Below are 144,179 nucleotides of genomic sequence, written 5' to 3'. Positions count from 1 at the left end.
CAGATGGATCATCCCTTGTATATCAACATCAATGGAAACATCCTATGCCATACATTCCAGGATGGCCACTACAAGTGAGGTTCCCCATCCTCCAGATTATTTGTCCAAACAGCATAAATGCAACGATGGTGATTTCTCAATCCGTGATGAAACATGGGATGTCCCTGGAACCATAATGCCCTCTTGATGTTACATCCGACCAGGACGCTGTCATTAGACTCCAAACATCTCCTCATAGTATTCGGCTCTGAGGAGACCCTTTAGTCTTATCTCATGAACTCATGGTCTCCACTTAGATATCCAGACCCATCAACTGATGAATGAACCATCCTGCCACAAAAGGGTGTAAGATGCGAAAATCTGAAAAGTAAACACGCACAATTAAAACCGAACACTTGACTCTTGACCCTTACAATAAGGTACAGTTAAAAACATAACCTGAACCCGACACATAAAAACAATTAAAACGACTGAACACACCACCCATGCCTATATCAATGTATATGTACACAAGTCAACAAAAGGTATTTAAAGGAAGGACCCAAATCCCATGTTTTCGTTTAATCCCTGTGGAGCCAGGGTACCTAAACGGTATATCCACCGACTTTCAACCTGGGCCAACAATTTACCAAGATTACCACCTCTTGGACCCAAGCTCACTATGTCTATACCCTTCACTTTCATCATCCGAGGATCACAACCATGATGTTTTTTGTAGTGCCTCGGAATAGTCTTGAGAGTGGAAATATCCTCCACCGTTCTTGCCTTCTCAATGTCCAGAAAATGCTCCCGGACACGTACTCTCAATTCTCTGGTGGTAAGGCCAATATATACCTTACCACAGGGGCAGGTCGAGTGGTAAATCACCCCCTTAGATGTACATGAGATAAATTTCCTAATCTCAAAGGTTTTAGACCCATCAAAATTTGTGAACCTCTTACTCTTAATACAATTAGCGCAGGCTTTGCAGCGACCACACGGAAAGAAACCTACCAGGTCCTTGCTTATGTCCTGTTTTTTACTCGGCTCATAATGACTGTGCACCAAAATATCACGCATGTTTCTAGACCTTTTGGCTACTATGGCGGGCTTTTCTGGCAGAATCTGTCTTAAGACCGGGTCAGTGTGTAACACTGCCCAATGTTTTTCCACGATCTTTTTAAATTCAAACCATTTATTATGATAACCCGTGATCAAACGTATCTGGTCTTTGCCCTCATTTTTAACCTTAGGGTTGTTGTCATATAATAGAGCATTTCTAGACGTATTCCTTGCTCTCATCAAACCCCTCCTAATGGTTTTTTGGCCATAGCCCCGTTGTGAGAACCTCTCCACCAATTCTCCAGATTGGGCCTCAAAATCCGCATTATCCGAACAAATGCGGCGGACCCGGAGGAATTGCCCAATTGGTATTCCTCTAATGGTGGAGGGCAGATGTGCAGACTGGGCATGCAGAAAAGAGTTCGTGGCAGTTTCCTTCCGGAAGACATTAGTAATGATTTCCCCCTCCGGACGGGCACATATCTGCAAATCCAAAAAGTCCACCGATCTTCCAAATTTGAAGGTGAGCTTGATGTTAATGGTATTCTGATTTAAGTTGGCCATAAGGGCATGGAGGCCAGCTATGCTCCCCTCCCACACAAACCAGATATCATCAATATATCTCATCCATTCCTGGACGAGATGACTCTGGGGGATGGGATTGCTCATGAAGATATCCCTCTCCCAAGCCCCCAGAAACAGGTTTGCGTAGGAGGGAGCACAGCACGCCCCCATGGCCGTGCCCTGTAATTGCAGATACGTGCCCCGCCCAAAGAAAAAGACATTGTGGGTAAGCACAAACTCCAATAGTTCGAGCAACAACACAATTAACTTTTTATCCAAATTGCTCGATTCAAGGAACCACTTTACTGCCCTCACCCCATCTGCATGCCGAATTGAGGTATACAGTGCCTCCACATCTGCGGTGACCATAACACTGTTGGGACCCAACTGAAGATTATCCAGTCTCCTCAGAGCTGCTGTAGTATCTTTGATAAAGGAAGGCAACTGACAGACTAATGGCTTTAGGTAGTAATCAAGGACCTGCGTGACAACCTCACAAAGACCCCCATTCCCAGACACAATGGGTCTTCCTGGGGGGTCAATGGGGTCCTTATGCACTTTTGGTAATAAGTATAAAGTTGGCATTCTTGGGTGCATCTTTCTAATCAGCTCCCACAACCTCTTGGGAATTGTGCCCTCCAAGAATGCCCTTTCCAAAATGTCACTCAATAAGTCCTGATACCATCCCAAGGGGTTACTCATCAGCTTTTTATAACACTCCTTATTATTCAGAAGCTTATACGCCTGTCTCTCATATTGGGCGTGGGGCCATATAACTAGATTTCCACCTTTGTCGGCTTGTTTGAACACGACATCATCCCACCCCTTCAAAATATCTAAAGCTCTTTTATCTGACTGTTTAATATTTGAATGCCCAAATCCACTCCTAGCCAGCTTTTCTATTTCACCCGTAACCAACCGTGTAAACACCTCCACTGCTGGGCAAACACTAAAAGCTGGAAATTTTTTAGGGTTACCCACCAAATGATTCGGAAAACCACTCACCTCCACTGGGCAATTTTCTTGTTCTAAGGCTTCCAAATCTGCCAGGGCTTCCCTTTCCACCTCCGTGTCCAAACATAAATCCCCTTGCCCCTTGTGATGTAATTTCTTTAAAATTAATTTTCTTGAGAAGAGGTGTACATCTTTCACGGATGTGAATGCATCTAAGGAGAATGAAGGACAAAAGGTGAGACCCTTTTCAAGAATAGACGTCTGTTCCTCAGACAACACATGTGATGATAGGTTAATCACCTTCATTCTATCACTCCTTTGATATGGTCTCTTTTTGAAAAAATCATGTGATTTGGATGCACCACCATATCTGGTGCGCTTGTTCCACGGAATCATGTCCACATCCTGATTAGATGTACCCGCATCAGACATTGATGAATTGGAGCTAATTGAGATTGTTCTAACTTCCCTCCTTTCCTTAGTTGGTCGTGGGTCCTGCCACTTATAAACCCTCTTGTTTTCATAATCCGTCATATCCCTTGAATATTTTTTCGTTTTCACAGAACAAATATCCTTTTCCCATTTTTCAAGATCATTAGTGACTTCTCTAAGGAAATTCTCCAAATGTTCTTTCTTTACCTCTTTCTTTAAAACCAATTCCACCCTGGCAATCTCTTCCTCAATTTTTTTAATTGCCTGGTCATTACTTTCAATGATGATTCGCATGAATTCCAAGGAACAATTAGAGGCCGCCGCCACCCACCGATCAACAAGTTGTTGTTCCCCTAAGTCAAAAGTGGGATACAATTGCACCCTCAGCCCTCTAGGGATAATTTTCTGGCTCACATAATTTTCAAGGGTAATTTTGGTCCACCATACTTTCGTTTTCTTGTGTACATAATCTTTATATTGCTTCATTAACTCTTTATCACTACTGGATGAGTCAGCCGCTGATTGCGAGGCACCAGGACCAAACATACTTGACGCTTTTTGGCGCCAGGTCAATTCCCTGGCTGAAAAATCCATATTAATAAACCAGGTGCACTGCCTAAAGACAGAAAAATATATAATTAGCATAAAGCACCAACCCATTTCCTCAGATAAAGGATGGGTCACACTCCAAATAAACTATGAACATACTGACCACTGAGTCACGAAGTGTATTAAATCTAAAAACCAACCTTTATTAACACATAAACAATAACAAACATTAAAATGGTGCCTCAAAATCAGAATATATATATATATTCAAGGTAAGCGACGGAAACAGCCAATATCTCTTATCCACCAAATGCAAACAATATGCCTCTGTGCAACTCAATATAAGCACACCAGCCATGCATGTATCCTCCTTGAGCTGTCACTGTTAGAATCCACAGCAAATGGGCAAACAGCCCAATACATATTACCTTAGTGGATCGCTGCTCCCAGCCTCGTGGCACGCTATCCCTTGACAACCCCGACGCGCGTTTCACATCCGCTTCCTCCTGGGGGCGTGTCAAGGATCAGGCAACATGAGTCTTTAAAATCCGCGTGCACCAATCAGATTACACAAATAGGGATATTCCTAACGCGTCACCCGGGGGTACCCACCGCTACATATCGGTCCCGCCGAAATGATCTTGAAAAATGGGAAAAGGATATTTGTTCTGTGAAAACGAAAAAATATTCAAGGGATATGACGGATTATGAAAACAAGAGGGTTTATAAGTGGCAGGACCCACGACCAACTAAGGAAAGGAGGGAAGTTAGAACAATCTCAATTAGCTCCAATTCATCAATGTCTGATGCGGGTACATCTAATCAGGATGTGGACATGATTCCGTGGAACAAGCGCACCAGATATGGTGGTGCATCCAAATCACATGATTTTTTCAAAAAGAGACCATATCAAAGGAGTGATAGAATGAAGGTGATTAACCTATCATCACATGTGTTGTCTGAGGAACAGACGTCTATTCTTGAAAAGGGTCTCACCTTTTGTCCTTCATTCTCCTTAGATGCATTCACATCCGTGAAAGATGTACACCTCTTCTCAAGAAAATTAATTTTAAAGAAATTACATCACAAGGGGCAAGGGGATTTATGTTTGGACACGGAGGTGGAAAGGGAAGCCCTGGCAGATTTGGAAGCCTTAGAACAAGAAAATTGCCCAGTGGAGGTGAGTGGTTTTCCGAATCATTTGGTGGGTAACCCTAAAAAATTTCCAGCTTTTAGTGTTTGCCCAGCAGTGGAGGTGTTTACACGGTTGGTTACGGGTGAAATAGAAAAGCTGGCTAGGAGTGGATTTGGGCATTCAAATATTAAACAGTCAGATAAAAGAGCTTTAGATATTTTGAAGGGGTGGGATGATGTCGTGTTCAAACAAGCCGACAAAGGTGGAAATCTAGTTATATGGCCCCACGCCCAATATGAGAGACAGGCGTATAAGCTTCTGAATAATAAGGAGTGTTATAAAAAGCTGATGAGTAACCCCTTGGGATGGTATCAGGACTTATTGAGTGACATTTTGGAAAGGGCATTCTTGGAGGGCACAATTCCCAAGAGGTTGTGGGAGCTGATTAGAAAGATGCACCCAAGAATGCCAACTTTATACTTATTACCAAAAGTGCATAAGGACCCCATTGACCCCCCAGGAAGACCCATTGTGTCTGGGAATGGGGGTCTTTGTGAGGTTGTCACGCAGGTCCTTGATTACTACCTAAAGCCATTAGTCTGTCAGTTGCCTTCCTTTATCAAAGATACTACAGCAGCTCTGAGGAGACTGGATAATCTTCAGTTGGGTCCCAACAGTGTTATGGTCACCGCAGATGTGGAGGCACTGTATACCTCAATTCGGCATGCAGATGGGGTGAGGGCAGTAAAGTGGTTCCTTGAATCGAGCAATTTGGATAAAAAGTTAATTGTGTTGTTGCTCGAACTATTGGAGTTTGTGCTTACCCACAATGTCTTTTTCTTTGGGCGGGGCACGTATCTGCAATTACAGGGCACGGCCATGGGGGCGTGCTGTGCTCCCTCCTACGCAAACCTGTTTCTGGGGGCTTGGGAGAGGGATATCTTCATGAGCAATCCCATCCCCCAGAGTCATCTCGTCCAGGAATGGATGAGATATATTGATGATATCTGGTTTGTGTGGGAGGGGAGCATAGCTGGCCTCCATGCCCTTATGGCCAACTTAAATCAGAATACCATTAACATCAAGCTCACCTTCAAATTTGGAAGATCGGTGGACTTTTTGGATTTGCAGATATGTGCCCGTCCGGAGGGGGAAATCATTACTAATGTCTTCCGGAAGGAAACTGCCACGAACTCTTTTCTGCATGCCCAGTCTGCACATCTGCCCTCCACCATTAGAGGAATACCAATTGGGCAATTCCTCCGGGTCCGCCGCATTTGTTCGGATAATGCGGATTTTGAGGCCCAATCTGGAGAATTGGTGGAGAGGTTCTCACAACGGGGCTATGGCCAAAAAACCATTAGGAGGGGTTTGATGAGAGCAAGGAATACGTCTAGAAATGCTCTATTATATGACAACAACCCTAAGGTTAAAAATGAGGGCAAAGACCAGATACGTTTGATCACGGGTTATCATAATAAATGGTTTGAATTTAAAAAGATCGTGGAAAAACATTGGGCAGTGTTACACACTGACCCGGTCTTAAGACAGATTCTGCCAGAAAAGCCCGCCATAGTAGCCAAAAGGTCTAGAAACATGCGTGATATTTTGGTGCACAGTCATTATGAGCCGAGTAAAAAACAGGACATAAGCAAGGACCTGGTAGGTTTCTTTCCGTGTGGTCGCTGCAAAGCCTGCGCTAATTGTATTAAGAGTAAGAGGTTCACAAATTTTGATGGGTCTAAAACCTTTGAGATTAGGAAATTTATCTCATGTACATCTAAGGGGGTGATTTACCACTCGACCTGCCCCTGTGGTAAGGTATATATTGGCCTTACCACCAGAGAATTGAGAGTACGTGTCCGGGAGCATTTTCTGGACATTGAGAAGGCAAGAACGGTGGAGGATATTTCCACTCTCAAGACTATTCCGAGGCACTACAAAAAACATCATGGTTGTGATCCTCGGATGATGAAAGTGAAGGGTATAGACATAGTGAGCTTGGGTCCAAGAGGTGGTAATCTTGGTAAATTGTTGGCCCAGGTTGAAAGTCGGTGGATATACCGTTTAGGTACCCTGGCTCCACAGGGATTAAACGAAAACATGGGATTTGGGTCCTTCCTTTAAATACCTTTTGTTGACTTGTGTACATATACATTGATATAGGCATGGGTGGTGTGTTCAGTCGTTTTAATTGTTTTTATGTGTCGGGTTCAGGTTATGTTTTTAACTGTACCTTATTGTAAGGGTCAAGAGTCAAGTGTTCGGTTTTAATTGTGCGTGTTTACTTTTCAGATTTTCGCATCTTACACCCTTTTGTGGCAGGATGGTTCATTCATCAGTTGATGGGTCTGGATATCTAAGTGGAGACCATGAGTTCATGAGATAAGACTAAAGGGTCTCCTCAGAGCCGAATACTATGAGGAGATGTTTGGAGTCTAATGACAGCGTCCTGGTCGGATGTAACATCAAGAGGGCATTATGGTTCCAGGGACATCCCATGTTTCATCACGGATTGAGAAATCACCATCGTTGCATTTATGCTGTTTGGACAAATAATCTGGAGGATGGGGAACCTCACTTGTAGTGGCCATCCTGGAATGTATGGCATAGGATGTTTCCATTGATGTTGATATACAAGGGATGATCCATCTGGGACATTGATGTGTAATTGATCCCACTTGGGACATTTATGTTTAATTAATCCCATCTGGGACATCGAGTCACCTTTATTTATGATTACAGTGAAAGTTTACAAGATATGGATTATGGAGTGGCCAGTATGGTTATGAATAATGATTAATGTCCATGTGATGTTTTCTATTTAGTCATGGGGTTGGTGGCTTTATCATGTGAAGAATGCTCAGGGGTGTGGGGGTACCTACTAGCCTTATATGGGTAAGGCCCTGTGTCATTTTGATATTGGGTTCTATGTGAGTCACGCCACTCCCGGGCGCTTTGGGGGCGATGGTGGTGTTTTGCACCCTGTTCTGCAGGTGGGGTGCGGATGCCCCTCGCTATTCCTTTGCGGTTGGGGTAGCGTATAGATAGAGTCTAGATGTGCTGGGTAGTTACCCCCTTGTAAATATTTATCTGGAAGATATATTGTTGTAGATGTCCTTGCACGCCTCCGGTTTTAGCCGGCGTATGGGCGTGTCTGGCTGCATTACGCCAAGCGGCCCTCGGCATTTGATTGGCTAAAGAGCCGGGGCCATTCCCCTGTGTGTCATCAAAGGCTGGGTGTAAGATCGCTGCGGCAAAGGAGCCAGGGTCAGCCCACTTTTTGCATTGGCAGATGGGTGGAAGGCGGATCCGGAGGCGGGACCGATATGTAGCGGTGGGTACCCCCGGGTGACGCGTTAGGAATATCCCTATTTGTGTAATCTGATTGGTGCACGCGGATTTTAAAGACTCATGTTGCCTGATCCTTGACACGCCCCCAGGAGGAAGCGGATGTGAAACGCGCGTCGGGGTTGTCAAGGGATAGCGTGCCACGAGGCTGGGAGCAGCGATCCACTAAGGTAATATGTATTGGGCTGTTTGCCCATTTGCTGTGGATTCTAACAGTGACAGCTCAAGGAGGATACATGCATGGCTGGTGTGCTTATATTGAGTTGCACAGAGGCATATTGTTTGCATTTGGTGGATAAGAGATATTGGCTGTTTCCGTCGCTTACCTTGAATATATATATATTCTGATTTTGAGGCACCATTTTAATGTTTGTTATTGTTTATGTGTTAATAAAGGTTGGTTTTTAGATTTAATACACTTCGTGACTCAGTGGTCAGTATGTTCATAGTTTATTTGGAGTGTGACCCATCCTTTATCTGAGGAAATGGGTTGGTGCTTTATGCTAACTGATATAATTAAGTGTAGTGTAGCTCCAAGTGGGCCCATGTGAGCGGTGGGCCAGGGGCGGCCGCACCCTCTGCCCCCCTGGTAGCTACGCTACTGACTACGACCCACGACCATGCAGAAAAGCGCAATGTGAATGCATCCTTGGGCTATAACGTGTCAGTGAATACTCCAGAGAATCTAACATGTCAGTGGACTGAAAACACTGGTCAACAAATGTGTGACAAGGAGTACGTATCCGTGCTGGGGTGCCTTGTGGTGTCTGAGCAGTAATACATTGTGTGACTCCATATTGTGCAAGAGAATGCGTATTTAGAAGATACTCCCCTAGACATGTAAGGGAGGAAGAGAAGGCCTCAAAGAATTCTAATTTCACTGTACATAGTCAATGGAAATAATGTTTCCATATGCTCAAGTCATCAAGATGAGTTCAGGTGTAGCCGGCGTAATCCCCATGTATTAAAGCAGACACGTGAGTGGGATCAGCCCTCCTAAGCCGTCTATATGGGCATGTACAGTTGAAACTAGAAGTTTACATACACTAAAAAGATCATAGGCATGTTTTTCTCAATATCTGACATGAAAGGCCGGGGTCACACTTGCGAGTTCAATGCAAGAAACTCGCGCGAGTCTCTCGCATCAAGTCCCGGCACTGCCGCCGGCTCTCGGGACCGGAGCGTGAGGCTGCATGTATTTCTATGTAACCTCACGCACCGGTCCCGAGTGCTGGCCGCAGTGCCGGGACTTGATGCGAGTTTCTCACATTCAACTCGCAAGTGTGACCCCGGCCAAATCAGAATAAACCTTTCCCGTTTTAGGTCAATTCCGATTACCATAATTATTAATATTTGTCAAATGCAGGAATAATGAGAGAGAATGTTTTAAGGCATTTTTATTACTTACTGCAAAGTCAAAAGTTAACATGCATTTCATTAGTATTTGGTACCATTGCCCTTAAACTAAATGACTTGCGTCAAACATTTGGGATATCCTTCCACAAGCTTCTCACAATGGAAGGAATTTGGGCCCATTCCTCCTGACAAAACTAGTGTAACTGATCCTGGTTTGTAGGTCGCCTTGCTCGTATCTGCCTTTTCAGCTTTGTCCATAAATTTTCAATAGGATTGAGATCAGGGCTTTGTGATGGCCACTCCAAAACATTCACTTTGTTATCCTTAAGTCACTTTGTTACCATTTTGGCAGTATGCTTCAGGTCATTGTCCATTTGCAAGATCCTTTTCCGCCCAAGCTTTACCTTCCTGGCTGATGTGTTTAGATTTTGCTTCAGTATTGCCACATAATCTTCTTTTCTCATGATGCCATCTATTATGTGAAGTGCATCAGTCCCTCCTGCAGAAAAACAACCCCACAACATGATGCTGCCACCCCCATGTTTCACAGTGGTGATGGTGTTCTTAGGCTTCCAAGCTTCTCCCTATTCCTCCAAATTGTACCCAAGGGTGAGCCAGACTTCTGCAAGTCCACAATTCTCTTCCTGATATCATGGCTGATTTATTCAAACGTTCCCATGATGCTACAAAAAGAAGCAGCGTGTTTCAGGTGTGCATTAACATACATCCACAGGTGTGTCTCTACTTAACTCACAAGTTGCCAAAAAAATTATCAGAAGCTTTCAAACACATGACATCATCATTTGGGCTGTCAAGAATTGTTCAACCCAAGGGTAGTTTGCACGTTAATGACAGGGCCAATTTTTACAATTCTGACCACTGTCCCTTTATGAGGTTATAACTCTGGAACGCTGCAATGGATCCCGGTGATTCTGACCATGTTTTCTCGTGACATATTGTACTTCATGACAGTAGTAACATTTCTTTGATATGACTTGCGTTTATTTGTGAAAATAAACTGAAATTTGGCAAAAATTTAGAAAATTTCGCAATTTTCCAACTTTGAATTTTCATGCCCTTAAATCACACACCAAATTTTTTTTGTTAGGGAGTTATAAAGGTTAAAAGTTGACCAGCGATTTCTCATTTTTACAACACCATTTTTTTTTAGGGACCACATTACATTTGAAGTCACTTTGAGGGGTCTATATGATAGAAAATACCCAAAAGTGACACCATTCTAAATTCTGCACCCCTCAACATGCTCAAAACTACGTTCAAGAAGTTTATTAACCCTTCAGTTGCTTCACAGGAATTTTTGGATTGTTTAAAAAAAATTGAACATTTAAGTTTTTTTAACCAAAAATTTACTTGAGATCCAATTTGTTTTATTTTGCCAAGGGTAACAGGAGTAATTGAACCCCAAAAGGTGTTGTACAATTTGTCCTGAGTACGCCGATACCCCCATATGTGGGGTAAACCACTGTTTGGGTGCATGGCAGAGCTTGGAAGGGAAAGAGTACCGTTTGACTTTTCAGTGCAAAATTGGCTGGAATTGAGATCGGACGCCATGTTGCATTTGGAGAGCCCCTGATGTGCCTAAACAGTGGAAATCCCCCACAAATGACACCATTTTGGAATGTAGACCCCCTAAGGAACTTATCTAGATGTGTGGTGAGCTCTTTGAACCCCCAAGTGCTTTACAGAAGTTTATAATGTAGAGCCATAAAAAATCATATTTTTTTCACAAAAATGATCTTTTTGCCCCCAATTTTTTATTTTTCCAAAGGTAACAGGGGAAATTGGACCCCAAAAGTTGTTGTGCAATTTTTCCAGAGTACGCTGATACCCCATATGTAGGGGGGAAACCATCACTTGGGCACCTGGCAGAGCTCGGAAGGGAAGGAGGTGACCCCATATTGGAAACTAGACCCCCCAAGGAACTTATCTAGATGTTTTGTGAGAACTTTAAACCCCCAAGTGTTTCACTACAGTTTATAACGCAGAGCCGTGAAAATAAAAAATCAGTTTTTCCCACGAAAATGATTTTTAAGCTCCCAAATTTTTATTTTCCCAAGGGTAAAAAAAGAAATTGAACTGCAAAAGTTGTTTTCCAATTTTTGCTGAGTACGCTGATACCCCATATGTGAGGGTAAACCACTGTTTTGGTGCACAGCAGAGCTCAGAAGGGAAGGAGCACCGTTTTACTTTTTCAACGCAGAATTGGCTGTAATTGAGATTGGACACCATGACCCGTTCGGTGAGCCGCTGATGTGCCTAAACAGTGGAAACCCCCAATTCTAACTCCAACTCTAACCCCAACACACCCCTAATCCCAACCCTAACCATAACCACACCCCTAACCCCAACACACCCCTAACCTTAATCTCAACCCTAACCAGAACCCTAACCCCAACACACCCATAACTCTAAGCACAACCCTATCCCCAACACACCCCTAACCTTAATCCCAAACCTAACCCTACCCACACCCCTAACCCTGACACACCCCCAACCCTAATCCCAGCCGTAAACCTAATCCAAACCCTGAGCCCAACTCTAGCCCCAACCCTAACTTTAGCCCCAACCCTAACCCTAATTTTAGCCCCAACCCTAACCCTAATGGGAAATGGAAATAAATACTTTTTTTATTTTATTATTTTTCCCTAACTAACGGGGTGATAAAGGGGGTTTGATTTACTATTTATAGCGGGTTTTTATATCGGGTTTTTACGTTTGGCAGCTGTCACACACTAAAAGACGCTTTTTATTACAAAAATTAGTTTTTGCATCACCACATTTTGAGGGCTATAATTTTTCCATATTTTAGCCCACAGAGTCATGTGAGGTCTTGTTTTTTGTGGGACGAGTTGACGTTTTTATTGGTACTATTTTCAGGCACATTACATTTTTTGATTGCTTTTTGTTACGATTTTTGGGAGGCAGAATGAACAAAAACCAGCAACTCATGAAGTTCTTTTGGGTGGGGCGTTTATACCATTCCGCGTGTGGAAAAAATTGATAAGGCAGTTTTATTCTTCGGGTCAGTAAGATTACAGCAATACCTCATTTATATCATTTTTTTATGTTTTGGCGCTTTTACATAATAAAAACTATTTTATATAAAAAATAATTGTTTTTGCATCGCTTTATTCTGAGAGTTATAACTTTTTTATTTTTTCGCTGATGGCGCTGTATGGTGGCTCGTTTTTGGCGGGACAAGATGACGTTTTCAGCGGTACCATGTTTATTTATATCTGTCTTTTTGATCGCGTTTTATTCCACTTTTTGTTCGGCGCTATGATAAAGCATTGTTTTTTGCTTCGTTTTTTATTTATTTTTTTACAGTGTTCACTGAAGGGATTAACTATTGGGACAGTTTTATAGGATGGGTCATTACGGTTGTGGGGATACCAAATATGTGTATTTTTATTTTTTTTTATTTACATAAAGAAATGTATTTATTGGAACAATATATATATATTTTTTTTTCTTTAGGAATTTATAAAAAAAATATTTTTACACAGTATAATATTTTTTTTTTTATTTTTTTACTTTGTCCCAGGGTGGGACATCACTATATAGTGTCAGATCGCTGATCTGACACTTTGCACAGCACTGTGTCAGATCAGCGATCTGGCAGGCAGTGCAGGAGGCTTGCCGGCGCATGCTCTCAGCAGGCACTGACAAGCTACCTCCCTGCCCTGCAGGACCCCGTGGCCATCTAGGATCCGGGGGCCTGCAGGGAGGAGACAGGAGGATACTCTCGGAACAACGTGGTCACATCGCGTTGTTCTGACGGTCTCTTGGAAGCATACAGGAAGCCCCCTCCCAGAGTGATGCTTCCCTCTTCCACCGAAACGCTGCGATCTTGTTTGATTGCAGTGTTACGGGGGTAAGTGCCGGATGTCAGCTGTGATAATTAGTGATGAGCGAATATACTCGTTGCTCGGGTGATCTCCGAGAATTTGTGACTGCTCGAGATTTAGTTTTTGTTGACGCAGCTGGATGATTTACGGCTGCTTGCCAGCCTGAGTACATGTAAGGATTGCTTGGTTGCTTGGGAATCCCCACATGTATTCAAGCTGTTTAGCAGATGTAAATCATGCAGCTGAGGCAATGAAAACTAAATCTCCGAGCACTTACAAATACTCGGAGACCACCACAGTGTGCTCGGCAAAAACCCAAGCAACGTGTATATTCGCTCATCAATCAGCTGACACCCGGCCGCGATTGCCCGCGCTCCCCCCGTTCCTCTGTTATATGTGAGTGAGTATTTTGTATGCCTGGTGTTTTCAGTTTACCCTCGTTTGTGTAGCCTTGTTTGTCAGGTTGGGGTACTGTGGTGCACAGTAGTTCCCCTCTTCCCTGAGTGGGGGAAGAGAACAGACGGAGAGCTAACTTAGGAAATAAGGCAAGGGCTGAGGCCCCGGCTACTTCACCTTCATAAGTATCCCGGGGAATAGGGCAAGCTAGGGCGCCCCCTAGTGTCAGGGACAGAGAAGGAGCCCCTGGTCCCTGGACACCCTACAGCTGTGTCGTGACACCTGTTACCTGTATGCCCATATAGAGGGCTCAGGATCCTACTGACAGATTCCTTTTAATAGGGTGTTCCAGGAATTTTTTTTTACTATCCATAGACTCACTATGTAAAAATAACAAACACAGCTTTACTTATCCGCCACTGCACTGGCACTGCTTCTCCAGGTCTTTTTCTCCATCACTGCCTTTGGTCTTTGTTGCCAGCTCCAGCAGTGATATGACGAGTGTAGCACATGACCACTTAGTGACCTCATGCTCACTACATTGGAATCAATCGAGATCTGCTGAAATTTTGTTTCTATTTCTTCATTATTTGCCCATCATTAACATGTGTATGCATCCTGTGATCTCCATAATGATTTTTCTGTCTTGGTGTTACAATTTCAATATTGAGGAGTGTATTTACCGTAGTGATTAGAGCTGCTGTTAACTCTCTGATCATTATGTTACTTTCACTGGTGCCTTCCCAAGGCTACTGATATTCATATGTTAATTGTGCCTTTTTTCAACTAACCAATATACCCTAACTAAAGATTCTATAATACATTAACATATAACTTTTATTCATCAATTTAAAGGGAACCTGTCACCCCCAGGGCCTATTAAAGTAAAAGAGCCACCTTCAGCAGCACTAAGGCTGCATTCTGTGAAGGTGCCTCTTATGTTTATTATCCCTAGGAACGCTGAAATAATGACTTTAATAAATTTCCCACCATACCTATATTGAGTCACTTGAAATAGATCACTCTGTTTGTAATGACTCTATCTAATATATGAGTTTCATTTTTTGTGTTGAACAACTGAAATAAATTACGGTAACTTTTTGATGATATTCTAATTTTGTGAGAAGCACCTGTAGATGGTCATATAAGGTACAGTATGTATTCATAGCATCAGTGTGCAAAACATATAGCCTATTAACCTACTCTATGGTTATTACAGATATCACTATAGCCCTGGTACACTTGCCTGAATAGTACAAAATGAAAGTTTGAATTCCATGTCCATCCACCCTGACGCGCGTTTCGTCCTGCTTCCTCAGGGATTCACATTTCACTTCTTTTACCTTGTGTATGTAATGATACATATACATATGTAACAGAGTTCTGGTATATTACTATTAGTGATCTGCCTACCACTAAAAATTAAATTAAGTCCTTCTGCTGGGACTGCAGAAATTAGAGCCACTTTCAGGTCACACATAGTGCAGTGTGATCTGGAGAGTCTGAATTGCTGTCATGTGCTAAATACCGGAAAAGGTGAGGATTAGTGAGAATATTAACATACATATATACACCAGGATTAAAAACAAATTACAGTAGTGCTTCTTTAAATTAGTAGACTGTCTTTGTTTTGCATGGACATAGCAAACCTAACAAAAAGTGACACGCTGAAATTGAGGTAATTGATGTAAAACAGTGGTGGGGAATCTTTTTTCTGCCAAGGGCCATTTGGATATTTATACCATCCTTCGGGGGCCGTACGAACTCCGCAGGCCAAGATCACATGAGGTAGATGTGAATGAGGGAGACCAGAGTCCAAAAATAAACTTTTCTTTACTGAACAACTTGAAGAGAAGTAAATACAGATAGCAGGTGTGAGCAGGTTGCGGGATGCAGTGACACACGAGAGGCAGAACAAGGGTTAACAATTTAATTAAACAGTGGGATACTCCACGCATGGAGGCAAACAGTTAAATGAGAGAGTAAACTGTTGAATTGTAATGGCTATGCAGAGTTAATGAATAATGAATAAGATAACAGCAGATCTTTCAAACACTTATCGGGTCAGATGTTCCTCAGGCTGCAGATGATACTTTGGAGTCAGTAGTGGCAACAACGGCCGGCGCGGTGCTTGTCCAATGTGGTCCTGCAGGCAACTGTAGTCTGTCTTCTGGTGGCAGTGTTCAGTCTCCGGTACCTTCCCCTGAGCCCCTAGTCCATAATTGAATGTGGCCAACGCAAATGAGTCGCCCATCAGGGCAGTGGGGTACTCGGTACCGGGTCCGATCGCAATTAAACGACTTTCAACGACTTCTGGAACAACATATCTGCATATGACTTCCATCACCAGTTTCTTTGCTGTACTTTTTGCAGTCATGTTGGTAACGGGGAATGCTTCCGGCCAACTGGAGAACATGTCGACAACCACCAGACAATATTCATACCTTCCAGACTTAGGCAACGTGATGTGGTCCACCTGGAGCCTTTGGAAAGGATAGTCGGGCTTAGCAAGGTGCTTCGGAGGTACACGTTGAAGTTGACCGGGATTGCACGTCTGACAGATATTGCATGCATGGTTGAGTGCTGTCAGGACTATAGAAATACCTGGAGCCCAGTAGAATTTTTGCACCAGAGCAAGGGCCTGGTTTTTTCCTCGATGTGTGCCCACGTGGCAATAGCAGGGTACATCCGCTTAGGGAGGCACACAAGTTGGTCCTTTTTCCAGAGACCATTGTCCATACGTGCTCCATCAGCCTTCCACTGCGTCACCTCATCCTTTGGAGACATTCTCTGCATCGTCATTAAGCGGTCTCACGGGGTCCAACAGAAAACCTCAGTCTGTCACAGATCATCAGGTTCCTGTAGAGTCAGTGTTTCTTGTAACTGTTTACGCTGAGAGCGTGTGGTCACCATAGTTGGTATGGTTGGTTCAACGTGCAGAAGAGCAGCGGCTTTTGCTTGCATATCCGCAAAGGCGTTGCCAATAGTCTGTGGACTGCTCCTAGGACCGTGCACCTTAACATTGATAAAGGCCACCTGAGTAGGTAATTTGATCGAATCCATGAGGGTTTTAACAGCTTCAGCATTTTTCACTGGAGTTCCGGCAGTAGTAATAAACCCTCGATTGGCCCATAGAGCCCCAAAATTGTGAGCAATACCAAATGCATACCGTGAGTCCGTGTATATATTAGCCCGCCTGTCTTTGGCCAAAATACATGCGGTAGACAGAGCCTGAAGTTCTGCTTCTTGTGCTGGCTGTGAGGGCGGGAACGCAGCTGCGTGCACTACAGTGTCCTCTGTGGTAACAGCATATCCCGTGTGGATTCTAGCAAACTCATCAGCATATCTTGAACCATCCATGTATAACACCAGATCGAGATTTGGAAGTGGATTCTCACTGACATTTGGAGTAGCTGTTTCTTCAGTCAGAAGTTGGGAACAATCATGTTGGCGATAATCCTCATCACTGCCATCTTTCTTGGGGACCAGCAGTAAAGTAGGGGGGTTGATTGTAGTACAGCGATGCAACTTGACATAGGCAAAAGGAGTGAACACTGCAGCCGTAAATGTCATTGTACAGTTAAATGCCTTGGCTGTTGGAGTGTCAGTATTGCCGCAATATCATCCGGGGCAAAAATGTGCGTTTCATGTCGAAGAATTATGTCTGCAATCTTGTCAAGCAACGAGTGAGTGGCGTGAACTGCCCTCATGCAACTTGGTGATGCTTGGGCCACGGGGTCAAGGTGGGCCGAATAATAGCCCACTGGTTGTTGCCTATTGCCATGTGATTGTGTAAGTACCCCTCCTGTGTGTCCTTCATTCTCAGACACATACAAGTGGAACAGTCGAGTATAGTCCTGGATGCCCAAGGCAATAAGCAATAAGCCTCTTTAATTCAGAGAAGGCACGATAAACGCTTTCCATACAAACCGGTGACCTTTCCTTATAGTTCATTATACCGTCTTTTAAGGCATTGTAAAGGGGTTGCATTATGCAGGATGCATCCGGTATCCACTGACGACAATAAGAACATAGTCCAAGAAAATGCTGGAGTTCAGTTTCATCTTTTGGGAAAGGAAGGGAGCTGACAGCTATTTTTCTTTCTTCTGTGAGGTGTCTGACACCCTGAAGGAGAGAGTGACCCAAAAATATCACTTGACCAAGGCAGAACTGAAGTTTCGAGGCCGAAACCCGACAGTTGAGATCTGCCAGATACTTGAGGAGACTAACAGTGGCAGCAATGGCTTCCTGCTCCGTCCGTGCACACAACAAAAGATCATCCACATACTGGAGCAGCATGACATGGGGGTGGTCCAATTGCCAGGGTAAAAGACACTAGCTCGTATTTTTTGCAAACTGATTGGGACTGTTTTGGGCCCCTTGTGGCATAACTATCCATGTCAATTTTCGTCCCTGATAAGTAAATGCAAACAGAAACTGGCAATCTGGGTGTAATGGAATGCTGAAGAAGGCATTGGCAAGGTCGATGACTGTGAACCAAGCAGCATTCTGAGGTATCTGGGACAAAAGAGTATGTGGATTAGGCACCACCGGAGTTTCCAGAACAGTAGCTGCATTAACTGCCCGTAGATCTTGTACCAGCCGATACACTGGGGGTTGGCCGGGTGGGGTCTTTTTCTTAACGGGAAACAAGGGCGTGTTACATGGGGAAACACAGGGTACCAGGGCTCCATTATCGAGTAATGTTTGTATTTGCCCTTTGAGGCCCCGCTCCTGATCATATTTCAAAGAGTATTGATGGATTTGGGAAAAGGGGCACCAGGTTTGAGAAACACTTTTACTGGTTCTACAGGCTTTTTCCCTATATCATCTGGCCCTTTTGACCAAAGTTTAGATGGTATCTCTGAGAGATATGGGACAAGTCGTTGATCCTCAGGCACCATCGGGGGAGGGTCTGAGCCTATCAGGGCCATCATAACCATAGGAAGGGCATGTATAATACAGATTTCCTCACTATCTTCTTCTGCATAAGGGTTATGTAACATAAGAACCATCTGACCATCATCTTGGAATTGTATTCTGGAGCGGAACTGTGCTAATAAATCTGCCCCCAGTAAATTTACTGGACATGTGGGAGAGATTACGAACTGAGCAGTAACTTCAGGAAAAGGTCCCACAGGGATGGGTTTTGTAAGAGTATGTTTATTGGGTCTGCCATCTACTCCAATTAAAACAAGCTCTTGGTCTGAGAATAGAATAGGGATATCCGTAGGTACATCTGATGACTTGATTATGGAATTGGCCGCCCCAGTATCTACCATGAACTCAACAATGGTGTCCCCTACAGTAAGCATGACAGATGAGCATGCCCCAGGTTTGGTTGAGGACATTGTGATGGCAGACCCTGGTTGGCCACCCCTTCAGTATGGGCGATTATTAGGATTTTGGGGCTGTCCGTAACCGGGGTATCTACTAGGGTTCCCAGTATTTAGGTTACGATTGGAAGGGGGAACTTGAGGGTAGCATCTATCAGCGGGGGTGTGACAATCTCTCTGAAAGTGACTGGGTCGGCCACAGCGCCAGAACTGCAAGCGAGAACTGGTGCGGCGGGGCTGGGGAGTGGGGTTCCCAGACATAGGGTCGGAAGGGATATTGGAGTAGGGGACTGGATTTGTGTAAGGTGGGAGGGCAGAAACTGGAGTCTGTTGTGTGGGCCACTGATAAGGAACGAGATAAGGTTGGAGCAGGAGCTGGAACTGCTGCAGCTGCTGGTTTGCTTTTTGGTTTTCCTGCTGATGCAGAGCGGGCTAAATTCTTGTGAAAACTTTTTATTACTTTTAATGCATCGTCCGGAGTGGAATTCTCGATGTCAGATCTAACTGACATTATTGCCTCTTTCAATTCGGGTTAAAGGCCGGACATCAAAGCTGCCACAAAAAGGTGTGAATGGTCTTTATTATACAATGAGAATCCCAGATCTTTAAATACCATAAGACGCCCATAGAACTTCTCGGCAGTCTCCCCCTTGTCCTGTGTGACATCTGTGAGAGAAGTAGCTTGGCCCGCTAGTCTATCTTGTGCCCAAACCTTTAAAGAATTGCAGAAATCAACACCACTCTCATAGGTTCCCCATCCAGGTTCACATTATACGTTATGCCACCCTCAATAATTGGAAAATACCCCTCCCCAGCTTTTACTCGAAGTAAGTGTAATAGATCTCTTCGGGGAGTGGAATAAATCTCTCAATTCGCTGCCATTTGCCTGTAGAAGGCCATGGGGGAAGTCTCTGGATCGGGTAATTGATTGCAAAGGGTGTCTATTTGGGATGGGGAAAAGGGGGTATACTTTGGCCTGTCAGGAGTAGTTTCCACATCATCCTCTTCAAATTCGGATATTACTGACTCGGGGGTGGGAGGAAGTGGCGGTAGTTCAGGCACAAGAGGCATCTGGTACGGAAGTGGGGCAGGAGGCTCTGTTACAATTAGAGATTGTATTGCCTGATGGGCCGTTAGGCGGCTGTCGAGGACAAATTGGACCTCCTCCAATTTTATGGGGTTTTCCTGTATACACTACTCTGTTGCTGATACTATGACCATGGCGGCATCCTTCCTGGAATATTGAAAGATTCCGGCAGAGATTAATGGTATGGCCATTGTACGTTGAGGCATCGTACCGGGGGGGACAGAGGAGGTATACAGGATTGCGTTCTGGACAGCCTCAGTAAGTAATTGTTGGGACCTAGGAATGTTGGTAGGATTATATCGTAGTCCCACTGCATGTATTACATATTGACACAGCAGCTGTCCTGCTGTGGTTGCTGCGACCTGTCCTGTTTCTACCTGGCCATACATTTGTATATACGAATTAGATTCTTCCTGTATCATGGGTCTGCCTTTCTGTGAAATTGTTGAGGCCAGTCCTCCAGCATGGCGGAGTTGATTATTCGCGGCATTTACTATGGCTCCAACGTGCTGCTTCATAAGATCCTCTGTCCCTATCCTAAAGAGCACATCATGACGGTGGGGTCCAGGAATAACACTGGAATACATTTCCTGGAAATCTTCTATTTCCTCTGTGTATCCTTCTCTGACCGGGTGACTAAAGTAGGAGTGGGTGGATACTCATAACCACTAGCAATACTAGGCATAGCAGGGACTGGTGCTGGCGGTGGCTGATAATAGATGCCGTCAGCTTTTAACAAGGGAAAGGTTGGGACTACGACTCTGGGTCTCTTTTCTCCACAATTGCAACAGACCTCTCTCCACTGAGGATTAGTAGCTCCACATACGTCACAAATCCACCAGGCAGGATCATAGGGTGGGGGCGCACTGGGTTTTGGCAACCCAGGATATATTGGTGCCCTGGGGTTGAGGGGCACAGAGCTTACAGTTGGGAGGAGAGGCTTGATTTCCTGGGGAGGGACCTTATTATCTAGCAGGGAGACCCCTTGTTTCAGATCATCATTTTTAGTTGTTTGTCTTTCTGGCACATTACTCTCAGTCACTTTCTCATTTCCTTCATGCACCACAAAACATCCAGTCTTTGTCTTAGTAGTAGACAGCTTTCCTTTTTTAGACATAACAATAACAGAAACAAGCAGAATTCACTTCCTCTTCTACTTCTATATAACCTTCATCACAAAATTCATGTGCCAAGCCATGGAATTCTTCAGCGTCTATAAGCAAACCATCATCAATCAACCTTCCTTTGTTCTTCCTAATACCTTTGTCCCATAGCGTAGGCTGCAGCCTCCTGCCCTCAGGGAATCCCATAACCGAAAATATTTTTCTTGCATTCCTGACAGATTTCTTTCCCCATCTTTGAACCATAAGACTAACAGTATCCGATCCATCACATAAATCCAAACTCTTCTTTTTCTTCCACAGAAACATGATTCTCCTTTAGAGCTAAATATCCTTACTTCAGTTGTGCACAGTACTGGAGCGGCCGTACACTCTGTTCCACCGGGTCTATCCCCCACAGGGATGGCCTCAAAATTCCAACGCGGTACTTGGTGAAAGGAGGAGGGCGTCTAATGACTATCCCTCCGGACACCCCCGGTTATATATGTATATATATATATATATATATTCCTGGGTTATGTATCCTATCCAATCTTCGATCACCTCACCATGCCTGATTCTAACAATGATCAGGATTTTAGGATATTTTGACTAAAAAGAGAGTTACAATTACTGGTCAATCTGGGGTGTCTGTCACTTATTAGGTACGGTTCGAACACTGAGCCCCCAAGGGAACTACACCTCTATATGATTCCACCCAAGAATCACCCTACCATCTGGGACAAACCTCAGATCCTCTTTGCAGTAACAAACACAGGAAAACCACATCAAACGGTCAGTCTGAATAGTATAACTGCCAACTTACTTACCGTGGTTGTCGTGGGAGATGATCAGTCCCAATTTTCCAGTACCTGTGTCCGGTCCGAGGGTCCATTGTCTTGTTGTCCTCTGGGGGCAAAGGCGTCCCTATTTGGGCTCCAAGCTGTTGGGGGAGGATCTGGAGTGACCCTTCATGGTTGACCAAGTGATTTCCAAATTAATCCACAGGGAGTTGCCAGCAACTGAGAATGACCAGACGGAGACATGTCTCTGTTTGGGAGGATCAAGGCAGATCTCTAACCCCATTTATTATGTCACCTCTTTTATAGTTTTAGCATACAGCACTTATCCTATAAAAATACAGAAAAACCAGAAACTACATATATGGCCGTGTCTATGTGGCATAGAAAAAAGCATAACAGCATATGCGTCAGAGTCTCACACAACAATACACCCCCGGGTCTCATATCTAGTTCAAACTGGAACAATCTGGGTTTATAACAGCCATGAACTATAGCCTACTTAAGTAACAGAATTTATCTCGTAAACAACAAGATGGAGTCACAAGCAGAAAATAGAGCCCTGGTTCTAATCTTTCTTAATTTGGTACTCCACAGTTGGATGAAGCCATTTATTGTCAAACTACTGTGTTTTCTCTTTTAAAATCATAATGACAACCCAAAACATCAAAATGACCTTAATCAAAAGTTCACATACCCTGGTGATTTTGGCCTTATAACATGCACAGAAGTTGACACAAATGAGTTTGAATGGCTACTAAAGGTAACAACCTCACCTGTGACCTGTTTGCATGCAATCAGCGTGTGTGCATAAAAGCTAAATGAGTTTGTGGGATCCAGACAGACTCTTGCATCTTTCATCCAGCCACTGACGTTTCTGGATTGTGAGTCATGGGGAAAGCAAAAGAATTGTCAATGGATCTATGGAAAAAGGTAGTTGAACTGTATAAAACAGGAAAGGGATACAAAAAGATATCCAAGGAATTGATAATGCCAGTCAGCAGCGTTCAAACTGTGATTAACAAATGGAAAATCAAGGGCTCTGTAAAAACAAAACTACGGTCAGGTAGACCAAAAAAATGTCATCCAAAACTGCCAGGAAAATTGTTCGGGATGCAAAGAAAAATCCACAAATAACATCAGCTGAAATGTAGGACTTTCTTAAAACTAGCAGTGTGGCTGCTTCAAGATGCACAATAAGGAGGCACTTGAAGAAAAATGGGTTGCATGGTCGAGTTGCCAGAAGAAAGCCATTATTGCACAAATGCCACAAAGTATCTCACCTAGAATACACAAAACAGCACAGAGACAAGCCTCAAAACATCTGGAACAAGGTAATTTGGAGTGATGAGACCAAAATTGAACTTTTTGACCACAACCATAAATGTTACAATTTTAGAGAGGTCAACAAGGCCTATGACGAAAGGAACACCTTTCCTACTGTAAAGTACTGAGGTGGATCGCTGATGTTTTGTGGATGTATGAGCTACAAAGACACAGGAAACTTGGTCAAAGTTGAAGGAAAGATGAATGCAGCACATTATCATCAAATACTGGAGGCAAATTTGCGCTCATCAGCTCGGAAGCTGCCCATGGGACTTACTTGGACATTCCAACATGACAACGATCCAAAAGACAAGGCCAAGTCGACCTGTCATTGGTTACAGTAGAACAAAAGTGAAGGTTCTCGAGTGGCCATCTCAGTCTCCTGACCTCAATATCATTGAGCCACTCTGGGGGGATCTCAAGCGCGCAGTTCATGCTAGACAACCCAGGAATTTACAAGAACTGGAGGTTTTTTGCTAAGAAGAGTGGGCAGCTTTACCATCTGAGAAAATAAAGAACCTCATCCACAACTACCACAAAAGACTTCAAGCTGTCATTGATGTTAGTACCGTGGGGAAGTCCACGGGGTGTACCCCAGAGTGGGATGGTGTCCCTAAAAGGGGGTGGAGTCCCAAAAACAGAGCGGTGACCCAAATAATTATGGTTGGCAAAAAAGGGGCCGGGCATCCCAAAAATGGGGCGTCATCCCAAAAGGGGGTAGTTGCCCAGAAGGGGGTGGAATCTCTAAAGGGGGTGGTGGCCCTAAAGGAGAAAATGGCCCACAAGGGGGTGGTGGCCCAAAAAGGTGCGGAGTCCCAAAAGGGGATAGTGGCCCAAAAAGGTGGAGATTTCAAAAGGGGCGGTACTGGTTACCTCAGTAGACATGTCTGGGGAACAGCAGTGTTTGTGTTTTGCGTATTCCGAGTGCGGCATAGACTTCCCATTTCATGACAGGCCGCAGGTGTGTACTGTTATGTTACACCGTGAAGGAGTATCTGGACTGCTGGACTCAAAGAGTCAGGTGACTCTGACGGGAACTCCTCTCGTTCTCTGTCTAACCGAGAAAAAGATCAAGGTTCGCTGCATCCATGGGGTCACTATAGACTATACTGTGGACAGAGTGATCATTGATATGTTCATAAATGTAGAGTGCAAAGATGGCGGTATAACACCAAACTTGTTCTACCCCTTTGAGAGGGGCCGGGACTTTGTGATCTTTGAAGACGTATGGGAAGTTGATGAAGTGTGGGGTTGAGGAGAGACAGAATGGTCATATTGAAGCCCCACTACAGCAGCAGGCTGTGGGGATTCCTGTTAATGGGATGTGTAAAGAGGAGGTAGCGACACCTAAGGTCAATAGTCCAGAGTTACGGGTGACCGGAAGAAAGTGTGGGTCTGACACCTGTTTAAGTGGGGACTTGTTGTTCCAGGATGACAGGGTCAGAGGGGGTGACTCCTATTCAGACTTTGACTCAAATGCAAGGGGAAAAGAGTGCAGTAAGGGGGAGCCGAGTAAAAATGACACATCTTCATCTCGTCGTGGGGGCCACGGAAAGAAGGGGGCACGTGCAGATCACATTATCATCCCTGATGAGGGGGTCACTTTATCTCTGTCAAACCCTAGCACTGAGGTAGTTAGTGGCGGGCTGGGGTTAGAAGAGACCTGTAGTAGACCCACATCTGCAACGCCCGGAAAGAGTGAAACAGCTCAGTGTGATGAAGTACCTGATACTGAAGAGACGGAGAACTCTGAGGTTACCAAGAGTCAAGAGGTACCTAGGAGTAAACAGACAGAGAGCCCAGGAGAGACCATTGAGGTGGATGCAGAAACAGGTGGAACTCTGAAGAGGCAGAGTGTGGGTGGGCAAGAGACCCCATCTGAAAATCTAATTAAAGAGGTGATGATGCGACATGTGCTGGCCAAAAGAGAGCAGGACCATGAGATAGAGCTGCTTAGAGAAATAGTCGAGCGAAAAAGGGTCCTGAGAGAGGTGATTGAGCACAGAGTGGGTGAGCTGGAGAAGGAAGTCTCTGAGGTCAGAGGTCACCTGTCAGCATGTCAAACCATAAATAAGGCCGTATTGAAAGATATGGAGGTGCTCAGAGAGGCCCAAGAGAAGAATCAGCAGGAGCTTTTCCAGAGAGAGGATGAGCGTCGCTGCTTGGTAGAGGAGCAAGATAAAGTTCTCTGAGAGTTCAAGATAAAGGAGACTAATCAACAGCTCCAGAAATCCACGGAAGACCGGGAAATCGAACTGTTGCGCTCTCCCGATCTGATCGCTATGAAGGAGAGTGAGCTGGAAAGGCTGGCCAAAGAAGGGGCCTCCACGGAGGAAGAAATCCAGCAAGGGAAGTGCCATGCAGATGGCCGAACAAAGGACATCGAGGTCTTGGAAAACTGCACTGACGCTAAGGACGAGGAGGTCCAACGATATGACCAAGAAGGTGAGACTTCAATTTTCAAGTGCGTAATAGACGTACCCGAAGACATGCAGGAAGCATGTGCCAGTGAGGAGGTGCATGAAGCTTTTAAAAAGGCGGTCGAAGCGTGTAGGGTGTACTGAGCGCCTGAGACTCATCAACTGGTCATACTGTCGACTAGGGAAGTCACAGTGAAGCGGGTGGCTGTCCTGAGTGAGATGCATCTACAATGTCTCTGCACAAAACAAATGATCACGTTGAAGAATGAGGAAGCCGTTCGACGTCTGGAGCTAGTGAGAGAAGCTCAAAGTCGATTGGGTATTGTAGAAGACGTCGTGCAAGTGCCCAGAGGTCTAGTGAGGAAAGTAATCGGAAGATTTGGGAAGGTGATGCAGGAGATGGTGAATAGGTCCGGTGTTATGAGAGTGAGCCTTCCGGCTGATGACGAAGCCCAGGTCATGGGTGAAGATGGGATGGTTCCATTCCTGGTCGTCGGGTCCATGGAGAGCGTTGGGAATATCCAAATGCTCCTGGGGTATCGTGTGGCATACCTGAAACAGATAGAGCAGCTAAGACGTGAGAGGGAGCAGATCAATATAGAGCTGCAGGAATTGGCAAACAGATTGCCACCACCTTCAACTCGCGGTATAGTGAGGTGAAGAGGTTCGCATAAGACTGGAAGTCCTCAAGCTGAAGCTAACAGAGGACATAGAGAAAAATGGATGGATTGCTCTCCAGGCAATAAAGACCATGGGAGAAGTGGCCAGCAGAGACATAACAGAAGGTGGCCTGATGGAACAGGTAAAAGCAGTGTGATGCCTCAGTTAGCTCAGGGCTGAGTGACCTAAGTGGGAGACCCTGTAGCGGACAAAATGACAAAGAGTCAGACCAGACAGGACGTATGGGTACAAGGGGATTATGCCTACGTACTGACCGATGGAGGCGGGGAAGGCCTAATAGATTGTTGACGCTGAAACATGAGGCGACAAAGCGATAGTACATTGTTCACAGACAGGGATGAGGTGACAGTGACGGACTATGTCTCAGGAGCTGACACTCAAAACCAGTTGGGAAGGCCCTCTCGACGGATAGAGCAAGGTTATGTGGGTGCCCTGTCTCGGGGCCCTCAGTTTAGGACAAGGGTTAAACCCCACAGGTTTGAACAGAGGGGGGAAATATGTGGTGTGACTGGTGGTCGCGTGGTTAATGGGAGGTATGTATCACAGGGATGGATGCTCTCTGCGATGCAACCCGGAGTATTTTGTCTTTAGTGCACGTGAGCACTAAAGATATCATTTAGTGCACCTGGGTCCGGGTTGCGGGTAGCTATGAGAGATGGGAGGGTCTGGCTACCCACATACCTCAACTCTGAGTGGGGGTGCTCACTGTACCCTTTTCCCTGCAGGAGTTTGAGGACCTGCAGTGATGTCATGATCATGTGACCAATGCATGTGATGTTACCTCACCTGTAGGTGTGGTTACAGGCTACCTAAAGGAGGTGTGTTTAGCTGCACATGGTAGTGAGAGTTTGGGAGTCTGTCAGGGTGGACAGATTTCCATTGGCGCGGCCAAGACAGTGTCAGATACTTTGGAATTGGATACTATTCCTCGTCACTTCAAGTTACATCACAATTGTGAAGCCAGTATTTTGAAAGTGAGGGGGATTGATGCCCTCCATCTTGGTATAAGAGGGGGCGACAATAAAAAACTTCTTGCACAAACTGAGACAAGGTGGATCGTCCAATTAGATACCATGATACCGAAAGGCCTCAATGAATATTTAAGCTTTGCCCCTTTTTTGTAGTCCTCCTGATATTTGGTTTCCTAGACTCCTGTTCCCACATGCCCCCATGTTTATCAACCCCGTGGATGTGTTTTTAACTTTTAATTTAATTTAATTTTTTTATTTAGTGTTTGTGACTCTGCTGATTTATTGCGCCTCTGTATTTTCTCCTACTGGGCCCCCCTTTCGGACTGAAAATGACCCCGGACTTCATCTCATTATATGGGAAAATTACAGCCATCTCAGCGACTTTGGATGATTTGAACTTTTGTAATTTGTATACATTTTGTGATGTTATAGTTATATGCAGCTATGTTGTTACACAGCGGTTTTTTTTTTTTCATCCAGTTAATTGTCCTCATACATGTTCTCATGGCTGTGCGCATCGCACTGCGACCTATTGCTTCCTGTCTGCGGGTGGGCGTCTTTACGGTGTGTGCACCGCTTGGTGGGCTCTCCCCTGGTGTGTGTGCACTTCCCGTGACGCCCTATCTGCAGTTCAGGACCTGACGGCCGCAGTGCGCATGTGCCGACTCTAGCCGTCCTGATTGGCCGTTTCAGGCCATGTGACTAAGTTCATGGGGTTATTAGAAGGTCCTGCAGGGACCTGAGACACACTCCCTTGAGAAAGCAGCCTCTAGCTGCCGCGAAACGCGCGTCGGGACCCTCCATCCACCCCCCTTCTTGTTTCCACTCATCTGATGGTAAGCACTGCACTTCTTGCCATGCACAATTGCACCTTAGATGTTAGATAGACGGGTGTAACTTTATTCCCGATCATCTGGTTCATGCATGCTGCTTCCCTGACGTCCATGTTTGGACGCACTGTCTTTTCCTTGAGTTACGGTCTTTGGACCTTTATTTATTTATTTTTCCAGGGACTGAAGCGTTTATGTGGGGTGGGGATAGGTGTGGGTGGGGTTCATAACTGTCTGCATTGTTTTTTGGTGTTCTATATATTGTTGTGACATTTTACCTTTTCTATGATATAATAAAATGATATGATATCTTTTAGATATAATCAGTTTGCTCTTTTTGTCCTCCTGCTGTTATCAGATTTCCATGTGTCCAGGCTGGACACTACAGAGTGGTCTGTGTAAAGAGAGGGAGAAGCCTTTCTGTGTCCGTGGCTTCAGATGGAGCCTGAGTGCTGTATATTGCACAGCCTGTGTGCCTTCAGGCCTGAGAGAGGAGAGCTCTGCTATGGACATTAATGCTGTGTCGGCCTGATGTACGGACTGTTTTCCTTTTTGTTGCTGCTTAATGGCTTATGGAGCAAATAAACCCACATGGACATTGAAGAGAATGTGCCTCCTGTTTCCTCCTACGCATCTGAGTGAGTACAATCCTTACATCACAGACATGCATACACACACATACATAAACACACATGTATAAACATACATACACACATGCATAAGCACATACATAAACATGCATAAACACATACATACACACATACACACACAAGCATCAGCACACATGCATAAACAGATACATACACATTCATGCATAAACACATAAACCCACATGCATACACACACATGCACAGACATGTATAAACACACGCACCCATGCACAGACAGACACACAGGGCCTGCTCCAGGTTTTCGTGGGCTTCGGGCGAAAGAGTCTCTGTGGTCCCCTTTAACAGATACCACACGATTCATGATGCACAGATACAGCAGAGATATATAGGGCATAGTACAATGCCAAAGGTTTAACTTACTTCTTCCATTACATGAGTGATATCTATTGTAAATTCTACAATACCATACAGCAGAGTGGATTCAGGTGATCGAGGGTCCACAGATTTCAGGGTTTCAGTAAATGTAGTATTAGAGGTAATTGGGATATTGATAAACGTACTGTGTACCCAACAGTATAGTGAGTCCAATATATTGCTCCATACAGAACAATTGCCCCCATATAATGGTCCATACAGTATAGTGAGCCCCTTATAATGCTCCATGCAGTATAATGAGCCCAATATAATGCTCTATACAGTATAATGAGCCCTATGTAATGATACAAACTGTATAATGGACTACATATAATACTTCATACAGTATAGTGAGCCCCATATATTGGGCCCCATATAAAGCTCTATAAAGAATGGGTCCCAAATAATGCTCCATACAGTATACTGAGTCCCATATGATGCTCCATAGAGAATAATGGCCCCATATAATAGTCCATACAGTATAGTGAGCCCCATATAATGCTCCATACAGTATAATGAGCCCCATATAATGCTCCTTACCATATAATGAGCCCCATATAATGCTCATTACCATATAATGAGCCCCATGTAATTCTCCATACAGTATAATGAGCCCCATATAATGCTTTATACAGAATGAGCCCCATATAACGCTCCATACTGTATAATGAGCCCTATATAATGCTCCACATAGAATAATGGGCCCCATTTAATGGTCCATATAGTGTAATGGGCCCCAATGCCTCATATAATACTCTATACGGAATTGAACCGATATAATGCTCCATACAATATGATGGGCCCCATATAATATTCCATACAGAATAATAGGCCACATATAATGCTCTTCACAGAATAATGGACCCATATAATGCTTAATACAGAATAATGGACCCATACAATGCTCCATACAGTATAATGGACCCATGTAATGCTCCATACAGAATATTGGACCCTTATAATGCTCCATACAATATAATGAGCCCCATATAATGCTGTATACAGAATGGGACCCATATAATGCTCCATACATAATGGGCCGCATATAATGCTCCATACAGATTAATGGCCCCATATAATGTTCCATACATAATAATAGGCCTCATATAATGCTCCATACAGAATAATGGACCCTTATAATGCTCCATACAGTATAATGGGTCCCATATAATGCTGTATACAGAATGGGCCCCATATAATGCTCCATACAGAATGGTCCCCATATGATGCTCCATAGAGTATGGGCCCCATATATTGCTCCATACATAATGGGCCCCATATAATGCTCCATACAGAATGGGCCCCATATAATGCTCCATACAGAATGATGGCCCCATATTATGTTCCATACAGAATAATGGACCCATATAATGCTCCATACAGAATATTGGACCTTTATAATGCTCCATACAATATAATGGGCCCCATATAATGCTGTATACAGAATGGGCCCCATATAATGCTCCATATAGAATGGACCTTATTTATTGCTCCATACAGAATGGGTCCATGTATTGCTCCATACAATGCTCTATACATATTGGGCCCCATATAATGCTCCACACAGAATGGGCGTCATATAATTCTCCATACAGAATGGGCTTTATGTATTGCTCCATACAGTATGGGCCCCATATATTGCTCCATGCAATGCTCCATACATAATGGGCCTTATACATTGCTCAATACAGAATTGGCCCCTTATAATGCTCCATACAGAATGGACCTCATATAATGCTCCATACATAAAAAAAATCAAATACTTACATCTCCCTCTTCCTGCCGCAGGGTCGGTCTCCTCAGCAACTGTCTCTCTGCACTGCTCAGGACAGAGGATGCACTGTAGTGACGTCATCACCCCTCTGCCCTGAGATGTCAAAAGACGTGGAAGAGCGACAGGACCTGCGAAGGAACAGGGAGAGGTAAGTATTTGAGTTTAAAGCACAGGCGAGGGGCGGTGCCAGCACGCTGGCATTGGGCCCCTATGACTCACGGTGCGAGGACTGGAGGAACGCACTGAGTTAATATGGATGTTATAATTGGTGCGTTCGCAGCCTGGGGTCCACCGTGCAGGAGACAACCTGCTGCTAGAAAATGACGGCACTATATGGCGGTATAAGTGAACTAAGTTACTTCACTGAGTCACACAGAAAAGAACACGCTGTGCCCTGTTAGCGTTACAGGGGAACACAGCTAACTGCTGAGCTGATGGCAGTCAGTGGTCACGCACACAGAGAAGCACACAAAAACTCCTCACTGGAGGTGCCGGTATTCTAGGGGCTTATTTCAGCTGGGTCCCTGAATACAATCATACAGGCGCGACCACAATTAGCAAGCTCATAATATGAAGCGATACTAGCACATGGCCATGCAAACCTTTTATAGCTGCAGCAGCTTCAGGACCTTCCTAGAGGACCAATAGAAGCTTCTACAATTCCAGAGCAACTTCAGGACCTTCCTAGAGGACCAATGGGAGTGGCAGCAGTACCTGAGCATGTGACCCCTGACCTTCAATGAGAGGTCTTACCTTGGGCATGCTCAGAAGGGAAAAAGCAGGACTTAGTCCCAGAGACGTCTGCTCGCCGCTGACCAGTACTGGCTACAATGGCTGAGCCTGGGAAAGCAGCAGAAACCATCCGCACAGTATCAGGCTGAGCCAGACACTGGGACCGACGTCTCTGCTGAGCAGGCTCCACTGTGGCTGGAGAGGAATGGGAGACTGCAGAGGAGATGGCTCGAGATTCCCCCTGTGCAGAGGCGGGAACTCGACCCCCAACACACGGGCTCCATAGTGTGCCAGTGTCCTCAATGGTAAGTGGGCCCCGACACTTGTCAGGTGCACTAGGTGGTGACACCAGCCCGGCCTGCTTGTAAGGGCCCCCCTCCACCTCCGGGCCCAGTGTAGCTGCATCAGCTACACCAGTGGTATGTCCGCCCTTGGGTCTGGCTATACCTTAGCTATTAGATAATGTTTACTTTTTACTAACTTGCCTGAAATACGTCCTTCTGCCACTTAGTCCGTGTTTCCTTTAGAACATGCTATCTGATTATGGCCTCCCTTCTTTACACACAAACACCTGTTTCAATGCAGTGTACTAACATTAATACTATAGGTCCTTTTCCTTCTCAATACTTTCCCTATCTGCCTAACAACAGGAACCTATTTCCTTTTGCCCACTTTGCTCCTCTCTCCACGATCTGGCTCCAATAGCTAGCCCTGTCTGTAGCAAATCAACTGTTGCCGGCCACAAAATAGATAAAACAACATTTAAAATATGGTAAGGCTGCCGTCACACTAGCAGTATTTGGTCAGTATTTTACATCAGTATTTGTAAGCCAAAACCAGGAGTGGAACAATTAGAAGAAAAGTATAATAGAGACATATGCACCACTTCTGCATTTATCACCCACTCCTGGTTTTGGCTTACAGATACTGAGGTAAAATACTGACCAAATACTGCTAGTGTGACAGCAGCCCAATCCATTAAATAAACATAAGATCTAAAGGTACCGTCACACTCAGCAACGTTACAACGAGACCGACAACGATCCGTGACATTGCAGCGTCCTGGATAGCGATCTCGCTGTGTTTGACACGCAGCAGCGATCTGGATCCTGCTGTGATATCGCTGGTCGGAGCTAGAAGTCCAGAACTTTATTTGGTCGTCAGATCGAGGTGTATCGTCGTGTTTGACATCAAAAGCAACGATGCCAGCAATGTTTTACATGGGGCTAACGACCTGTGAGAACGATAAGTCAGTCACCGCTACGTCACAGGATCGCTCCTGCATCGTTCTGGAGCTGCTGTGTTTGACATCTGTACAGCGACCTAAACAGCGACGCTGCAGTGATCGGCTCGTTGTCTATATCGCTGCAGCGTCGCTGAGTGTGACGGTACCTTTAACGCGAGGGTGTCAACAGCTTCTCCACTCCTTTACACTTGCACAAGAAAATTAACTCTAGGCTAGATTTGCAGGTAGATTTGCACTATATTTTATGGCACTCGCTGGTTCAAAATAAATTGTAGATTTGTGAATAAAATAGGGTACTGTACTTTTTTAGGGGGTTGAGGCAGAGTTTGTTTTGAGATCTTTCAAATCACCCCTGGTAGTAAAGGCGTTAACACTAAATACTTGCACACAATTCTGTAGACATTAGAAAAGAACAGTATATGTGAAGGCTTCTAGTGCTGGGAGCTTTTACAAATCATGATTTTAGAACATAAAACAAATGATATACAAATAAGCAAAGATGAAATGGGTAATATAATCAGTAATATTTTATTTCTGGACATATAATTCACATTTATAGCAAAAATAGACTTTGCTTATATTGTAGAGTTCCTATATAATAACACTGTGTAAATATAAAAAAATATAGTAGCAGCAAAGTGAATGACATTTTACCATCTCCTACTGTATATACGTGCTGCAAACATTTTTCACTCAAATTTTTATTTGGAGTAGAGAGGATTAAATCCCGACATGTTGATATATGTTGCGAACTAGTTACTGATTCTCCTTATTGAAATCAATAGGGAAATCAACCTCAGCATCGAAACGCAAATGTTGCAGCTTTTCCTGCTAATTACCTTCCAATCAGATATAATTAGAATCAAAGAAAAACATTATATTCAAAGTTTAAAATTAAAAAAAAGCTCCACTAAACTTATCTTCTCTTGCACTCCTGTGGCCGCACTGCTCTGTACATTCTGGCCTCCAGCAATATATATATAGTGAAGACACGTGGCCGATGCAGCCATTAACAGGCTATAGTAACTAGTGATGAGCGAGTATGCTCGTTACTCGGGTTTAACAGAGCATGCTTGCGTGCTCTCCAAGTATTTTGGCGAGCCCCGAGATTTAGTTTTCGTCGTTTGTTAGAGAATCCCCACATGTATTCAGGCTGGCTAGCAGCTGCAAATCATGCAGCTGAGGCGACGAAAACTAAATCTCCTAGCATGCCGAAATACTCGGAGACCACCCGAGCATGCTCAGGGAAACCCGAGTAACGAGTATACTCGCTCATCACTAATAGTGACCAAATGTGACAACCCGTCATTGCTGGAGAGATAGCGGGGACCAGGGAAGTGTTGCCACAGAAGGCGAGTATAGTATAGCATGTAGAAGCTCTGCCATTTTTGTAATGTTAAATCCTGTAAAATTCAGCAACAATTTTTAGTTTATTTCATATGGCTTTCCCTTCAGCTTCTGGATCATGTGAACGTACACTTATTTTTCCTTGCTGCTACATCGATGATGACTACGAGCGTGTTAAATATTGCCTGATTTTCATCTCCAAAATATGATAGTTTTTCATCTACATTGTCATTTGTATTCCATCCATATGCCATCCGTGTCTATATTTTATGTCTATTTTATGCATCCGTATAACATCTATTTTTAGTTATCAACATTTGAAAACATTTACAAGACCAAATACAGTTTCCTATGTTGAGAACTGAAAAGTATCCATAAAAATCAGATGTTTTGGTGATGGTCCATATTAGTTCCGATTTTTATTTTTCACTCACTCGTAGACCTAAGTAGTCAAGTGTCATCCGAAATACAGACTAATGCATGCATTTAAAAAAAAACGTCATCATCAACAGGCATATCGAATAACCTTGGTCCATGTGCTATATGATGTTAACTTGGACAGCACACATCTTAGTAAAATATGCTCATCTGAACGATCAGACAGTACACCGATTATTGGTGTTCAACCGTTAAAAAAATTGGCAGAATGTGCACGTATTAAAAAAAAACATAATACTCATGATTAAGGTTTTTTACTACCTGAAATGTTTTTTTTAGTATGTGCACATTCTGCCAATTTTTGTATCCTATATGATTAAAGGCTAAGTTGAAACTACCTTTCTTTGGTGCTGGAGAACATCCTCTTTTGGAAAATTGAGAATATTATATGTATGTCTGCTGTCCATGTTTAAAATTGGATAGCACATGGATAGCAAAGCTCTTCAATAATACTGTTCAGATGGCAGTCTTATGGAGTATCCATGTGATAAAAAAAAAATGTCCGCCCTTGGGTCTGGCTATACCTTAGCTATTAGATAATGTTTACTTTTTACTAACTTGCCTGAAATACGTCCTTCTGCCACTTAGTCCGTGTTTCCTTTAGAACATGCTATCTGATTATGGCCTCCCTTCTTTACACACAAACACCTGTTTCAATGCAGTGTACTAACATTAATACTATAGGTCCTTTTCCTTCTCAATACTTTCCCTATCTGCCTAACAACAGGAACCTATTTCCTTTTGCCCACTTTGCTCCTCTCTCCACGATCTGGCTCCAATAGCTAGCCCTGTCTGTAGCAAATCAACTGTTGCCGGCCACAAAATAGATAAAACAACATTTAAAATATGGTAAGGCTGCCGTCACACTAGCAGTATTTGGTCAGTATTTTACATCAGTATTTGTAAGCCAAAACCAGGAGTGGAACAATTAGAAGAAAAGTATAATAGAGACATATGCACCACTTCTGCATTTATCACCCACTCCTGGTTTTGGCTTACAGATACTGAGGTAAAATACTGACCAAATACTGCTAGTGTGACAGCAGCCCAATCCATTAAATAAACATAAGATCTAAAGGTACCGTCACACTCAGCAACGTTACAACGAGACCGACAACGATCCGTGACATTGCAGCGTCCTGGATAGCGATCTCGCTGTGTTTGACACGCAGCAGCGATCTGGATCCTGCTGTGATATCGCTGGTCGGAGCTAGAAGTCCAGAACTTTATTTGGTCGTCAGATCGAGGTGTATCGTCGTGTTTGACATCAAAAGCAACGATGCCAGCAATGTTTTACATGGGGCTAACGACCTGTGAGAACGATAAGTCAGTCACCGCTACGTCACAGGATCGCTCCTGCATCGTTCTGGAGCTGCTGTGTTTGGCATCTGTACAGCGACCTAAACAGCGACGCTGCAGTGATCGGCTCGTTGTCTATATCGCTGCAGCGTCGCTGAGTGTGACGGTACCTTTAACGCGAGGGTGTCAACAGCTTCTCCACTCCTTTACACTTGCACAAGAAAATTAACTCTAGGCTAGATTTGCAGGTAGATTTGCACTATATTTTATGGCACTCGCTGGTTCAAAATAAATTGTAGATTTGTGAATAAAATAGGGTACTGTACTTTTTTAGGGGGTTGAGGCAGAGTTTGTTTTGAGATCTTTCAAATCACCCCTGGTAGTAAAGGCGTTAACACTAAATACTTGCACACAATTCTGTAGACATTAGAAAAGAACAGTATATGTGAAGGCTTCTAGTGCTGGGAGCTTTTACAAATCATGATTTTAGAACATAAAACAAATGATATACAAATAAGCAAAGATGAAATGGGTAATATAATCAGTAATATTTTATTTCTGGACATATAATTCACATTTATAGCAAAAATAGACTTTGCTTATATTGTAGAGTTCCTATATAATAACACTGTGTAAATATAAAAAAATATAGTAGCAGCAAAGTGAATGACATTTTACCATCTCCTACTGTATATACGTGCTGCAAACATTTTTCACTCAAATTTTTATTTGGAGTAGAGAGGATTAAATCCCGACATGTTGATATATGTTGCGAACTAGTTACTGATTCTCCTTATTGAAATCAATAGGGAAATCAACCTCAGCATCGAAACGCAAATGTTGCAGCTTTTCCTGCTAATTACCTTCCAATCAGATATAATTAGAATCAAAGAAAAACATTATATTCAAAGTTTAAAATTAAAAAAAAGCTCCACTAAACTTATCTTCTCTTGCACTCCTGTGGCCGCACTGCTCTGTACATTCTGGCCTCCAGCAATATATATATAGTGAAGACACGTGGCCGATGCAGCCATTAACAGGCTATAGTAACTAGTGATGAGCGAGTATGCTCGTTACTCGGGTTTAACAGAGCATGCTTGCGTGCTCTCCAAGTATTTTGGCGAGCCCCGAGATTTAGTTTTCGTCGTTTGTTAGAGAATCCCCACATGTATTCAGGCTGGCTAGCAGCTGCAAATCATGCAGCTGAGGCGACGAAAACTAAATCTCCTAGCATGCCGAAATACTCGGAGACCACCCGAGCATGCTCAGGGAAACCCGAGTAACGAGTATACTCGCTCATCACTAATAGTGACCAAATGTGACAACCCGTCATTGCTGGAGAGATAGCGGGGACCAGGGAAGTGTTGCCACAGAAGGCGAGTATAGTATAGCATGTAGAAGCTCTGCCATTTTTGTAATGTTAAATCCTGTAAAATTCAGCAACAATTTTTAGTTTATTTCATATGGCTTTCCCTTCAGCTTCTGGATCATGTGAACGTACACTTATTTTTCCTTGCTGCTACATCGATGATGACTACGAGCGTGTTAAATATTGCCTGATTTTCATCTCCAAAATATGATAGTTTTTCATCTACATTGTCATTTGTATTCCATCCATATGCCATCCGTGTCTATATTTTATGTCTATTTTATGCATCCGTATAACATCTATTTTTAGTTATCAACATTTGAAAACATTTACAAGACCAAATACAGTTTCCTATGTTGAGAACTGAAAAGTATCCATAAAAATCAGATGTTTTGGTGATGGTCCATATTAGTTCCGATTTTTATTTTTCACTCACTCGTAGACCTAAGTAGTCAAGTGTCATCCGAAATACAGACTAATGCATGCATTTAAAAAAAAACGTCATCATCAACAGGCATATCGAATAACCTTGGTCCATGTGCTATATGATGTTAACTTGGACAGCACACATCTTAGTAAAATATGCTCATCTGAACGATCAGACAGTACACCGATTATTGGTGTTCAACCGTTAAAAAAATTGGCAGAATGTGCACGTATTAAAAAAAAACATAATACTCATGATTAAGGTTTTTTACTACCTGAAATGTTTTTTTTAGTATGTGCACATTCTGCCAATTTTTGTATCCTATATGATTAAAGGCTAAGTTGAAACTACCTTTCTTTGGTGCTGGAGAACATCCTCTTTTGGAAAATTGAGAATATTATATGTATGTCTGCTGTCCATGTTTAAAATTGGATAGCACATGGATAGCAAAGCTCTTCAATAATACTGTTCAGATGGCAGTCTTATGGAGTATCCATGTGATAAAAAAAAAATGCAGTATTCACTAGTTTCTTCTGTATTTTGGATGAGAATGGCCTAAAATGGGTTCCATGTGGATCATCCACATTGCATTCATTTTGTACTGGTACATTGCAATTATTACCATAGGAAACTGTATTTGGTCTTGTAAATTTTATTTACAGCTGAGTGGATGTCATCCAGATGTTAAAAACAGATAGAATACAGATGATAATCATCCGTGTTTTCTGGATAAAAATTGAAAGATTTTTTCATCCACTCATCTGAACCCAGCCTAAAGCAGATTGGAAGGTAATGATGAAACAATGCAACCCATAGGAACTAGGTACACTGCTTATTTAATATGAACACATTGAGTTTTAGATCCTATTGTAAGTGGTTGTACCCTACTGAACATCTCCAGCTTAGTCAATTAAAATAAAAACAATTTATACTCGCCTCCTTCAGCGGTGCCATTCTATCAAAGGCGCCACTGTTCCTGGAGAGTGATGTGACATGTTGTGTCACACGCCGACTGCAGCCAATGAGCCGGCGCTCATCACCTCTAGCTTATCAATATTCCATCAGAGCTGATGTTCACCCTAATGAAATAGTAATGGCTTTAGCTGACGAGCGGCCGCTCATTGGCTGCAGGATGAGAGTATCCACTGAATTGATTACGTGGGGGTTGTCCAGTAGTGGAATACCCTGATAATGTCTTCCCATGTAGGTTTGACACACAGGTAACAGACAACATTAGATGCCTGTACACATTTTCCTACTTTCCCCGGATCCATAACAAAGCTGCATATCAGCACAGTGATTTCCGCTGTCACTTATACTATTAGCTACACTCTTCAAATGGCGGTAGCCTACAAAGGAAATCTATTGATTTCTGGACAACATAAAATTCATGCAATCTCCAAAATACAGCACGACGCAAGAAGAAAAAGATACAGATATTTTACCATACAACGCTACCTAAACAATGTTCATGCATGTGTTTGCACAGTAGAGCTGGGGTATGTTTAAACTCAAGTTCATTTTCTATCACAGATTTTACTGTGAATCTGCTGCAGATGCTCAACGACTATACATTTTTGTTGCTAAAGTTAGTGCAAATTTGCAGCAAATTTTACATATTATATTACAAAGGGTGAAATAAGTCGAAACCGTCTGCTGAAATTCTGAGAAATAATATGTATGTAAATGCGGATGAGGATATGAAAATCTCATTCACATGTGCTGTACTCCATTCTGCTGCAATGGTTGGTGCAGAACCCACAGCAGGTATTCGAACTGATTCTGCAGTGTCTTTACATATCCTTTGTCTTTTACAGATGTTAATGTTCACTTTCAAGGTTTTGTAACTTCAGACACTTTCTATTTTTTTAGTAACAGTTTACATGTACGCTTCAGTTTGTGTGACATATACTTTCACCATCAAACCCAGTATTTGAAGGTAACATTGTAAGATTTTAAAATTTGCGGTATGTTTTATACTATGGTATGACTGCATTGAAGAGCCTGTCTCAGCAATACAACCAATATTTTTATTTTTTTAAGTAAGCCACCAATCCTGCAATCTAGGGAAGAAGCTTTCAGACACACATTTTAATTTGTAGAATTACATGGAGCATATTCAGACATATGCACAACCATGAGATACATTGGCAGGCTGAGTCTACCAGAGTAGGAGTTGCATCTTCAGTGTGAATGGAGCCTTAGTGATCTATTCACACAAGAGATCTTCAGAGAACATTTTTGCAATTAGTAGAAGTCCCCGCGTTTCATATGGCGCCCCCTGACTAAGCCAACGTGAAACGCGCATTGGGGCTGCACGGTGGGGAGCCATATGATACCACAACATGGTTAAGATATCCCGGGTATGGGAGGTTATGACATTGACGTTATGACATTGACAGGGCATTGTCCCTGTGCCAGTAGGTAACCTTGCACTAGTCATATTTACTATCCTTCATCCTGTTGATCTTTCCTGCTCTACAGCAAAGCACTTTATTTCATAATGTATGTGGTAATCTCTGGTATACCCACCGATCATTTCCACCAGTCTTTCTAGCTGAAATTCTAATGGTTATCAGTACTTTTACTTGCACTATTACTGACTATGTGTGTACAATGTATTTATTTTTGTAATAAATTTATATCTTTTCAATTTAATTGGACTTGAACTCCATTTCTTCTATTGGGTAATAGGGATTCTATGCTGGAGTGTCCCCTTTACTATTTTTCTGTTTCTTGCTCTCCTACTTGGTATTGAGCATGCATGACAGACTAATGTATATGGTTTCCATTGTGGTCTGTATATAGATGGTTGAATGTAGTACGGTTCCACAAAAATGAATGGCAAGAATGGAAAAAAATGATTATGAAAATGTGTAATAAAGGTAGACAGTGCATTGCATTCCCAGAGTTTCATAGCATATCAAGTTGGCGAGCTTACATTTGTAAATTGTATACATTTGTTTGAATGTAGTTAATGGATACCTGTTCTGCAAATTCTCACATACGTAATATTAAGAATAGGGATCCTCTAACTGATTCTGGGTCCAAGAACATCAAAGTATATTTGCTGCTTGTTACACAATATTTTACTTCTTAGATGAGTTAAATTCTTCAATGGATTCTGGTTCAAGGCTCACTCGATAGTTAATGTAGGTGTGCTCATTAATATATTGGGACAATGCATGGATTGCTTGAATGCTTCAATATCCATTGGTGTAAAATAGTTTATACCTGTGTTAAGAATGGTGCAGTAGCTTATGTGACAGCCATATATGACAACTAAGAATACTGGCTAGCTGCAGATTACTTCATCAAACAAGTTAAATACATCTTATTCCTCATGGAGCTGCAAAGCATTTAGAAGAGGAAAGTCTTTCATGTTGTCCTCTTCTATAAGGAACACACTGTCCTCATGGTTGTTGAAGTGGAACCATGCATTCTCATAATTCTGAGGGCTGGGTGATATGTCACAGAGAAGAGGTTGTGTGGAGTCAGCTCTCACATAGACAGAAGTTGGAGGACTCTGTTCACGGTAACCCCCCGTGATCACCTTCGCGTATTGGACAGTGTCAACATTGATGTAATACTTCTTTGGATCTTCTGTTGAAGATGATGTTTGCTTACTACATGCATGTCCATAGCCTTCAAAAGAATTATCCTTGACTCGATTTTCCAAAGGTGAATTCTTTCCTTGCCATTTCTCTACAATGCTGAGTTCACTTGTGATAATCTGAGAAATATCACTGGCCTTAAAAGTCATCTGGGGTGTCTACAAAAGGAAACCGTTGATTATTAGATGACAAAACAATATTATGTTACATATGCATATAAATTTCCTTTTCTAACAGCCATGCCTTGAGATTTCCTCTGTAATGTTTATTGTACTTGACATGAAAAAGGTCCTGAGAAACAATTTGCTGAAACCTCCAATTATACCCTTTAATGGGCAAAAATTTGGGGTGATTAAGTGGCAGTGTATGTTGTTTGATGCTAGTGGGCACACAGACGATCGTTAATAAACTTTAAATTGCCATATGATATTTGTTTTTTGGCATATCTGGTGTGTTCAGCAGGTCCCCAAACTTTTTATATTATGTTGTGTATCATATTTACGATAGACTGGTAACTCGTAGAAGAAATGTAACACTGTGTTTCTTTTTATAAAACCAGAATAAAATTGGTGCCTTGTTACCTTTTCTAAGAATGAGGCCCATTTTCCCATTTGACTATTGGCTGGGTCTGGAACAACAGGCCATAGGTGATTCTTCATCCTGTTGTGATAAAAAAAAAGCACAAGATAAGCAATGTGGACACAGGACAACTGGAGAACCTTTGTAGGATTGGATTATGTAGAAAATGGAAGTGATGTCCTAGGTAAAGGAGGGATTATAGAGGTAGGCTAACAAGGACACCAAGCATACCTTTCATGTTTCATGATGCAGGTAATAATCATGAACAGAATAATAAGGAATCCAATTAGAGAGAAAATCAGGATTATCATATTGATGTCTTCTTTATCTGTATGGTAAAAGGTAAATTAGGGATATAAATTAAGTAAAGTAACAATTTCTAAATAATAAACATTTTATATCTAGTGGTAGGTGTTATACACGAGGAAAAGGTGGATGTGTGGGTTTTTAGAAATAAGGTTTCATTCAGCCAACCAGTACCCTACTGAGAGGCCAAAATCCCCAAACTGTGCTGTCTTCAGTGTGAACACCTTCTTATAATTGGGGGTGTGGTTCTGTCCAGAATTATCCAATCACATTTCATTTCATGTTAATAGTAGTCAGAACACAACAGCCATCATTTACAGAGACTATAAACATAAGGGTGAATGACCTCGGGGAGATCAAAACATCCAACACCGCAGAGACACCATCACGTGTTTCTTAACGCAGTGATCCAGAACACTGCCCCCACCCCTAATGGGAAATATGCAAATGCATGTAGAAAAGCCGCAGAGACACCATCACGTGTTTCTCAACGCAAGCAATGAATAGCCAGGCCTTTCACCGGGAAGGAACAACCACGGGAAGGGCAGCATCCAATAAAGGAAAACCACCTATGCCAAAACATGGTATCCAACCTGGCTATTCAATGCTTGCGTTGAGAAACACATGATGGTGTCTCCGCGGCTTTTCTACATGCATTTGCATATTTCCCATCAGGGATGGGGGCAGTGTTCTGGATCACTGCGTTGAGAAACACGTGATGGTGTCTCCGCGGTGTTGGATGTTTTGATTTCCCCGAGTTCATTCATCCTTATGTTTATAGCCTTTTCACTAGACACTGCTCCTAGCAGCCAGTTTCCTACTCCACACTGATGAGGGGCAAATACCCTGAAACAGCTGTCTGTGGATGAATACCATGTTTGGCATATCATTTACAGAGATTCTGATTAACCCCATAAATTTTAGCTGCTCTAGTAGGATTTTCCTGACCTTTTCATAGCTGCATTTTACAGCAGAAGCCTGTTATGATCCTAGTGGCAAGGATCGCAAGTAGGACTAGCTAAGTAACTAAACCGACTACAAACTCTGGGGAAGTGGTAACTGAATTGACCGCAACCTGATCCTATCCGCAAACAACTATAGGCAGCCGTGGAACGTTACCTGAAAATTCTAGACGTCTCTTCACAGCCTGAGAAACTGACTATTCCTAGAGGGAACGAAAGTCCTCACTTGCCTCAGTGAAATGACCCCAAAGATATAGAATAGCCCCCCACAAATATTAACGGTGAGTTAAGGGGAAAGCACAAACGCAGAGATGAAATTAGATTTAGCAAATGAGGCCCGCTAATACTAGAAAGCAGAAAATAGAAAGGGAACTGTGCGGTCAATTAAAAACCCTATTCAAAATATCCACGCAGAGATCGCTCGAGCCCCCGCACCAACTAACGGTGCGGGGGAAGCAACTCTGTACCCCAGAGCAAACCAGCAGAAGAAATCACATATTAGCAAGCTGGACTAAACTCATCATACACAGAAATCATATTGCAGACTGATGAGCAAAAAATAATTAAACAGAACTTAGCTTCTCCTGAAGAGACTGAAACCGAAGATAATCAGGAGTAATCAGAATAGCACTGAGTACATTGACAGCCGGCAACAAGTGGAAGTGAAACAGAGCTAAATAGGAAACTCCCAAGTGAATAACGAGGCAGCTGATCAGCCACAGACCCGCAGGATAACAAACAAAGCCACCAGGGGGAGCCCAAAACAAAAGTCACACAATACCCCCTTTGACCACAAGAGGGAGCCTGAAAACAGAGTTCACAACAGAAGCCATATTTGTGTAGCCACATTATTGGAGTTCTTTATTTCTTGTTTTTCACCCTGAAAATATTTAAATTTGCTTTGCAGTTGAATTGTAGATGTATAGATTACAATAAAGATGAAAAAGTTCTGAAATGATTCTTGATGTGATATTTTTACATGACAAAAACCTTACATTTTAGCAAGGTTTTCTAGACTTATTATATTCAGTGAAACTAAGATTACTGTATATAAATGAGCAACTGATGTGCTCAGGCAATCTAATGACAGCTAAGTCCCAATCTCAAGAGAAGACTATGTAAATCATAGCTCACCTTGGTGTATTTCATCCTTAAAGAGAATCTGTATTATATGCACACGTCGTTCTTTCAAATACAAGTCCAGCAATACCTTTATATGGCCAGTCTCTTTCTCCATTACTGAGAATTACAGTAAGTGATTGAATTGATATACACATGAGGCTGGAGAACTGAAGCCTCTGTCACTCCAGCTCTGTTTCTCGACCAGCACTGCCTTCTCCTGATTAACTGATAACTTCTATGCTGTGTGATTTAAGGCAAAGGCACTGTCAGTCAAGCAGAATGAGGCGGAGCTTGGAGTGGAATAAAGCTGGAGTGATAGAAGCTTCAGATCTCCAGCCTCATTTGCATATCAATTTGGAAGCTGATTTCTCAGTAATGGAGAAATAAACCTGACATGTAAAGGTACTGTTGGACTTATCTATGTAAGCACTTCATGCACATATAAATAGATTTGTGGTAAACATATTACCGACAGATGCCCTTTAAACATATTTAGGAGTCCTAGTATTGATCTTATATCTATATTGCTGTCTCTATGGATGAGCTCCATATTAAAAACAGTCTGCCTCCTAATTTGTATGTTTATTCTGATCATTTGGCATCCCATCTTTTAAGCTTCAGCAATGGAATTACCCTAGAAATGTGTACCGTTAACTGACCACTTAATGTTCATAGTTTTGGATCCCTGAATTATTACATGCATGGACCCCATAAGTTGGCACATGGAGTATGTTTTGGTCTGCATCAAGGACTAACAGCCACTCAATGAGGCAATCTACTCAACAATATATGGTACATACAATATTTTTCTTGCAGATTATCATGGAATCTGTAACAGGAAAAAAGCATCGTGGTCTATATACTTATAAGATACAGTAAGAGAACACTGGAGCTAAGGTTACCATACTATTGATCTGTGTTGCATGACCAGGAGTATGAAGCCTATGTGTAATGTTGCCTAAGTTGAGAGTTAGTTCTTACATTGGCCTATTTAGTTGGTCATACACCACCTTAGATAACTGGTTTAGCCAATAACAATATGGCTTAACTCCCTCAATATATATTAACACTCAGCTCACCCTAGAATGCATATATTTTCAGTGGGATAAGTTAGTTCTGGCAGAAGATTATCTCCCAGAAGAAGAAAAGGAGTTGAAGTTCAACAGTTCCAATCCTACTTGTGATGTCGAATTGGAAGTCCCAATACAGGTAAGATTGTCATCTGATCCTACCAAAATCATCAGGTTAAAGTGACTTTTCTTTAATGTGTGTGGAGTTATTAAGGTTTTAAAATCACATTCTTTGGACATTTTGCTTACCAAGTGCAGATGTCCGAATCATTATAACAGTCCCATTCACGCTGCCTACAGATGTTGAGGTCCTTAGAAATACTTGATATGTGGTCGATGGCACCAAATATGGTATGTTGTATTTTGTTCTTGAGCTATTGAGAGTTGAACCTAAAACAATATAAAAGTATTTATTTCCATACAGTGCATAATCCAGTCATGATTAAAGTAATTAATTTGTAACAGAGAGCACAGATCATTATAATGAATTGTGGGTGGGGGGAGAGTGAACACAGAACATTATAATGAATTGTGGGTGGGGGGAGAGAGAACACAACATTATAATGGATTGTGGGTGGGAGAGAGAGAACACAGAAAACTATAATGAATTGTGGGTGGGGGAGAGAGAACACAGATCATTATAATGAATTGTGAGTGATGGAAGAGAGAGAACACAGAACATTATAATGAATTGTGGGTGGGGGAGAGAGAACACAGAACAATATAATGAATTGTGGGTGGGGGGAGCGAGAACACAGAACATTATAATGAATTGTGGGTGGGGGAGAGATAGCATAGAACATTATAATGAATTGTGGGTGAGGGGAGAGAGAACACAGAACATTATAATATATTAGGGGTGGGGGAAGTGGGAGAGAGCATTACAATAAATTGATGGTGTGAGAGAGCACAGAACATTATAATGAATTGGGGGTGGGGGGATGGGAGAGCACAGTATTATAATGAATTGGAGTGGGAGAGAGAACAAAGAGCATTACAATGAATTGGGGTGGGTGGAAGAGAGCACAGATCATTATATTGAATTGGGGTGGGTTAATGACAGAGAGCACAGAGCATTAAAATGAGGGTGGGAGAATTGGTGATCGGAGAGAGGATAATACACTATAATGAATTGGGGGTATGCAACTATAATGAGTTGGGGGAGGTTAATAATAATAATAATAATAATTTTATTTATATAGCGCCAACATATTCCGCAGCACTTTACAACTTATAGAGGGGACTTGTACAGACAATAGACATTACAGCATAACAGAAATCACAGTTCAAAATAGATACCAGGAGGAATGAGGGCCCTGCTCGCAAGCTTACAAACTATGAGGAAAAGGGGAGACACGAGAGGTGGATGGTAACAATTGCTTTAGTTATTTGGACCAGCCATAGTGTAAGGCTCGGGTGTTCATGTAAAGCTGCATGAACCAGTTAACAGCCTAAGTATGTAGCAGTACAGACACAGAGTGCTATTAACTGCATAAAGTGTATGAGAACATGATGCAAGGAACCTGATTATGTGTTTTGTTTTGTTTTTTCTATTTTTAATAGGCCACACAGGGATAGTTAGGTTAATGCGTTGAGGCGGTAGGCCAGTCTGAACAAATGCGTTTTTAGGGCACGCTTAAAACTGTGGGGATTGGGGATTAATTGTATTAACCTAGGTAGTGCATTCCAAAGAATCGGCGCAGCACGTGTAAAGTCTTGGAGACGGGAGTGGGAGGTTCTGATTATTGAGGATGCTAACCTGAGGTCATTAGCGGAGCGGAGGGCACGTGTAGGGTGGTAGACTGAGACCAGAGAGGAGATGTAGGGTGGTGCTGAGCCATGGAGTGCTTTGTGGATGAGGGTAGTAGTTTTGTACTGGATTCTGGAGTGGATGGGTAGCCAGTGTAATGACTGGCACAGGGTAGAGGCATCGGTGTAACGGTTGGTGAGGAATATGATCCTGGCAGCAGCATTCAGGACAGATTGGAGCGGGGAGAGTTTGGTAAGAGGGAGGCCGATTAGTAGAGAGTTACAATAGTCCAGACGGGAATGAATAAGAGAAACAGTAAGAGTTTTTGCAGAGTCGAAAATAAGAAAAGGGCGAATTCTAGAAATGTTTTTGAGATGCAGATAAGAAGAGCGAGCCAGTGATCGGATGTGGGGGGTGAATGAAAGCTCGGAATCAAGGATGACCCCAAGGCAGCGGGCATGTTGCTTTGGAGTAATGATTGAACTGCACACGGAGATGGCAATGTCAGGCAAAGGTAGGTTAGTAGAGGGAGAGAACACGAGGAGTTCAGTTTTTGACAGGTTCAGTTTCAGATAGAGGGAGGACATGATGTTAGAGACAGCGGTAAGACAATCACTGGTGTTTTCTAAGAAGGTCGGAGTGAAAGCAGAAGAGGTGTATAATTGGGTGTCATCAGCATAGAGATGGTACTGGAACCCAAATCTACTGATTGTTTGTCCAATAGGGGCAGTATACAAAGAGAAGAGGAGGGGGCCTAGGACTGATCCTTGAGGAACCCCAACAGTAAGGGGAAGGTGAGAGGAGGAGGAACCAGCAAAACATACAGTGAAGGATCGGTCAGAGAGATAGGAGGAGAAACAAGAGAGAACGGTGTCCTTGATGCTGATGGAGCGGAGCATAGTGAGGAGGAGCTGATGATCCACAGTGTCGAATGCTGCGGAAAGATCCATGAGGTTGTGTAATTGTAAAAAAATTGGGGGGAGAAAATTGTAATAATGAATCGGGGTAACGGGAGGTGCACAGGGTGGAGCATTGAAGACGCAGGAAAGTGACTGGTAATAAATTGGGGTTTGGGTACAGAGGCTAATTAATTTATATATTTATTGAGTGGTGAAAAGTGGCTAAATATAGTTAATGAGGAGCACAGTGGTGGATTATCAATTTATATTTTGGATGGTGGGTTGCTTAATGGTGGGTGCATACAGTGGGGAAAAATAGTATTTAGTCAGCTACCAATTGTGCAAGTTCTCCCACTTAAAAAGATGAGAGAGGCCTGTAATTGACATAATAGGTAGACCACAACTATGAGAGTCAAAATTGAGAAAACAAATCCAGAAAATCACCTTGTCTGATTTGGGAAGATTTATTTTGCAAATTATGGTGGAAAATACATATTTGGTCATTAACAAAAGTTAATCTCAATAATTTGTTATATATCCTTTGTTGGCAATGACAGAGGTCAAACCTTTTCTGTAAGAAAAAGTAGATGTGTGCACAGCCGTAAAGAGGTGCCAGAGTAGGTTCCCACACCGTAGTATATAGAAAAAACTCGGCACTCAACTTAACGTAAGACAGATGATTTAATTGTGTCCACAAAATAACGAACGTTTCGGTCCTACATCCGGGTCTTCATCAGTCACCGTTGATAAATGTGAGGGAGCAAGTGGACCCACAGAATTGCTGATTGTGAAATGAAATCACACTTGTGTGTGAGCGCTGCCTGTATGTGGGCAGTATGGCCCCAAATGAAGCGATATACCTTAAAATATCAGGACATAAGTGCCGTGCCTGTGTGGGATGCGGAATCCACCACTAGTCCATGCACTCCATGCAGATCTCTAGAGCAGTAATCTTTTGGGCCTGTCATTGGGCAACACGGACTTTCAACTCATATGCTTCTTACAAAGCCACTCATTCTTTGCCCTGGCAGTGTGCTTGAGGTCATTATAATGCTGAAAGACCCATCCACGTTTCATCTTCAATGCCCTTGCTGATAGAAGGAGGTTTGCACTCAAAATCTCACAATACATGGCCCCATTCATTCTTTCATGTACACGGATCAGTTGTCCTGGTCCCTTTGCAGAGAAACAGCCCCAAAGCATGATGTTGCCACCCCCATGCTTCACAGTAGGTATGGTGTTCTTTGGATGCAACTCACCATTCTGTCTCCTCCAAACATGAGTTTTGTTTCTACAAAACAGTTCTATTTTGGTTTCATCAGACCATATGACATTCTCCCAATACTCTTCTGGATAATCCAAATTCTCTCTAGCAAACTTCAGACAGGCCTGGATATATACTGACTAAAGCAGGGGGACACGTCTAGCACTGCAGGATCTGAGTCCCTAGCGGCGTAGTGTGGTACTGATTGTAGCCTTTGTTACGATGGTCCCAGCTCTATGCAGGTCATTCAATAAGTCCCCCGTGTGGTTCTAGGATTTTTGCTCACCGTTCTTGTGATCATTTTGACCCCACAGGGTGAGATCTTGCGTGGAGCCATAGATCAAGGGAGATTATCAGTGGTCTTGTATGTCTTCCATTTTCTAATTATTGCTCCCACAGTTGATTTAATCACACCAAGCTGCTTGCCTATTGCAGATTCAGTCTTCCCAGTCTGGTGCAGGGCTACAATTTTGTTTCTGATATCCTTCGACAGCTCTTTGGTCTTCACCATAGTGGAGTTTGGAGTGTGACTGTTTGATGTTGTGGACAGGTGTCTTTTATACTGATAACAAGTCAAACAGGTGCCATTACTACTGGTAATGAGTGGAGGACAGAGGAGCCTCTTAGAGAAGAAGTTACACGTCTGTGAGAGCCAGAAATCTTGCATGTTTTTAGTTGACCAAATACTTATTTTCCACCATAATTTGTAAAATAAATCTTACCAAATCAGACAGGGTGATATTCTGGATTTGTTTTCTAAATTTTCACTCTCATAGTTGTGGTCTACCTATTATGTCAATTACAGGCCTCTCCCATCTTTTTAAGTGGGAGAACTTGCACAATTGGGGGCTGACTAAATACTTTTTTTTCCCCACTGTATCAGTATTTAGTGACACAGGGTGAGGGATTATTTTTTCAGGAAGCAAATCTAATATATGTACAGTGGGTGAAATAAGTATTGAACACATCACCAATATATTTCTAAATTTTTCAACCTTTTCCCACATATCATGCTTCAAACATAAAGATACCAAATGTAAATTTTTGGTGAAGAATCAACAAATGGAACACAATTGTGAAGTTGAACGAAATTTATTGGTTATTTTAAATGTTTGTGGAAAATCAAAAACTGAAAAGTGGGGTGTGCAATATTATTCGGTCCCTTTACTTTCAGTGCAGCAAACTCACTGCAGAAGTTCATTGTAGTTCTCTGAGTGATCCAATGTTGTCCTAAATGCCTAATGATGATAAATATAATCCACCCATGTGTAATCAAGTCTCCGTATAAATGCACCTGCTCTGTGATAGTCTCAGGGTTCTGTTTGAAGCACAGAGAGCATCATGAAGACCAAGGTACGTATCTTTATGTTTGAAGCATGATATGTGAAAAAAGGTTGAAAAGTTCCAGGGAGCCAAATATTTTCGCAAGGCACTGTATGGAACATGCTTTCTGACATTTAATACTTTGTACAAAGGCCTTTTTTTGGTGATGAGAGCTTCAAGACGCATCCTGTATGAAGGAGAAACTAGTCACATGAATTGCTCAGGTGTGATTTTGGCCCATTCTTCCACACAAAATACTCTCCTTCTATGAATTATGAGCTTTCTATTTTTCTATTGGAAAAGTCAGGTGATTAGCTGGGACATTCTAGCAGCTTTATTTTCTTTCTCTGAAACCAACTGAGAATTTCCTTGGTTGTGTGTTTGGGATCAATGTCTTGCTGAAATGTCCACCCTCGCTTCATCTTCATCATCCTGGTAGATGGCAGCAGATTTTTTCAAGAATTCCCCGTACCTTTGTCAATTCATACCTCCTTCTACTATATGAAGTTTTCCAGTGCTGTATGCTGAAAAACAGCCCCAGACTTTGATGTTCCCACTCAAAACTTTACTGTTGGGATCGTGTTTTGAGGGTGATATGCAGTGCCATTTGGCCTCCAAATATGCTTTGTATTATGGAATCTAATGCTACTCTGATCTGAGTTTGATCAGAATAATTGGACTATTTTTCTCGGATGGAGGTAAAAAAACAGTTGTGTGCACCTACCTGTGTAAAGTGCAGTCCCTCAGGATATGGGGTCTCCTCTTGTTATGTATAATACCATCCTTTATTCCATATTATTCCTTCTTGTTATGTATAATGCCGTACCTTATTACATAGTATCTAGTGATGAGCGGGCGTGTTTGGCACTGCTCGTTACTTGATCAAGCATTGGGGTGCTCGGGCACGCTCTTTACTCAGCTGAGTATCGGGGATGCTCAGGCGCAATGCTTGAGTCACTGTCCTGCATATTTTACGGCTGTAAGGCAGCCAATCAACATGCATAGATTGACTGCCATACACAGTAATGCAGTAGCCATGTTGGCTACTGCATTACTGTGATTGGTTGGCTACATCGCTTCATCAGGTCTGTCTAAGACCCGAGTACCCAATGCTCAGCCCACTAACCTCTGAAATCAGAGATTAGAATGAATATTCACTGCTTCCCCCGTCCATCTCTTGGCGCCGAGAGATGGACGGGGGAAACAGTGAATATTCATTAAGCTTAACTGGCAGTTAAATTATTTAAAAATAAATAAACACATACAAAGTCCTTTATATAAAACAACACTCCCCGACAATTCCCCTCATTTACCCATTTATTAGAAAGAGACGGTCTAACGTACTCCACTGCACCATAAACACCACTCCAACTTCCATAGCATTTGAAGCCTCGTTCACAGAATGAAGCTTGATATGCTGTAGCAGCCGCTGGTGGTTCTCACACCGAGGATAGCTTGAGAAGCGGCGATGTCAGGAAGGTTACTGCTGGTCACAGATGCTGTGTGACAGCCTGGAAAACAGCGTCTGTGACTTACTGACGTCACTGCCGGTCACAGACACTCCTGGCTGTCACGGAGCGCTGCAAGATCTGGCAGTGTGTGCTGGTGTGACAGCCTATGAAGCCCCGTTGTCTGAACTGGGCTCCATATGCTGGGATTTTGGATGTGGCTCATCGTGGGACATAGATGTAGATTACGGTGTATCCAATTTACTATGGCAGACCATAGCGTGGGACTTTTTTGGGGAAATTAATTGGTGAAAGAGGGTGTCTGTTTTTCTTTTTTTTTGTTAAAGTAAAGGACTTTTCTGTGTTTGTGTTTATTGATTTTTAATTACAGGGTTAGTAATGGGGATGTCTGACTGATACCTCTCCATTATTAACCTCAGGGCTTGGTGTCAGCGCCAGCTGTTGACATAAACCCCTAATACCCCAGTTTCCACCACACCAGGGCAATCGGGAGGAGCTGATACAGGACACCAATGCATCTAATGTGATGTGTCAGTTCTAGGGTGGCTATGGGCTGGTATTTTTAGGTTGGGAAGGGACCAATAACCATGGACCTTACCGGCCTGATAATATCAGCCCGCAGCTGTCTGCTTTGCCTTAACTGGTTAATAAAAATAGGGGGGGACCCCACATCATAAAACAATTAATTTATTGCTAAAAAATACAGGCAAATATGGTGAGAGATGGCTTTTTTTTCTTCTCTTTTCTATTTTGCATTATATACTGCATCCAGAGGTGTTCCTCATGTTGTTCCCATACCACTTCAGCAATGTCTCCAGTTTGGTGTATAAAATCCTAATGACAGGTTCTCTTTAGCACGGAGACATCTTTTTTCTGTGCTATGTGGCAAATACATATTAGAACACTTACTATGCTCTTTTCCGCTTTTTTCAATCCAGAAAATGGTGTAGTTTGTAATGAATCCATTGCTTCTCTGTACAGGAATATGTGTCCACTCCACTTCTGCCTGGGATTTGCTGACAGTTAACAATGTAATATTTGGAGAAAAAGCTGGTGCTGCGGAACAAAAGATATACTATACCATAAATTGCGGAGATTCCATTTACATTACATTACATGCACTTTAAAGATCACGTTTATTAGGAAAAGTTGCATTTTTGTCTATCTTTCTCTGATTTCAATAACCATTGAACCATAGTTGACTAAATGCATGGCAAAAACAGATAGTCATCAAATTGTGTTGTCTTTTCATCAGAAGCTCAAGTATTTATGGATAATGGAAATTCAAGAGCTTTACAAAAAATTTTTAAATACACTTATTTCCGGCCTATCCCAATGAGTTATTTCCATCATACCTTGGTGTCATAATTCTGTAAATAAAGATTAATTAATTTACTGTATAAAACTATATTTTTTTTCAAAATTATTCTCTTTTGAAAATATCGCCCCCAATGATGCTTCCGATGTAATTTATTTTCCATCCATTTATATTGGATACATCCTCTTGTAGTTCTATTGCGATCAGTTGAGCATGTGCAGTTGTCTCCTTTTCTGCTCCAAAAGTCTGCTGATATATCTCACTGTTCAGACCTTTGGACAGGCCCTGTCTAAATGGCCCTTAGTTATCGTCAAGAGTTCCACGATTGGCCAAGGCACTTCAGTCCCTACACGGATCTTTTAACACACATGTGTAAATTCCGCCTCGGACTGAAATTTTTTTTTTTTTACGTGAGGACCATCTGTCAACAAAAATATCTGATGGTTATAACCTTTAGAATCTGAGAGGTAAAGTTTCTCCTTTTGGAGATTGACATACTTGACATGCCAGGGTAAGGAGGCTTATAGGCCTTGCAATGCTCCTCTTGGAAATTAAACATGCAAATTGCAATTCTTGGCTTATATCCTTAGTCATATGGCTAGGCACATTAAAGGGTCAATATTTTTGGATATCTACTTCCAATAGACTGCAAAAGTCCTCTTCCTCTTGTAACAATGAGCGAGGAGGCATCATTTGCGTGGAAAAAAAATCACATTGCGCCCTAATCTGATCCGTTTTATGGACGGGAGTAATGCATTTAGTAGTATGCAGCCTTGTTCCCCCTCTGCAATGCAAACGAGAACACGGAGACAGTCACGTTCACAATTTGGGGAAATGATTGATCTAATTTTAGTAACAACCTTGTAGAATGCCTTACTCACACACCAGTAGTTGGTCAGTATTTGTAAGCCCAAGTGAGGACTTGAATTTACAGTGATAAAAACTGTAATAGAAAGATTTGAAAGTTTTCTTTGTATTGAAGAAAATCCACTCCTGGCATTGGCTTACAATTATAGAATTTAACTCGGACACCACATGGCCAAATTGCTGCCAAGGTTGCAGTGCAGATGAGTGATTTTCCGCAAAGACCACAGGTATGCGTTGAAAACATTTCAGCAGGCAAAAATTTAGTTCATCTTACTGACCAGCCTGGTACATGTAATGGCAGACTGAGTACAGCCTTAAGGGGGCAGACAGAAGGCCAGCTCTTGTGTGAGGATCATATCACAGTGCATAGACTGGACCGGAACCTCTCCTGACCTGAACCTGACAGCGTGATATATTTCTATTCAGCTGTCACGGTCAGGTTAGGAGAGCCAACAGTCAGTCCTAGGATTCCAATGCGATCTGCACAAGAAATACGGACGTCTGTCTGCCCCCTTAGACCACATTCATACGTTCAGTTATGGTCAGTATTTTACCTCAGTATTTGTAAGCCAAATCCAGGAGTGGAACAATCAGAGGAAACATATAATAGAAACAAGTCACCACTTCTGCATTTTTCATCCATTCCTGGTTTTGGCTTACAAATACTGATGTAAAATACTGACCAAATACTGAACGTGTGACCGTAGCCTTAAACTCAAAACCAGATAAAGGCGGCAGCTCAGGAATCATGGAGAAGAGTACAGGGAGGGGTCTGCAGCACTGAGGAGAAGCAGGGTGTTGCAGGGAAATGTAGATTAGCAGATTTCAATAGGACTCATCCAGCTCAGGGAAGATGGATGCACCAAAGGGGAAGATAAATATGAAAAAAGACACAAAGGTAGAAAATTCTGTTGTGGGCATCTCCATTTAATGGCAGGTATGATCTGAAAACTCATTGTTTTCAGCAGTGCATTACCTCCTTCTTTAGAATACACCTCAATTTCTCTCGCCACTCCTATGTAGTCTTTGTACAATGGATACAATCTCACAGTGTACCTCTGGAATAGGTCAATATCTGGAAAATTAGAAAAACAGCAAAAGGAAAATGTTTAAATGTTTGTACAGATTTGTATCTTTTAAAGGTAATCTGTCATCCAGTTATCCTACCTCATCTGAGGGCATAATGATGTAAGGACAGAGACCCTGATTCCAAAGATGTTTCATTTACTTGGCTGCTTACCTCAGTTTTGATAACAGTTCTTTATCTGCTGCAGATCTAGCAGTTCCCATAGGGTTGGAGCCGCATATTCATCACTGTAATGGGCGGTACCACGTGACCGCTCACACAGGACAAGCTGCCAGCGCTGAGAGGAGGCATCGCGGGAGCTGGGTGAGTATTTCTTCTGCAAGCGGGCGGGCGCACAGGGGGTGGGAGGCGGGAGGTGACCCCAAACTTTATTTTTAACAAAAAAAAAATTTTGATTTTTCATCTCTTCTCTCCTGCGAGCGCTGCAGGGTACAAGAGATGAATGCCGCCTTCAGCACCACACGCTGGGGACAGCGCTTACTGTAGCGCTGTCTCTCCTGCACGGTCCGTGTGGTTCTCAGGCGGCACACGGCTGCCGCACGTGTGCCACGCTGATGTGCCATGTGAGCACACGGACACACGGACACGGATAACTCCGGTACCATTTTCTCAGGTACTGGAATTATCTGGACGTGTGAGACTGACCTAAGGTTGCATGGGAAAACCTCAGTGATAACTGTCCTTGTGTAAGGGGTGTGTTGGGGAGCTAAGTTATGCCCTGCGTCCCGTCACGTTCCTTCCTAATAAAGCGGGTACATTTTATGTGTACAATGGTATGTTATGCGTACTGTTTTATTGTGTAGTAATATGCTAAATAGTGTTATGATGTTTGTATACTGTGTAAGTTATGTATTTTATCCCCTTAGTGACAATTTTACAATTCTGACCACTGTCATTTTATGAGGTTATAACTCTGGAACGCTTTAACGGATCCCATTGATTCTGAGACTGTTTTCTCGTGACATATTGTACTTTATGATAGCGGTGACATTTCTTCTATATTACTTGCATTTATTTATATAAAAAAATGGAAATATGGCGAAAATTTTTGCAATTTTGCAATTTTCAAACTTTTAATTTTTATGCCCTTAAATCAGAGACATATGTCACACATAATAGTTAATAAATAACATTTCCCACATCAGCTTTGCTTTACATCAGCACAATTTTTGAAACAATTTTTTTTTTGTTAGGAAGTTATAAGAGTTAAAAGTTGACCAGCGATTTCCCATTTTTGCAACAAAATTTACAAAACAATTTTTTTTAGGAATCATCTCACATTTGAAGTCACTTTGAGGGGTCTATATGGCATAAAATACCCAAAAGTGACACCATTCTAAAAACTGCACCCCTCAAGGTGCTCAAAACCACATTCAAGAAGTTTAGTAACCCTTCAGATGCTTCACAGGAATTTTTGGAATGTTTAAAAACCATGAAAATTTAACTTTTTTTCACCAAAAAATTTATGTGGAAAGAAAAAAATTAACATTTAACTTTTTTTTTACAAACATTTTAATTAAGAAACAATTTTTTTTATTTTCACAAGTGTAAAAAGAGAAAATGAACTACAAAATTTGTTGTGCAATTTCTCCTGAATACGTGTCTGGGAGCACTGCATAGCTTGGAACGGAAGAAGTGCCGTTTGACTTTTTTAATGCAGAATTGGCTGGAATTGAGATCAGATGCTATGTCGCATTTGGAGAGCCCCTGATGTGCCTAAACAGTGGAAACCCCCCATAAGTGTCACCATTTTGGAAACTAAACCCCTTAAGGTACTTATCTAGATGTGTGGTGGTGAGCACTTTGAACAAATCAAAAATTATTTTTTAGCCCGCAATTTTTTATTTTCACAAGGGTAACAGGAGAAATTGGACCAAAAAAGTTGTTGTCCAGTTTGTCCTGAGTATGCTGGTACCCCACATGTGGGGGGGAACCACTGTTTGGGCACACGTCAGGGCTTGGAAGGGAAGTAGTGACGTTTTGGAATGCAGACTTTGATGGAATGGTCTGCGGGCATCATGTTGAGTTTGCAGAGCCCTTGATGTGCCTAAACAGTAGAAACCCCCCACAAGTGACACCATTTTGTAAACTAGACCCCCAAGGAGCTGTAAAAATAAAAAAATCATTTTTTTCCACAAAAATTATTTTTAGCCCCCATTTTTTTATTTTCCCAAGGGTAACAGGAGAAATTGGACCTCAAAAGTTGTTTTCAATTTGTCCTGAGTATGCTGATGCCCCATATGTGGGGGTAAACCACTGTTTGGGCAGAGCTCAGAATGGAGGGAGCACCTTTTGGAATCAATTGTGGCGCCATGTCACGTTTAGAGACCCCCTGATGTACCTAAACAGTGGAAACCCCCCAATTCTATCTCCAACCCTAACCCCAACACACCCCTAACCCTAATCCTAACCATAACCCTAATCACAACCCTAACCCAACACACTTCTAACCCTAATCCCAACCCTAACCATAAGCCTAATCCCAACCTTTACTCTAATCCCAACCCTAATCCCAACCCTAACCCTAATCTCAACCCTAACCCTAATCTCGACCCTAACCCTAAATTTAGCCCCAACCCTAACCCTAACTTTAGCCCAACTCACGTTAGCCCAACTATAACCCTAATGGGAAAATGGAAATAAATATTTTTTCTTTATTTTATTATTTTTCCCTAACTAAGGGGGTGATAAAGAGTGGGGGTATTTACTATTTGTTTTTATTTTGATCACTGTGATAGGGTCTATCACAGTGACCAAAATGAACCAATAGGAAAAATCTCCCTATTGTTGCCAGGTGCCGGCCAGCAGATCTCGGCCGGCGCACTGCACGCGCGCCCGCCATATTCTCCTGGAAGAAGAAGCCAGAGGCACGGGGTACGTCGGAGGGCCATGGATGGACAACGGAGGTACCGGGGGGATCCGGGACCCCATTTCTCTCTCCTCTGATATGCGATCACATCAGAGGACAAAGAAATTAAATGGCAAATTGCAGGGTTTTTTTGCGGTCGCCATTATACAGTTAATAACGACGATCGCAACCCCGGGGTCGGTATAAACCGACAATAATCATGTTCTCTGGGGTCTTGGCTACCCCCGGCAGCCGAGACCCCAGAGAAAATCTGATTCTGGGGGGTGCTATACACTTTTTCCACAGCACCGTTAATTTTAAGTGGTTTAAGTACCCTTAACTACTGCCATTAAAAGGCGTATTGGCGGTCGTTAAGGGGTTAAGGGCTAGGGATAGAGATAGGGAGATACATACAGTGTTAGAGTAAGGTTTGGTAATAGTAATGGGTAATATACGGTTTAGAACAGTGGGGGGCACTATAGATTAGGAGATAAAATAAGGTTAGGATAAGAAGTAGGGGATTTCCGAGTAGGAGGAGCCAGGGTAGTTATAGTTGAGACACTTCCTGGGTTTAGTTAGTTAGAGTGTGGTATGAGGAGAAGTGAGGTTGTTGCAGTAACAAGTTCAAGAGGAGCCCAGCAGTTCAGGGCCTCGGGGCTGAAGTTTACACGAGAACGAGGGGACAAGTGCAGCAAGAAAGTAATAGCAGTTAGGTACAGTGGGAAGACCCGGAACATCTGAGACCTACGGTCTGAGAAGGATTGGAAAGCGCCATCCTCTGTTTCGCTGTTGTGAATTTACCTTTTGGCTCCCTCTAGTGGCTACTAGTGATTTTACTCTGGGTATGTCTATCATCCCTTGTATGCTCACCTGGGTCGTTAGGTCAGGGGTGTTGCTATATAAGCTCCCTGGACATTCAGTTCAATGCCTGGCAACGTTGATATCAGAGCTAATCTGTAGTGCTCTTGTCTACTGATCCTGGTTCCTGCGTGATTAAGCTAAGTCCGCTTTCTTGCTTTTTGCTATTTGTTTTTGTTTGCATTTTTGTCCAGCTTGTTCATTATCTGTATCCTTTCCTTGCTGGAAGCTCTAGGGAGGCTGGAGTTCTCCCCCCGGCCGTTAGACGGTTCGGGGGTTCTTCAATCTCCAGTGTGGAATTTTGTTAGGGTTTTTGTTGACCATATAAGTTATCTTACTACATTCTGCTATTAGTAAGCGGGCCTCTCTTTGCTAAACCTAGTTCATCTCTGTGTTTGTCATTTCCTCTTACCTCACCGTTATTATTTGTGGGGGGCTTGTATCCTACTTTTGGGGTCTATTCTCTGGAGGCAAGAGAGGTCTTTGTTTTCCTCTTCTAGGGGTAGTTAGTCCTCCGGCTGGCGCGAGACATCTAGCGACCAACGTAGGCATGTTCCCCGGCTACTTCTAGTGTTGGCGTTAGGAGTAGATATATGGTCAACCCAGTTACCACTGCCCTATGAGCTGGATTTTTGTACTTCGCAGACTTGCTGATATCTCTGAGACCCTCGCCATTGGGGTCATAACAGTTTGCCAGGCCCGTATTAAATGTTAAATGCATTGCAGAAGCGGGATTATAAGAAAGAAAGTTCTGAGTTTTTTTTTCTCTCTCTCATTTTTTTTTTTCTTTTCCCCTTTAACTCTGAGTGGCTTGTGTTTGCTGCAGACATGAATGTCCAGACCTTGGTTACAAGTGTGGACCAGCTTGCTGCTCGTGTGCAGGGCATACAAGATTATGTTATCAGAAATCCTATGTCAGAACCTAAGATACCGATTCCTGACCCATTTTCCGGAGACCGATTTAAATTTAGAAATTTCAGGAATAATTGTAAATTGTTTTTGTCCCTGACACCCTGTTCATCTGGAGACTCCGCTCAGCAAGTAAAAATTGTTATTTCTTTTTTACGGGGCGACCCTCAGGATTGGACCTTCTCGCTGGCGCCAGGAGATCCGGCATTGGCTGACATTGATGCGTTTTTTCTGGCGCTCGGTTTGCTTTATGAGGAACCCAATCTTGAGATTCAGGCAGAAAAAGCCTTGCTGGCGATGTCTCAGGGCCAGGACGAGGCCGAAGTGTATTGCCAAAAATTTCGGAAATGGTCCGTGCTGACCCAGTGGAACGAGTGTGCATTGGCTGCAAATTTTAGAAATGGCCTTTCTGAAGCCATTAAGAATGTGATGGTGGGTTTTCCCATTCCCACAGGTCTGAATGATTCTATGGCCCTGGCTATTCAAATCGACCGGCGATTGCGGGAGCGCAAAACCGCAAATCCTCTCATGGTGTTGTCTGAACAGGCACCTGATTTAATGCAATGTGATAGAATCCTGACTAGAAATGAGCGGAAAATTCATAGACGCCAGAATGGCTTGTGTTACTACTGTAGTGATTCTACACATGTTATCTCAGCATGCTCTAAACGTCTTACTAAGGTTGTTAGTCCGGTCGCCATTGGTAATTTGCAACCTAAATTTATTCTATCTGTAACTTTGATTTGCTCACTGTCATCGTATCCTGTCATGGCGTTTGTGGACTCAGGTGCTGCCCTGAGCCTTATGGATCTGTCATTTGCCAAGCGCTGCGGATTTGTGCTTGAGCCATTGGAAAATCCTATCCCTCTTAGGGGTATTGACTCTACGCCATTGGCAAAAAATAAACCGCAGTTTTGGACACAGGTTACCATGTGCATGACTCCCGAACATCGGGAGGTAATACGTTTTCTTGTTCTACATAAAATGCATGATTTGGTTGTTTTGGGTTTGCCATGGTTACAGACCCATAATCCAGTCTTGGACTGGAAGGCTATGTCAGTGTCAAGCTGGGGCTGCCATGGAATTCACGGAGATTCCCTGCCCTTGTCTATTGCATCTTCTACGCCTTCGGAAGTTCCGGCGTATTTGTCTGATTATCAGGATGTCTTCAGCGAGTCTAAGTCCAGTGCACTGCCTCCTCATAGGGAATGTGACTGTGCAATAGATTTGATTCCTGGCAGTAAGTTTCCTAAGGGGAGACTGTTTAATCTGTCGGTACCTGAACATACCGCGATGCGTTCATATATCAAGGAGTCTCTTGAGAAGGGGCATATCCGTCCTTCTTCTTCCCCTCTTGGTGCGGGATTCTTTTTTGTGGCCAAAAAGGACGGATCTTTGAGGCCTTGTATTGACTATCGGCTTTTAAATAAGATCACTGTCAAATTTCAGTATCCTTTGCCGCTGTTGTCAGATTTGTTTGCCCGGATTAAAGGTGCCAAGTGGTTCACCAAGATAGACCTTCGTGGTGCGTACAACCTTGTGCGCATTAGGCAGGGCGATGAATGGAAAACCGCATTCAATACGCCCGAAGGTCATTTTGAGTACTTGGTGATGCCATTTGGGCTCTCTAATGCACCTTCAGTTTTTCAGTCCTTCATGCATGACATTTTCCGGAAGTATCTGGATAAATTTTTGATTGTTTATCTGGATGATATTCTGGTTTTTTCTGATGATTGGGACTCGCATGTGGAGCAGGTCAGGATGGTTTTTGAGATTCTGCGTGAAAATTCTTTGTTTGTAAAAGGCTCAAAGTGTCTCTTTGGTGTACAGAAGGTTCCCTTTTTGGGGTTCATTTTTTCCCCTTCTGCTGTGGAGATGGATCCAGTCAAGGTCCGAGCTATTCATGATTGGACTCAACCCTCGTCAGTTAAGAGTCTTCAGAAGTTCTTGGGTTTTGCTAACTTCTACCGTCGTTTTATCGCAAATTTCTCTAGCGTTGTTAAACCGCTGACGGATATGACCAAGAAAGGCTCTGATGTAGCTAACTGGGCTCCTGCTGCCGTGGAGGCTTTCCAGGAGTTGAAACGCCGGTTTACTTCGGCGCCTGTTTTGTGCCAGCCTGACGTCTCACTTCCCTTTCAGGTTGAGGTGGATGCTTCGGAGATTGGGGCAGGGGCCGTTTTGTCGCAGAGAGGCCCTGGTTGCTCTACTATGAGACCTTGTGCCTTTTTCTCTAGGAAGTTTTCGCCGGCAGAGTGAAATTATGATGTGGGCAATCGGGAGTTGTTGGCCATGAAGTGGGCATTTGAGGAGTGGCGTCATTGGCTCGAGGGTGCTAAGCATCGTGTGGTGGTCTTGACTGATCACAAAAATTTGATGTATCTCGAGTCTGCTAAACGCCTGAATCCTAGACAGGCCCGCTGGTCATTGTTTTTCTCCCGTTTTGACTTTGTGGTCTCGTATTTACCAGGTTCTAAGAATGTGAAGGCCGATGCTCTGTCTAGGAGCTTTGTGCCCGATGCTCCTGGAGTCGCTGAACCTGAGGGTATTCTTAAGGAAGGAGTTATCTTGTCAGCTATTTCTCCAGATCTGCGACGTGTGTTGCAGAGATTTCAGGCTGGTAGGCCTGACTCTTGTCCACCTGACAGATTGTTTGTGCCTGCTAAATGGACCAGCAGAGTCATTTCCGAGGTTCATTCCTCAGTGTTGGCAGGGCACCCGGGAATTTTTGGCACCAGAGATCTGGTGGCCAGGTCCTTTTGGTGGCCTTCCTTGTCAAGGGATGTGCGGTCATTTGTTCAGTCCTGTGGTACTTGTGCTCGAGCTAAGCCTTGCTGTTCTCGTGCCAGCGGGTTGCTCTTGCCCTTGCCTGTCCCGAAGAGACCTTGGACACACATCTCTATGGATTTCATTTCGGATCTTCCGGTGTCTAAGGGCATGTCTGTCATCTGGGTGATATGTGATCGTTTCTCCAAGATGGTCCATCTGGTTCCTTTGCCTAAGCTGCCTTCCTCTTCTGATCTGGTTCCTGTGTTCTTCCAGAACGTGGTTCGTTTGCACGGCATTCCTGAGAATATTGTGTCGGACAGAGGATCCCAGTTTGTTTCCAGGTTCTGGCGATCCTTTTGTGGTAGGATGGGCATTGATTTGTCGTTTTCCTCCGCTTTTCATCCACAGACTAACGGACAAACGGAACGAACTAATCAGACTCTGGAGGCGTATTTGAGGTGTTTTGTCTCTTCTGATCAGGATGATTGGGTGACCTTCTTGCCGTTGGCTGAATTTGCCCTTAATAATCGGGCTAGTTCTGCCACCTTGGTTTCGCCATTTTTCTGCAACTCCGGTTTCCATCCTCGTTTTTCCTCGGGACATGTGGAGCCTTCTGACTGTCCTGGAGTGGATTCTGTGGTGGATAGGTTGCAGCGGATCTGGAATCATGTGGTGGACAACTTGAAGTTGTCACAGGAGAAGGCTCAGCGTTTTGCCAACCGCCGCCGCGGTGTGGGTCCCCGACTTCGTGTTGGGGATTTGGTATGGCTGTCTTCTCGATTTGTTCCTATGAAGGTCTCCTCTCCCAAATTTAAGCCTCGATTCATTGGTCCTTACAGGATATTGGAGATCCTTAATCCTGTGTCCTTTCGCCTGGATCTTCCGGTGTCGTTTGCCATTCACAACGTATTTCATAGGTCCTTGTTGCGGCGGTACGTTGTGCCTGTGGTTCCTTCTGCTGAGCCTCCTGCTCCGGTGTTGGTTGAGGGCGAGTTGGAGTACGTGGTGGAGAAGATCTTAGATTCTCGTCTCTCCAGGCGGAGGCTTCAGTACCTGGTCAAGTGGAAGGGCTATGGTCAGGAGGATAATTCCTGGGTGGTCGCCTCTGATGTGCATGCGGCCGATTTAGTTCGTGCCTTTCACGCCGCTCATCCTGATCGCCCTGGTGGTCTTGGTGAGGGTTCGGTGACCCCTCACTAAGGGGGGGGTACTGTTGTGAATTTACCTTTTGGCTCCCTCTAGTGGCTACTAGTGATTTTACTCTGGGTATGTCTATCATCCCTTGTATGCTCACCTGGGTCGTTAGGTCAGGGGTGTTGCTATATAAGCTCCCTGGACATTCAGTTCAATGCCTGGCAACGTTGATATCAGAGCTAATCTGTAGTGCTCTTGTCTACTGATCCTGGTTCCTGCGTGATTAAGCTAAGTCCGCTTTCTTACTTTTTGCTATTTGTTTTTGTTTGCATTTTTGTCCAGCTTGTTCATTATCTGTATCCTTTCCTTGCTGGAAGCTCTAGGGAGGCTGGAGTTCTCCCCCCGGCCGTTAGACGGTTCGGGGGTTCTTGAATCTCCAGTGTGGAATTTTGTTAGGGTTTTTGTTGACCATATAAGTTATCTTACTACATTCTGCTATTAGTAAGCGGGCCTCTCTTTGCTAAACCTAGTTCATCTCTGTGTTTGTCATTTCCTCTTACCTCACCGTTATTATTTGTGGGGGGCTTGTATCCTACTTCTGGGGTCTATTCTCTGGAGGCAAGAGAGGTCTTTGTTTTCCTCTTCTAGGGGTAGTTAGTCCTCCGGCTGGCGCGAGACATCTAGCGACCAACGTAGGCATGTTCCCCGGCTACTTCTAGTGTTGGCGTTAGGAGTAGATATATGGTCAACCCAGTTACCACTGCCCTATGAGCTGGATTTTTGTACTTCGCAGACTTGCTGATATCTCTGAGACCCTCGCCATTGGGGTCATAACATTTCGCCCTCAGAGAGGAAAATGGATGAGGAATCCCAGTGTCACGCTCACGCTCTGACTGGGTGGTGTGAGTGAGGGGATTATGGCCCCACTGTGCCACAAACCAGACTACCCTGGAAGGGTGACTAAGCAGCTACCTTGGTGTTCAGTGGAGCCTCTGATGGTGAGGTCAGGCTTGTGCGGCAGGTAGCTGCTAGGTACCACTCCAGGGCGGTGTCTGGCTGTGACAGCTGAGGGACAAAACACAAGTGACAGGTGCGAGCAAGTATAGAGAGGCACGAATGGTACTCTGGCAGGCACAGCTGGCACCCTGGTAGGCAGGTGGGCATGGCTGGCACACTTGGTAGGCATGGCTGGCACTCTAGGCAGGCGGGCTGACACTTTAGGCAGGCAGGCACGGCTAGCCGAACTGGAACTGGTTCGGGTAGGACAGGAACATAGGCAGGTATGAGGTAGGAAACAGATAGGAACCAGTTCAGACTGGTGGGACAGGAACTGTTTCAGGAGACGCGGGAACACAGACTGGAATGAGTAGGATAAGGGAGCAGGTAGGATCCAGTACACACTAGAGGGCGCGGAGCGGGAGCAGAGCAAAGCTGCATGATGCGGAGAGCAGAACAGAGCCACAGGCGGTGAGGCGGGAGTAGAGCAGAACCGCAGGAGGCGGAGCAAAGAGCAGAACCGCAGGAGGTGGAGTAAAGAGCAGAACCGCAGGAGATGGAGCAAAGAGCAGAACCGCAGGAGGCAGAGCAAAGAGCAGAGCTGCAGGAGGCTGAGCAAAGAGCAGAGTTGTAGGAGGCAGAGGAAAGAGCCGAGCTGCAGAAGGCAGAGCAAAGAGCAAAGCCGCAGGAAGCAGAGCAAAGAGCAGAGCCGCAGGAGGCAGAGCAAAAAGAGCAGAGCCGCAGGAGGCGGGGGCAAAGAGCAGAGCCGCAGGAGGTGGGGCAAAGAGCAGAAGGAGTGAACACAAGGAAACACAGTGGAATAGGAAAAGGGTACAGACAGGGATACAAATGGACACAGGTATAGGACTAAGTTCAGACAGGGTCAGGAACGGACAAGGCACAGAAACAAGGATTCAGACCACGGTACGTAGTCCCCTTGGGTGGCTGAAACAGGAGACACAGGACACAGGTACAGGCCAGGGTACGAAGCCACCCCTGGGTGGCTGACATGAGAGATAAAGCAAGACAGGACCTGGCAACTCAGCAGCAAGACACTAACTGTGTAAAAACGTTGCTCAGGCATCCCCCTAGGGGTGGGAATGCCTTAAGTACCCGATGCCACTTGGCAATTGGCAGGGGACACCTTAGGAAGGTGCACACAGTTACTATAAGAAACAGGAAGTGCCAGGGCCGCAGCCCTAAGCATACAGCCATGAGGTATGCAACAAGCAAGGACATGAGGCCCAGAGCATGGAGCCAGCAGAGGACAGAACTCACAGCATGGCCCGGAGTGGTGAGTAAGAGGGGTTATGGGAAGCCATGCAGTGATGCCAGCAGGGATGTTACACCCAGATACAAACTAGTTTGGCTAGTCGGGATGCTGCGGTTCCAGAGGGTACTGTATGGAAGCAAAGAATTATAGGAGAACTAGGAAAGGATATGATCAATGAGGAATACTGTGCGGCATCTGTGACCGAACTGGACATGCTGAGTAAAGTTGTGTTGTTAAAATTGAACTTGGACTCTGGCAATCATTGTGTGATGCTGTCTGAAGCCAGGACGCTACAACCTGAGGAGTACTCGAACCTAAAGGTGAGTGACTTGCACTGCACACACATCACACGGCAGTTAGGACTTTGTAATTTCTTTGCAGGGTGCCAGGGTGTGCTGAAACAGCAACCTGTCACCATGACTACCACCCTGGCCGCCTCACACATAAACGGGCAGGTACATCACTGGGGCTTCTCGACTTGAACTGAAGACAGTGATGGTATATAAGTTTAAAAGAGGCCAGTGCTGGATGCCTTACAGACTATTAAGACTTCTATTAAAGGGGTTGTCCATGCATGCAATTAGGGCTAAAAAAGATACAAGATACTGGCCAAAGGAGTGTCCGCCATTTGGTCAGTGTACAATAGCATAGTAGACTATACAATAATACTCTAATCTTTTATGCAATTGGGTGTCCTTAAGAATTTTGCGCTGTTAATTGGGTTGTCCACATTATATTTATTTTATCAGATGTGTTGAAGGTATGATTTTGTGGCACTTACTATTATATTGGTATGACAGGTTCTTCTCCTGTTTGTGCAGCTTTTCTCACAGACTACACAGCTCCACTCTCTGTAAAAAGGCTGTTGGTGGAGGAACATGTGATAAGACGACTTCATCAGTCTCCTCCAATATAAAAGCAGTTTTCTCATGTGAGGCTTCTAATTGGACAAGACAGATGGACAGATCTGGTCACATGCTCCTCCACCAGCAGCCATTTTATGGACTGGTGAGCTGTGAGGGAAGCTGCACTAACCCCAACTTGCTGGCTGATCCATGACCTCTCATCAATAAGTTTCACCCTCTTTTCAAAAAGTTGTCAGAGCTACCTTAAAAGTGCCAAAAGTTGCAAAATTGTTGTGTAAAAAAATTGTGACATTTCAAGCAGTTTTAGATTAGAATTCGAACAAAAACTGTTTGATGAATCATCAAGACCACAATGTTTGCTGAGGATATATTTCCTAATAGTGACTGCCTTTTAAATAGCCGTTACTGCATCTATAGCAACTTTTCTGTGGCAGAACAGTCCAGGCAAATTAGTCAGGCTTTATGATATTTCCAACCTGTCTTCAGGATAGGTCATCAATATTAGATCAATGGGAGTCTGACCTCCAGCACCACCACTGATGAGCTGATTTTGGCTTTGGCGCCTGATGGATGCAACCTGTGAAAGGAGTTGGACCTGCACAGCTTCGATCACTGTGTAATGGCAATTCGCCATTTATTTCTCCTCCACAAGTCATCAATTTCCTAAGTCCAGACTGTTGCTTACATAGCACCAACATTTTCTGTAGGAATGAGATTTCTGAAGTGTATTCCTAACAAAATCTGTGTCACTATTTGCAGCCACTAACTATGCCTTACCATGCAGAATGGAACGTGCTCTCTCTTTCTGTTCAATTTTCCAGTATATTTCACAGTTTGGCAGCTCTGCACTTTTGTACCACTCCAGCATATAGCTCTTAGCCGAAGACTGTGGATCCCACATTACTTGCAAGCTGGAATCACCATTGGAAGACACTTGCATTTCAGACACGGGAGTTCCTGTGAAACAAATATAATGCTCCTAGTAAAATGTTGTTTTGTAGTAAATTCAGCAATATAGTTCTATCTGATATCAGGTAAAGCCTAATATATAAATATAATGTCCAAAAAGTAAAGAATGGCACTTGACCATATATTACATGTACCCCGCTCAAAATAAAGATGGGAAATGAAGAGATCAATATTTAAAATACGATTTATTATATATAATTAAAATAAAACATAAATAAGCAGTGTGCCTCACATAAAGGACAGTATCAGCTATCAAAATCAAGAGACCTCAGATGTATATACAAATTCCAAATGAATACGTACTCCTTATATACAATCCTGCATAATTTATAGGTGAAGTCAGTATTAAATATTATAGTACATCCAATAATAGAAACAATATATCAAACTGAGCCAATCAAGTTTTAGAAAAGAAAATTATATATATATAATCAATAAGCACAGGCCATCAAAATGGCTTATACACAAAAACAGTGAATATCTGATGTAATAAGCATGAAAATTCTGCTATAATAAGCATAAAAAATTATTTTCTAAAATTTGAATGGCTCAGTTTTATATATTTTTTTCATTATTGGATGTACTATAATATTTAATACTGACATCACCTATAAATTATGCAGGATTGTATATAAGGAGTACGTATTCATTTGGAATTTGTATATAAATCTGAGGTCTCTTGATTTTGGTAGCTGACACCGTCCTTTATGTGAGGCACACTGCTTTTTTATTTTTTATTTTAATTATATATAATAAAATCGTATTTTAAATATGGATCTCTTTGATTCCCCTCTTTATTTTGAGAGGGGTACATGTAATATCAGTAAAAATCTAAACGATCTGAATTTTTATTATCGCTTCTGGTTTGTTATTGACAGTGTTAAAATTGTACATAATATGAGGTTTATATGATGGGTGACCGATGCTACCAAAGAATGGCTGCTGATGGGCTGTAGCAATCCCCTGCTGGAAAGAGAAGCAATGAGACCTGTGGGGTCCGGGTGCTGAGTATACAGTATATTGGACTATCTTTAAAATCCAACTAAGTTATTGACAACCTATAGAGGGGTCATTGTAACCTGGCAAGTAATCGCGTATCCACAGCTCTAAAATGCCCCTTCAGAGTGGGACTGATAGAGATAGCTAAGCACATTTCTCTGCAATGATGGAAGTCCCAGCGGTTAGACCCCAGCGATCAACAAGTTATTGTCTATAGGTGATAACTTACCCAGTTTGGATAACTCCTTTGACATCACTCTCTCTCTGAATTTAATCAATTTTTTTTAACAGAACAAAAAAGTACATACATACATTACAGACCAAAAGTTTGGACACACCTTCTCATTTTAAGATTTTTCTGTATTTTCATGACTATGAAAATTGTACATTCACACTGAAGGCATCAAAACTATGAATTCACACATGTGGAATTATATACTTAACAAAAAAAGTGTGAAACAACTGAAAATATGTCTTATATTCTAGGTTCTTCAAAGTAGTCACCTTTTGCTTTGATGACTGCTTTGCACACTCTTGACATTCTCTTGATGAACTTCAAGAGATAGTCACCGGGAATGGTTTTCACTTCACAGGTGTGACCCGTCAGGTTTAATAAGTGGGATTTCTTGCCTTAAAAATGGGGTTGGGACCATCAGTTGTGTTGTGCAGAAGTCTGGTGGATACACAGTTGATAGCCTTACTGAATAGACTGTTAGAATTTGTATTATGGCAAGAAAAAAGCAGCTAAGTAAAGAAAAACAAGTGGTCATCATTACTTTAAGAAATGAAGGTCAGTCAGTCCGAAAAATTGGGAAAACTTTGAAAGTGTCCCCAAGTGCAGTGGCAAAAACCATCAAGCGCTACAAAGAAACTGGCTCACATGAGGACCGCCCCAGAAAAGGAAGACCAAGAGTCACCTCTGCTTCTGAGGATAGGTTTATCCGAGTCACCAGCCTCAGAAATCGCAGGATAACTGCAGCTCAGATTAGAGACCAAGTCAATGTCACACAGAGTTCTAGCAGCAGACACATCTCTACAACAACTGTTAAGAGGAGACTTTGTGCAGCAGGCAGGTAAAATAGCTGCTAGGAAACCACTGCTAAGGACAAGCAACAAGCAGAAGAGACTTGCTTGGGCTAAAGAACACAAGGAATGGACATTAGACCAGTGGAAATCTGTGCTTTGGTCTGATGAGTCCAAATTTGAGATCTTTGGTTTCAACCACCATGTCTTTGTGCGACGCAGAAAAGGTGAACGGATGGACTCTACATGCCTGGTTCCCACCATGAAGCGTGGAGGAGGAGGTGTGATGGTCTGGGGGTGCTTTGCTGGTGACACTGTTGGGGATTTATTCAAAATTGAAGGCATACTGAACCAGCATGGCTACCACAGCATCTTGCAGCGGCATGCTATTCCATCCAGTTTGCGTTTAGTTGGACCATCATTTATTTTTTAACAGGACAATGACCCCAAACACACCTCCAGGTTGTGTAAGGGCTATTTGACCAAGAAGGAGAGTGATGGGGTGCTAAGCCAGATGACCTGGCCTCCACAGTCACCAGACCTGAGCCCAATCGAGATGGTTTGGGGTGAGCTGGACCGCCAAGTGAAGGCAAAAGGGCCAACAAGTGCTAAGCATCTCTGGGAACTCCTTCATGATTGTTGGAAGACCATTCCCGGTGACTACCTCTTGAAGCACATCAAGAGAATGCCAAGAGAGTGCAAAGCAGTCATCAAAACAAAAGGTGGCTACTTTGAAGAACCTAGAATATAATACATATTTTCAGTTGTTTCACACTTTTTTGTTAAGTATATAATTCCACATGTGTTAATTCGTAGTTTTGATACCTTCAGTGTGAATGTACAATTTTCATAGTCATGAAAATACAGAAAAATCTTAAAATGAGAAGGTGTGTCCAAACTTTTGGTCTGTACTATATATATATATATATATATATATATATATATATATATATATATATATATATATATACTGTATATATTAAATTGAATTAGTAAATTGACCCCCACATGTATTGTTCAGATACATTTACAGTAAGGAAGCTAAATATAACGAATGGTTGGTAAATCAATCTGGTATCTGGAAATTGTAAATTAGATGTGACATCACGATTTTCTTTGATAATTAAATAGATAATGATTAATAAGCCGCCAATTACCCATTACTTGAATATATTATCTTCTTACCATTCCTGGCAGTAAGGGTGATCTCAGTTTCAGGAGAAACCCCAGCGTTATTGTATGCCCATATAAAAACATTCTTCTTTTCAGTAGGCAGGGAGATGGTACAATTGAGAATAGTTGTGTTGCATAAAATATCATCCGTATCATTTAGATCAGAATAGCTCTTCACAATGTACCACATATGTTCTGCATTTGCCTTATTTCTCTCCAGTTGCTGTAGAAAAAGATCACACTTTACTGAATTTACAACCCTTTAATTTTGACTAGTAACATTTCATAATGTAATCATTTGATATTAAATTATTATGTATTTTTTAGATTAAATGGGTTGTCCAGTGAAAACATGTTACTTATCACCTCATCAGGTAGATGATAACATGGTGTCACGGGAAGCCTAGGTGTGCAAGAGCTAATAACCCGGGCCCCTGCAATTTCCCTCAGACTATGGAAATCCTGACTGACCCTCTATCTAGAGTTTACACTGATGGTGTGCATGTCTGAGCCTCCACCCTCTCCCTATCTCCTGTTTCAACCCTAGGCTGAAACCACCACCCAGTGAAGAGATAATACTCCAATACCCACAGTTAGCACAGACAAGGATAACTGAAAATATGAACCAAGCCGCAGTCACTCAGGAATACACTATAAATGCAAAGGGCAAAACAAATACAAATATAGGAAGGAGTAAATAAGACAAAGGGAAATACACCACCAGATACGATACTCCAACTGCTAGCTCACCACTCCAGACCGAGATAACCAAGCACAAGACAGAAGCTATAATCGGCGATGCCCAATGTTCAGAAGAACTATTTAAAGGCAGTGGGCGTGGCCCAGCTTCCAATCTGAGCACCAGCTAAATTAACCCCGGACCAGCTAGATAAAATCTAGCTGACGCCACTGAGCACATAGTGGACAAAAGCGGAATTACCGCTGTCTGTCGAACGCCCTGGTATGAACAGCGTCCGACATGACACATGGCGACCTATGGGTATCCCACCGCTGGGATCCACTCCAATAAAATGTAACTTTTATTGGGTAAATGTATAAAATACAACCCACCAAATGAAAGTGACAAAGTGCATTAAAATAACAATATAAGATTCAGAAGACCAGAGGAGAAGATCTATAAACAGTAAGGGATCAATCTATTGTTCTATCCTCCCTTAACGCTGGAACACCAGCATATAGTGACTAAATCAAAATACTGAAATCATAGACTTGTATAAGTACTATTGATGCAACTCCTCGCAAAACTTTGCACAACTCCTCAAACTGCAGAATAATCAAGTATTAAAACCTTGAAGATTTACCACATAAAGTATGTTTCAGTGATTCCTAAAGTAGTGCTCGATATAATTCCACACAAAAACCCATGGTGTGTTGCTATAGGTGTACTGTCTCTTGCTGTATATCTAACTAACAGCCTACCTATTTGCGGAGGTTGTCACCCTAAGATGACGAGAAGTGGCAGCAGGTATAGTATGAACATTTACACAGTGGAATCATGCATACTCTATGCGCAGATACCTTTAAGTGGGCTCATAAAGAGTCCCAAATATGTCAAGGACAAAAAATGAAAATGCCACTGACAGGCACTGTTTGTGAAAAAAAGATGTCTCACAAGCTTATGTCTTCAGATACAGCAACCCGATAAATACATAGATAATACAAAATCAATTAGGTGCTGAAAATAATTTAGTATAATATAGAGAAATGCCAGGCACAATTTCTCAAAGGTATGTAACATGAGACATATCCAATGCACTGTCAAGTGCTATTCAAATCATGATGTAATGACAATCATGGCTATGACAAAATATATCAGTAATCATAGGTGCCAAGACATACCATGTCCAAGGTATCCAAAGATAAGTACAAGCAGCAATGATATATAATCAAATGAATACAAAAATTAGACAAGATGTGTCTAAACCAAGCTTCTCATACTCTCAACGCGTTTTTCCCTTAACCGGGATCATCAGGAGAGAAAAGATAACCAAAATATTGGCCACGGTCCAATAGATGAGGCTGCCACCTTCACTAGCAAAGATCCCCATATAAATACTTCGGCGTTCACATGTAGTCTCAGTACAGCTTAATCAGCCCATGAAGAGATGTCCTCCCCTCGTATACTGCGCATGTGGTTGCAACTTTTCAAGCACTAGATTGGGTGTAGAGCTTGCATGATGTAATAACCTCACATAAGCCTCGGGAACGCAAGTGCCGACACCTCTGGAACAGCGCCAGGTGTTTTTATTTGAACGGGGCAAAACATGAGGAATGAGAAGGGGTGGTCCATGTAGTGGACAATCCCCTTAACTTGATCAAAAAAACAATATATCTTCATGGCTTCTACCATAGCTCTTAAGACGTATGAGAGGGATGGAAGATACCACTGCTAGTATCGGAATCATGCACATGTCTATTATTGTCCCATATTTTATTTCAGCATCTCCAACTTTACAAGCCTGCCATAAATGGATTTAAAAGGTGACTAAACTTTGAAGACCCATTTCCAAATATGAAAAATGAGTGAAAAAACAAGCCATATATAAGATGAAACATCCTATGTTACTAGGACGTAAATTGACTTTATGTGCCATGTGGTTCCTGTGCTGAACAATGACTGGACAGACAATTTAGGTTCTTGGTTCAAAGCACAATGGAGCTCAAACTCAGTTAATGTAGGTCAATACATTTGACAAATAAGACATAATGTAGTAATGATTATCTGCCATCCAAGATTATAAGCCATAGCCTTTTAAAGAGGTTGGTCCTCAGCAAATAACATATCTCAGCAATGAGCTGACCATAGTTATCGATTTATTATATTTGCATTGGTGATTTGTTCTTGCTGATAGTGTGGAATCCTAGGTGTGAGATTCTCCTTATTTACATGCATGTATTGACAGGGCTTATCTATGTCAAAATATGAACCTAATTTTGTTTTGTTATTAATTCTATTTTTCTTGAAATTGTAAAATGGTAAAAGTCTCAAATTAGTGCATGTTCTTGTAACCGTACCTTCCACATTAGCAGGATTTTCAATTGACTTTCATGTGTGGCTTCCAAAATTCTCCACCAAGTCTTCAATTTTCCTGTTGGAGCTATAAAATGACAAAATACTTTCAGTGGCTTATCACAGATGTGAAAGCTGGATAGTTAGAAGTCAGGACAAGAGAAATATTGAAGACTTTGATGGCAACAATATGTTACAGAAACTATAAATAGTTATGAAAAGTAGTAAGTAGATCTTTGACCAAAATCAATAATAACCTTGTATTATATTACTAATGAACATAATAACTGTGAACATAACAGAGTAGATACAGATCACTTGACAACACATTCACATTTGAAAAGGTTGAAGAGACAAAATTGAATACTATTACAAAAACAAATTCATTCATTCATTGAGAACAAGTCTAAAGACACTAAAATATTTCATTTACAGGAGTTGAAATTGACGTTGGAAGATTTAGAGATTGACAGTCAAGGCCGAAAAGTGCTGGCACCCTTGAAATTGTCCCAGAAAATTAAGCATTTCTCCCAGAAAATTATTGCAATTACACATGTTTTGTTATGCACATGTGTATTTCCTTTATGTTTACTGTAACAACACAAACAAACAGAGAAAAAAAGGACAAACTGGACATAATTTCACACAAAATAAGATGAGATGAGACCAAGAGCTTTTTGGTAAAGCACATCATTTGTTTGCTGAAAAGGGAATGAAGCCTATAATGAAAAGAACACAGTACCTACAGTCAAGTATGATAGAGATTCAAAAGATGTTTTGGGGTTGTTTTGCTGCTTAACTGTGTGCAAGGCATCATGAAATCTGAAAATTACAATAGGATTTTGGGTCGCAATATAGTGCCCAGTGTCAGAAAACTGGGTTTGTTTCTTAGGTCATGGATCTTTCATGAGGACAATGACCCCAAACATACTTCAAGAAGCACCCAGAAATGGATGGAAACAAAGCACTGGAGAGTTCTGAAGTGGGCAGCAACGAGTCCAGATCTAAATTCCAGTGAACAACTGTGGAGAAATCTTCAAATTGCTATTGGGAGAATGCATCCTTCAAATATGAGAGACCTGGAGCAGTTTGTAAAAGAAGAGTGGTCCAAAATTCAGTTGAGAAGTAGAAGTACTGTAGTTTGTTGAGGGATATAGGAAGTGATTGTTTGCAGTTATTTAATCCAAAGGGTGTGCAACCAAGCATTAAGTTGAGGGTGCCCACAGTTTTGTCCGGACCATTTTTGGGGTTTTGTGTGAAATTATGTCCAATTTGCCTTTTTTTCTCTGCTTTCTCATGTTCTAATACACGCAAAGGAAATAAACATGTGTATAGCAAAACTGCAATAATTTTCTAGGAGAAATATTCAATTTTCTGGAACAATTTCAAGGGTGCCAAAACTTTCGGCCATGCTGTACCATATATTTTTACAGCACCACTATTGACAAATACTAATAAATTTGTTCTATTTGTTCTAGATAACAAGACTTACCAGTTTCTAAGGTAGTAACGCTAGTTGTTGGCCCCCACTCACTCCACTGACCAGTTAGATTTCTACGAATACAACGAATCTGGAAGTCATATTTTAGACCACCTAACAAGCCACAGTGGTCCATTGTTCTAACATCAACTTGTTTTTCTACAAGCTAAAGACAATAAACAAGGTTCAAGAAAGGTTATTTTATTATAGGGTAATCAAGTACAGCAATTTTCTTGTGGGTCTAATAATCCAGGCTAATATTAATGTGAGTGTAAGATCCTGGCAGGACAGTGCGTGGTCACGGCATGGACTGCGCTGTGTAAACATTATCTATGTCTTATCTGCTCAGTGAACAATCACATTTTAACCGATTTGTGCACTTTATAACTTTCAGTATGCAAATAGCACAATTTTATAAAAAGCACAGTAAGTGTCCTCTGCTAGAACCTTTAGTCACCGTCTCCATGCTCTGCACAGGAGTGCGGTACTTTCTCTTCTGTTGTCTGGGCAGGTCCATCCCAAGAAATTTCTACTTTTGTGTGCTGCTCCTGAATCACCCATAGGATACATACAGTAACAAAACAGTATGCTTTGCTGTATTTGTGCTCCTAATTATGGCTGTGCTTTATGGTCCAAATATATGGTAGGTGAAGATAATTATAGTGGTGCTCTATAAAGAGGCTCTATTCTTTCTGGGAGAAACATAACACATAAAATGAAATTATAAGACTTTTCTCAAATATGTATCATTAACATATCAGATCCTTTTCTTAAGCATTACAGGGACAAAAGTTTTACTTTACCGGAGTGAGTACCTAATCACGTGAGACAATATTCCCTGGGGTGTACCAGCTTTGAGGGTGGAGCTGACATTATACAGCATCTGAATGGTAGATAGAACTAGTGTTTCCACCTTGTCAGGATTCCAGGTGACCAAATCTAGTTACCTGTTTTGCTATTTTGTTGGATCTTTGGTTCATATAATGCTTCACAGTGGCTCAGTGGTTAGCACTGTTATTTTGCATCACTGGGGTCCTGGATTCATATCCCACCAAGAACAACATCTGGCAAGAGTTTGTATGTGTTTGCGTGGGTTTCCTCTGGGTTCTCAGGTTTCCTCCCACACTAAAGACATACTGATAGGGTATTTAGATTGTGAGCCCCAATGGGGACAGTGATGATAATGTGTGTAAAGCGCTGCGGAATATGATGGCGCTATATAAGCAACGCATAATAAATTATGGGGAAATCAATTCAGTTATTTTTCTCATAAGTTTGCCAAAGGAAAGTATAAACATACAAAGGAAAAGTTGTGAAAGGCTTTACCATTGTAGCTTCTTCTAACCTTTTTAACCACCTACTACTCCATAACACATACATTTTACATTGTATCATATATCACTACATTCATAGTGAAGACATCAGTACTCCTCTCACTTGTTTTATTGCTGCACATAGTGCCCCACCTTACAATGTTTTCTCTGAGCTCAGAGGAAGGAATTTTCACCCACCTGTTCTGATAGTGAGACAGTGGAGAACCTAACTTCAGAACTTCAGCTTCCCTCTCTTAATGGGCCAGAACTTTTATTACTAAATACTCATTACAGACCTACAGGCACTCTGGTGCTATATGTGACCTATGTTAAAAGCCCAAAGGCATGGCAAAAATAAAACTGTCTATTGTTGCTCCAGTGCTGACCCTTGATGACAGGACTGCAGTGGTAATATTACACTATCAGCACAAATGATCACTCACTGCAGCCAATTGGCTGGAGCTGCAAGTGGTAAGCAAATCATTTGCAAAGAGATTTTGCCTTTGAGCTGTTAACGCTTAAAACTTGAAAAATACTTTAACAACCATTCTAGGACAAATACCTTTGTAATGTTGCTAAGGGGTAGTAATGAGCGAGCGTACTTGCCACTGCTCGATGCCCGATCGACCATTGGGATGCTCGGGCATGCTCGTTACTCGAAAGAGTATCCTGCGTAGTCGAGCGCCATGCTCGAGTCACAGCCCCCCATGCACAGTAATGCCGTAGCCATGTTGGCTACTGGTATTTTTGTGATTGGCCAGTAGCCAATACTCTACTATGTCATCTACTTTAGTCGTAGGCATCGGTGAAATACTGTAAGAGATGGCCCAGCTATTAAGGGGTGAAGGAGGCCGTTTTATACAGGAAAGAATGTTTCCTAACATTTATTCCTGTAAAATCCACTTAATCTTTGGGTCTCCCATGTCCAGCAACATGCGCACCTCCACAGAAACCTTGCACACCTAGACTCCCACACGCTCTCTGACTCTATCCTACCACTGGCATCCATATCCTCACTCCACGACACAGACACTGTCACTGCTTTCTACAATGCCACTCTCGCATCAGCTGTTGACATGGTCGCCCCTCTCGTTCATGGCAGAGTGCGAAGTATCAATAGACAACCCTGGCACAATAACACCACTAAAGAGATCCAGCAAGTGTCCAGGGTTTGGAATAAAACACATTCGCAAGACAACTTCACTGCATTCAAACTGGCAACACTCGCTTTTAAATCTGCTCTCACCTCTGCTAAACAGGCCTACTTCACAACCCTCGTATCCTCCCTATCCTACAACCCCAAACAGTTATTCAAAACCTTTAACTCCCTCCTCCGCCCCCCACTGCCCCCTCCAACCTCCCTCATCTCTGCTGAGGATTTTGCCCACACTTTAACCCCTTCATGGCCCAGCCTATTTTGGCCTTAATGACCTTGCCGTTTTTTGCAATTCTGACCAGTGTCCCTTTATGAGGTAATAACTCAGGAACGCTTCAACGGATCCTAGCGATTCTGAGATTGTTTTTTCATGACATATTGGGCTTCATGTTAGTGGTAAATTTAGGTCGATAATTTCTGAGTTTATTTGTAAAAAAAATGGAAATTTGGCGAAAATTTTGAAAATTTCGCAATTTTCACATTTTGAATTTTTATTCTGTTAAACCAGAGAGTTATGTGACACAAAATAGTTAATAAATAACATTTCCCACATGTCTACTTTACATCAGCACAATTTTGGAAACAAATTTTTTTTTTCCTAGGAAGTTATAAGGGTTAAAATTTGACCAGTGATTTCTCATTTTTACAACAAAATTTACAAAACCATTTTTTTAGGGACCACCTCACATTTGAAGTCAGTTTGAGGGTTCTATATGGCTGAAAATACCCAAAAGTTACACCATTCTAAAAACTTCACCCCTCAAGGTGCTCAAAACCACATTCAAGAAGTTTATTAACCCTTCAGGTGTTTCACAGCAGCAGAAGCAACATGGAAGTAAAAAATGAACATTTAACTTTTTAGTCACAAAAATGATCTTTTAGCAACAATTTTTTTATTTTCCCAAGGGTAAAAGGAGAAACTGGACCACGAACGTTGTTGTCCAATTTGTCCTGAGTATGCTGATACCTCATATGTGGGGGTAAACCACTGTTTGGGCGCACGGCAGGGCTCGGAAGGGAAGGAGCGCCATTTGACTTTTTGAATGAAAAATTGGCTCCAATCTTTAGCGGACACCATGTCGCGTTTGGAGAGCCCCCGTGTGCCTAAACATTGGAGCTCCCCCACAAATGACCCCATTTTGGAAACTAGACCCCCCAAGGAACTTATCTAGAAGCATAGTGAGCACTTTAAACCCCCAGGTGCTTCACAAATTGATCCGTAAAAATGAAAAAGTACTTTTTTTTCACAAAAAAATTATTTTAGCCTCAATCTTTTCATTTTCACATGAGCAACAGGATAAAATGGATCCTAAAATTTGTTGGACAATTTCTCCTGAGTACACCGATACCTCACATGTGGGGGTAAACCACTGTTTGGGCACATGGTAAGGCTCGGAAGGGAAGGAGCGCCATTTGACTTTTTGAATGAAAAATTATCTCCATCGCTAGCGGACACCATGTCACGTTTGGAGAGCCCCTGTGTGCCTAAACATTGGAGCTCCCCCACAAGTGACCCCATTTTGGAAACTAGACCCCCCAAGGAACTTATCTAGAAGCATAGTGAGCACTTTAAACCCTCAGGTGCTTCACAAATTGATCCGTAAAAATGAAAAAGTACTTTTTATTCACACAAAATTTATTTTAGCCTCAATTTTTTCATTTTCAAATGGGCAACAGGATAAAATGGATCCTAAAATTTGTTGCGCAATTTCTCCTGAGTACGCCGATACCTCATATGTGGGGTTAAACCACTATTTGGGTGCACTGCAAGGCTCGGAAGGGGAGGCGTGCCATTTGACTTTTTGAATGGAAAATTAGCTCCAATCGTTAGTGGACACCATGTCGCGTTTGGAAAGCCCCTGTGTGCCTAAACATTGGAGCTCCCCTACAAGTGACCCCATTTTGGAAACTAGACCCCCCAAGGAACTTATCTAGATGCATAGTGAGCACTTATAACCCCCAGGTGCTTCACAGAAGTTTATAACGCAGAGCCGTGAAAATAAAAAATAATTTTTCTTTCCTCAAAAATGATTTTTAGCCCAGAATTTTTTATTTTCCCAAGGGTAATAGGAGAAATTGGACCCCAAATGTTGTTGTACAGTTTGTCCTGAGTACGATGATACCCCATATGTGGGGGTAAACCACTGTTTGGGCGCACGGCAGGGCTCGGAAGGGAAGGCATGCCATTTGGCTTTTTGAATGGAAAATTAGCTCCAATCATTAGCGGACACCATGTCGCGTTTGAAGAGCCCCTGTGTGCCTAAACATTGTAGCTCCCGCACAAGTGACCCCATTTTGGAAACTAGACCTCCCAAGGAACTAATCTAGATGTGTGGTGAGCACTTTGAACCCCCAAGTGCTTCACAGAAGTTTATAACGCAGAGCCATGAAAATAAAAAATAATTTTTCTTTTCTCAAAAATGATTTTTTAGCCCACAATTTTTTTATTTTCCCAAGGGTAACAGGAGAAATTGGACCCCAAAAGTTGTTGTCCAGTTTCTCCTGAGTACGCTGATACCCCATATGTAGGGGTAAACCACTGTTTGGGCACATGCCGGGGTTCGGAAGGGAAGTAGTGACGTTTTGAAATGCAGACTTTGATGGAATGCTCTGCGGGCGTCAGGTTGCGTTTGCAGAGCCCCTGATGTGCCTAAACAGTAGGAACTCCCCACAAGTGACTCCATTTTGGAAACTAGACCCCAAGGGAACTTATCTAGATGTGTGATGAGCACTTTGAACCCCCAAGTGCTTCACAGAAGTTTATAACGCAGAGCCGTGAAAATAATAAATGTGTTTCCTTTCCTCAAAAATATTTTTTATAGCCCAGAATTTTTTATTTTTGCAAGGGTAACAGGAGAAATTTGACCCCAAAAGTTGTTGTCCAGTTTCTCCTGAGTACGCTGATACCCCATATGTAGGGGTAAACCACTGTTTGGGCACATGCCGGGGTTCGGAAGGGAAGTAGTGACGTTTTGAAATGCAGACTTTGATGGAATGCTCGCGGGCGTCAGGTTGCGTTTGCAGAGCCCCTGATGTGCCTAAACAGTAGGAACTCCCCACAAGTGACTCCATTTTGGAAACTAGACCCCCAAGGGAACTTATCTAGATGTGTGATGAGCACTTTGAACCCCCAAGTGCTTCACAGAAGTTTATAACGCAGAGCCGTGAAAATAATAAATGTGTTTCCTTTCCTCAAAAATATTTTTTATAGCCCAGAATTTTTTATTTTTGCAAGGGTAACAGGAGAAATTTGACGCCAAAAGTTGTTGTCCAGTTTCTCCTGAGTACGCTGATACCCCATATGTAGGGGTAAACCACTGTTTGGGCACATGCCGGGGTTCGGAAGGGAAGTAGTGACGTTTTGAAATGCAGACTTTGATGGAATGCTCGCGGGCGTCAGGTTGCGTTTGCAGAGCCCCTGATGTGCCTAAACAGTAGGAACTCCCCACAAGTGACTCCATTTTGGAAACTAGACCCCCAAGGGAACTTATCTAGATGTGTGATGAGCACTTTGAACCCCCAAGTGCTTCACAGAAGTTTATAACGCAGAGCCGTGAAAATAATAAATGTGTTTCCTTTCCTCAAAAATATTTTTTATAGCCCAGAATTTTTTATTTTTGCAAGGGTAACAGGAGAAATTTGACCCCAAAAGTTGTTGTCCAGTTTCTCCTGAGTACGCTGATACCCCATATGTGGGAGTAAACCACTGTTTGGGCACATGCCGGGGCTCGGAAGTGAAATAGTGACGTTTTGGAATGCAGACTTTGATGGAATGGTCTGCGGGCATCATGTTACGTTTGCAGAGCCCCTGATATGCCTAAACAGTAGAAACCCCCCACAAGTGACCCCATTTTGGAAACTAGACCCACCAAGGAACTTATCTAGATGTGTGGTGAGCACGTTCAACCCCCAAGTGCTTCACAGAAGTTTACAACGCAGAGCCGTGAAAATAAAAAATCATTTTTCTTTCCTCAAAAAAGATGTTTTAGCAAGCAATTTTTTATTTTCACAAGGGTAACAGGAGAAATTGGGCCCCAATATTTGTTGCCCAGTTTGTTGTGAGTATGCTGGTACCCCATATGTGGGGGTAAACCACTGTTTGGGCGCACGTCAGGGCTCGGAAGGGAAGTAGTGACATTTGAAATGCAGACTTTGATGGAATGGTCTGCGGGCATCACGTTGCATTTGCAGAGCCCCTAATGTGCCTAAACAGTAGAAACACCCCACAAGTGACTCCATTTTGGAAACTAGACCCCCCAAGGAACTTATCTAGATGTGTGGTGAGCACTTTCAACCCCCAAGTGCTTCACAGAAGTTTATAACGCAGAGCCGTAAAAATAAAAAATAATTGTTCTTTCCTCAAAAAATGTAGCAAGTAATTTTTTATTTTTGCAAGGGTGACAGGAGAAATTGGACCCCAACAGTTGTTGCCCAGTTTGTCCTGAGTACGCTGGTACCCCATATGTGGGGGAAAACCACTGTTTGGGCGCACGTCGGGGCTTGGAAGGGAGGGAGCACCATTTGACTTTTTGAACGCAAGATTGGCTGGAATCAATGGTGGCGCCATGTTGCGTTTGGAGACCCCTGATGTGCCTAAACAGTGGAAACCCCTCAATTCTAACTTCAACACTAACCCCAACACACCCCTAATCCTAATCCCAACTGTAGCCATAACCCTAATCAAAACCCTAACCCCAACACACCCCTAACCACAACCCTAACCCCAACACACCCGTAACCCTAATTCCAACCCTAACCTTAATCCTAACCCTAATCCCAACCCTAACCCTAATTTCAACCCTAACCACAACTGTAACCCCAACACACCCCTAACCCTATCCGTAACCCTAACCACAAGCCTAATCTTAACACTATTTCCAACCCTAGCCCTAATTCCAACCCTAACTCTAATTCCAACCCTAACCCTAAGGCTATGTGCCCACGTTGCGGATTCGTGTGAGATTTTTCCGCACGATTTTTGAAAAATCTGCAGGTAAAAGGCACTGCGTTTTACCTGCGGATTTACAGCGGATTTCCAGTGTTTTTTTGTGCGGATTTCACCTGCGGATTCCTATTGAGGAACAGGTGTAAAACGCTGCGGAATCCGCACAAAGAATTGACATGCTGCGGAAAATACAACGCAGCGTTTCTGCACGGAATTTTCCGCACCATGGGCACAGCGGATTTGGTTTTCCATAGGTGTACATGGTACTGTAAACCTGATGGAAAACTGCGGCCAATCCGCTGCGGATCCGTGGCCAATCCGCTGCGAATCCGCGGCCAATCCGCTGCGGATCCGCGGCCAAATCCGCACTGTGTGCACATGCCATAACCCTAACCCTACCCCTAACCCTAACCCTAACCCTACCCCTAACCCTAGTTCTAACCCTAGTTCTAACCCTAACCCTAGTGGAAAAAGAAAAAAAATTATTTTCTTTATTTTATTATTGTCCCTACCTATGGGGGTGATAAAGGGGGGGGGGGGTTATTTATTATTTTTTTTATTTCGATCGCTGTGATAGAACCTATCACAGCGATCAAAATGTACTTGCAACGAATCTGCCGGCCGGCAGATTCGGCGGGCGCACTGCGCATGCGCCCGCCATTTTGGAAGATGGCGGCGCCCATGGAGAAGACGGATGCACACCGGGAGCCTCGGTAAGTATAAGGGGGGGAGATCGGGGCACGGGGGGGGGGCGTCGGAGCACGGGGGGGTGGCATGGGTGCACAGGGGGAGCGGACAGGAGGACGTGGGAGCGGAGCACAAGACGGAGGGGAGCGGAGCACAGATCGGTGGCTTGGGGGGGGCGATCGGTGGGGTGGGGGGGTCACATAAGTGTTTCCAGCCATGGCCGATGATATTGCAGCATCGGCCATGGCTGGATTGTAATATTTCACCAGTTTTTTAGGTGAAATATTACAAATCGCTCTGATTGGCTGTTTCACTTTCAACAGCCAATCAGAGCGATCGTAGCCACGGGGGGGGTGAAGCCACCCCCCCTGGGCTGAAGTACCACTCTCCCTGTCCCTGCAGATCGGGTGAAATTGGAGCTAACCCTTTCACCCGCTCTGCAGGGACGCGATCATTCCATGACGCCACATAGGCGTCATGGGTCGGATTGGCACCGACTTTCATGACGCCTACGTGGCGTCAAAGGTCGGGAAGGGGTTAAAAATAAGATCGACCAAACAAGGCAAGTCTTCATTGTTCAACCACCACAACCCCTTTGTATACTAGACCAATGCCCAAACCCCATAACCTCCCTCTCCAAGATCACTGAAGGGGGGCTTAATTGTCTCCTCTCCAAATCGCACCTCACCACCTGTGTGCTCGACCCCTTCCCATCCCACCTCCTCCCCAACCTCACCCCCGTACTTATCCCATCCCTAACCCACCTCTTTAACCTATCACTAACTTCTGGCACCTTCCCTTCTGCTTTCAAACATGCCACAATCACGCCTATCCTTAAAAAGTCAACCCTCGACCCAACAGCTATGCCCAGCTATCGCCCAATATCACTGCTCCCATTCGCTTCCAAACTCCTGGAGCAGCACGTCCATGCTGAACTTTCCTCCCACCTCTCATCTAACTTGCTCTTTGACAATCTACAATCTGGTTTCTGCCCCATCACTGAACTGAGACAGCCCAGACCAAAATCACTTACAGGGCAAGCTAACGGACAATACTCTGTACTCCTCCTTCTAGACCTGTCATCTGCTTTTGACACAGTTGACCACTGCCTCCTACTACAGATCCTCTCCTCCTTTGGCATCAAAGAGCTCACCCTATCCTGGATCTCCTCATACCTTTCCAACTGCACATTCAGCGTCTCCCACTCCCACACTACCTCCTAATCCCACCCTCTCTCTGTTGGAGTCCCCCAAGGCTCTGTTCTAGGACCCCTACTCTTCTCAATCTAAACACTTGGCCTGGGACAACTCATAAAGTCCCATGGATTCCATTACCACCTTTATGCTGATGACACTCAGATCTACCTTTCTGGCCCAGACGTCACCTCTCTGCTGTTCAGAATCCCGGAGTGCCTATCAGCCATATCCTCCTTCTTCTCCTCTGGCTTCCTCAAACTCAAGGTGGACAAATCTGAACTCATCATCTTTCCTCCATCTCATAGATCTTCCATACCTGACCTATTTATCGCAGTTAACGACATCACCCTTTCCCCCGTACCAGAAGTCCGCTGCCTCGGACTACCCCTTGACTCTGCCCTGTCCTTCAAACCGCACATCCAAGCTCTTTCCACCTCCTGTCGCCTCCAGCTCAAAAATGTCTCCAGAATCCGTCCTTTCCTCAACCATCAATCTACTAAAATGCTTGTGTATGCCCTCATCATCTCCCGCCTTGACTACTGCAACATCCTTTTCTGTGGCCTCCCTGCTAACACCCTTGCACCTCTCCAGTCCATCCTTAACTCTGCTGCCCGACTAATTCATCTCTCTCCTCGCTACTCCTCCGCTTCTCCCCTCTGCAAATCTCTTCACTGGCTCCCATTCCCTCAGCGTATCCAGTTCAAATTACTAATACTGACCTACAAAGCCATCCATAACCTGTCTCCTCCATATATCTCTGAACTAATCTCCCGATATCTTCCCTCACGTAATTTCCGGTCCTCCCAAGACCTCCTTCTCTCCTCCACACTTATCCGCTCCTCACCCAACCGTCTCCAAGACTTCTCCAGAATATCCCCCATCCTCTGGAATTCTTTGCCCCAACACATCCAACTATCAACCACATTCGGATCCTTCAGACGGAACCTGAAAACCCACCTTTTCAAGAAGGGCTACAGCCTGCACTGACCCCGCTGCCTCCTTACCACTACTGAAGTTACCGCCTCACCAACACCGGTGCTGCTACAACCCTCAACCTATTGTCTCCATCCCCACCATCCTGTAGAATGTAAGCCCACAAGGGCAGAGTCGTCACCCCTCTGTATCAGTCTGTAATTGTTAGTTTGCTTACTGTAAGTGATATCTTTAATTTGTATGTAACCCCTTCTCATGTACAGCACCATGGAATCAATGGTGCTATATAAATAAATAATAATAATAATAATAAGGGGATGTACAGTACGGGCCAAAGGCAGCCTATGTGTGCACTATAATGGATTTGTGCAACAGCTGTGAGCATGAACCTTTAAATAAAATTCACACACCTCCCTATTTTATTGTGAGGTGTAACTAGGGGGTATATTTCATGAATATGATCATATGCACAGAGTTTTTCTAGCTGTGATGATCTCTGGTTTAGTATCAGCATTGTTCTTCATATGCTTATTGTAATGTTATACTGTGGTAAGATGATGAATGATAAACTGAGACATTTTTAGTTTTGGCATAGACTTTCGAGCATTTTTAAGCCCAAAGCATCCCCATGTTTGGTAGATGACTCCTTTAGAAATAGGTTGAGAAATCATAAGACTTACCACAGTCCAATCCATCTCTGTATGCTCTTTGTAGCGAAGCTGACATCTCATGCCTTTTTTTAAAAAGTCTGCTTTCCCATATGTCCATTGTAATGAAATACAGTCGTTACGAGGTACAGCATCTTTAATTACGACTGGGTCAAGCTTCACTAAAATATAAATATACAACTACTTCAGAACATGAGATTTATTATTATCCTACTTCTTTTATCATTCTACATTATCATTATGTAGAACTGATATAATTCTACTGTAGTATATAATTACAGTCCTCTATGGGTAATTTGTGTGACACATCTGTGTATGATCCACACTGTCACACAACAACAGTACGAATGTACCACTCACAGTTAAAGCACCACTCCATCATTTTTTTTATTTCAACGCTGGAATGGTTCTACTAATCTAAGTTTCCTCCCCAAAGTATTATACTTACCAGCCGCCATCTTCAGCTCTTCCTGGCACCACTCCAGTCCCATGCCACCATCTTGTGACCTTAACTTCTAACTGATAGAAAAAGTGAGAGGTAACGGTCACAAGCTTTCAGTGTAAGTCTATGAGAACCTTGTTCTGGCCACGTTCTGGCTCTCATAGCCTTACATTGAGTTGTGACTTCCATCTCTCCCACCAAACACTAGAGCAATTTAAGATCGACCAATGCGGTGCCAAGAATAGGTGAAGACGACAGCTGGTAAGAAGACGAGGTACAGGGAACTTAGATTAGTAGCACAATTTCAGCGCTGCAATAAAAAAATGCTGGCATGGTGCTGTAAAGTTAAACTATTTACAGTTTGACCATTTGACATATGTTCCGTTTTGACAAGGAACTTAGAATACCCTTTTAATTGGTCACATATTTATAGAAATTCTGTCAGCACATTATGAGTGTTCAAACCCAGTACAGGCACTTGGTGCTTCACGACGGGGCAAATCATTTAAATACACCTCCCCACCTGCTTGGTTTCCATTTATCTTCTCCCTCAGACTCTATGAAGCCAGAGCTGTCAATCAAGGAAGAAGAATGGTGAAGATTAACAGAAAACAAGCAAGTGGGAATGTGTATTTAAATATTTGGCCACTCGGGACTTAGTTTGAACAGTCATCCTGTGCTGACAGGGACCCTTTAAAAGGTGTTCTTCTCTCTGAACGAGTATCAACATCTGCAATCTAAAGTTATCCTTGACTACATGGATTGATGAGCAAGGCAACTATGGTAAAAAAGGTGATGTTGTGGTATGAAGATTGGGAGGATGGTATGGATAATACAAAGCTCTAAATGGACCACAGTGCAAATATTATATGATAAGAAATACATCTATTTCTGTAACCAGTAAGATATGCACATCATAATTATCACTAGGATTTAGGAATTATGATCTCTTCAGGGTAGGGTCACATTTGTGATGATGTATGAATTAATGGCGCTTTTGCAGCCATTGTTTTGTGTTGTTATACTCAGCACCTAATATTATTACAGAGTAATATAATGTATGATAAAATACTTACCCATTGCATTCATATGCAGCAATGAGGCTAACTGTACAATTCCCGTAAAAAAATAAAAAATTACCTTCCAGTAATGGGGTCAGACAAAGAATGGACGAAGTAGCTGATCCAATCTTGTTTTGCACCGTCACTCGTACTGCTAGTTCTCTAAAATTCTCAAAATGTTCACGTGGAATGATGCAAAAGTTGTCCCCTTTTAAGGGATTACATTTATATATATTGCTTCCATGACTTCTACATGTGTTGTTAGACCTGCGGCAGACAATAATTTATAGTTGTGAACCTGGAGGTGACAGGCATCACTACAAGTAGGCCAATAATCTTACATCTGCCTACTTACTTGAAAGCCGACAAAGTGACATTTTCTTGCAAGAGTGAGTTGTTCTGAAGTCGCCATGTGCAGTTGACGATGTTTTTGGAAATGCTCATTAAGCAGCTGATGTTGTTTGGTGGAGATGGAGGGTCTGTAATACAGCAGATTTATAATATTTCATGTTTTTCAACTTTTCTTTATTTGTTTAGATTTTTTACACGGTTTTAAGACGAAACACAAAAAAAAGTTTATTTTTTCTTTATTATTGATGTACATCTATTGGGGTTACCTACATTCTTGTGCAATCAGTTTCCACAATCATAAAATCTTGCATGAACAATGCAATACTATACTTTCTGAAAACTCTGTTGTATTCCTTTCACACGTTACTGTAGTGTGTAATGTAATAATGTCATTGTACTGTAACTCTATGCACAATTCCTTATTTATAAATATACTCATTTAATATATATTATTTTACTATTTATGACATAAGCTGCACTGCTATTGGATTCTCTCTCCTCGTCCGAGTTTTAATATCTTTTATCCCTCTGCAATACAGGAGTGATCAAACAGAAATGCTTTGCTCAGACATCATTAAATACCCCATCAGCGCGTGCTGCATCTTGGCATCACTTTACAGAGATCTGTATGCATGATCCAGACCCCCAAACTGCCCATATGGGCATGTAGGTCTTTAAAACATAACGCAATCTGTACCTTTACTCCAGCATTACTGGAAAAAAATATGTTTTATTCCATATAAAAATGCGGCGCTCTGGGCATAATCTGAGCACTTCTCAAACCTCTGCCACTCCCCCCGAGTCTATTCCCCACAAAGTGCCATCTTCTTCTACTTGACTGACACCTCACTGGCTTGACTACATAGTCAGTGAGCTGTCAGTCAAGCAGAAGAAGGTGGTCCTAGGTGAGGATGTAGAGACTCATGGGGTGCTTCAGGACACCAACAGCTCTTCAGCCTCATTTACATATAGAATAAAACATCATTGCTTAAAGAATAACTCAATTTAATTTTTCATAAATCAGTAGAACTTGTGAAAGTGAGAAATTTTAACCTATTAGAGAAATCTACTTTCTCCGTCAAGACTGATCATTCATTCTCACAGTTCATGGGTAAACTCTGTGTTCAGCGAAAACATATTTTTTCACAGAGTAACTGGACTGGACAATCCCATGTAAAAGGCTTTTCATTCCTCATTTCATTTTTTAATAGGTGTAGTTTTAATGAAACTCCTAAAATCTGTTTATATTACACATCAAAAAGTGAAACTCACAACCAGCTTTGATTTTAACTTGGTCCATGGTCTGAAGTCCATCACCACTGCTTTCATAGCACTGCAGCAATCCTGAGGTTTTATTGAAGCTTTTAAAGTACACTGAACATGAGCTACCCGGAACATGGCTGTCTTGACCACACGGGACAAAATCATCATCTAGTTTCATCTTCACTTCAATCTTCTCATTCTTCTGAGAGCAGTGACAGGAAGCCGACATGGAAGAACCAAACTGAATGACTGAAGAAGCTACGATGATTCGACAGGACTGATTACCTATTAAAGGAGATGATGCAATGTGATTATTGTATGGCACTAAAAATGGAAAATGTAGATTTTTATTTGTATCTAATGTGAATTATATATGCAGAGAAGGAAATGGGCATGAACAATATATACATGTTTTCATTTAATGTTTTGTGATATACAAGCAATGGAACATTTCAACAAAGAAGGGGTGTAGAAGGGAATGGCGGAACAAAATATAGGGCTTTATTTTAGAGTTTGGGGACAAGAGAAGGCTATGGAGAACTCTATTTACTTGCTCAGTCACCTATTACCATACAGTCATGGCCAAAAGTATTGACACCCCTTCAATTCTGTCAGATAATACTCAGTTTCTTCCTGAAAATGATTGCAAACACAAATTATTTGGTATTATTATCTTCATTTAATTTGTCTTAAATGAAAAAACACAAAAAGAATTGTCTTAAAGCCAAATTGGATATAATTCCACACCAAACGTAAAAAAGGTGGTGGACAAAAGTATTGGCACTGTTCGAAAAATCATGTGATGTTTCTCTAATTTGTGTAATTAACAGCACCTGTAACTTACCTGTGGCACCTAACAGGTGTTGGCAATAACTAAATCACACTTGCAGCCAGTTGACATGGATTAAAGTTGACTCAACCTCTGTCCTGTGTCCTTATGTGTACCACATTGAGCATAGAGAAAAGAAAGAATACCAAAGAACTGTCTGAGGACTTGAGAAACCAAATTGTGAGGAGGCACGAGCAATCTCAAGGCTACAAGTCCATCTCCAAAGACCTGAATGTTCCTGTGTCTACCGTGCGCAGTGTCATCAAGAAGTTTAAAGCCCATGGCACTGTGGCTAACCTCCCTAGATGTGAACGGAAAAGAAAAATTGACAACAGATTTCAAGGCAAGATTGTGCACTATATTTTTAAGTCCAAAAAGGACAACACATTGGGGAATTGGGCATGACATAACTTTGGGCCTACTTCTTAACTCGGTCTCCTGCAATGTCTCCTGTTTAACTGCCACTAGATCACCAGGGTGAACGTGCTTTGTACTGTTATAGGCCGGTGAAGTTTGGTCAAGGGGGGCTGTGATGGCACTAGTCAATTTTTACAAAAGGTACCCCCCATTGGTGAAACCACATCCTTGTTGGCAAACAGTTCATAACATTTGTGTACCTTAAAGAGCTCACTTGAAAAGGTCCTTTTTGTGTTGCCTGTTTGCTAACACTGGACACAATACACTTCATATAAATTTGATAAAGCAATGCTGTTACTTTGCCTCAGTAGTTCATTAAAAATATAGCTTTGTCCACTATATTAGTCTCTCTCCTTGCGAGCCTTAACTTTGTCTGCCTCAAATGTACAAATGGAGAATATACAAATGGTGATTTGTAAACAAGATTGAAATACTGTACAAAGTAATGTCATGTCCAATTCCCCAATGTGGGGTCCTGTTTTTACAAAATAAAATAGTGCCTTCACAGCCCCCGTGCCCAAATATCACCTACCTATAACCGTACAGAGCACGTTCACTCTGGTCATCTAGTGGTTCTGGATGATGAGGATGAGGATAAGGAGGAGGAGAACAACAAACAGACCAGATGTGGAAGCGTATACCCATGTGTGGTTGTGAAGAGGTGCATGAGAATACACCTCCCCAAAAGAGAGAATGTATTTGAGGTTATGTTTCGCTGTTTTCACTTGGTGGTGTACAGAAGTCTTTCCCAATCCAGGCCTTGTTCATTTTTATGAGAGTCAGCCTGTCAGCATTTTCAGTTGACAGGTGGATGCGCTTATCTGTTATTATTCCACCAGCGGCACTAAAATCCCTCTCTGACAGAACGCTAGCAGCAGAGCAGGCCAGGACCTCCAAGGTGTAGAGAGCCAGTTCATGCCACGTGTCCAGCTTGGATACCCAATAATTAAAAGGCACAGAGGAATCACAGAGGACGTTTGTATGATCTGCAAGGTACTCCCTCACCATCTTCCCAAACATTGCACTTCTTGTGACAGCACCCCTTGCCTCTGTGCCGCCATGATGGGAGGGTCTGAGAAAACGGTCCCAGAACTTGGCCATTGTTCCTCTGCCAGAGCTGGATTGTACTTCTGTCTCTCTCGCTTGGAGTCCTTGGTTGTACAACAAACTCTGACGTCTGCTGCCAGCATTCTCACATGGGAATTTTCTAAGTAATTCCGCTACAACGGCCCTGTGGTACTGCAACATTTTAGTACACCTCTCTGCCTCAGGCAGAAGAGATTGTAAGTTCTCCTTGTAGCGTGGGTCTAGAAGTGTCACCAACCAGTAATGAGTGTCACCCAAAATTTTGATAATCCAAGGGTCACGTGAAATGCAGCGCAACATAAAGTAAGCCATGCGTGCCAGACTGCTAACAGGCAAGACTTGCATGTCCTCACCAACAGGACGTCTGACCATGCTGTCCTCCTCATCCTCCTCCTCCCTGTCCTCAGGCCATCCCCGCTGAACAGAAGCTAATACAGATGTGTTTGTAGTACCGTCTATAGCGCATGAAAGTAGTTCCTGTTCTTCCTCCTCCTCATTGCCTACCAATCCAAGTTGAAAAGACATGAGGCTGAGCTGAGTGTAATCCCCCTGTATGTTTCTTTGCTCCATGTCCTTGTGCTCCGCCTGCAATGCATCCTCTTCGATTGTGAGCAGAGAGTTTTTCAGAATGCTAAGAAGCGGAATGGTGATGCTAATTATGGCGTCATTGCCGTTCACCATCTTGGTGCAGTCCTCAAAGTTTTGGAGGATGTTACAGATGTCTGACATCCATGTCCAGTCCTGAGGTCTTATGTGTGGAGTCTGACCTGAAATTCGACGGCCTTGTTGATGTTGGTAGTCAACATCGGCTCTCTTCTGCTCACAAATCCTTTCCAACATATGCAGCGTAGAGTTCCAGCGTGTGGGGACATCACACAACAGTCGGTGAGCTGGAAGCTGAAAATGCTGCTGAAGCATGGCAAGGCGGCTGAAGCTGTAGCTGACTTTCTAAAATGGGCAGACAGACGGCATATTTTCACTAGCAGATCTGGCAGCTCCGGGTAGGTTTTCAGAAAATGTTGAACCACAAGGTTAAGCATATGGGCCAAGCAAGGAACGTGTGTAAGCTCACCTTGCCTCAGAGCCGCCACCAGGTTTCAGCCATTGTCACACACAACCATGCCTGGCTGTAGGTTCAGCAGTGTCATCCAAACATCTGACTGCTCCTTTAGCGCTGTCCACAACTCTTCTGCATTGTGCAGGTTGTCACCTATGCAGATTAGCTTCAGCACAGCCTGTTGCCACTTGGCTGAGGCAGTGCTGCAGTGCTTCCAGCTTCTAACTGATGTGTTGATTTCAGAGATGGAGGATGAAGAGGAGGAGGAGGTGCAGGAGCTGTAGACTGTGGGGGCAACCCGGATTGACGTAGGGCCAGCAATCCTCGGCGTGGGGAGGATGTGTTCCATCCCAAGGTCCGACTGGGTCCCGGCTTCCACTATGTTAACCCAGTGTGCCGTCATTGAGATGTACCATCCCTGCCCACAAGCACTTGTCCACGTGTCCGTGGTTAGGTGGACTTTCCCGGTAACAGCATTGTTGAGGGCACGGGTAATGTTGTGGGACACATGCTGGTGTAATGCCGGTACGGCACACCAGGAGAAATAGTGGCAACTGGGGACCGAGTACCTTGGGATGGCCGCCGCCATTAGGTTGCGGAAAGCTTCCGTCTCAACAAGCCTAAAAGGCAACATTTCTAGCGCAAGCAGAAGAGAAATATTAGAATTGAGGACTGTGGCCTGTGGGGTGTTGGGTGGGTATTTTCTCTTGCGTTCCAAAGACTGGGTTATAGACAACTGAATGCTGTGATGGGACAAGGACGTGGACGCGCTTGCTGATGGTGCTGCTTGACTGTGGGCCGCAACAGGTGCAGAGCTAGAGGCATCTTCACTTGCACGGTGTACTGGGGATTGGCTTCTACGCAAAACAGTGGAAGAAGCAGTGGTGTGACCAGCAGGCAGTGGTCTTGGAGCCTGGGGTTCAGCCCACAAAGTCGTGTGCTTTGCTTGCATGTGCCTGGCTGTTTTGCTACCCCTGCTGATGCGGGCATGGCAGGTGCTGCAAATGGCCTGTTTGGGGTTATCGGCAGAATCTTTAAAAAATAACCAGACTCGGGAAGATCTAACAGCTGGAATGGCAACTTCCCTCATGTTGGTGTTACTGGGAACGGATGCACGCCCTTCCCCATTTGTGCTGCTGTCCTCACTATGCATGTCCTCCTGCCAGGTTGGGTCAGTCACTATGTCATCCACCTCCTCGTCTTCCACATCCACACCCTGCTCCTCCTCCTGACTTTCTGGCAATTGTGTCTCATCATCGTCCACCTCTTGTGACACTTTCCCACCATCGCTCACCAAATGGCTTCTGGCCTCTTCCATGTTCTTATTGTTAAAAAGATATCGAAATGGTGAGAAATGTGCCAAAATTCGCGTGTTGGGAGGCGTGCGGTTTACTGATGTCCTCCTTTCAGCTGCAACGGCCAAATTCCAGTGTTTTTGAGCTCGCGGAGACTCGTCACTTATCCCAAAAGGCACTGAGACTATGCAAATTCTCTCCTCAGGACTCTTCCCTTGGTTTACCGATGTCTTCCTTTCAGCTGCAATGGCCAAAATCCAGTGTTCATTGAACTCGTGGAGACGTCTTCGCTTATCCCAGAAGGTACTGGGAATATGCAAATTCTCTCCTCAGGACTCTTCCCTTGGTTTACCGATGTCCTCCTTTCAGCTGCAATAGCCAAAATCCAGTGTTCTTTGAGCTCGCGGAGACTCTTCGCTTATCCCAGAAGGCACTGGGAATATGCAAATTCTCTCCTCAGGACTCTTCCCCTGGTTTACTGATGCCCTCCTTTCAGCTGCAACGGCCAAAATCCAGTGTTCTTTGAGCTCGCAGAGTCTCTTCACGTATCCGAGAAGGCACTGGGAATATGCAAATTCTCTCCTCAGGACTCTTCCCCTAGTTTCCTGATGTCCTCCTTTCAGCTGCAACGGCCAAAATCCAGTGTTCTTTGAGCTCGCGGAGACTCTTCACTTATCCCAGAAGGCACTGGGAATATGCAAATTCTCTCCTCACGACTCTTTCCCTGGTTTGGAGGTGTGCTTTGGGTAATTGTCCTGTTGTAGGATGAAATTGGCTCCAATCAAGCACTGTCCACAAGGTATGGCATGGCATTGCAAAATGGAGTGATAGCCTTCCTTATTCAAAATCCCTTTTACCTTGCACAAATCTCCCACTTTACCAACACCAAAGCAAACCCAAACCATCACATTACCTCCACCATGCTTGACAGATGGTGTCAGGCACTCTTCCAGCATCTTTTCATTTGTTCTGCATCTCACAAATGTTCTTCTGTGTGATCAAAACACCTCAAACTTGGATTTGTCTGTCCATAACACTTTTTTCCAATCTTCTTCTGTCCAATGTCCGTGTTCTTTTGCCCATATTAATCTTTTCCTTTTATTAGCCAGTCTCATATATGGCTTTTTCTTTGCCACTCTGCGCTGAAGGCCGGGATCCTGGAGTCGCCTCTTAGCTGTAGACATTGACACTGGCATTTTGCGTGTACTATTTAATGAAACTGCCAGTTGAGGACCTGTGAGGCATCGATTTTTCAAACTACAGAGTCTAATGTACTTGTCTTGTTGCTCAGTTGTGTAGCGGGGATCCTCCCACTTCTCTTTCTACTGTGGTTAGAGCCTGTTTGTGCTCTCCTCTAAAGGGAGTAGCACACACCGTTGTAGGAAATCTTCAGTTTCTTGGCAATTTCTCTCATGGAATAGCCTTCATTTCTAAGAACAAGAATAGACTGTCGAGTTTCACATGAAAGTTCTTTTTTTCTGGCCATTTTGAGGGTTTAATTGAACCAACAAATGTAACGCTCCAGATTCTCAACTAGCTCAAAAGATGGTCAGGTTTATAGGTTCACTAATCAGCCAAACTGTTTGCCGCTAAAATAGTAATTTACCACATTAACAATGTATTTCTGAATCACTAATGTTAGCTTCATTGGAAAAAACTGTGCTTTTCTTTTAAAAATAAGGAGATTTCTAAGTGACCCTAAACTTTTGAGTGGTAGTGTATCTCTGTGATTTAAGGGGATGAAAATTCAAAGTTGGAAAATTGCGACATTTTCTAAATTTTCACCAAATTTCCATTTTTTTCATAAATAAATGCAAGTAATATCAAACAAATTTTACCACTATCATGAAGTACAATATGTCATGAGAAAATAGTGTCAGAATCACCGGGATCCATGGAAGCGTTCCAGAGTTATTACCTCATAAAGGGACAGTGCTCAGAATTGTAAAAATTGGCCTAGTCATTAACGTGCAAACCACCCTTGGGGGTAAAGGGTTTAATGTTGAGAATTGTATATCAGTATATCATTCTTGTTCTATTACAAGGTCAAGAACTACTTAACATTTTCAAATCAAGTATATTTTTTTTGAAAATTGCATTTACCCTCCATTCACTGAAGACATAGAAGACACAGTCAGGAGGCATACATTGACTTACCTTCTACAAGGAGAAGCATCAGCACCACGAACACACCCAGGTAGTTGTGCATGTCTTTTTTTTACCCCATAAACTATACAAGAATTAGAAAAAACACAAATACTGAGCTTGGTTTAAGTTGGTACACATGCAGCACATAAACGTATGTTCATATTGGCCATAAAGTATACAAAACCAAGAAGAAGCAAAATGAGCAAAAACCCTGCTGTAACTAAATAAGTAAAAAGCAAAAATGCATTTAAATAACACAGGGTTCTTAGTAATACTGTTTTTGATAAAAAATATCATAAAAGCCATCCCACCGTCGACAAGGTGACCCGGGACGGTCCTACACTGTCTAATATTAAAAACCTTACAATGTGTCAGAGTTGACCACAGTGTCTTCCCTTATTCACACACTGAGGTCAACTCTGACACATGGTAAGGTTTTTAATATTAGACAGCGTAGGACCATTTCGATCAGGGTCACCTTGTCGATGGTGGGATGGCTTTTATGATATTTTTGAACACAAACATTATTACTAAGAACCCTGTGTAATTTAAATGCACTTTTGCTTTTTGCTTATTTAGTTACAGCAGAGTTTTTGCTCATTTTGCTTCTTGTAGGATTTGTATACAAGAATTAGGTTGCCTATATCAAGTTAAACCTAAAAAGTAAAAACACTTTGTTATGTATAATACAGAGTTTATCAGTTTATTCTCACTAAATCAAGACAACCAGCCCATTACTCTAGTAACATTGAAAGTGTACCTCTGTGTAGTCCTATTATATTACATTTTTGGAGAAATTCACTCACTTCTGCAATACCCAGTATTTTAACAGGGAAAATTAGAGTACGTCAATCTCTAGTGTCTTTTAGATTAAATGAGATAAAATGTTCTAATCCTAACAGCCCACATACACTGTGCAATGACATCTACTGGATACTATGATGCAAATTGCTATATTCACCTCTTAACATGTCAGTAGAAAATATAAAAATAAATCAAATAAAAAATAATCAAAAAAAATTGATGCATACTTCTACCTTAACAAAAGACTAACATATCTTAAAAGATTTCTGTGGTGTTGTGTTACGATAGCTGGGGGACAACCTAGGGTATGTCTTATGTGAATGTAGACATACCTACCGGTATGTACTAATTATCTTTCAATAATTTCCTTCTGTTGAATGCCCAGAAGATGAGCTGGTGAAGGACCCCTTTAAAGCTATATCTATAAGGTAAATGTAATCAAAATGCTCAAAAGAAGCATCATAGGTACATGTGAAAAAAATAGGTTGGTGGTTTCCAACCTTCTATAGAGGTCTTAACACCATTTATACTGCCCATACACATTGGCCCACATCTATTCCTTTGTTGATGTTTGTGTTTGGCATAAAGAGGACATTTTTTTAAATAGCTTTTTAAAACCGAGACTCCTTTAGCCCTCCCGTACGCAAGTGCGAAACCCACAAAAATGCAGCAAAACTTGCTTTTTGTAAGCAGCTTCTTTACTGTCAAGACAGCAGATTTTGGCTGCAGAAAAAACACAATGTGTGAACATAGGCTAAGTACTATAGCTAACTTTTTTTTTATCAGCCACTGTTGATTTATAGGTAAATAATTGTGTGACAAGTCAGTTTACTTTTTGATACATGTTTAAGGAGGACCCTCAGGTGCATATATAAAAAACTGTATTTGCAAACTAAGTTATACCTATTAATAACAGAGACTTTTTGACATTTACCTCATTGTATGCACAGATATAGTTGGTTGGTACTGTATACTTCCACACAATTATGTATCTCCTGATGGTACAGTCAGTGCAGAGGCGGCGCTAAGTACTGTTTGTTAACTAGGACAGTTGGGTTGTACTATAAATCTACTGTTCTTTATTTTTCTATATTGGTCTTTTTTTAATAGATACCGGTAATTAATAAAAGTTGTTTTAAATTGAATTCTCACTTAATTGCTATACTATTATTTACTGGAGAGTCGTACAGTACACTCTAGGGTAACAGATCCATATGTACACCAGCGTACAGCTTCACAAAATCACGGTTAACAAGTGCTCAGCATATGTGTAGCAAGAAGCATAAACTATAATGAAGAGAAATGCGGCACTCACCCCTTTGTAGTGAAGTTTCAACAAATAATGTCCATGAAGGCGGCAGGTGTTCAGAGAGGTGTGGGGAGAAGGAAGTGTACCTGTTGTCACGCATTCTGTGCGAAACGGACGCATTTCTCTTCATTATTATTTATAAAAACATTTGTTTATGCTCTATTTATTGTGGTGGTAAATATAGGATTAGCATCATTCCTCTCCATAGCCTGGAAAAGCTCATTTACATAAAGTGAGAAAAGATTATTTATTCACAACAAAACATCTGATATCAGGAATAGAGGGAAGACTGTTTTCAGCATTCTATAACCTATATGCCCATATTAATATTTTAGAGAGGTCAAATGTGGTGACAGATTCCCTTTAAATCTATGCAACAATAGTGTAAAGTAATGTGGCACTCACCAAATCGATAAAAAATATTAGTCCTTTATTCCTTGCTTCGGGACATGGACAGGGTGTGCAGATTTTTGAGGAATGTGGGGAGAGAGACAGGACAACGGCTGTTTCGCGTTAGTCCAACGCTTCTACAGGTCTGATGGGTGACTACTTGCTACACCACTGATAAATTCAGTAAAAAGAGAAATTACAGTTATTTGTACACTTCTCTCAAATTTCCAGCGAAAGCAGGATAGGAAACCTCCACTGAGAACAAAGTCATTTTATATTCCCCACTGTGTCAAAGACAATGCATTATCTAAAATGTTGGAAGCAGCGCAGGGGTCTTGTCCTAGGAGTAATATGTTCTTTTCCACGTTTCAATACTTTGTGACATGAAAAGATTTTAATAGATATATGGCCTTTTGCTAAAGTCTAGCTTCACCATGGATAATTATACATTTAAATATACAAATACATACTGTAGCTGTACTAAGGTATTTAAAGGTATTTTCCTCAAACAAAGCACATTTTAACCAATAGGTCTTGGACTTAAAATAAGTTCCACAATTGGATATGTTTAAATAATTTGTTCCTGTGCTGAGATAATCTTATAAATGTCCCTGCTGTGTACTGTGTAATGGATGTGTCTGCAGGGACAAGGTCTGATCAGGGTCGAACTGGCCTGGTGGGGTATTAGGGAAATCCCCGGTGGGCCCTTGTCTCTGGGAGTAGAGAGGAGGAAAAGAAGAAGAAGAAAGAAGGAAAAAAAAAAAGTCTGCTGTTTTTAGGCGCACAGGCCCTTTAAAAGCGCAAAGACGCTGCGGGCGCGCGCTGCAGCATTCATTACCTGAAACGCTGTGGCACACGTCCCAATAATAGCTGTCAATTGTGCGCTCGGCGCATGACACTGACGTCATACGCCGGTGACGACGGGCACACAATTGACAGCTATCATTGGGACGTGTGCCACAGCGGTTCAGGTAATGAATGCTGCGGCACGCGCCCGCAGCGTGTTTGCGCTGCGCCGCAGCACATCAGATCAGCCGCCGGCCTCTGCTAGGTAGGCGGCCATTTTCCTATGTGCACGCCGACCTGCAGAGAAGAGGAGGAGAACGCCACCGCCGGGAGCGCAGGAAGGTACGAGGAAACTTCTGTCTCTCTGTCTGTCTATGTCAGTCTGTCTCTCTCTCTGCCTCTCCATGAGGCCAGGATAAGGGGCCAGTATGGATAATTGGGGGGAGCAGGAAAAAAGGACTAGGATGGATATAATGGGGGCAGAAGGATAGATAATTGGGGGGGTGGCAGCAAAAAAAAGGACCCGGATGGATATAAGGGGGCAGCAGGATGGATATATGGGGGCAGGAAAAAAGGACCAGGATGGCTATAAGGAGGACAGAAGGATGGATATATGGGGGGACAGGAACAAAAGACCAGGATGGATATAAGGGGGCGGCTGGATGGATATATGGGGGAGCAGGAAAAAAGGACCAGAATGGATATAAGGGGGGGGGGGGCAGGATGGATATATGGGGGGTAGGAAATAAGGACCAGGATGGATATAAGGGGGGAAGAATGAGGACCAGGATGGATATAAGGGGGGGGGGGCGGCAGGATGGATATATGAAGGGGAAAAGCAGGAAAAAACGACCAGGATGGATATAAGAAGGGGGGGGGGGGGGGGGGCAAGAAAAAAGGACCAGAATGGATATAAGGGGGGCAGAGTGGATATATGGGGGGCAGGAAATACGGACAAGGATGGATATAAGGGGGTGGCAGAATGAGGGCCAGGATGGATATAAGGGGGTGGCAGAATGAGGACCAGGATGGATATAAGGGGGTGGCAGGATGGATATATGGTGGGCAGGAAATAAGGAGAAGGCTGGATATAAGAAGGCGGTAGAATGAGGACCAGGATGGATATAAGGGGGCGGCAAAATGAGGACCAGGATGGATATAAGGGGGTGGCAGGTAATAATTATAGGGGATAACTCAGGAGACTCTTTGCATGGAACATGACAACTACAGGACACAGTTTTATAAGTGGTAAAGTCTATATTATCACACGGAGATTCAAACAGGTGCAGAGAGAAACTCAAGTCCACAACACTTGGTGTAAATATAAACACAGCTTAGCAGTCTTTAGGAAACTTCAGAGGGAAATGCAATCAAGCAGAAAGTCTATAAAGCACAGTTATTCTTGAGGATACTTGACACGAATAAATCCTTGTCTTAGTCCAAACACAGATAGATAAGCTTATAAGGCAGTTCAAATAATATCTTAGCTCAACCAGGGAGGCCTGGTTAATAGTCTCAGGTTTTTGCAGAGCAGAAACAGCTTACATGTCCAGCAAATGCAGATGGAAGTAAACACGAGCAGCAGATGAAGGAGGATTACTGGAACTGGTGTATGCAGCAGGAACTCAGAGCAGAGTAGCAGGATCACCACACAGGTTCACAGGAGCAGGTATATAGCCAGGGAGTGATCAGAGGTCAGGAGCTGGATGCAAGGCAGAATACTCTAGCACAGACTGAAGGCTGGGGTGGAGTTTTATAGCAGGAAGACACAGTGCACATGAGACCAAAGACGCCATCTTGGAAAAGGGCAGTAATGCACAAAAGGTAAAAAATGTTCAGAGTCCTGACAGGCAGGATGGATATATGGGGGGAAGGAAAAAGGGACGAGGATGGATATAAGGGGGGCGGCAGGACAAAGAACTAGGATGGATACATGTGAGGGGCCAGGATGGGAATGTGGCACCCCAGGAGTTCAGGTACCACAGTGGTATTGCCTTCCTCTCGGGGAGGGTAATGCCATGCCTGGAGACAGGAGGAATCCCTTTGGCAGGTAACCTTACATGCAACACATTCTGACTTCAGGCCAGAAGGGGGAGCTCTGCACCCGACTTGAGGGGAGCTGCTCTCTCTGGTCGGGAGGATGAGTCAGTTGCTAGGCAGACAAGCAGACAGTTGACAGTTGGTAGCAGACAGTGAAGGAGCACAGAGGTACTTAGGAGCTAGAGAAAGACTGCTACTGGGCCTCTCTAAGCTGAGCGCAGAAACCGGGTACCGAGAGCCCGAGGCTGAGGGGGACTGCAAGCCCCTCGGCAGAACTGGTGGGCAGGAAACTAAAAAGGACTTGCCCACATAATACCTGAGGTACAGAAGCAATCAGAATCCAGAGTCACCGTGAACAGAGACCCAAAAGAGATGGCTCAAGTTGCCTACCGTGCAGGTACTGTCCCTGGACAGGTAAGAAAGAGGGCCTTGTTAGAGAGCTACAGGCAGCAGGGGACCACAGACCAGCGCATAGTGGAAAGCTCCCAAACTGACCTGTCAAGGGGATTCCCACCTGTCTTCAGGCTGCCTGGACTCCAGCTACACCTGTTACCGGTACCCTGGACTAAGGCTGAATACCATCTCAGTAAACCAGGTAAAGACTGCAGCCCTGAGTCCTCCAATTATTTGCGGCATTCACCATCCCTGCAAAATACTTCGGGAGCCCTGGGGACACCGCTTCACCTGTGGGAAGCAACACCATCTTTGCTGCAGCACCATCGCTCCCAGAGGACCCCTTTAAGCAGCGTCGGTCACCTCTGACCGAGAACCACAGGTGGCGTCATGAACTTTCCTTATTTCCACAACCCCTTTAAAGACCGTCCCTTTTACTTGGGCGCCCAGGGCCACGGACCGGGTCGCTGCCACCGTGATCACCCCTTTAATTGCGACCGGACCCGATACCGAGTACCCCATGGCCCTGACGGGCCAGTCAGATACATATGGGAAGATCAGGATATATATGGGGGGGGCAGGACAAAGAACCAGGATGCATATATATATATGGGGGCCAGGATGCTGATATGAGGGGCCAGGATGGATATAAGGTAGAGCGAGGATGCATATACAGTATATGAGGGGCCAGGATCGATATATGGGGGCAGGAAGGATTTATGGGAGGGGGTCGGACAAGAGAACAGGATGCATATATATGGGGGGCCAGAATGGATATATATGGGGGGCCAGGAGGGATATATGGGGGGCAGGACAAGGATTAATATATATGGTGGAGCCAGGATGGATATATGGTAGAGCCAAGTTACATATATATGCAGCGCCCCAGAGTCCTGGTCGTTGCAGTACTGTGGCTCCGCCGCTAAGGGGGGCTATGGTACGTCTGATGGCACTGAAGGAGTTCATCTGACCAGGTATCACAGACACCAATACATTTCACAGTCTGGCCTCCAGGGGGAGCTAAGGGTACTATTCATTAGGCCACTCCTCACAGTCTGGTAAAACTGGGGGTTAGATAGGAAGTTAGACAGAAAGCTGACTGGGTTGGAACCAGGCAACACCTTGTGGCAGAGGGTGTTGTAGGGGAAGATTCAGAGGGGTCCCTGTCAGGGGTGGGATCCTGACAGAGGCCTAGCAACCAGAGAGAACGTTACGGGACCGCGCCTGCACGATATAGCGGCGGTACCCCAAGAAAGGATAAGAAGCGAGGTTTATTGTGCTGAGTGAGAAACGAGATCAACGCAACAAGGAGAATACCAGTAGGAGTCGTGCTGTAAGACGAGGCAACATCCTATTGAGGCGCATAACCGGTGGCCGGAACGCCGAGGAAGTATAGAGCTCCAAGCCAAACTTCAAACCTACGGCAGGACAGTCAGTTACAGGCGGGCTGTCTCACCCAGACCCAGGAAGACACAGGGGGGTAACAACAGGAGTGGGGCGACGCTGGAGTCCCGGAAGAGCTCCGAGCCTCCCCGTCATACGGGTGCGTCCTAACTGTAAGATCAGGGGGACGTAGAGGGAGAACATCAGAATCGAGTTGTGAGGGAACACGAGAAACAGACACAACAGTTGTGGGTACTATCCCGTAAGCACAGCAGGGGAGGACCACAACACACAAGCGCAGGAAGGTAGGCACAGATTTCCACCTGCAAAGGGAACTCTGGAGGTGCCATCGGGCCGACCGGACTTGCGCAGCCCGGTTAACCGTATTCCGGATTGAGGACTCAGAAGCCTTCAGTAAAGAGGTAAAGAGACTGCAACCTGGTGTCCTCGTTATTGACTGCGACCGGCACTACACCGCACCATAACATCAGCACCATACCACCACCTTTCATTGTGCGCCCCTCAGCAGGGTCACGGACCGGGTCTAGCCACCGTGACAACCCCAGAACAGAGACTCAGAGGCCCGGTACCGGGTACCCCTCGGCCCTGTGACAGTGGGGGCACTACATATACAGTATATGGGGGGCAGGATGGATTTATGGGAGCAGGACAAGGAACCAGGATGCATATATATGGGGGTCCAGGATGCATATTTATGGAGGGTCCAGGATGCATACATATAGGGAGCCAGGATGGATATATACTAGGGAGCCAGGATGGGTATATATGGGGGCCTGGATAGTTTTATATGGGGGAGCCATGATAGCTATATATGGGGGGCCAGGATGACTGTATGGGGGAGCCAGGATGCATATATAAGTGGGATCAGGATGGATATGTGGGGGAAGCCAGGATGGATTAATCAGGGGGGAGGCCCGGACAATGGACCAGGATGGATATATGGGGGAGGGCAGGACAAGGGATATATGGGGGCCAGTATTAATAGCTGGGGGCAGGATGGATCTCTGGCGGCCAGGCTGCACAAGGGACATAGAGGGGCAGGCTGGGGCATGTTACAAAATAAAGGGGACAAGGCTGGGTGAGATTATTAAATAAAGGGGTCCAGGATGAGGGACTTAATTACTGTTTGGGGGCCAGAATAAGAAACATGCTATATTAGTTTATGGTGACAAGTGGGGAGCATAATTTATTTATGGTCCAATTAGGGACATTATTACTAGTGTAAAATAATTTAATTTTTAGGAAACAGTTTTTCATGGAGGGAACAAAATGGTCCTGTTACATGCAGGTCGGCACTTTTTTCTTCATCTGATGTAGTGTAGAAGTCGGGGAAAAATGGGGATAATGCTCTGGAAGCGATCAGCAATTGATGACTGTGTTATATTTTGCAGAGATGAGTCCTGGCTGGAAGAAATGATTGCGGTCTGTCCTGGCTGAAGAAGAAAAGCGAAGAAGGACTTCAACTAGAGACGTCACCGGTGAGTTAGTGGAGCGCCCCCGTGTAGGGCAGTGGGGTACTCAGTACCGGGTCCTTCGGTTCTCAAGGGAGATGTCACGATGGCTGACCTCGGGAGGTCCGTTATAAAAGGGGAAAGGTCTTTAAAGGGGAAATGTTCATGATGCCACCTGTGGTATTCGGTCAGGGTGACCGACGCTGCTTAGGGGTCTGCTGGGGTGATGTTATGGCAGCTAGATGGTATACCTTCCCACAGGTGAAGTGTGTCCCTAGGGCTTCCCAGAGTGTAGATGGTGGATGGTGTGAGGCGCAGTGAAGAACGAGGACACAAGGTTGCAGTCTCTTTACCTTTTTACTGAAGGCTTCAGCATCCACAGTCCAGAGCACCAGATCACAGGGCAGGCAGAGTCCTGCCGGTTTGGAGGCAAATCCAGAGTCCCCTTATCCAGGTGGAAATCAATAGCCTTCCTCTAGCGCCTGGGTGTTGTAGTACCTTATTGCTGAGCCTCTCATAAGGTCCTCACAACTGTTGTAGATGTTATGTCTCTCTCTGTCACCCAGATGGATAGGACAAACCTGTATGACTGGTGGACTGAGGTTTTTTACAGGGACTCTAGCACGCCCCAGCCCTCACAAGTTGCCACCGTGATTCCTGGGTATAGGGCGGATCAGTAACTTGAAATTAGCTGTCCTGCCAGTCTCTGGAGCAAGGCATAAAGGACTGTTGCTCCCTCGGTGTTCCGGCTACCGGATCCTGCGCCTCAGAAGGAGGCAGCCTGTGCAGGCAGAACTCCTTCTGGTTTCCTCTCCTTTTGCTATGAATTCTTCTCACTCTCTACAATACAGTTCACTGTTTGTGTCTCTTTCTTGGGAGCTGCCGCACGTGGGGCAGGCGCAGCTCCGTGGCCTTCTGTCTAGGCCTCTGAGAGGATCCCACCCCTGTCAGGGACCAACTACCTGAGCGGAGCTCAGGCAGCAACCAACCGGGTGAAGCCCAGCCAGCTTCTGACTCACTTCCTTTCCAGACCACCAGTTTTACCTAATTGTGAAGAGTGCCCTAATAAATAGGAGCATAGCTCCCCCTGGTGGACTGGAATGTGAAGTGTGTTGTGTGTTGGTGTTACCTGGTAAAGAGATCTCCTTTATTGCCCTCAAACGTAACATCACTCCCCCAGAGGAGAATGATATTACTGCAACGACCAGGACCCTGGGGCGCTGCATTAGTGTATTACATGTACACGCACACTATACATTATAAACTGTGTACAGAGTTCCTGTGTATAATGTCACTGGTGATTACTGTATTACCTGTACACTGACACTATATACAGAGCTCTTGTGCATAATGTCACTGGTGATCCCTGTATTACCTGTACACTGACACTATATACAGAGCTCCTGCGTATAATGTGACCGGTGATCACTGTATTAACTGTACACCTATACTATATACAGAGATCTTGTGTATAATGTCACTGGTGATCCCTGTATTACCTGTACACTGACACTATATACAGAGCTCCTGTGTATGTCACTGGTGATCACTGTATTACCTGTACATGGACACTATATACAGAGCTCTTGTGTATAATGTCACTGGTGATCACTGTATTACCCGTACACTGACACTATATACAGAGCTCCTGTGTATAATGTCACTGGTAATCACTTTATTACCTGTACACTGACATTATATAGTACAAGCTCCTGTGTATAATGTCACTGGTGATCACTGTATTACCCGTACACTGACACTATATACAGAGCTCTTGTGCATAATGTTACTGGTGATCACTCTATTACCTGTACACTGACACTATATACTACAAGCTCCTGTGTATAATGTCACTGGTGATCACTGTATTACCTGTACATTGACACTATATACAGAGCTCCTGTGTATAATGTCACTGGTGATCACTGTATTAACTGTACACTGACACTATATACAGAGCTCCTGTGTATAATGTCACTGGTGATCCCTGTATTACCTGTACACTGACACTATATACAGAACACCTGTGTATAATGTCACTGGTGATCCCTGTATTATATGTACACTGACAGTATATACATAGCTCTTGTGTATAATGTCACTGGTGGTAATAACAGAGTTATTAGTATTATGGTTTGTATTCATGATTAGTATTGTAGTATTCAGTCACTGTGATGGTAATATGTGGTCTGGTCACAGTGTGGTGGTATTTATCCGCTATATGTGGTATTATTCGGTCACTATGTGGTGGTAATTTGTGGTCTGGTCACGGTATGGCGGTATTTATCCCCTGTATGTGGTATTATTCGGTCACTATGTGGTGGAATATGTAGTCTACAGTAGTTATGGTGTGGTGGTTTTTCTCCTTGTATGTTACAGGGGTTCTCCTGTGAAAAAAGTAACTCTCCACAGGATTAGTGATAACGTATTGATTGGTAGTGGTGGTGGTGGGGGGTCTGACTGCTGGGACCCAGTCGGCAGAATGTGGAACTTTTATCCTCATTAGACTGGAGTGGTATGTCTGACTTGACCACTGATCCATTCATTCACTCTGTGGCTCCGAGCGCTGCTCTTGTTTTTTTTCTGGAAGCCCCAAAGAAAATGAGTGGAGCTGCGGTCAGACATCTGAACTGCTGCTGCATTTTAAAATGGGGATAAGTGTCGTGTCATGGATAAAACTTCCCCATTCTTCTGATCGGTGCAGTTTCTAATGGTCAGACCTAAGCGATCACCTATCCTGTGGAGCCCATGGATCGGTGATAACTTGTTTTAACCATAGAACCATAGAACCTTTAATGTCAAATACCGTAATTATACATCCCAGTTATGGGGGCACACAGTAGATGTGCAGGAACCGCCTGTGTTTTACAGTCGATGCTCCACTTTAATGGGGATAACGACTGACAGATATTTGCATATAGCTGTAGGGTGGGCCCCAAGAGTCCATTCCCCTGGTGGGCCCCAGACACCCCAGTCCGACCCTGGGTCTGATCATACCACAGCTCCTGTGCAGGGGAAGAAGTCACGGAGAGTATACAGCCAGGACAGCATGGGATTGCAGCTGATTTTTTTTTCTGTGAGGTAAAACTTTTCACTGCCTGTTTTACCTGAAAGAAAGAATAATTTGCGATCCCATGCTGTCCTGTCTGTATACTTTTTTCCTTCCTCCCCTGCCCAGGAGCTGTGGTATGATCAGACCATGGTCCTGCACGGTCAGACACAGCCATTACACAGTGCACAGCAGGGGCACATTTATAAGATTATCTCAGCACAGGGACATTTTATTTAAACACATCCAATTGTGGAAATTATTATTATTCAAAGATCTATTGATTAAAGAGTTGCTTAAAATGAACTTTGTTCTTGGGAAAACCCCTTTTAATGTACACATTTCAGTCAAATTTATTTTAATGCCAGTGATATCAGCACATTCATACAAACATATTAAATGTTTGGGTGTGTCCATATGCTAAACGGGACATACGGACAGCACAGGGACAAAGGCATATCAGTCTGGTATTTCATATAAATGTTTTCACACAGGGACCGATGGTCTGAATGTAAAAATCACAGCTTGCACTACTTTAATCCAGATTACTTTACTCCCGATCAGACTCACATGTTATAAATCAATGTGTGCATAAAGAACAGATAACATATGGGTCATCATTCGTATGTCATTCATTTTTTTTTACAGATAAATTAAAATTATAAAGATAGGAAACTGGATTCATCCTTTAATATTTTTTATATTTTGAAATGAAATGGACATATGGGTAGCATACAGATGTAAATAATAATTATGCTTTTTTTTATAGAAATCCATTGTGCCAGTAGTGAAAATCTATCACAGAAACCATATGTAAGTGAGGCTGGAAGCGCATTGAGGACATGTCAATTCAATCGGAAGAAGCATTCCTCAATTTTGAATGACTGGCACAGCGGACCTCTATGACAAAGGTATCATTTTTATTTGGGGACAAGCACCTACAAATAAGATTACTAAAGATGATCAAAAAGATTCAAACTGTGCTAGTACAGAATACACGGTAGCCGGACCGCTTATTAAGCAACTGTAATGACATGAAATTGCAACAAGCATTACAACATCATGTGAGGCCTAGTGACTATCCATCAATAGAGTAAGAAAAAAGTCTTTGAAAATGTCAACAAAAAAACATTTGTTTTTAACAAAGTTATGATTTTTTTTAATAATTAAAATAATAAAATCTTTTACAACTTTGGAATCAATGTACTGACCTGTAGAATCATTCTGCCAGGCCCTTTTTTTAATCATACAATGAACTCTATAATGGCAAAACCCAAAAACAACAGCATAATTTAGTTTTTTTAGCAATTTACCCCCATTACATTTTATTCTATTTTTTCAGCTTAATACATGGTCAAATTAATATTGTTCTTCAAAACTACAACTCATTCCATAAAAAACAAGCTCTCTTATGGCTGTGTCAAAGTAAAAATAAAAAAAGTTTTAGCTCTTCGAAAAAAAGGAAGAGAAAACAATGCCTTAAAAATGAAAAATGTCCCTGTCTTTTAGGGGATTAATAAGTGTTTAATTAGAGTAATTACTTTTAGTGCCTTAGGATAAGTACAACTAGGCTTTTTATTATTAAGTCTGTTGCTCATTCCCGAGAAATTTGCATTTTCATACATACAGTTATATGAAAAACTTTGGGTACCCCTATTAATCTTAAGCTTAATGTTTTATAAAAATTGTTTTTTTTGCAACAGCTATTTCAGTTTCATATATCTAATAACTGTTGGACACAGTAATGTTTCTGCCTTGAAATGAGGTTTATTGTACTAACAGAAAATGTGCAATCTGCATTCAAACAAAATTTGACAGGTGCATAAGTATGGGCACCTCACCAGAAAAGTTACATTAATATTTAGTAGACCCTCCTTTTGCAAAAATAACAGCCTCTAGTCACTTCCTGTAGCTTTTAATGAGTTCCTGGATCCTGGATGAAGGTATTTTTGACCATTCCTCTTTACAAAACAATTCCAGTTCAGTTAAGTTTGATGGTCGCCGAGCATAGACAGCCCTCTTCAAATGATCCCACAGATGTTCAATGATATTCAGGTCTGGGGACTGGGATGGCCATTCCAGAACAGTGTAATTGTTCCTCTGCATGAATGCCTGAGTAGATTTGGAGCGGTGTTTTGGATCATTGTCTTGCTGAAAGATCCATCCCCTGCGTAACTTCAACTTTGTCACTGATTCATGAACATTATTGTCAAGAATCTGCTGATACTGAGAGGAATCCATGCGTCCCTCAACTTTAACAAGATTCCCGGTGCCGGCATTGGCCACACAGACCCAAAGCATGATGGAACCTGCACCAAATTTTACTGTGGGTAGCAAGTGTTTTTCTTGGAATGCTGTGTTTTTTTGCCGCCATGCATAACGCCTTTTTGTATGACCAAACAACTCAATCTTGGTTTCATCAGTCCACAGGACCTTCTTCCAAAAAGAAATTGGCTTCTCCAAATGTGCTTTTGCATACCTCAGCCGACTCTGTTTGTGGCGTGCTTGCAGAAACGGCTTCTTTCGCATCACTCTCCCATACAGCTTCTCCTTGTGCAAAGTGCGTTGTATAGTTGACCGATGCACAGTGACACCATCTGCAGCAAGTTGATGCTGCAGCTCTCTGGAGGTGGTCTGATGATTGTCCTTGACTGATCTTACCATTCTTCTTCTCTGCCTTTCTGATGTTTTTCTTGGCCTGCCACTTCTGGCCTTAACAAGAACTGTACCTGTGTTCTTCCATTTCCTTACTATGTTCCTCACAGTGGAAATTGACAGGTTAAATCTCTGAGACAGCTTTTTGTATCCTTCCCCTGAACAACTATGTTGAATAATCTTTGTTTTCAGATCATTTGACAGTTGTTTTGAGGAGCCCATGATGCCACTCTTCGGAGGAGATTCAAACAGGAGAACAACTTGCAAGTGGCCACTTTAAGTAGCTTTTCTCATGATTGCATACACCTGGCTATGAAGTTCAAAGCTCAATAAGGTTACAAAACCAAAAAAAGTGCTTTAGTAAGTCATTAAAAAGTAGGTAGGAGTATTTAAAACAAGAAAATGATAAGGGTGCCCATACTTATGCACCTGTCAAATTTAGTTTGAATGCAGATTGCACATTTTCTGTTAGTACAATAAACCTCATTTCAAGGCAGAAACATTACTGTGTCCAACAGTTATTAGATATATGAAACTGAAATAGCTGTTGCAAAAAAAACAATTTTTATAAAACATTAAGCTTAAGATTAATAGGGGTGCCCAAACTTTTTCATATAACTGTATACAAATGAGCTGTGACAGATCACTTAACTAGACACTGCCTCCCCAGGGTGTTTCCCCGCTCAGCAACAGCCTCTTTTGCTTGATTGATAGCTCAATGTCTCATTTACTTTTCTGGAGCCTGATGTCATACAGACGGTGAGATATCACACTATCTAAAGGGACTGAGGAGGCAACTTAGAGGCAGAGGCCTGGGAAGTGCTCTGCTACACCCACAGCACTTAACATCTTCTTGATTGTACTGACAGATTCCCTTTAAGGAATATCCCAAATATCTGATGAAGTAGTATGATAAAATACATTTGAAGTAAAAAAAAAATCTAATATTTTCTACAAATTCAATATTAAAATACCTAATATTTTGTAATAAAATATCAAAAACCTTGATTCCTGTCTATGAAGACCTCAACTTCCCATCCCCTTACAAAATGTTTGTTTACTGAGTATTATTGCCAGAATTTGTTAAGTATGGGAAGTGATGACTTGCTGTGAGGGGATTTCATCAGTTTCTTATACAAAGAGAAGTTTGTTATTTGTGGCTGATTGGTTGACTGCTAATTCTACGGACCTCATAAGACCTGTGAAGGTGTCCTGCATTTTTTTAGCTGCAAGAAGTTACCAACAGATAAAATAGTGCTTTTAAAAACAAATGCTTTTGCAGTTTACTGCTTATTAAGATTCTCAACCATTCTTGAGTTATTGACACTTTTCATTAGATCTCATAGCCTAGGAGACGGTCCACTGCTACTATCTAGCTTGTAAGCACTGCACTGAGCTTGCCAGGATTAGACAGTAAGATGCACTCCCGCTATCCTGGCAACCTTTAATACCGTGCTTACAAGCTCAATAGAAAAGAGCTTGTAAGCACTGCACATGTTCTTCCTTCTAGCAACAGTGGTCGGTCTCCAAGGCAGCGAGCTATAAAAAAATAGAAAGGTGGTAATATCTCAGAACACCTAATTCTGGTTATGAATTGATACTGAATATGTATTAGCTGACTTTTTGTGCGGTCCAACATATTTATTTAGATTTTTCTTAAAAGGCTTTAAAAGGGTTTCTGCCTCGTTGTTGTATTTATGCTCCGTAACAGACATTTTATTGAGTGTAATTTGTACTGTTTAGGTATATTATTGATTTGTGTGTTTCCTGCACTCAAAAGTAGCATTAAACTAGCATTCACTCTGCCTCTTCACAGGTTCACTGTTTTTTTGGTCAACCTTTGGTAGGTGCTAACTCCTGTATACTGGGAACACCCAAATAGATCTGCTGCTTTAAGGATGCTGTATCCTAGTCGTATAGCTATTACAATTTGGTGTCGCTTAAAGCCGTATGATTGCCCTGCCTTTTTCCTGCTCCCTGCCTAATGCACATGTCCCATTTTCTGACAAGTGCATCTGTCATGTTATTCTGTTGGTTTTAAGGAGTTTTGGGGGGATAAAAATTATTGAAACAAAAGTCTGTGAGAAATAAAGTAAATTCATAATTTACTTGCTGTTAAAATTCTGCTCTGTTCCTGGTACAGTCCATTCAAGCACAGACTACAGAGCTTTCCTGCCTGTGTTTTCAAGCACAGTCCTGCATGTAGGAAGCAGGGCTCAACCAGCAGCACTCAGTGCTCTCTGATTGGTGATGAAATGGGGGCATGGCCTGTGACCCTCCAATGACTGGGAACATGTACAGGGAAGGAGAACAAAAGTCACAGAAGCTGTGTCTCCACAGATCTATCAACTATATGACTCATTGCCCGCCTACAGTCTATGTGGAGCCATGTCAGCAGTTATCATTCTATGCATAATAAGGATGGGACACATCCATCTTGAGACTGCAGGAAAGTCTCAAGACAGTGCATACTAAGTGAAGTGGGGGTAATGTTAGGAGGAAGAAAGAGTGGTAAGCAATTTATCCATCTTCAGACTGTATAGGAGGGTCAGGATGGTGTTTTGTAGGTAGAGGGTGGGGGACTAAGGGAGGAAGCGTGTGAGCTGTGGGGCGGATCAGTTTATGAGCAATATTGCATCCGTTACACTTATTTTCATGTCTGATATTCATGCAGAAATGTGCATTACTGTACACAGGGTAAGGCCAGGTGACCACGATCCGGAACTAGCAGCGTTTTGGACGCACCGTATGATCGCTGTGTCCAAAGCACTGACTACTATTGAAAGCATGTAAATTCGCATGTGTTCACTGAACCGTGTGGATATACCACGTTCAATATATTCTAAGGGAAGTTGATATGCTGTGGTCTGGAAACACGTGCATCATGCCAGTGTCCGCGGGTGATCCGTGGGCCTCTGTGGACACATAGTGGACATGGGATTTCTTGAAATCCCCATCTACTGTGCTGTAACATCTGGACGCCGCAGGTTTGATGCTGCATAAATACACAGCGTCAAACCCGCAACTCTGGATCATGGGCACATACTCTAAAGGCTCAGTTTAACACCCTGGTCATGCATCTGAATACATGGCCAAGACAGAGAAATTATTGACGCCCTCCTAGAACACACACCTAGGCCTCCTCAGCTATAACCCTTAATTCATAGCTAATTTTGTAATAAAATTGTAAACCTGGGGGTGGGTAATAGGGATAAAAAATAAAACAAGCAGATGTTTTGGAGGTACAAGTTTGAAAAAAAATGCTGCATGAATTTCATTTTGTTAGGTTTTAACTATTAGCAATAATTGACAGATTTTTGACTTTTATAGAAACAGGGCAATAGAACCAGTTTTATCCAGTTGATAAGACCTATACCTAGAAATATAGCCGATTTGATCCGATTCTTTTTTTTGTTGTGCACATCAAATCTAATTAAATTCTGTTTGTTCTTGAAAACAACAAGGATAATTAAAAAGAAAACTGATGTGGAAACATGACTATATTATTCTGCAGCACAATAAAACTAAAGCACTTCTGCAACCAAAGAATATTACTCTGAGAAAGAAATGATTTGCCTGATTAAAATTTGACATCTCAAGAGAAATTAGTTCTTATAAACCATATAAGACCTAGAGATGATAATTGGGAAAGGGATGCCAATCACCTGCAAAGCATGCATTCCTTGGGTGAAATAATTTGAAAGCTTGCTTAAATATTAAGGTTCTTGGCAGTTGACCCTCTTGTGTATAAAGGACATGTGCTGACAAGAACAATGCTTTTCTTAGTGCACAGAGCAATCATGTTAAAGGGAACCTTTTCTCAATCACTATATTCCCCCCTTATAAAATAACACCTATTCTTACCTCCGGCCCTGGTGCCATTCCAGCAGTTATGGAGCCTCTTCACTCACCCTTTTTTCGGACAAATCTGGCATGCAGAGGAAGTAAGGGAGCAGCCCTAGTTCTTACTTCCCCCAGATGTCTTAAGGAGGGGACTGTGAAGTGGCCACTGATTGGCTGCAGGCATCACATGACATAATGTCACGTGAGCCCTGGGAGAGTCAGTGCCAACAGCATCGGTTGAGAGTATAGGTGTCATTATTTTATAAGGTGGGTGATTGAGATGGGTTGTCTGAGTAGTGGCCAACCCTTTTAACAATCATTCTACCACAAAAAAATTGCGGTTGTCCTGTCTGAACAGGTTATTAAATGACTGACATTCAGTTTATAGAAAGGCTATCAGCTGTCTGTACATACTCTAGATGTGTTCTGTGTAACTCAAAAACACGGATTAATCTCTATCTAGAGGTTTTTTGTGTAAATGTGCATTTGCACTGCACAATTATTGCAAACAAATGTTCTTAGAGACACTATTTTCTAGTTAATCTTGCAGTGTAAACCTACTGCCTTTCACCCAACGAATGAACAAAATGCTTGTCGGGTGAAATCTGTTGGCTTGCTTAAAGGTAATCTGTCAGAAGAATCAACCCTCCTAAGCCGTTTATATATGCATGTAGGTCATAGCAGGTTGAGTAAAATAATAACTTGATATCTGTCCTCCAATGTTTTATTTCAGAGAAATCCATGTTTTTCTTAATGTGTAGTTAAGCTGTTAAGAGGCATAGATCTACCTGAGGGTCTTCTTCGGGGGAGTGTAGATTTATGATACTGCCCAATAATAAGCATGCAACAACATTCAGAGGAAAGAAAAACACAGTACATCTGTGTTGAAAGCATTATGTGAGCATGGCTGCTAGAAGTGTTTGTAATAAGGCAAAGCTCAGCTCTGCTGTACTTCTTCCCCCCACACCAGCTGCTGTGATGAAAGCTGAAGAAGTGTTAGTAATCACACTTACCTCTGCTTTACTCCATGCACTTTGTAATCACACACACAGCTCTGCAGTGAGACCAGGAGATCAGACTGTAATTACAGGATATTAAACAACCGGTGATTAGCAAACATATACCAATCCGCTGTTGATTAATGCCGCAAACTGTCAAACGTAAATACACCCTAACTCTTAAATATTGATTCATTTGTATGTAGATATGTTCTGTGTAACTCTTAAAAAAGTTATCTCAAGTGTATAAAAGAGTAAAATTGCAAAGTGCTTGTAGAAACAAGGAACTTAACAATGTACCTCTTTAAAAAAAATCCTCTCCATTCCCAGGTTGAAGGAAACAGTCTGATAAGGCTAGCAACTGATCAACGTCATCCAGCAATCATCTAATGAGGAATCCAAGAGGAGCTGAGTATGTGTATTTTTTTTTCCTTTTTGTCTTTTGCATGATTCTGAGTAATTTAATAAAGTCTTTAAAAGTAGTGAACATTCTTTGTAAGGCAAGAAAAAACTCTGCTCCCTCAAAATCCTGCCCACTGTTCTCTCCACTTTTAAAAATGGTGAAGAGAGTGAGAAGTCACAAATTATTGCACATATATGATGTGTGCCAAAAATAGCAACTTTTTAACAAAACAAATCAAATAGTAAATTTACCCTTACTGTTTTAAGAAACAGGCATAGGTCACATTTACAGTACTTGGCAGGTTAAGTCGATTTTTGATGTCTCTATTACTTATAAGATGCACCAGCTTTTTTAAGTGTGTGGCAGTATTTTCTGTAACAGTTTGGGCTCAGAAGCACAGAACTAGTTTTAGGATGCTCCAAATGTCTATTCTCTATGTAGAAGTGCAGTCACAATACATATAAAAAAAACAACATTTTTCCAGAAAAAATTGATCTAAGTCTGTCATACCATGAATATTTAATTATTAATGCACTCTTCACTAATGTACCCATCTGACACGTCAATGTGTGTAGATACTCCGAATTAGAAAAAGCAGCAAAATAATTCCCTAAATTTATTTGCACAGCTCTAATCAATTCTATCACATGTATAGAAAAGTCATCGTACTTACCAAAGCTTTTTTTCACCTGCTCACGCTGTACTTCTATGCACATGTGACTTATCAGGCAATATATTCCTTTTCCTGTCTCTATGATGAAGCTTTTGTATCAGCAGCTGTTCCCAGTCTAATGATGCCGTTACCATCTCTCCAACCCACTGGAAATTGCAAAATACTTCCCTGAACATTAAGCACACATGACAAAGCAGGAGGAGGGGGGAAAATAGACCCACTCGAAAAAACAACTGATGGTATAACCACACTTCCAGGTTTAGTCTGCATCAATTTTACACTTACTGTTTCTTAAGAATCGACAGGTACCACCTCATATTTATAAAGTTTCAATATGTAGAAATGCACCAAACCAAAGGGGTTGTCCACTATAGGGTGCAGCATTGGAGTAAAACATCTATACTTACCTCCAGGACCAACGCCATGTATCCTGCCCCCCTTTATCTTCTGACATAAACAATAAAAAATATATAGTTTGAATGGACAGTCCACTCTCGAAAAACAATTCTGCAAATACAAGTGGGGCAAAATTCCTGACCCAAACATGCATGTTTAGAAGGGAGACCTGGAGCATATGATTTCTTCTATGTATGTTAAGCTTATTTCTACCATACGATTAATACTGGATTTATGAACCCACACAATGGGGGGAAAGTAAATTGAATATTCTTCCAGTTATATGCCAGAGCGGGTGTTTCACTTTGAGGACTGTTCTTCTTTGGTGACCTTATCTGTTAGCTAACTGGTGCTGATAACTGTGGTGTCAAATTTCTGTCAGGAAATATTGGTAATTAGGGCACACTGAGTAAGGAATGACATGACTTATGTAGTGCTACCTTTGTATTGCGTTTTAGATGAAAATTCTGTGAACAGCTAAAAATATTCTGCTACCTATAACAAAGGAAACCCTAATTCTGCTTAATCCTCTGAAGTTAAGTTAGGGTTAAAGAGAAAAGTGGTCAGTTTTTGTTCTTATTTTATTCTGGCTCCTCTCCTTCAGTTTAGTTTTTAAATTTGGCTAATGGTTCCTGAGATATGAGCTTTCCTATTTGGTGCTAATTTTTATGGCTTGTGCCAACGGGGCATGTTTTACATGATTCTCTGGGTGTGTGGGCGTGAGTTTAAGCTGCTATGCCTTATTAATATGTAAGCAACTCCCCCTTGGAAAAATCATAAAATTATCACAAAATAAAAAGGCTCACATTTCTGGAACCATATGACAGCTTAAAAAAACTGGATCCAGATTACTCGGGGGACCAGGAGGAATAAAATAACAAAAATTGGCCAGATTTGACCTGGTGATATGTCATCTTTAAAGAAGCACTCCCATCAAAATTTTGTATGCTCTTAATATTTTGGAATAATCATCTTATATAGCACTGTGTACTTATAATTGCTCATTTGCCTTTTCATCCCATTGACACACAATCTTTTCTACTAGACATCATGTGATTAAAAATTGACTAGCGTAATCCTTCTAAATAGGGTTGAGCGAAACGGATCGGACATTTTCAAAAGTCGCCGACTTTCAGCAAAGTCGGGTTTCATGAAACCCGACCCGATCCCACTGTGGGATCGGCCATGCGGTCGGCGATCTTCGCGCCAAAGTCGCGTTTCATATGACGCTTTCCCCGCTATTTTATCAGCCAATGAAGGAGTGTGGGCAGCGTGATGACATAGGTTCCGGCTTACTTTGTGCGGCGTCACAGGGGGTAAAACCGCCATCTTAACGTTTGAGACATGGCGATTTGCACAGTGAAACACAAACTTTGCAGGGACGGAGGGGAGTGAGAGAGAGAAAGAGAGAGAGAGAGAGAAAAAAAGAAAAAATCCCCATTGACCTGCATTGGGTTTCGTGTTTCGGTTGGCCCCCGACTTTTCACAATAATTGGCCGATTTCACACGATCCGACTTTCGAGACAGTCGGGTTTCACGAGATCCGACTCGATCCTAAAAAAGCAAAAGTCGCTCAACCCTACTTCTAAAGTCTATGTAGAAACTAGAAGTCAATTTTCCCTGTACAAGTCATAAGTCACTGCAAAAGTCCCTGGTAGGGGAAGGAGCAGAGCACCTGGATCAGGAGTTGAAGAGGTAGATGATAAATGCAGGGAAAAAAGACTTCCTGTTTCTACATACAGCAGACAAAAAAAGAAGAATTAAAGGGAATCGTATGAAGATGAGAGGCGCTGGACCTGGACCGCGATGCCCATCGGACTGCACCGGGACCGCCCCTGCGTGAGCGTAATCTAACTTGTTTTTCTTAGCTTTCAGGTTACATCGGGGGCTTATCTACAGCATTACAGAATGCTGTAGATAAGCCCCTGATGGCGGTGGCCGCAGCTTATAGGCAAAAAATTGGGTGACAGATTCCCTTTAACTCGGTAAAAAGGCAAAATGAGCAATTGTAAGTACACAGTGCTGTATGATGACTGCAATATATTAAGAGGATAAAAACTTTGATGGGAGGAGTGCTTGTTTAAATTGTGTTGACAACCCCTCATATGAGTTAGGTGATTACTTGTTCTATAAAAATGTTGTCACATTACAAGAGTGACCACAGATTCATGTTTTTTCACGCGCTTCATATACTGTTATACACATAAAAAGTTGAGTGAATTTGTGTTTTTATTAGTCATTTTGAACCTTTTCGGAGTTACATCTGTATGAGGGAATGTTTAAACACTGCAGTTATTGCAGATATTTCTGTTTCATTCATCCGTTTGGGGGCATAGTTATAGTTACCAACATTCACATTGGTCATTCAAGAAATTTTTAGTCTCATCCCAAATTTGCTGGAACTGCCCATTTTTGGGTGGGGTTTGCTTAACCCTAACCAATTTTAGCTAAGGACACTGCAAATTTTCTTAAAAAATCAAAAGTGAATCTCCTGGTAGTCACTTACTGACTTGATATTTGCAATAAACTCGGTTATGGTGATTTGGCTACCAGAAAACATAATTTTTAGTAAAGTTTACTTAATCCTCTTACCCATCAAATTAAAAATGCAGCATGACAAATACAATATTATGCAGTTTAGGCTGATATGGAAAAAAAATTTGCAAAGTAAAAATAGTTTAAAAAATAGAAGTGTTGATTTTTTGGGGGTCAATTAGCAAAATGCAAAGTAAATGAACATAAGATAAATGTAAATTAAATCAATATTTGGTGGGACACTTTGCTTTGAGAATAGCATCCAAGCATCAATTCTTCCAGGTACACTTACACACAGTTTTTGAAGAAACTCATCAGGGAGGTTGTTCCAAAGATTTTATAAAACTAACTAACTTGCGCAAATCTTATAGTCTCTTCATGAAATCCCAGACAGAGTCGATTGTATTGAGATCAGCGCTCTGTGGGGGCATATTATTATTACTATGATTTATTTTTATAGCACCATTGATTCCTTGTTCCTTGTTATGTTGCACTGCCTTTCCCATGAACCTCGCATTGTAAAAATTTTGGGTGACAGTCATTACTGGGTAGTGACACTTTTAGACCCATGCTACAAGAAGAACTTTCAATCTCTTCATCCAAAGTCAAACAGGTGTACTAGAATGGTGCATTACCAGAGGGCCATTGTTGCAGAATTAGTAAGAAAAATCCCATCTCAAAACGCTGGCAGCAGACATAACAGTTCGTTGGACAACCAAGGAGCACAGGCGAGATAGACACAACTCCAATCCAGCAGAGGCATGAGAACACTGGCAAAGTTCTGGGACAGTTTTCTCAGACCCTCCCATTGCCCTGGCCCTGAGGCGCGGGGTAATGTCACAAGGAATGGAATGTTTTCTAAGATGCTGAGGGAATGCCTTGCTGACCTTACCAACATCCTGCGTGATTCCTCTGTGCCTTTTAATTATTGGGTATCCAAGCTGGACACGTGGCATGAACTGGCTCTCTACGCCTTGGAGGTCCTGGCCTGCCCTGCCGCTAGTGATTTGTCAGAGCGGGTTTTTAGTGCCGCTGGTGGAATTATCACAGATAAGTGCATTTGCTTGTCAATGGAAAATGTAGATAGGCTGACCCTTATAAAAATGAAGAAGGGCTAGATTGGGCCAGACTTCTCTACACCACCAAATGACAGCGAAACATAACCTCCAATACAGTCTCTTTTTGGGAGGTGTATTCCCATGCACCTCTTCACACCCACACATGGGTATATTCTTCCTGATTTTGGCTATTTGGTGTACTCATCCTCCTTGTCCTCATCCTCCTCATCCATCACCACTAGAACACCAGGGTGAACATGTTCTATGCTGCTACAGCCAGTCAATTTTTTGGCAAGGGTGTCTATGATCCCCTTAAAGGGCCACTGTCACCCCCTCCAGCCGTTATAAACTAAAAGAGCCACCTTGTGCAGCAGTAATGCTGCAGTCTAACAAGGTGGCTCTTTTAGTTTTTGATTCAGTTAATCCCTCAATAAAGCATTTTAAAGTTTGCCACAAATACCTGACTTTGTACCTGGAGGCGGTCCGAAGCCTCCTCTATGAATCTCCCAACTGCCGTCACTCTTCTCTTCAGGGACGATGGTCGCCGCCCCCTTAGCGCTGTTTCTTCTTAAATCCGGCGCCTGCGCTGTGCGTGCCTGCCTGGGACAGGCGCAGTCTTCATTGTCCGTCATAGGTCAGATGCAGGGTGCCTGACTGCGCCTGTGCGGGCAGTGCGGCCACCCTGTTGCTGAATCCCCGCCCCGCACTGTGTTATTCATTATGCACAGTGCGGGGCTGGCATTCCTGGGCATGCGCACTGCGCTGTTCAGGCGCTCCCCCATCTCGGACGCTCCCCCTGCTCCCCCGCCTTCCAGCATTGTTATTTGCGGCTGCCTCATTACAAACGCTGGTGAGGATTAGTGTATATTGTGGCAACCTGCATCTGAGCTGTGACTGACAATGAAGACTGCGCCTGCCCCAGGCAGGCACGCACAGCGCAGGCGCCGGATTTAAGAAGAACAGCGCTAAGGGGGCGGCGACCATCGCCCCTGAAGAGAAGAGTGACGGCAGTTGGGAGATTCATAGAGGAGGCTTCGGACCGCCTCCAGGTACAAAGTCAGGTATTTGTGGCAAACTTTAAAACGCTTTATTGAGGGATTAACTGAATCAAAAACTAAAAGAGCCACCTTGTTAGACTGCAGCATTACTGCTGCACAAGGTGGCTCTTTTAGTTTATAACGGCTGGAGGGGGTGACAGTGGCCCTTTAAAATTTTAAAAAAAAATGTACCGCCCATGGGGATATGTTTGTCAGCCCATGCACTTAGTGTCTGGGCATTACAAGTATAGGAGACCCACTATTTTAAACTGGGAAGACCTTTTTCACAGGCCATACTCCACGTCTCTTCCTTCACCACCCCTAGATCACCAGAGTGACCGTGTTCCATGATGAAACAGCCACTACATTGTTTTGTAAGGGTGTTTAGGATGTCCGTAACAACAATTATTTACACAGCAGGTTGATGTGTCCCCCCAGGGGAAAATGTTTGTCAGCCCATACACTTAGTGTATGGGCATTCCAAGTATAGGAGACCTGCTCCTTTAAATTGGGCCTATTTTTTAATGAGGCCTTCCTCCACGTCTCATCATCCACCGCCACTAGATCACCAGAATTAACATGTTCCGTGCTGCTACAGCCAATATAGTTTTTTGCAAGGGTGTTTATGATGCCCGTAATAAAAATATTTACACAGTATGTTATTATTATTATTATTATTATTTATTGTTATAGCGCCATTTATTCCATGGCGCTTTACATGTAAGGAGGTATATACATAATAAAAACAAGTACAATAATCTTGAACAATACAAGTCATAACTGGTATATAAGGAGAGAGGACCCTCCCATTGCCCTGGCCCTGAGGCGCGGGGTAATGTCACAAGGAATGGAATGTTTTCTAAGATGCTGAGGGAGTGCCTTGCTGACCTTACCAACATCCTCCGTGATTCCTCTGTGCCTTTTAATTATTGGGTATCCAAGCTGGACACGTGGCATGAACTGGCTCTCTACGCCTTGGAGGTCCTGGCCTGCCCTGCCGCTAGTGATTTGTCAGAGCGGGTTTTTAGTGCCGCTGGTGGAATTATCACAGATAAGTGCATTTGCTTGTCAATGGAAAATGTAGATAGGCTGACCCTTATAAAAATGAAGAAGGGCTACATTGGGCCAGACTTCTCTACACCACCAAATGACAGCAAAACATAACCTCCAATACAGTCTCTTTTTGGGAGGTGTATTCCCATGCACCTCTTCACACCCACACATGGGTATATTCTTCCTGATTTTGACTACTTGGTGTACTCATCCTCCTTGTCCTCATCCTCATCATCCATCACCACTAGAACACCAGGGTGAACATGTTCTATGCTGCTACAGCCAGTCAATTTTTTGGCAACGGTGTCTATGATCCCCTTAAAGGGCCACTGTCACCCCCTCCAGCCGTTATAAACTAAAAGAGCCACCTTGTGCAGCAGTAATGCTGCAGTCTAACAAGGTGGCTCTTTTAGTTTTTGATTCAGTTAATCCCTCAATAAAGCGTTTTAAAGTTTGCCACAAATACCTGACTTTGTACCTGGAGGCGGTCCGAAGCCTCCTCTATGAATCTCCCAACTGCCGTCACTCTTCTCTTCAGGGGCGATGGTCGCCGCCCCCTTAGCGCTGTTTCTTCTTAAATCCGGCGCCTGCGCTGTGCGTGCCTGCCTGGGACAGGCGCAGTCTTCATTGTCCGTCATAGGTCAGATGCAGGGTGCCTGACTGCGCCTGTGCGGGCAGTGCGGCCACCCTGTTGCTGAATCCCCGCCCCGCACTGTGTTATTCATTATGCACAGTGCGGGGCTGGCATTCCTGGGCATGCGCACTGCGCTGTTCAGGCGCTCCCCCATCTCGGACGCTCCCCCTGCTCCCCCGCCTTCCAGCATTGTTATTTGCGGCTGCCTCATTACAAACGCTGGTGAGGATTAGTGTATATTGTGGCAACCTGCGTCTGAGCTGTGACTGACAATGAAGACTGCGCCTGCCCCAGGCAGGCACGCACAGTGCAGGCGCCGGATTTAAGAAGAAACAGCGCTAAGGGGGCGGCGACCATCGCCCCTGAAGAGAAGAGTGACGGCAGTTGGGAGATTCATAGAGGAGGCTTCGGACCGCCTCCAGGTACAAAGTCAGGTATTTGTGGCAAACTTTAAAACGCTTTATTGAGGGATTAACTGAATCAAAAACTAAAAGAGCCACCTTGTTAGACTGCAGCATTACGTTAGCAGCGTGTTAGAGGGGAGGCCACAGAGCAGGAGGTTACAGTAGTCGAGGTGGGAGATGATGAGGGCATGGACTAGGGTTTTTGCAGATTCTTGGTTGAGGAATGAACGGATTTGTGAAATATTTTTGAGTTGAAGTCGTCAGGAAGTGGAAAGGGCATGGATATGTGGTTTGAAGGAGAGATCAGTGTCAAGGATTACCCCGAGGCAGCGAGCTTGTGGGACTGGGGAGAGTGGGCAGCCATTTACTGTAATGGATAGGTTCGTTGGGGGGGGTCACGTGAGATGGGGGAAAGATGATGAATTCTGTTTTGTCCATGTTAAGTTTCAGAAATCTAGCGGAGAAGAAGGACAGACATTGAGGGATTCTGGTTAGTAGGGAGGTGATATCTGGTCCAGAGATGTAGATCTGTGTGTCATCAGCATAGAGATGATACTGAAAGCCATGAGATTCTATGAGCTCTCCCAGGCCAAAGGTGTAAATGGAGAAGAGCAGGGGCCCTAGGACTGAACCCTGTGGGACACCGACAGATAGGGGGCGAGGTGAGGAGGTGGTGTGTGAGTGGGAGACGCTGAATGTCCGGTCTGTTAGGTATGATGAGATCCAGGATAGGGCCAAGTCTGTGATGCCAAGGGATGAGAGGGTCTGTAATAATAGGGAATGGTCCACTGTGTCAAAGGCAGCCGACAGGTCCAGGAGGAGGAGGACAGAATAGTGTCGCTTGCTCTTGGCGGTTAAGAGGTCATTGGTGACCTTAGTTAGGGCAGTTTCAGTGGAGTGGTGTGACCGGAAGCCAGATTGTAAGCGGTCGAAGAGGGAGCTAGAAGAGAGATGGGAGGACAGTTCAAGTAGACGTGGTGTTCCAGTAGTTTTGAGGCATAGGGGAGAAGTGATATAGGGCGATAGCTAGATAGAGAGGATGGGTCAAGAGAGGGCTTTTTGAGGATAGGTGTGATGGAGGCATGTTTAAAGCTTGAGGGGAAAACACCAGTTGTTAGTGATATGTTGAAGAGATGGGTTAGGGTTGGGATGTTGGGGTGTTGGTATGTTGATGTGTACCCCCCAGGAGAAAACGTTTGTCAGCCCATACACTTAGTGTATGGGCATTACGAGTCTAGGAGACCCGCTCCTTTGTAATGGGACAGTTTTTTCTATGAGGCCCTCCTCCATGTTTCTTCCAAGGGGGCCTTTGGGCTGCGTGCAAATTTTCAATGCATAAGGAAACAGTGTGGCAGGACCAACTGAAGAATGTGAAGTGGGTTTTCCTGTGGCCATCCAGTACATGAGTTCAAAGGCTTCTTGGGGTGCATATGACTTGGTAGCAGGGCAGGCCTTGCAGTCAATGCATAAGAAACAGTATGGGAGTATAATATGAAAAATGTGAAGTGGATTTTCCAGTGTCCATACAGTACCTGGGTTCAAAGGCTTTTTAGGGTGCATATGACTTGGTAGCAGGACAGACCTTGCAGTCAATGCAAAAGAAAACAGTATGGGAGTACAAAATCAATAATATGAAATGGATTTTTCCTGTGGCGATCCAGTACCTGGATTTAAAAGCTTATTGGGCTGCATATGACTTGGTAGCTGGGCAGGCCTTGCACTCAATGCATAAGAAAACAGTATGGGAGTACAAAATGAATAATGTGAAGTGGGTTTTCCTGTGGCCATCCAGTATCTGGGTTCAAAGGCTTCTTGGGGTGCATATGACTTGATAGCAGGGCAGGCATTGCATTCAATGCAACATTTTTTCAGGAAGCCCTCCTGTACCTCTCGTGAAAGGAGTATTGGGGTGCGTCATAATTCTTGGCAGCCCAACCACTCACTGCATAGGCAATAACAGAATAGGAGACCCACTGTTTAATAATGGCCCTTTAAGAATATTAATGCCGCCTGATGCCCCTCTAAAAATAGGCTTTGTGACTTTAAGAGTCCCTCCTTCATAAATGAAACAAGATGTGTCTGCTTATGTGTCACACACCACATCACCAGTGAATGCATTTGTATTGGTTGAAAGCAATGTAAAAGTTGAAAAATGCATCAAAAACAAAAACGCTGCGTGTGAACATAACCCAAGTGGTGGAGGACCATTTTGGTCTAGGGATAATTATTTTGCCTTATATCCAAGTCATTACCCTGGAAAGGATGTACCTTAACATATTTCCAAGCAAAATCCATTTTGGTTTAGTTTTTGTATGCTTTTTGGTGCACCTGTAAAAATTGCGTGAAACTCTGACAACATTGTTTACAGCTGTGACCTAGGAGTCAGGAATGCTTCTAGGAGCAATCCTGATGATGTTCCCGAGTCATTTGAGCAGTGTTTCCATCATTTTCAGACGTTTTTAGGCTTTAAAAGGACCCCCAGGGGGGATTGCGGTAAAAATACTCGGGTTTCCTTTAGACTTTCATTGGGCTCGTTGTTCTATCCGAGTACCCGAGTATTCCAATTTGCTCAACCCGAGCAACGAGCACCAGAGCATTTTAGTGCTCGCTCATCACTAGCAAGTATATCATGCAAATTATGACTTCGCCTAGCTGTCATCAAAGGCTGTTTGGGAAGATGTTCACACAGTATTAGATCCATTCTAAGTATTGACCAGTGTTTTGATAGAATTGTTCGCGTATCACCCCATTTGTATTTTCTCTTTTTAAATTATGATGACAACCCAAAACATCCAAATGACCCTGATCAAAAGTTCACATACCCTGGTGACTTTGGCCTGATAACATGCTCAAAAGTTGACACAAATGGGTTAGAATGTCTACTAAAACTAACCTCCTAACCTGTGAGTAGTTTGATAATAAATGGCTTCACCCAACCACTAACCATGAGTGGAGAAAAAGTTTTGGTGTTATGATTCATATTCTCTGAAAAAAGGACAAGAAAGCAAAAATTCTGCTGGGGTGTGTAAACTGTTTTGCCCAACTATACTGTATATCGATAGATGGTGTGGACATTAGATTATTATAGATATTGCTTGGAAATATTGCATATACATAGCTATGTGATGCTAGACTTATTGTCTGTGTTACGGTCCATTAATTATCACATGGGTGACCAAAAATATGTGATTTTTTTTTTATACTGGATGCTATAGTACTTTTACCTCTTTTGTGGACTGAACAACTTAACTGACCCGCGTTTTAAAAAAAGCTACAGACTTTTTTTCTATAACCACAGTCTATATTTTGTGTATCAGTCTATAGCAACAGTGGTTAATTCAAAATTCCCCTTGTCTGCTTCAGTTAGGAACAATAAAGAATATCAGAACTGTTACTATCTTTGTAACATACTTCAATTATATCTCAGTTTTAAGGCTATATTGAATATTAGTTATTTAATGATCAGTATTGTTTCATTAAGCTTTACATAGATCCATCAGTAAAGGTAAATTTATGAATTTTTGTAGTATATGATTTCATAGAAATATGAGAAATTCACTCTAAAAAAAAACTGCTAAAATCTGTCTTGCTCAAAAGAAGATTTAAGGGGTTGTCCACAACTAGGACAACTCCTTCTCAATCTGAGTTTTTGCCCCCGTCCAAATAAAAGCACCTATACTCACCCCCAGTGCCTGTGCTGTTTCAGTGGTGTCGGTGTGACCCCCCCCCCAGGTTCCTGGTTGACACAGTGGCATTGCTTTCCTCACGGGGGGAGTGATGTCACGCTTGGAAGCGAGAAAGGATCTCTTTTATCAGGTAACCACAAGCATGCAACATGTTCATACTCCTGGCCAGAAGGGGGAGATCTGATCCAGTTTGTGGGTGGCTCCCCTATATATATTCTGGTCTGGTGGGAAAGTTAGTTAGTCTGCGAGAGACAGGAACTGAACTCAGGCAGTCTGTCAGATAGACAGAGGAGAGAGGACGAAAGGGGCTGTGCAGCCATGAGAAGTGCTGCAGCTCCTGAAAGGAAAGAGATAGAAGGGAAAGCAGAACAAGCTGTAGAGAGCGTGAAGATGAAGCGAAGAGCTGGGGGGTTAGTTGCGACTGAGCTACCCCTCTAATGAGTGCAGATACCAGTAGCCAGAAGACCGGGGTTGTGAAGGACTCTACGTCTCACAGCAGAAACCGGCAGGACAGCTGGATTTCAAGTCACCTGTCCATCAGTGAAACCTGAGTACACAGTAGCGCATAGAGCTCGGGTCATGATAGAGATCCTGTAAAAAGGCTTGAGCTACCCGTCATACGGTTAGTGTCCTACCTGCAAGGAGGACATAGAGAAGACATGAGGACCTTGTGAGAGGCCTAAGGCAGCAAGAGACTACACCACAGCGCTAGGAGGAAGGCTTCCAACCCCACCTGGTAAAGGGGACTCCCAACTCGCTTCCAAGCCAGCCGGACCACACCTGCATCTGTGATCTGGTGCCCTGGACTGTGGCTGCCTGAATTCATCAGTAAACCAGGAAAAGAGACTGTAATCCTGTGTCCTCCGTTTCTTGCTACACCACCCACCATCTTTATCTATACACTGGGAGCTCTGGGGACCCAGCTTCACTTGTGGGAAGCCATACCATCCCAGTTGCCATGACATCACCCCAGAGGACCCCTTTAAGCAGTGTTGATTATCCCTGACCGAATACCATAGGTGGCGTCACAAACACAAACTTTATTTCATAATCCCTTTAAAGACATTCCCCTTTACTTGGGCACACAGGGCCACGGACGGGTCGCCGCCGCCGTGACACATCCCTTTAAGTACCGGACCCGGTACCAAGTACCCCACGGCCCTGGCGGGCATTCCATCGGCATTGGCTCTCCTGGGGCTCGCATGATATAACAATGCCAATCAGAGGCCACTTCACTGACCCCTCCTTCAGATGTAATTGATATCCGGGGTAGTGAGAGCAGCCCAATTGGTTTGTGTGTGATTTTATTTTTTCACTTTATAGTGATGGTCATCACAAAGATCTAAAGTAGATGTATAGAATATATGGCAATTGTACAGGATATCAGTGACAATACATGTTTTTTATGCAAACATTTTTTGCATAATTATGGTGCTTGAACCTCCTAGGTTCAAGCAACATATTGTAATCCGATTTCTTATATTTTCTTCTTATTATTATGGTGCTTGAACCTCCTAGGTTCAAGCAACATATTGTAATCCGATTTCTTATATTTATGGTGCTTGAACCTCCTAGGTTCAAGCAACATATTGTAATCCGATTTCTTATATTTTATTATGGTGCTTGAACCTCCTAGGTTCAAGCAACATATTGTAATCCGATTTCTTATATTTATGGTGCTTGAACCTCCTAGGTTCAAGCAACATATTGTAATCCGATTTCTTATATTTTATTATGGTGCTTGAACCTCCTAGGTTCAAGCAACATATTGTAATCCGATTTCTTATATTTTATTATTATTATTATTATGGTGCTTGAACCTCCTAGGTTCAAGCAACATATTGTAATCCGATTTCTTATATTTATGGTGCTTGAACCTCCTAGGTTCAAGCAACATATTGTAATCCGATTTCTTATATTTATGGTGCTTGAACCCTCCTAGGTTCAAGCAACATATTGTAATCCGATTTCTTATATTTTCTTATTATTATTATTATTCTTCTCCGCGTTTTCCGCAATTAATGCGGCCCGAACCGCTCGGCGCAGAGACCCCGTTCAGACGGCGTTTCGAAGGCCTCGGTGGGGACAGGTGTGCTATGACTTTTATAGTCGATCCGATATGTAGATTTTATTTAAATCGCATTTTAAAAAAAAAATTTCCCATAGGAAATAATGGCGAACTTTCCATTACCCCGAACTTGACCTTCCAAAGATGGCAGCTATGCAAATGTACGGTGTCCATTTTAGGACATGATCATTTATCAAAGTCAAACATCAGAATAAAGTGACTATGACACCCTCTCGTCCCGTGTGTGAAAAGTAAGTGCCCCCCGGCCCCGTGTGTGAAAAGTAAGTGCCCCCCCGGCCCCGTGTGTGAAAAGTAAGTGCGCCCCCGGCCCCGTGTGTGAAAAGTAAGTGCGCCCCCGGCCCCGTGTGCAAAAGTAAGTGCGCCCCCGGCCCCGTATGCAAAAGTAAGTGCCCCCCGGCCCCGTGTGTGAAAAGTAAGTGCCCCCCCGGCCCAGTGTGTCAAAAGTAAGTGCCCCCCCGGCCCCGTGTGTCAAAAGTAAGTGCCCCCCCGGCCCCGTGTGTGAAAAGTAAGTGCCCCCCGGCCCCGTGTGTGAAAAGTAAGTGCGCCCCAGGCCCCGTGTGCAAAAGTAAGTGCCCCCCCGGCCCCGTGTGCAAAAGTAAGTGCCCCCCCGGCCCCGTGTGTGAAAAGTAAGTGCCCCCCCGGCCCCGTGTGTGAAAAGTAAGTGCCCCTCCGGCCCCGTGTGCAAAAGTAAGTGCCCCCCCGGCCCCGTGTGTGAAAAGTAAGTGCCCCTCCGGCCCCGTGTGTGAAAAGTAAGTGCGCCCCCGGCCCCGTGTGCAAAAGTAAGTGCGCCCCCGGCCCCGTGTGCAAAAGTAAGTGCGCCCCCAGCCCCGTGTGCAAAAGTAAGTGCGCCCCCGGCCCCGTGTGCAAAAGTAAGTGCGCCCCCGGCCCCGTGTGCAAAAGTAAGTGCGCCCCCGGCCCCGTGTGCAAAAGTAAGTGCGCCCCCGGCCCCTTGTGCAAAAGTAAGTGCGCCCCCGGCCCCGTGTGCAAAAGTAAGTGCGCCCCCGGCCCCGTGTGCAAAAGTAAGTGCACCCCCGTCCCCGTGTGCTAAAGTAAGTGCGCCCCCGGCCCCGTGTGTGAAAAGTAAGTGCCTCCCCGGCCCCGTGTGTGAAAAGTAAGTGCCCCCCGGCCCCGTGTGTGAAAAGTAAGTGCCCCCCCGGCCACGTGTGTGAAAAGTAAGTGCCCCCCGGCCCCGTGTGTGAAAAGTAAGTTCCGACCCGTGTGTAAAAATAAGTGCCCCCCTGCCCCGTGTGTGGAAAGTAAGTTCCGACCCGTGTGTGAAAAGTAAGTGCCCCCCGGCCCCGTGTGTGAAAAGTAAGTGCCCCCCCGGTCCCGTGTGTAAAAAGTAAGTGACCCACAACTCTGACCTGTATATAGGAGTCTGTATATAGGGGGATGTCTGTATATAGGAGTGGTGTCTGTATTTAGAGGGATGTCTGTATATAGGAGTGGTGTCTGTATATAGGGAATGTCTGTATATAGGAGTGGTGTCTGTATATAGGGGATTGTATGTATATAGGAGTGGTGTCTGTATATAGAGGGATGTCTGTATATAGGAGTGGTGTCTGTATATAGAGGGATGTCTGTATATAGGAGTGATGTCTGTGTATAGGGGGATGTCTGTATATAGGAGTGGTGTCTGTATATAAGAGTGGTGTCTGTATATAGAGGGATGTCTGTATATAGGAGTGGTGTCTGTATATAGGGGATTGTATGTATATAGGAGTGGTGTCTGTATATAGAGGGATGTCTGTATATAGGAGTGATGTCTGTATATAGGAGTGGTGTCTGTATATAGAGGGATGTCTGTATATAGGAGTGGTGTCTGTATATAGAGGGATGTCTGTATATAGGAGTGGTGTCTGTATATAGAGGGATGTCTGTATATAAGAGTGGTGTCTGTATATAGAGGGATGTCTGTATATAGGAGTGGTGTCTGTATATAGAGGGATATCTGTATAAAGGAGAGATGTCTGTATATAGAGGGATGTCTGTATATAGGAGTGGTGTCTGTATATAGAGGGATGTCTGTATATAGGAGAGATGTCTGTATATAGAGGGATGTCTGTATATAGGAGTGGTGTCTGTACATAGAGGGATGTCTGTATATAAGAGTGGTGTCTGTATATAGAGGGATGTCTGTATATAGTAGTGGTGTCTGTATACAGAGGGATGTCTGTATATAGGAGTGGTGTCTGTATATAGAGGGATGTCTGTATATAAGAGTGGTGTCTGTATATAGGGGGATGTCTGTATATAGGAGTGGTGTCTGTATATAGAGGAATGTCTGTATATAGGAGTGGTGTCTGTATATAGAGGGATGTCTGTATATAGGAGTGGTGTCTGTATACAGAGGGATGTCTGTATATAGCAGTGGTGTCTGTATATAGGGGGATGTCTGTATATAGGAGTGGTGTCTGTATATAGAGGGATGTCAGTATATAGGATTGGTGTCTGTGTATAGAGGGATGTCTGTATATAGGAGTGGTGTCTGTATATAGGGGGATGTCTGTATATAGGAGTGGTGTCTGTATATAGAGGGATGTCTGTATATAGGAGTGGTGTCTGTATATAGAGGGATGTCTGTATATAGGAGTGGTGTCTGTATACAGAGGGATGTCTGTATATAGGAGTGGTGTCTGTATATAGGGGGATGTCTGTATATAGGAGTGGTGTCTGTATACAGAGGGATGTCTGTATATAGGAGTGGTGTCTGTATACAGAGGGATGTCTGTATATAGGAGTGGTGTCTGTATACAGAGGGATGTCTGTATATAGGAGTGGTGTCTCTATATAGGGGGATGTCTGAATATAGAAGATATGTCTGTATATAGAGGGATGTCTGTATATAGGAGTGGTGTCTGTATATAGAGGGATGTTGGTATATAGGAGTGGTGTCTGTATATAGAGGGATGTCTGTATATAGGAGTGGTGTCTGTATACAGAGGGATGTCTGTATATAGGAGTGGTGTCTGTATATAGGGGGATGTCTGTATATAGGAGTGGTGTCTGTATATAGGGGGATGTCTGTATATAGGAGTGGTGTCTGTATATAGAGGGATGTCTGTATATAGGAGTGATGTCTATATAGAGGGATGTCTGTATATAGGAGTGGTGTCTATATAGGGGGATGTCTGTATATAGGAGTGGTGTCTGTATATAGAGGGATGTCTGTATATAGGAGAGATGTCTGTATATAGAGGGATGTCTGTATATAGGAGTGGTGTCTGTATATAGAGGGATGTCTGTATATAGGATTGGTGTCTGTATATAGGGGGATGTCTGTATATAGGAGAGGTGTCTGTATATAGAGGGATGTCTGTATATAGGAGTGGTGTCTGTATATAGGGGGATGTCTGTATATAGGAGTGGTGTCTGTATATAGAGGGATGTGTGTTTATAGGAGAGATGTCTGCATATAGAGGGATGTCTGTATATAGGAGTGGTGTCTGTATATAGAGGGATGTCTGTATATAGAGGGATGTCTGTATATAGGAGTGGTGTCTGTATATAGAGGGATGTCTGTATATAGGAGTGGTGTCTGTATGTAGGGGGATGTCTGTATATAGGAGTGGTGTCTGTATATAGAGGGATGTCTGTATATAGGAGTGGTGTCTGTATATAGAGGGATGTCTGTATATAGGAGTGGTGTCTGTATACAGAGGGATGTCTGTATATAGGAGTGGTGTCTGTATATAGAGGGATGTCTGTATATAAGAGTGGTGTCTGTATATAGAGGGATGTCTGTATATAGGAGTGGTGTCTGTATATAGGGGGATGTCTGTATATAGGAGTGGTGTCTGTATATAGGGGGATGTCTGTATATAGGAGTGTTGTCTGTATATAGGGGGATGTCTGTATATAGGAGTGGTGTCTGTATATAGTGGGATGTCTGTATATAGGAGAGGTGGCTGCATATAGGAGTGGTGTCTGTATATAGGAGTGGTGTCTGTATATAGGGGGATGTCTGTATATAGGAGTGGTGTCTGTATATAGAGGGATGTCTGTATATAGGAGAGATGTCTGTATATAGAGGGATGTCTGTATATAGGAGTGGTGTCTCTATATTGGGGATGTCTGTATATAGTAGAGATGTCTGTATATAGGGGGATGTCTGTATATAGGAGTGGTGTCTGTATATAGAGGGATGTCTGTATATAGGAGAGGTGCCTGCATAAAGGAGTGGTGTCTGTATATAGTAGTGGTGTCTGTATATAGAGGGATGTCTTTATATAGAAGTGGTGTCTGTATATAGGGGGATGTCTGAATATAGGAGTGGTGTCTGTATATAGGGGTATGTCTGTATATAGGAGTGGTATCTGTATATAGAGGGATCTCTGTATATGGTAGTGGTGTCTGTATATAGAGGGATGTCTGTATATAGGAGTGGTGTCTGTATATAGGAGTGATGTTTGTATATAAGAGGATGTGGCCAAAGTGGCTACCAAGGATTCCTGCATGCCAAAATGGCTACCAAGGGGCCAAAGTTGCTAACAAGGGGCCCCGCACATCAAAGTGGCTACCAAGGGGCCAAATTGGATACCCAGGGGCAGGGCCCTGCATGCCAGACTTGCTCCTGAGGTTCATTGGCAGCTGGCAGCGCTGTTCAAGCACCATGTATTTCCTTCAGGAAATGCCCATCTAGTTATTATTCTTCTTCTTCTCCGCGTTTTCCGCAATTAATGCGGCCCGAACCGCTCGGCGCAGAGACCCCGTTCAGGCGGCGTTTCAAAGCCCTCGGTAAGGACAGGTGTGCTATGACTTTTATAGTCGATCCGATATGTAGATTTTATTTAAATCGCATTTAAAAAGAAAAATTTCCCATAGGAAATAATGGCGAACTTTCCATTACCCCGAACTTGACCTTCCAAAGATGGCAGCTATGCAAATGTACGGTATCCATTTTAGGACATGATCATTTATCACACGGCCCCGTGTGCAAAAGTAAGTGCGCCCCCGGCCCCGTGTGCAAAAGTAAGAGCGCCCCCGGCCCCGTGTGCAAAAGTAAGTGCGCCCCCGGCCCCGTGTGCAAAAGTAAGTGCGCCCCCGGCCCCGTGTGCAAAAGTAAGTGCGCCCCCGGCCCTGTGTGCAAAAGTAAGTGCGCCCCCGGCCCCGTGTGGAAAAGTAAGTGCGCCCCCGGCCCCGTGTGCAAAAGTAAGTGCGCCCCCGGCCCCGTGTGCAAAAGTAAGTGCGCCCCCGGCCCCGTGTGCAAAAGTAAGTGCGCCCCCGGCCCTGTGTGCAAAAGTAAGTGCGCCCCCGGCCCCGTGTGGAAAAGTAAGTGCGCCCCCGGCCCCGTGTGCAAAAGTAAGTGCGCCCCCGGCCCCGTGTGCAAAAGTAAGTGCGCCCCCGGCCCCGTGTGCAAAAGTAAGTGCGCCCCCGGCCCCGTGTGCAAAAGTAAGTGCGCCCCCGGCCCCGTGTGCAAAAGTAAGTGCGCCCCCGGCCCCGTGTGCAAAAGTAAGTGCGCCCCCGGCCCCGTGTGCAAAAGTAAGTGCGCCCCCGGCCCCGTGTGCAAAAGTAAGTGCGCCCCCGGCCCCGTGTGCAAAAGTAAGTGCGCCCCCGGCCCCGTGTGCAAAAGTAAGTGCGCCCCCGTCCCCGTGTGCAAAAGTAAGTGCGCCCCCGTCCCCGTGTGCAAAAGTAAGTGCGCCCCCGGCCCCGTGTACAAAAGTAAGTGCGCCCCCAGCCCCGTGTGCAAAAGTAAGTGCTCCCCCGGCCCCGTGTGCAAAAGTAAGTGCACCCCCGGCCCCGTGTGTGAAAAGTAAGTGCCCCCTTGGCCCCGTGTGTGAAAATTAAGTGCCCCCCGGCCCCGTGTGTGAAAAGTAAGTGCACCCCCGGCCCCGTGTGTGAAAAGTAAGTGCCCCCTTGGCCCCGTGTGTGAAAATTAAGTGCCCCCCGGCCCCGTGTGTGAAAAGTAAGTGCCCCCCGGCCCCGTGTGTGAAAAGTAAGTGCCCCCCCGGCCCCGTGTGTGAAAAGTAAGTGACCCACAACTCTGACCTGTATATAGGAGTCTGTATATAGAGGGATGTCTGTATATAGGAGTGATGTCTGTATATAGGGGGATGTCTGTATATAGGAGTGGTGTCTGTATATAGAGGGATGTCTGTATATAAGAGTGGTGTCTGTATATAGAGGGATGTCTGTATATAGGAGTGGTGTCTGTATATAGAGGGATGTCTGTATATAGGAGTGGTGTCTGTATATAGAGGGATGTCTGTATATAAGATTGGTGTCTGTATATAGGGGGATGTCTGTATATAGGAGTGGTGTCTGTATATAGAGGGATATCTGTATAAAGGAGACATGTCTGTATATAGAGGGATGTCTGTATATAGGAGTGGTGTCTACATAGAGGGATGTCTGTATATAGGAGTGGTGTCTGTATATAGAGGGATGTCTGTATATAGGAGTGGTGTCTATACAGAGGGATGTCTGTTTATAGGAGTGGTGTCTGTATACAGAGGGATGTCTGTATATAACAGTGGTGTCTGTATATAGGGGGATGTCTGTATATAGGAGTGGTGTCTGTATATAGAGGGATGTCTGTATATAGGAGTGGTGTCTGTATATAGAGGGATGTCTGCATATAGGAGTGGTGTCTGTATATTGGGGGATGTCTGTATATAGGAGTGGTGTCTGTATATAGGGGGGATGTCTGTATATAGGAGTAGTGTCTGTATATAGGGGATGTCTGTATATAGGAGTGGTGTCTGTATATAGGGGGATATCTGTATATAGGAGTGGTGTCTGTATATAGAGGGATGTCTCTATATAGGAGTGGTGTCTGTATACAGAGGGATGTCTGTATATAGGAGTGGTGTCTGTATATAGAGGGATGTCTGTATATAGGAGTGGTGTCTGTATATAGGGGGATGTCTGTATATAGGAGTGGTGTCTGTATATAGGGGGATATCTGTATATAGGAGTGGTGTCTGTATATAGAGGGATGTCTGTATATAGGAGTGGTGTCTGTATATAGAGGGATGTCTGTATATAGGAGTGGTGACTGTATATAGAGGGATGTCTGTATATAGGAGTGGTGTCTGTATACAGGGGGATGTCTGTATATAGGAGTGGTGTCTGTATATAGAGGGATGTATGTATATAGGAGTGGTGTCTGTATATAGAGGGATGTCTGTATGTAGGAGTGGTGTCTGTATACAGAGGGATGTCTGTATATAGGAGTGGTGTCTGTATATAGGGGGATGTCTGTATATAGGAGTGGTGTCTGTATATAGAGGGATGTCTGTATATAGGAGTGGTGTCTGTATATAGAGGGATGTCTGTATGTAGGAGTGGTGTCTGTATACAGAGGGATGTCTGTATATAGGAGTGGTGTCTGTATATAGGGGGATGTCTGTATATAGGAGTGGTCTCTGTATATAGGGGGATATCTGTATATAGGAGTGGTGTCTGTATATAGAGGGATGTCTGTATATAGGAGTGGTGTCTGTATATAGAGGGATGTCTGTATATAGGAGTGGTGTCTGTATATAGAGGGATGTCTGTATATAGCAGTGGTGTCTGTATATAGAGGGATGTCTGTATATAGGAGTGGTGTCTGTATATAGAGAGATGTCTGTATATAGGAGTGGTGTCTGTATATAGAGGGATGTCTGTATATAGGAGTGGTGTCTGTATATAGGGGGATGTCTGTATATAGGAGTGGTGTCTGTATATAGAGGGATGTCTGTATATAGGAGAGATGTCTGTATATAGAGGGATGTCTGTATATAGGAGTGGTGTCTGTATATAGAGGGATGTCTGCATATAGGAGTGGTGTCTGTATATAGAGGGATGTCTGTATATAGGAGAGATGTCTGTATATAGAGGGATGTCTGTATATAGGAGTTGTGTCTGTATACAGAGGGATGTCTGTATATAGGAGTGGTGTCTCTATATAGGGGGATGTCTGAATATAGGAGATATGTCTGTATATAGAGTGATGTCTGCATATAGGAGTGGTGTCTGTATATAGAGGGATGTCTGTATATAGGAGTGGTGTCTGTATATGGAGGGATGTCTGTATATAGAAGTGGTGTCTGTATACAGAGGGATGTCTGTATATAGGAGTGGTGTCTGTATATAGGGGGATGTCTGTATATAGGAGTGTTGTCTGTATATAGGGGGATGTCTGTATATAGGAGTGGTGTCTGTATATAGAGGGATGTCTGTATATAGGAGTGGTGTCTGTATATAGAGGGATGTCTGTATATAAGAGTGTTGTCTGTATATAGAGGGATGTCTGTTTATAGGAGTGGTGTCTGTATATAGAGGGATGTCTGTATATAGGAGTGGTGTCTGTATATAGAGGGATGTCTGTATATAGGAGTGGTGTCTGTATATAGGGGAATGTCTGTATATAGGAGAGATGTCTGTATATAGAGGGATGTCTGTATATAGGAGTGGTGTCTGTATATAGAGGGATGTCTGTATATAGGAGTGGTGTCTGTATATAGGGGGATGTCTGTATATAGGAGAGATGTCTGTATATAGAGGGATGTCTGTATATAGGAGTGGTGTCTGTATATAGAGGGATGTCTGTATATAGGAGTGGTGTCTGTATATAGGGGGATGTCTGTATATAGGAGTGGTGTCTGTATATAGAGGGATGTCTGTATATAGGAGTGGTGTCTGTATATAGGGGGATGTCTGTATATAGGAGTGGTGTCTGTATATAGAGGGATGTCTGTATATAGGAGAGATGTCTGTATATAGAGGGATGTCTGTATATAGGAGTGGTGTCTGTATATAGAGGGATGTCTGTATATAGGAGAGATGTCTGTATGTAGAGGGATGTCTGTATATAGGAGTGGTGTCTGTATATAGAGGGATGTCTGTATATAGGAGTGGTGTCTGTATATAGGGGGATGTCTGTATATAGGAGTGGTGTCTGTATATAGGGGGATGTCTGTATATAGGAGAGGTGCCTGCATATAGGAGTGGTGTCTGTATATAGGAGTGGTGTCTGTATACAGAGGGATGTCTTTATATAGAAGTGGTGTCTGTATATAGGGGGATGTCTGTATATTGTTGTGCTGTCTGTATATAGGGGTATGTCTGTATAAAGGAGTGGTATCTGTACATAGAGGGATCTCTGTATATGGTAGTGGTGTCTGTATATAGAGGGATTAACTAAACCGAAAAATGCCCTCCTGGCCAGCAGAGGGCTAACCTCTATGCCATAATGCATAAACCTATAAACAATGTGCTAAGTTGCAAGATGGAAAGGACGCTAATGAATAACAAAAGAGCAACCAAGCAGAAAGAGGTACCAAAACTAGAATAAATTTTATTTAAGTGTCAAATACACAAAAGAGCAATACTTATACATGGACAAAAACAGTGAGAGGAAAAGAAAACATGCCAATGAATGCCAACAGCCAACAAGATGTAGGAGGGTGGCTGGGGAAGGATACAAAGTCCAGATGATCTGAACACACCACTGCCGGAAAAACGCCCAAAGGAAAAAACAATTTGAAATAACCAATAATGCTAAGCATAAATACTGGATCTGCACACTGTAAGAAGCATCTCCTAAACAGATAAAGTGAGTGCTAAGAATAGCAAATAGATCCGAGGAGCAGCTCTAGCAGGTAAAATACCATCAGAACCTGTGCAGATTCAAGGTAGGGCAAGCAATTTATATTCAGCGCCAAACCACCAGTCCTAGGCGTAGAATATATATACTGGGCAAATAGCCAAAATATTACCTTGCGACATGGCGGGCACCGGATTCCGGCGTGGTGTGGGCAGGAGAGGGCCTCGACGCACGTTTCGCCGAGCAGGCTTCGTCAGCCTGACGAAGCCTGCTCGGCGAAACGTGCGTCGAGGCCCTCTCCTGCCCACACCACGCCGGAATCCGGTGCCCGCCATGTCGCAAGGTAATATTTTGGCTATTTGCCCAGTATATATATTCTACGCCTAGGACTGGTGGTTTGGCGCTGAATATAAATTGCTTGCCCTACCTTGAATCTGCACAGGTTCTGATGGTATTTTACCTGCTAGAGCTGCTCCTCGGATCTATTTGCTATTCTTAGCACTCACTTTATCTGTTTAGGAGATGCTTCTTACAGTGTGCAGATCCAGTATTTATGCTTAGCATTATTGGTTATTTCAAATTGTTTTTTCCTTTGGGCGTTTTTCCGGCAGTGGTGTGTTCAGATCATCTGGACTTTGTATCCTTCCCCAGCCACCCTCCTACATCTTGTTGGCTGTTGGCATTCATTGGCATGTTTTCTTTTCCTCTCACTGTTTTTGTCCATGTATAAGTATTGCTCTTTTGTGTATTTGACACTTAAATAAAATTTATTCTAGTTTTGGTACCTCTTTCTGCTTGGTTGCTCTTTTGTTATTCATTAGCGTCCTGTATATAGAGGGATGTCTGTATGTAGGAGTTGTGTCTGTATATAGGAGTGGTGTCTGTATATAGGAGTAATGTCTGTATATAAGAGGATGTGGCCAAAGTGGCTACCAAGGATTCCTGCATGCCAAAATGGCTACCAAGGGGCCAATGTTGCTAACAAGGGGCCCCGCACATCAAAGTGGCTACCAAGGGGCCAAATTGGATACCCAGGGGCAGGGCCCTGCATGCCAGACTTGCTCCTGAGGTTAATTGGCAGCTGGCAGCGCTGTTCAAGCACCATGTATTTCCTTCAGGAAATGCCCATCTAGTTATGGTGCTTGAACCTCCTAGGTTCAAGCAACATATTGTAATCCGATTTCTTATATTTTCTTCTTATTATTATTATTCTTCTCCGCGTTTTCCGCAATTAATGCGGCCCGAACCGCTCGGCGCAGAGACCCCGTTCAGGCGGCGTTTCGAAGCCCTCGGTGGGGACAGGTGTGCTATGACTTTTATAGTCGATCCGATATGTAGATTTTATTTAAATCGCATTTAAAAAAAAAAAATTCCCATAGGAAATAATGGCAAACTTTCCATTACCCCACACTTGACCTTCCAAAGATGGCAGCTATGCAAATGTACGGTATCCATTTTAGGACATGATCATTTATCACACGGCCCCGTGTGCAAAAGTAAGTGCGCCCCGGGCCCGTGTGCAAAAGTAAGTGCGCCCCCGGCCCCGTGTGCAAAAGTAAGTGCGCCCCCGGCCCCGTGTGCAAAAGTAAGTGCGCCCCCGGCCCCGTGTGCAAAAGTAAGTGCGCCCCCGGCCCCGTGTGCAAAAGTAAGTGCGCCCCCGGCCCCGTGTGCAAAAGTAAGTGCGCCCCCGGCCCCGTGTGCAAAAGTAAGTGCGCCCCCGGCCCCAAAAGTAAGTGCGCCCCCGGCCCCGTGTGCAAAAGTAAGTGCGCCCCCGGCCCCGTGTGCAAAATTAAGAGCGCCCCCGGCCCCGTGGGCAAAAGTAAGTGCGCCCCCGGCCCCGTGTGCAAAAGTAAGTGTGCCCCCGGCCCCGTGTGCAAAAGTAAGTGCGCCCCCGGCCCCGTGTGCAAAAGTAAGTGCGCCCCCGGCCCCGTGTGCAAAAGTAAGTGCGCCCCCGGCCCCGTGTGCAAAAGTAATGGCGCCCCCGGCCCCGTGTGCAAAAGTAATGGCGCCCCCGGCCCCGTGTGCAAAAGTAATGGCGCCCCCGGCCCCGTGTGCAAAAGTAAGTGCGCCCCCGGCCCCGTGTGCAAAAGTAATGGCGCCCCCGGCCCCGTGTGCAAAAGTAATGGCGCCCCCGGCCCCGTGTGCAAAAGTAATGGCGCCCCCGGCCCCGTGTGCAAAAGTAATGGCGCCCCCGGCCCCGTGTGCAAAAGTAATGGCGCCCCCGGCCCCGTGTGCAAAAGTAATGGCGCCCCCGGCCCCGTGTGCAAAAGTAATGGCGCCCCCGGCCCCGTGTGCAAAAGTAATGGCGCCCCCGGCCCCGTGTGCAAAAGTAATGGCGCCCCCGGCCCCGTGTGCAAAAGTAATGGCGCCCCCGGCCCCGTGTGCAAAAGTAATGGCGCCCCCGGCCCCGTGTGCAAAAGTAATGGCGCCCCCGGCCCCGTGTGCAAAAGTAATGGCGCCCCGGGCCCCGTGTGCAAAAGTAATGGCGCCCCGGGCCCCGTGTGCAAAAGTAATGGCGCCCCCGGCCCCGTGTGCAAAAGTAATGGCGCCCCCGGCCCCGTGTGCAAAAGTAAGCGCGCCCCCGACCCCGTGTGCAAAAGTAAGCGCGCCCCCGGCCCCGTGTGCAAAAGTAAGCGCGCCCTTGTCCCCGTGTGCAAAAGTAAGCGCGCCCCCGGCCCCGTGTGCAAAAGTAAGCGCGCCCCCGGCCCCGTGTGCAAAAGTAAGCGCCCCCCGTTCCCGTGTGCAAAAGTAATGGCGCCCCCGGCCCCGTGTGCAAAAGTAATGGCGGCCCCGTGTGCAAAAGTAATGGCGCCCCCGGCCCCGTGTGCAAAAGTAATGGTGCCCCCGGCCCCGTGTGCAAAAGTAATGGCGCCCCCGGCCCCGTGTGCAAAAGTAATGGCGCCCCCGGTCCCGTGTGCAAAAGTAATGGCGCCCCCGGCCCCGTGTGCAAAAGTAATGGCGCCCCCTGCCCCGTGTGCAAAAGTAATGGCGCCCCCGTCCCCGTGTGCAAAAGTAATGGCGCCCCCGTCCCCGTGTGCAAAAGTAATGGCGCCCCCGTCCCCGTGTGCAAAAGTAATGGCGCCCCCGGCCCCGTGTGCAAAAGTAATGGCGCCCCCGGCCCCGTGTGCAAAAGTAATGGCGCCCCCGGCCCCGTGTGCAAAAGTAATGGCGCCCCCGGCCCCGTGTGCAAAAGTAATGGCGCCCCCGGCCCCGTGTGCAAAAGTAATGGCGCCCCCGGCCCCGTGTGCAAAAGTAATGGCGCCCCCGGCCCCGTGTGCAAAAGTAATGGCGCCCCCGGCCCCGTGTGCAAAAGTAATGGCGCCCCCGGCCCCGTGTGCAAAAGTAATGGCGCCCCCGTCCCCGTGTGCAAAAGTAATGGCGCCCCCGTCCCCGTGTGCAAAAGTAATGGCGCCCCCGGCCCCGTGTGCAAAAGTAATGGCGCCCCCGGCCCCGTGTGCAAAAGTAATGGCGCCCCCGGCCCCGTGTGCAAAAGTAATGGCGCCCCCGGCCCCGTGTGCAAAAGTAATGGCGCCCCCGGCCCCGTGTGCAAAAGTAATGGCGCCCCCGGCCCCGTGTGCAAAAGTAATGGCGCCCCCGGCCCCGTGTGCAAAAGTAATGGCGCCCCCGGCCCCGTGTGCAAAAGTAATGGCGCCCCCGGCCCCGTGTGCAAAGGTAAGCGCGCCCCCGGCCCCGTGTGCAAAAGTAAGCGCGCCCTTGGCCCCGTGTGCAAAAGTAAGCGCGCCCTTGGCCCCGTGTGCAAAAGTAATGGCGCCCCCGGTCCCGTGTGCAAAAGTAATGGCGCCCCCGGTCCCGTGTGCAAAAGTAATGGCGCCCCCGGTCCCGTGTGCAAAAGTAATGGCGCCCCCGGTCCCGTGTGCAAAAGTAATGGCGCCCCCGGCCCCGTGTGCAAAAGTAAGTGCGCCCCCGGCCCCGTGTGCAAAAGTAAGTGCGCCCCCGGCCCCGTGTGCAAAAGTAAGTGCGCCCCCGGCCCCGTGTGCAAAAGTAAGTCCCCCCCCGGCCCCGTGTGTGAAAAGTAAGTGCGCCCCCGGCCCCGTGTGCAAAAGTAAGTGCGGCCCCGGCCCCGTGTGCAAAAGTAAGTGCGCCCCCGGCCCCGTGTGCAAAAGTAAGTGCGCCCCCGGCCCCGTGTGCAAAAGTAAGTGCGCCCCCGGCCCCGTGTGCAAAAGTAAGTGCGCCCCCGGCCCCGTGTGTGAAAAGTGCTGCTGTAAAGCTGGCAGCGCTGTTCAAGCACCATGTATTTCCTTCAGGAAATGCCCATCTAGTTTATTATTATTCTTCTTCTTCTCCGCGTTTTCCGCAATTAATGCGGCCCGAACCGCTCGGCGCAGAGACCCCGTTCAGGCGGCGTTTCGAAGGCCTCGGTGGGGACAGGTGTGCTATGACTTTTATAGTCGATCCGATATGTAGATTTTATTTAAATCGCATTTTAAAAAAAAAATTTCCCATAGGAAATAATGGCGAACTTTCCATTACCCCCAGCTTGACCTTCCAAAGATGGCAGCTATGCAAATGTACGGTGTCCATTTTAGGACATGATCATTTATCACAGTCAAACATCAGAATAAAGTGACTATGACACCCTCTCGTCCCGTGTGTGAAAAGTAAGTGCACCCCCAGACCCGTGTGTGAAAAGTAAGTGCCCCCCGGCCCCGTGTGTGAAAAGTAAGTGCCCCCCGGCCCCGTGTGTCAAAAGTAAGTGCCCCCCGGCCCCGTGTGTGAAAAGTAAGTGCCCCCCCGGCCCCGTGTGTGAAAAGTAAGTGCCCCCCCGGCCCCGTGTGTGAAAAGTAAGTGCCCCCCGGCCCCGTGTGTGAAAAGTAAGTGCCCCCCCCGGCCCCGTGTGTGAAAAGTAAGTGCCCCCCCCGGCCCCGCCCACCGAATC

General features: G+C 43.7%; 1 protein-coding gene across 1 annotated transcript; it reads right to left on the bottom strand.

The window, feature by feature from the left end:
* Nucleotides 1-40,800: 40,800 nt before the first annotated feature.
* Nucleotides 40,801-117,004, bottom strand: CSF3R (colony stimulating factor 3 receptor). Its single transcript, XM_077295857.1, has 18 exons — nt 116,859-117,004; nt 115,798-115,862; nt 99,179-99,334; nt 96,670-96,742; nt 89,838-90,113; nt 88,570-88,693; nt 88,294-88,481; nt 86,724-86,872; nt 75,826-75,979; nt 74,339-74,421; nt 71,315-71,525; nt 67,916-68,095; nt 55,375-55,473; nt 53,123-53,269; nt 45,758-45,898; nt 42,280-42,376; nt 42,051-42,129; nt 40,801-41,627 (listed from the first exon to the last, which is right to left on the bottom strand). The coding sequence occupies exons 4-18, from the start codon at nt 96,719-96,721 to the stop codon at nt 41,190-41,192; spliced, it is 2,418 nt and encodes an 805-aa protein (XP_077151972.1). The 5' UTR covers nt 96,722-96,742; nt 99,179-99,334; nt 115,798-115,862; nt 116,859-117,004; the 3' UTR covers nt 40,801-41,189.
* Nucleotides 117,005-144,179: the final 27,175 nt, after the last annotated feature.

This window comes from Ranitomeya variabilis, chromosome 3 (assembly GCF_051348905.1).
Source record: "Ranitomeya variabilis isolate aRanVar5 chromosome 3, aRanVar5.hap1, whole genome shotgun sequence".
Classification (NCBI taxonomy): domain Eukaryota; kingdom Metazoa; phylum Chordata; class Amphibia; order Anura; family Dendrobatidae; genus Ranitomeya; species Ranitomeya variabilis.
This window is presented reverse-complemented; position numbering and strand designations above follow the sequence as displayed.

Excerpts from the sequence above, each read along its gene's own strand:
- CSF3R (XM_077295857.1), bottom strand. The coding sequence starts at position 96,721 with ATGCACAACTACCTGGGTGTGTTCGTGGTGCTGATGCTTCTCCTTGTA. Across the intron at positions 68,096-71,314 it reads CACCCTTACTGCCAGGAATG|GAACTCCCGTGTCTGAAATG; the intron begins GTAAGAAGATAA and ends TTTGTTTCACAG. Across the intron at positions 53,270-55,374 it reads GGTGTATTCTAAAGAAGGAG|CACCAGCTTTTTCTCCAAAT; the intron begins GTAATGCACTGC and ends TTTGTTCCGCAG.